The sequence below is a fragment of the Podarcis gaigeae genome (genome assembly GCF_964106915.1).
Source record: "Podarcis gaigeae genome assembly, chromosome: 3".
In the NCBI taxonomy this organism is placed as follows: domain Eukaryota; kingdom Metazoa; phylum Chordata; class Lepidosauria; order Squamata; family Lacertidae; genus Podarcis; species Podarcis gaigeae.
In genome coordinates this window covers 65,893,582-66,037,760 of record NC_139680.1, presented here as the reverse complement: position 1 = coordinate 66,037,760, position 144,179 = coordinate 65,893,582, and the positions used below count along the sequence as shown (strand labels likewise).

At 41.1% G+C, this 144,179-nt stretch overlaps 4 protein-coding genes and 1 long non-coding RNA gene across 11 annotated transcripts in view; 2 read left to right on the top strand and 3 right to left on the bottom strand.

Moving 5' to 3' along the window:
• Positions 1-28,050, bottom strand: part of LOC310841186 (uncharacterized protein) — a 65,466-nt gene extending 37,416 nt beyond the window's left edge. Inside the window, exons 1-11 of the mRNA XM_083731772.1 lie at positions 27,915-28,050; positions 25,388-25,493; positions 21,304-21,539; positions 18,955-19,120; positions 17,148-17,906; positions 14,431-14,820; positions 11,662-11,897; positions 9,305-9,470; positions 6,911-7,669; positions 6,671-6,735; positions 651-831 (exon numbers count right to left, since the gene is read on the bottom strand). Of these exons, the coding sequence (XP_083587898.1) occupies positions 651-831; positions 6,671-6,735; positions 6,911-7,669; positions 9,305-9,470; positions 11,662-11,897; positions 14,431-14,820; positions 17,148-17,906; positions 18,955-19,120; positions 21,304-21,539; positions 25,388-25,493; positions 27,915-27,967 (3,117 nt within the window). The 5' untranslated portion in view covers positions 27,968-28,050. The remainder of the gene's footprint in view (positions 1-650; positions 832-6,670; positions 6,736-6,910; positions 7,670-9,304; positions 9,471-11,661; positions 11,898-14,430; positions 14,821-17,147; positions 17,907-18,954; positions 19,121-21,303; positions 21,540-25,387; positions 25,494-27,914) is intronic.
• Positions 28,051-28,169: 119 nt separating this feature from the next.
• Positions 28,170-45,422, top strand: RMND1 (required for meiotic nuclear division 1 homolog). Of its 3 annotated transcripts, none has more exons than XM_083732556.1 (13): positions 28,170-28,321; positions 29,027-29,116; positions 30,075-30,586; positions 34,050-34,158; positions 35,670-35,745; positions 36,657-36,696; positions 37,521-37,621; positions 38,427-38,533; positions 39,748-39,812; positions 39,908-39,984; positions 41,554-41,674; positions 43,834-43,950; positions 45,215-45,422. In XM_083732556.1, the coding sequence occupies exons 3-13, from the start codon at positions 30,089-30,091 to the stop codon at positions 45,245-45,247; spliced, it is 1,344 nt and encodes a 447-aa protein (XP_083588682.1). In that variant the 5' UTR covers positions 28,170-28,321; positions 29,027-29,116; positions 30,075-30,088; the 3' UTR covers positions 45,248-45,422. The 3 variants fall into 3 exon arrangements, with proteins under 3 accessions (XP_083588682.1, XP_083588683.1, XP_083588681.1); XM_083732557.1 differs by having other exon boundaries at positions 28,189-28,321; positions 30,513-30,586; XM_083732555.1 differs by lacking the exon at positions 29,027-29,116 and having other exon boundaries at positions 28,200-28,321.
• On the bottom strand, positions 41,681-49,614 carry LOC310841675. Its single transcript, XR_014562680.1, has 4 exons — positions 49,549-49,614; positions 49,398-49,461; positions 47,629-47,704; positions 41,681-41,835 (listed from the first exon to the last, which is right to left on the bottom strand). It is a non-coding gene; the product is annotated as an uncharacterized lncRNA (long non-coding RNA).
• Positions 49,615-52,063: 2,449 nt separating this feature from the next.
• Positions 52,064-63,832, top strand: ZBTB2 (zinc finger and BTB domain containing 2). 2 transcript variants are annotated; one of them, XM_083734074.1, is made up of 3 exons: positions 52,064-56,509; positions 60,167-60,349; positions 60,829-63,832. In XM_083734074.1, exons 2-3 carry the CDS (start codon positions 60,177-60,179, stop codon positions 62,192-62,194), a joined length of 1,539 nt encoding a protein of 512 aa, XP_083590200.1. In that variant the 5' UTR covers positions 52,064-56,509; positions 60,167-60,176; the 3' UTR covers positions 62,195-63,832. The 2 variants fall into 2 exon arrangements, with proteins under 2 accessions (XP_083590200.1, XP_083590201.1); XM_083734075.1 differs by having other exon boundaries at positions 52,064-56,542.
• Positions 63,833-67,174: 3,342 nt separating this feature from the next.
• AKAP12 (A-kinase anchoring protein 12) lies at positions 67,175-134,217 on the bottom strand. Of its 4 annotated transcripts, XM_083731966.1 has the most exons (5): positions 128,620-129,323; positions 96,672-96,789; positions 75,065-79,999; positions 72,952-75,034; positions 67,175-71,055 (listed from the first exon to the last, which is right to left on the bottom strand). In XM_083731966.1, the coding sequence occupies exons 1-4, from the start codon at positions 128,764-128,766 to the stop codon at positions 72,960-72,962; spliced, it is 7,275 nt and encodes a 2,424-aa protein (XP_083588092.1). In that variant the 5' UTR covers positions 128,767-129,323; the 3' UTR covers positions 67,175-71,055; positions 72,952-72,959. The 4 variants fall into 4 exon arrangements, with proteins under 4 accessions (XP_083588092.1, XP_083588094.1, XP_083588091.1 ...); XM_083731968.1 differs by lacking the exon at positions 128,620-129,323 and adding an exon at positions 133,931-134,217 and having other exon boundaries at positions 72,952-79,999; XM_083731965.1 differs by having other exon boundaries at positions 72,952-79,999.
• Between the last annotated feature and the right edge of the window lie 9,962 nt (positions 134,218-144,179).

Here is a 144,179-nt window from a genome sequence, read left to right as displayed (position 1 = left end):
CTGAAGACTGGGCCAGAGTTAAAAGAGGACTTCAGCCATGACATCAATAAAGGGTCTAAAAACGGAACTGGAAAACAAAGTGCAAGCTAGGGGGCACATCTGAGCTACTGCAGCGACACAGAGGGAACTACAGCACATCCCAAATTGTACTGTACCACGATAGGGGTTGAAACCTTTTCTTTCTGTCTTTTTCTTGGTGATGGTGCTATGCCTATAACAGCTGTGTGCTGAGTAAAATTCAGGAGGTGCCACTTTTCCTACCACGGAGATTCAGCGATGAGGAAAGTTTCACCTGTTGAATTTAGGAAAAGGGCGGGTACTGGCAACCACAGTTACACATTTACTCACATAAATAGTCAACATGTACCAACGGAATGTATTAATAGGATTTCTCTTTTGATACCAAGAGAAAACCTTGCCTCTGGATCAGGCACCCCCAAACTTGGCCCTCCAGCTGTTTTGGGACTACAACTCCCATCACCCCTGACCACTGGTCGTGTTAGCTAGGGATGATGGGAGTTGTAGTCCCAAAAAGCTGGAGGGCCGAGTTTGGGGGTGCCTACTCTGGATATTATATTTGAGAGAACGGGGCCTGCCCAAAGCACTGAGCTGCGCACCAGTAGCTCAAGACTGGAGCTGGGGGTCCATACCTCGGCTTCTAGCGAGGCTGCCGCCGAGGCAGGTGGCAGCAGCAACGGCGCGTTGCTGGTCACATCGATGAGCCTGGCAGAGGCAGAGGCCCCGCGGGAGCTGCTGCTGCTGCTTCTCATGCTCCCCCGGGGCCGCCACGCGCTAGACCTGAGCTGCGCGGCTTCCAACGTTCGATCAGAACTTTACCCGGGAAATCGACCGCGCGCGTCCTCAGCACAAATCTTGCTAAGCGACGCTGGTCTCCAGGGAAACAGGCACACACTGCAGATCTTGTAGATTGGAGGGGACGGCTGATTAGTTCTTCTCGCGAGAGGTCTTGAAGTTGGATTTGATCCAACTGAATAATGTTTGTTTGTCTTCCCCTCCAAATGTTTGGGAACTGGGCAAGGAAAGCATTGCCCTCCGTATCAGGTTAGGCTGGTGGTGGCACCAGAAAAGCTGGCGAGGCTTAATGACTTCCAACAGTTTACAGGTTGAGTTAGAACAACGCAAGTTAATTTGTAATTTCCTGCAGGTGGGTGGGGAGAATTTGAAACGCCTTTTCCACACATTGTATTGTTGCGCTTTAAAATCTTGTATTCTTAGCAAATTCTCTATGCGTTTCGTGCACACTTTAAGTGTGTACACCTTAAGCGTATATACACCTAAGTATGAAACAGTCCTAAGTTCAGAGCTTTGACGACAAATGGCTGCTCTTCTTTATTCTTTCTTTTAAAATATTATATCCTGTTTTCCTGTTTCATTGTTTTTTTAATGATAAAAATGTAAACATATCAAATATATTAAAAGCTTAAACACTTTAAAAGGAGAGCAGATACAGCATCATAGGTATTCCAGGGAGCAAAAAAATAGAGTTAGAAGGAAGCATAAAGGTTTTTTAACCAAATTCTCTGCTAAATGCACAGTCTGCAGTGATGCAACCACAGTATAGCCGACAGATATTGCTGACAGGCAGCTGGCCAGCGTCTGCTTAAATACCTCCAGCAAAGGAGAGCACTTCTCCCTAGGTAGTCGGTTCCATTGTTGAACAATTTCTACCTTGGGAAAGTTTATCCTAGTGCAGGGATGGATGGCTTTCAGATGTTGTTGGACTGCAATTCTCAACTATTGGAAATGCTGGCTGGGTCTGATGGAAATTGGAATCCTACACCATCTGGAGGGCCACAGGTTAACTATCCCTATCCTAATGTTTATCTGAAATCTGCTTTTCTGCAGTTTCCACCATTGGTTCTTCTTTTGCCCTCTGGAGCAGTAGGGAGCGAGTCTTCAGATATCTGAAGACTGCTCAGTGGCGTAGCGTGGGTTGTTAGCACCCAGGGCAAGGCAAGTAATTTGCACCCCCTAACCCGTGGATTTGCGCCCCCTAACCCATGGATTTGCGCCCCTAACCCCCCGATTTTGCACCCGGTGCGGCCGGAATAATGGCAGGAATAATGTCCCCAGAAGGGACGCTATTTCTTGCAAATTTCATACAGTTCTTTCTTTATATATATATTAATTAGAGAGTGATCCTTTAAGGTATTTAATCAGCAATGGAACTTCTGGATTTATTTGTCTGTAATTTATTGGGACGCAGGTGGCGCTGTGGGTTAAAGCCTCAGCGCCTAGGACTTGCCGATCGAAAGGTCGGCGGTTCGAATCCCTGCGGCGGTGTGCGCTCCCGCTGCTCGGTCCCAGTGCCTGCCAACCTAGCAGTTCGAAAGCACCTCCGGGTGCAAGTAGATAAATAGGGACCGCTTACCAGCGGGAAGGTAAACGGCGTTTCCGTGTGCGGCTCTGGCTCGCCAGATGCAGCTTTGTCACGCTGGCCACGTGACCCGGAAGTGTCTCCAACAGCGCTGGCCCCCGGCCTCTTAAGTGAGATGGGCGCACAACCCCAGAGTCTGTCAAGACTGGCCCGTACGGGCAGGGGTACCTTTACCTTTACCTTTAATTTATCCACTCTGGAGGGGCTACTGTGCCCTCACATTTCATCTACTTTTATAAAGGGGGTATGAAGGTATACCCGTTGTTTGAATTCCTGCTAGTGAAGTGGGGTCTGGGGAGAGGAGGTAGAGAAAATGAAGTGGACTCAAATGGATGAATTGAATTGGAGAACCCACTAATACACTGAATGGAGGCTTTCTGTTTTACAAACTGCTGAATCCAAACTGAAAATTAGGCTGGTACATAACCATATTATTTTACCTTGCTAAGTAGGTAAGGAGAGAACTGATGGCATGGAACAGTGTTTCAAATAATAACCATTTTAATGATTGATATCCTACCTTGTCCTCCCAAATCATGTCTTTTAACTTAATACGCCAAAAATTGGGATCTTAAAGTGCCAACTGCGAAAGAATTCAGCTTCTATTCCCAATTACAATTAACTAGTTAGAACTGAGGCCAGCTTATGAAATTCATTAGACTTCTAGGTCATCCGCCTTAGAAATCATATTTCAGCCCATAAAAGTCTACTGGTAAAGGTTTGTAAAATCCAGAACACTTAGTAAAAATCTCAGATAAGCCTTTAATCCTTTTGTGGAAACTTAGAAAACAATTTAAGTTTTCTACTTGGGCAAGCTTCCACTAGAGTCCACTACTCATTTTTTAATTATTTATCAGTAGTGGGAGTGTGGGATTTTCATGACCCTCTTTAGATATATTTTAACCAGCTTTTTAAAGTGTGCCAATTTCCTTTCCAAAAGGAGAACTCTCTCCTATTAATAAAAAGAGAAAGGAGGGAACAAAGCCTTTGTTCTTCTTGTGGACCACTTTGCCTTGTCTATGATAATCTCCAGAACTATGGACAGGATGTTAGATAGATTAGAATTTTTTTTGCTGACTACCAAATATCCATGTATCCAAGATTTATTACAAACTTGCATTCTACCCGTTACATATGTAGAATCTTGTTTATAGAAGATCTTCAGAAAGAGGGAGGGGAGCAGATATAATTAGTATGTTTTTACTACCACTACATTGCATGAATAGAGATGTTATCATCAGGAAGGTCAAGCTTTTGAGCTAAGAACAGTACTAAAACGTTGAAAATGCATTCTATTTAATTGCCTCTATTTCTAGAGAACATAAAAGATTCTAGCAATTGCTAAGCACAAAACCTACAGTAACAGACAAACTGTAACTTGGCTTCTGACATGTCTGAATATGTACCTGTATATATTTTTTGTGTTGTTATCACTTCTGCATGCATTTATCCCATGCTGCATCAGTAATTCTTAAACCTGTAAACTACTATGAGACCTCATACACAGATGAACACGTGTAATACACCGAAACCATATACTTTATGTGTATTTTGTATGCATTGTGAGGAGCAGCAAGTCTACAAATAAAAATGGCTTTTGATGCCAAAATTCACATTATTTGGCAAAGAGAGACCCTTTGTTCAGTCTACAGTACTCTGTAAAGTGTCATGTACATTGGTGGCATAATAAGACACTGTACCAACACCTGAAATTTATTATTATTTATTATTATTATTTATTATTATAATGGTATTATTTAACTGTAGTCTAATGATGGTGGTGTATGGGACACTGGTACAAAAACTGCCAGGTACAGGGAATGTATGGCTCTCCAACAGGTGCTCAGTACCCCTGAACACCCCTGGTGTCTGCTGTGGGCCAAAGAAAAAGTTGTTTCACATATGTTTTTGTTCTTGCAAACAATATCAGTTTTAAATATTAAACACACATAAACAATTTTCATCAGGGCCACAAGATGCAGGAAGGAAAGATTCCATATTTTCATCTTCCAACACAATCCTAATGAAAAACAGACACAGATAGAGCTATTAGACTTAGGAGAAAAGCTCAGCTAATAACTTCATTTTTTTCATAAGGCTTGTGGTTAAGAAAAAATGGGTTAAAGTTAAACCTCACCTTTGCATGTTGTGATCTTGATGACAATCATGTTGTCTTGCTGCTGGTGTGGTTTCTAATTAGCATTTTGTATCTCATCTAGTTTGATTGTGTGTTGTCCCTATAAAGTAGTGATGGAATGTGATGGATAATGCATATATTAATTGCCACATTGAGCATAACAAATACAATGGGTGTGTGGCTAGCTCCAAAGCTAAATGGTGGCATAATTTTATGTCTTTGAATATGATGGGGCAAAAATCTAATTGAAAGACAACCACAGGCTTTGGAATAGAATGTTGTTTTTTTTACACACCATGAATGGTAAGGATTTTGAGGATCTAAATGCAAGACCACATGTTTAGATCTATTTTTTAAAAAAGCAAATTGAAGGCTCAATATCTGAGGGCTCAGACAAGGCCTCAGATACTGATATGTCTAAAGGCAATACTTGCCCACAGAAAGGTGGGAAAGTGGAAGCACTTATGGAGGTCGATAGAAACTCGGATTCCTATACTGACAGAATTTGCCAAGCCCTAAGATGTGACTGGACCACTGCATTGGCACCACTTGCACAGAAATTTGAAAACCTTTCTACAAATAAAAGACATCTCTCAAACTGCAAATGAAGCACTGATTTTTGCCACCACTAATCAATCTGAAATATAATAACTGCATATGGCCATGGATTCTTGCCATATAGTTCGAGGAACAACCAGAAAGAAAGAAATGTAAACATTTTTGAATCAGCCTATCAGAGAATTAGGAAGGGGGAGATATGACCAAATCATCTGTGGAACACTTTGGGTGGATTGGATACTAACGTTGAATATAAATACCCTCAATCAATAACAGATGTGGAGAAGCACACAGAGTCCCTGGAGGCTTAAATATTATGGAAAATGTGATTAGAGGTGATATTATGTACTATGCAAATTGATGATGCTATATGGAGAAGAGGGTTTGTAGATTGTCTCAAAAGGTCGTTATTTGTCACAGTACAATAGACCTAGTTCTCACAAACAGTACAAGATCTGGTGGACCCATGTCTGGACTGTTCCATTTTGGACTAAACAAAAAAATTCCTTCCAGTAGCACCTTAAAGACCAACTAAGGTGCTACTGGAAGGAATTTTTTTGTTTTGACTATGGCAGACCAACACGGCTACCTATCTGTAACTGGAACTATGGAAGGCACCCCATTTTGGACTATGCATGTGATTTAATGATTTACCATTCCATCATGTTGAAAAGTGGGGATAAGGGTTTCTACACATAGAAAACATGGGTTATCCTTGACCATTAGCAATGATGACTGGGGCTGATGGGAGCTGTAGTCCAAATCATCTGTGGAACACTGTGTTGGCTACAAAAAGAGGCATATTGGTAACATTGTATCAGAGAAATCGAGACACAGCTGTAGCTCAGTGGTAGAGTATCTGTTTTGCATGCAGAAGATCCCAGGTTCAATCTCTGGCAACTGCTGGTAGGGCTGGGAGAGAGCCCCTATCTGAACAGCAGCTGCCAGTCACTATAGACAGTATTGAGGTAGATGGATCAATGGTCTGACTGAGTGTGATGCAGCTTTCTATATTCCTATAAAGGTTATTAGAAACTGAACTTTGTTTCACGAACATATTCTAATTTAAGGTACAGACTAAGATATACGTCTGTTGGAAAATAGCTATTGTGATTTTGAGAGGTTGCCTTAAATAGACATTGTTTCCATCCCAAACATGGGCCTGAAATTGGATTTGAATGTATCCTAATTATCATCCAGAACCATCCAGAACACTCCGTCTCCTGTTTCTTTAATCCATGGATGGGGAAGCTATGGTTGTCTAACTCCAATCAATTCTTAACATTGCCCATACTGGCTGGGAATGATAAGAGTTGGAGTCTCAAGAACATCGGGAAGGGCCACAGATTCCTCATTCCTGCTTTAAGCTACTGTCGACCAATGCATACAGCTGTTATAATGAAGAAATTATTGAGATGCTTATTTACATGTTATTTTATTAAATTTTGTCCAAAGCAGCTATAAAAGCATCTGCTAAAGAACTGTAAATGTAACATACAACGCAAGGCAAAGTGCTGCACTGTAATATCTAAAACAGTGTAAGAGGACAAATGCAGGCAAACCATTAAAACACTCACTTCTTGACCCCATCCAAAAATATTTTAAGAATAGAGGAAAGATAGCCTTTAAGATGGTTCTGATACTTTAAGAATAACAGAAAAGGGTTTGTAAACTTTCACAATTGCACACAACTTTAAAAATCTTAAGATCTGTAGAAGAAAATAAAGAACATGAATATTGAACCCCAGTAAACCTTCCAATCTTAAACATCATAAACAGTGTTCATGAACACTGCTATGCTTTACAGAAGCCAATCACAAAGCAGCATCAAACTGAATTATTCCATATTTCCCAATGATCATCCAATCAGGTTCAGTATTAGTAAGCTGTTCACCTTGCCCAGGTTTCAGCCCAACCTGGATATCACATTTTAGCGTTCTTACGCTACAGAGGGGGGCAGGGTGAAAAGTGTTCAAGGCTTGATGGAATGGCACTGTGAATTCCCACTTCCGATCAGCTATCAACTTTCTGTAGTTCAAATCACCTTTAAAAATAATTAAATTTGACTTCTGCAATTCACTGTACAAATCAGGAGCCACTTGAGCCATCCTACAATATTCATGCGGTGAGGTCCAGAACAAGTGATCATGATAAATCCAAAGGCCATTTTTCAAATAGTCCTCCCAGCAGACACCACACCTAGACATCCCCTTGTAATTAGCTGCCTGCATTTGCTTAATTGTCCAATTCAGGTCACGCTTTGTGGTATCTGACACATACCATGGGATGCTTTTCCCATGGAAATGAATTTCAGTAGCTAATTTGGAGGATAACAAGAAGTCAGACAGTATAAGGTCAGCAGTAAGTTCAAAACCAGCGTTATCCAGGACTATGTCAAGTCTTGTAGTCTGCTTATTCATGTTCTTTTTGTTTATAAGCAGTGACCAAAGCTTTTCCATGTGATCCACCAAGATAAAAGGTTTTAACTCTTCCACAGACTGTAATGGGTCAGACTTCTGAGAATTATCTGCCCCAGCTGACATTGATAGGTCACACTTATTACCCCACAGTGAAACCTAAAGAAGGAAAAAGTACACCTTAATCTGTATGCCAAGTGGTCCTTGCTCTACTATACACCAAGTGCATCTTCGAGGACTGCAGTTAAGGGGCTACTGAGAGGTCTGCTTGTTGTAACAGGAGAAAGTAGGTCAGAATTGGAGTATTTCTTTTTACTTCCATTGAAACCAATGTGAAAAGGCAGTGGGTTAATTCCCAAGAGGCAAATATAATATTAATAAAATTTAATAATAAATGTAAGAAAAATGAGAATTAATCCACTTCTTTTGACCTTGAACAGGCTTAGGAAGTAGCAGTTTCTCTGCCAAGACACACTTGCTGTTCTGTCAAGTTCCAATCCACTAAGCCAGGGAACCTCAGGCTCAGGGGACCAATGTGACCCTCCAGTTCTTCCTTCCTTCACTCCCTCCCTCCTTCTAATGTGTTATGCATGAAACACCTGTTAGTGAAAGAACATAACTAAATCAATAAATTGGTTTTTATTGAATACTAACAAGTGATGTTGGGACACGAGTGGCACTGTGGAATAAACCACAGACTTTAGGACTTGCCAATCAGAAGGTCGGCGGTTCGAATCCCCACAACGGGGTGAGCTCCCGTTGCTCAGTTAGCAGTTCGAAAGCACGTCAAAGTGCAAGTAGATAAATAGGTACCGCTCCGGCGGGAAAGTAAATGGCGTTTCTGTGCGATGCTCTGGTTCGCCAGAAGCGGCTTAGTCATGCTGGCCTCATGACCCGGAAGCTGTACGCCGGCTCCCTTGGCCAATAAAGCAAGATGAGCACCGCAACCCCAGAGTCGGTCAGGGGTCCCTTTACCTTTAACAAGTGATGTTACAGAAAAGTTGAGACCAAAGTGTAATTAATATAGTTTCTGCTTATGCATTTAGAAGCCAGGGGTTAGCAGTTTTCTGCAGATGGGTTATATGATTAATATCTCAGTATAAAGCAGACTCCTATAAAGAAGGGACGGGGAACCTGTGGCCCTTCCAATGTTCGACTTCTAACTTCCATCATCCCCATCAAACATGGCCAATATATGTGCCTTCCTGTAGCCCTATTTCATTTTGGAGAGTCCTTTAAATGTTGTAGAAACTTTCTGAACCTTCTCTCTCACAGTAAAAGCTGTAGCAATATTTTTGGCAGCATGCCCTAATCAGGTTTTGGCAGAGGAGAGATCAATACCTATAAATTAATAGTTTGGCAAACTACAAAAACAAAAAGCAAGCTAACGATAATAATTGATATACTGTTTTCTGAAGAATCATCATAGGAAGGTATGTGTATGACTGAGAATAAATGCCAGAAACTCCATAAAAATATTTTTGCCTTAGTTGTTAAATCCACTATGTGCATGGAACAGATTTGGGGTTCCATGTATTATTCCAGGTCTTTTGTCATGCTTGTTTCTGGGCCTCAGTAGTCACTATTTTCAACAATATTGCAGAGAACAGTGTATGATGAGTTGGAGGTTTATAAGATAGGAACTCACTTAAAATGGTTCTGATGGCCTGAATAGTTTCTGAACATATTATCACTAATGGTTTCCATTAGGTCATATTTGAAACTAGATATTTAAACTGGATTTTAATATTACAGAATATGTGCAACAGATAAATTATTTAAACAAGATTTTACCTGTAGCAGCTTCAAAAATTCTTCCTTCAGGGATTTTTCATCTAGGCCCTTTATGTTTTTCAACAGCTCTTGTAGATAGGTGCTTAAAACAATAATAGCTTCCTGAGATTCAAAGAAACCATGGTCCTTTTCTTTTTTAAATACATCATAGTCACTGATGGGTGGACTAAACAGAAGGGATAGAAACATAATAATACATTAGTCTTTGACATCACTAAATGCCAAAAACTTTCTCCCATAGCCGTTGCAGTCTATGCTGTGACTGTAGTATGTCACGTCTAGCATGGTGCTGTGGGATCAGTGTCAGCTAATGGGGCCTGAAGATGTGGACACAGTCATGGGTGTAGTGAGGATTTATGGGGGGGGGGGCAGAACCTAGGTTAGTTAAGTATTTTTATTTATTTATTTGCCCCCCCCAGCTACACCCACGGACACAGCGCTTGCAGCAGTGTGTCCAAGCTCTCTTATGACAGGATAGGTTCAGAATGTAGCTCACAGTTCTCTGTATAACTTGGTGTCCTCAAGGAGGGAGTACTCTGGTAATTTCCTCTTTTTTTTCTCCAAAGTTTTTATGAGAGATATTCTTGTGTTACAAAAAAAACACAAATAAATGGGGGAAAGTACATATAGCATCTCCATTTCTGATTTATAGAGCCTTTTTCAGTTCATTTACATTGTGTATGAGTCACTGTCATTCTAGAAATGTGGTTGTGGGGGAAGAGAGGGGAGAGGTGGAACGATAACGTTATTTTGTTCTATTGCATAGCGTTTGTGTATGTTATCATGTCAGCATCACATGGGTAGGGCTTTTATTTGTAGATTTAATTTTTATTGGCATTGCGAGAGAGGGTCCAGAGCCTGGTTGGTTGAGTTCAGTTGGTTTCAGGGTGGTTTGTTTGTGAGTGTGAGGAGGGTTCTTGGGTCAGGTTAGTCATAATATTTCATATGCTGCTTGTGGAGGGGATAGGTCATTGTGTTGTTGTGCTGTGTATGTGATAAAGGGAAACCACTGGGATGAAGGCGTCACTCACCACTTGATAAGAGTTGTTTGCTGCTGATGGAAAGCCTGTTTTGTAAAAACCTACCTTGGCTGACTATAGCCTACCAGGCCAAATTCACAGTTTTACTGTTAGTATATAAAGACCTAAACAGCTTGGAATCAGCTGACTTGAGGGACCACCTTTCCCCATACGATACAATACAATACAATATCTTTATTGTCATTGTCCCTTGCGGAACAATGAAATTGAAAAACTACATACAACTACATAAAAACTACATAAAACTACCACAAAACTACATAAAACTACATAAAAACTACATAAAACATTCAAAAACCCCTAAAAATTCTAAAACCCCATTTTAAAATACACTATACTACAGAGACCCCTTATGCTGCCTTTAGAACCAGAATTGCATTAGCGTAGAAACTGTTTTTCAGGCGGCTAGTCCTGGCCTTTATAACCCTATACCTTCTTCCAGAAGGCAGAAGCTGAAAGAGATCATTTCCGGGGTGCGTACTATCATGTGCTATCTCTGCCGCTTTCTTATGGCACCTGGCAGCATAGATTTGATCTAAGGTGGGAAGAGTGCACCCAATAATTCTCTCTGCAGTCTTTACAACCCTGGATAGCATTGTTTTTTCCCTGGCTGTGCAGCTCCCAAACCACACGCACAGACCATAAGTTAGTACACTCTCCACAGTGCAATGGTAGAATGCCATCAACAGGTCCTTTGAGAGATTGTTTTTCCAGAGGATTCTCAGAAAATATAACCTCTGCTGTGCTCTCTTCACCAGGTCTTTGCTGTTCTCTCCCCAGGTTAGGTCGTCTCTCAACTCCATTCCCAGAAAACGAAACACTGAGACCTGTTCCACGCACTTCCCCTCAATAATAAGTGGCTGAATATTCAATTTACATTTCCTAAAATCCACAATGATCTCTTTTGTTTTCTTTAAGTTAAGCAGTAAGTTGTTTTTCCTGCACCACTCCCCCAACTGCTCAACTTCCTTCCTATAGGCCGTCTCCCTCTCCAGCCGTAAAATACCTGATATTTTAAGTTGGAGATGCAGTTAAGCGTTCCATGTTTGTGTTGCTTCTACAAGACAGAAGGCATTTAAGCATGATTGCACCTAGGTTGTGAAACTCCTTGCCTATTACTCTTAAGCAAGCACCATTGGTACTTTGTTTCAGCTGCCCATGTGAGACTCTTGTTGACACAGTACTTTTCTGCTATATACAGTAGCTCAACTGTCCAGTGATATGCAGTTTGCTGCTGGCAAACTATTTTTGTGTGGTTTTATGGATGTGTTATGCTCGCCACTGCTTACTATCTGATATATAAACCTATGTACTTACTTCTGAGCGAGTGCCTCATGAATTCTACGATACATATAACACTCTGTATATAGCCATGGAGACTGAAACCAGCTTGGTGGTCCATCTGATAATTTTTGATGATATTCTAAGCACTGGTTCCAGAGAGTGGTGTCAGGGAGGCTATCATTCAAGGCAGTCAGTGGCTTGTCTGCCTGCAGCTCATCTCGTAACTTGGTCAGAAGGACTATAACTTTCTTCTCTGCTTCAATACCTTTCTAAAATAAAGTAGGAAATAAATATTTTCAATCAAATGTGTGTGTTGATAAAACTTACTTCTCCCCCCCACAAAAAAAAAATCTTATTTGATAAATAAAGTGTTTTAAGGACCAGAATAGCTATAAAAAGTCATTTTCTCAGGAGTTCCTATCAAAAGTACAAATCCAGATGACATAGCTCTCAGAGCAGGGAACATAACAAACAACATAGTATTTGAATTAAGCTGAATGAACATTGGCATTGCTAAACTGTCTGTGATACTGGATGTTAATCTAGTAAATGTGGTTTAAGAGTTAGAAAGAAATTTCTAAGTCCTGGGTTGCCAACCCTGTGCCCATGGGGCACAGTGGTGCCTGAAAGACTTTAACTGGTGCCCCTAGACATGGTAAGTTTTAAAGGAAAATGTATAGATACACTTCTAAGCAATTTCTGTGAAATGAGCAAACCTGGCTGCTTCTACCTGTCAGGTGTTTTTAGCTGATGAGTGAAGTCAGAGCTGTGATTTGGGCACTAGGTAATAGGAATCCACAGAGTCTTAAAGAGACACTGTTTCTACTTCCCCTTAAATGTCCTTTTCCTTTTCCTGCTTCTGTCTTGTTTTGTGTGCAAAACTTCAACAGATTAGGCATGCAGTCCTGGGAAGTTTCGGTGTGATTGTATCCTTAATTTTGTGTTATGCCATAGCCACTCCCATAGCAGTCATGTTGCTATATTACACTTTCCATGGTAGCCATTTTGTGGCAGGAATCCCCAGCATGGTCTCAAAGTTAAAAACTTAAGGCCAATGAAAATACCTGGCAGCAGATTCAGGACAAAATAAAATGCTTGTTCACACAAAGCATATTTTATTGATATCACTGTGCATAATATGTGACTGCCACAAGTTAAATGGTTTGAATGGGAATGGCAAATTCATGGGGAAGAAAAGTCTTATCACTATCTAATAGTAACAATGGCTACAGAGAACCTCCATGTTCAGAAACAGTTATGCTACTGCAAGCCAGTTGATAGTGAAAGACAATGGAAGATGCCTATTCCCTTCATAATCTAGTTTGCCACTGGAGAAGCATAAAGCATAAGACAGATCTCTGGTCTGATCTAGCATGGCTCTTTACAAGTTCAAATGAAAGCTGATGTTCTCTAGGCATTTGAAACAATTCTCAAAAGGTACAGGAAGACCTAAGATTTCCAATAAAATATCAAGAGAGAAAAGGTCAAATATACTTATTTCTTACTTCACCGTGTTCTTCAAAGAATTCATTTTTGTGTTGCTCCAGATTATTGATAACTCTAGTCAGGATTACTGGCAGCTTGTCTTTAATTGTATTGTATGCAAATGATCTATGAAGAACAAAATATTATATCTATATAATATCTAAATGTGTTTGTATTGTAATGTATCCTTTTCTTAGGATTTAAATATTTTTAATATCTCAACTTTCTCCCTGTGTAGGACCCAAAGTGGCTCGCAGCATAAATTAAAACATACAACAAAAACATAAGTTATAAACATTCCCTGCTTAGATAGTCTGCTTCCTAAACACACATCACAGTAGGGTTGGTTGGCCCGTTATGGAAAATAGAGCACTGTCCTATCATCCTGTCTTGGCTCCTGCCTTCTAACATAGCCAGCCCAGGGGGTGGACCTGGTTGTCAGTTTCCTCTTCCTTAGCCTCAGTGCTTTCTTTGTGGTGTTTGGAAGTGATGCAAATGGGTACAAAAGTAGGATTAGTTGGTCCCCCCTGTCATTAGCTTTACCTACTGTTGGCTCCCTAAAAGTCATCAGGTCAGGAATAGAACTATTAAGGTCCTAGGTGGACACTTCCACATAGCAGTTTCTGCAGTGAAAAAACAAAAAGCCAAAACTATTGGATTTTCCATAAAAACCCTAAATTCACGTTAAATAGGGAAATACCTTGGTACATTTTGATGTGGCTGTGAGGATTCAGGTAAGGAGCACAGAGTGCACAGCACACTGATGTATGGAAGAGCCCTTCATTCCCTTCATCCAACTGTCATTTCCCAACTGTCACTCCATGCTCCCTCCAACTCTTATATTCTAAGTTGTTTTCATTATCTGTATTCTAAAACGATTCGTTTTTCTATTGTTTTAATTCCCTTGCACTTTAATTATTTTTTAAAGATCATTTTTGCAAGTTTTTAGCTTTTCATATTTCATCCGCCTTGTCATTTGTGCAAGCCGCTTTCAATCCCGGACGGGGGGTGGGGGGAATATAATAACAAAAGTCCTGTTGAACACAGTGGGATTTATGCCATGAGAGAGAAAACGCTTACGATGCTCTTGCTAGTCAAGGAGCATGGAAAAGTGATTTAAGATAAAAATCTTATTAAAGCCTTGCGCGAAAAAGGAGGCTTTGGACACCGGCCTTGTGCCCAAAGCAAACGTGGCACAGGAGCTCAGGGTCTTGGTAAGAGCGGGAGGAAGACCCTGGAAGAGACCTGGACACACGCTCCCTCTCCCAGCCCCATTTCGCAGAGCCCCGACGAAGCGGCGGCGGCGGCGGGACGCACCCCTTGAACTTGCCCGCGAGCTGAGGCGGCAAAGTTGCCGCCACCGGCGCCGCCATTTTGCTGACTGCGGCGCCTTCCCGGCACAGCTAGGCGCTTTTCCAAGCAACGCCTGTTCTCATTGGTCGGCGGCTGCGTTCCTTCGCGCAGCGGCCTTAGAAAGGGAGCAGAGCGAAGCAGCTCCTTCGGTAAGGAGGCAGAGAAGCGGGGCGGGAGGCGGGGTTGATGTAGAGGAGCGGAGGAGCCTCCTCTCTCCGCCCTCGGGAAAAAGAAAAAAAGGTCACAGGTCTCGTTCTGAGTGGCTATTCGAGATGCGCGCGCATGGAGACGGCTCCGATTAAAGCGCCCGTCCCAGGACTGCGGCGGTTCCCCTGTGAGACTTTCTTCTGTCCTCTTCCGCCCTCACTAGGACCGGGCACAGCTGGTTTCCGCCTCGGATCCTTGGCGCTGAGTAGCTGCGGAGCGAAGAAACGCGAAGTGGGCGGGGGGGGGAGGGAGTTGCGACTGTAGGTTTCAGCTATTCCTAAAAAGTAAGCTGCAGAAGGTAGTTAGGATTCTTGTGTATATTCTATAACCGCAGACTTACAAAACGGGACACGCAAGGGAGAAGGGACAGGGAGGGAGAAGGAAAAAATTAAACTCAGGCGCCAATTCTTAGAACAGTTGTTCTTATAATGACCAGCTGGCACAATTGATGGGTAGGAGGTGCCTGATACAGCTGGGCTTTCAACAAAGCTGATGATGGAAGGAGCCTTCTGCCTCCCAGCTCACCCACTGAGACAGTTTGGTGCAATGGCTACACTGAGGGGACAGTTGAGGAAGAGGATGAAGCTGGAGCTGGTCACAGCAGAGCCAAAGGAGTGAGAGAGACACTTCTAAATTATAAGTACAGGCAGCTACCTTTTTGTGCACCTCCGATTGATGTGTGACCCCCAACACACGTGTTGTTTTCGGCCCTGGAATGGGCTTAAGCGCAACCACAGACGGGGAGTTGCTTGTCTTTAATGTCTCAGATGACATTATCCCATGTCAGTATCCCTGAACGAGAGTTTGGGCTCTGCAGTAGACTCAAAGCTTAAGATCAATCTAGGCAAGAAAAACTTGGAGGAAGAGGGACAGACTATACAGATGAGGAAATACTGGTCCTGGGTACATACTCTTCTTTAAGGGTGAAGGAAGACCCTTGGACCTGGGATAGTTGTTGGAGAACCAGGTGGCAATATTAGCTGATTCTTAATAATTACAGGAATAGAAAATAGATCTTGCCACTGTCTCAGTGGCAGGGAGGTACAGAGGTGACAGCCCAACTTAGGTGCTCATGTAATTTTGTATTGTATGCATCCTAATGGACTCCAACTAAAGAAAGTACTGCCAGCGCCACAATTTTATCATCAATGTGGGTGTACTAAAAGGAATGTTGAAAATCCATTTTGATTCTACACTTAAAAGATAAAGCTGCTTGACTATCCTTGCACCATGACTTTGAGGAGGTCCGTTGATAGATGCTGGTGTTGGAAAAACAAGAGCTTATTGGGATTGTGGGACTGTTTCAATAACTGAAAGTACAATTGAAAAGCCAGAATATATCTAGAATTGTGTAAGATGACTGCACCTGAATACCTTGTTATATCATAAACCTATAGTACTAGATTAATTTTTAATAATCTAAAGCATATTATACCATAAACTATGTTTCACAAGTCTCTTTCTTTAAAATGCAGACTACAGTAGTGTGTGTTCTTTTCTTGGGAATTCACTGTTGTGATTTCATGGACTACCCAACCAAATAGACAAAAACCACTCTTAGGTATTCTTAGCACTACCAAAGTGACATCACTGGAGCGCAGACCTGAGCAGTATCCAAAAGAAAATAGAGCGTACAAGATGCCATCCAACCCAGTGACATTTGTTTTCCAACTAAATAATATAACTGCCTCCCAAATGTTTAAGCAGGGTAGTGAAGGCCCTTTCCTCCTCCTATCTGCTGCAACACTCTCCTATCTGCTGCAACACTCATCCATTGCTAGATCTCCTCCTCTGCAATTAATGAAATTACTACCTACCCCACCTCAAAGCGCCTGAGCATAAGCAGGAAGGGGGAAATGGGAATGTGGTCTCACCCAATTGCCAATAATCATTTCAGGGCAAAGCCTTCCTTGTCTAGTTGTAGTTAACCCACAGTGCTACTTAAAGCCTAGCGTAGCTAACAAGTGGTAAAAGGTGTTCCTTATATGCCAGGTTACTTATTTAAACTACCACCAACTGATGCTGATACCTCTTATATTGGAGAAAGAATTCAAGTCCATCCATTGAATACATTTGAATCCAATTATTTATTTAAGCTAATCTTGACCAGAGAAGTTCAGGCAGCTTTAAAGTAAGACTTGAGCTACAGAAAAGCAAAAACTTTTAGCAAATCAAAGTGCAATATTTTGTCGTTAATGTTAGAATAGAGGTCAGACAAACCGCAGCTACTAAAGCTGCTCTCACTCAGTGTTTCCTCTGTCAAGCATTCTTTACTTACAATTATCTAAGAATAATGACGTTTTCATTTTTTAAGACCATAAATACCAGAAAAGTATTTACAATTGCACACCTCCTTAAAAATAGCAGTAAGACCCGTAGAAGAGAACATGCACATTGAAAGTCAGCAGTCTTTCAACCTTGACCAACAAAAGCATTTAGCACAGCACTGTCCTTTAAACTTTGCACATCAATCATGAAGCAGCATCAAACTGAATTATTCCATATTTCCCAATGATCATCCAATCAGGTTCAGTATTAGTAAGCTGTTCACCTTGCCCAGGTTTCAGCCCAACCTGGATATCACATTTTAGCGTTCTTACGCTACAGAGGGGGGCAGGGTGAAAAGTGTTCAAGGCTTGATGGAATGGCACTGTGAATTCCCACTTCCGATCAGCTATCAACTTTCTGTAGTTCAAATCACCTTTAAAAATAATTAAATTTGACTTCTGCAATTCACTGTACAAATCAGGAGCCACTTGAGCCATCCTACAATATTCATGCGGCAAGGTCCAGAACAAGTGATCATGATAAATCCAAACGCCATTTTTCAAATAGCCCTCCCAGCAGACACCACACCTAGACATCCCCTTGTGATTAGCTGCCTGCATTTGCTTAATAGTCCAATTCAGGTCACGCTTTGTAGTATCTGAGACATACCATGGGATGCTTTTCCCATGGAAATGAATTTCAGTAGCTAATTTGGAGGATAACAAGAAGTCAGCCAGTATAAGGTCAGTAGTAAGTTCAAAACCAGCATTATCCAGGACTATGTCAAGTCTTGTAGTCTGCTTATTCATGTTCTTTTTGTTTATAAGCAGTGACCAAAGCTTTTCCATGTGATCCACCAAGATAAAAGGTTTTAACTCTTCCACAGACTGTAATGGGTCAGACTTCTGAGAACTATCTGCACCAGCTGACAGTGAAAGGTCACACTTATTGCCCCACAGTGAAACCTAAAAGAAGAAGAAAAAGTACACAATCCCTGTGAGCTGAATAATGCCTTGTTGCACTACCTATCACATATATTTAGATTCGGATTTAATGGCATACTTGAAAAAGCTGGATTCCCAGTAGTCAGCTGTTTAGCAGAGAAGAGCGTCTGAATCAATCTCCTTACTTCTAAGCAACTGATTGAGGGGATTCAATCTTATTTTAAAAATATCAACTACCTTTGTTGGATTAAGCTGCACACAGCACCCATTTACATAAGCTATTCCCTATCACGATAGGGTTAAGGATAGGGATATGGACACTGAAGCCTCCTTCCAAGTACATATATCCCTTATTTAGAGCAGGACGCTGATTTATGGGGGGGGGAGGGGGAAAATCATTTTATTATTTATTCAATTTATATTCTGCCGTTCCCCAACCCAGGGCAGCAAATCATCTTGTGAATTGTGGAGCACAGCTAACTCCCAAGTTTCTAAATTCAAAAGCAAAAACTACATCCATCATACTTTAGTCTCAAGTTTAGGTAACGTTTATTAGTTTTCAACAAATGAGCATCACATCAATAACTTTGTCAGGACACCAAAATCAGGTTCCAATAAGGAACAAGTGACAACAGATTATAAGTAAGAGAAGAAAAACAGAAGGAATGTAAATGCTATTTTGTGAAAGATAATCGGGGGAAGCAATGGGTATAGCAGAAAATAAATTTCAGAGAAATTAACATCTCAAAAACATCTAATTCAGAGGTGTGAAATAATTATGTGCATGAAAAAGAATTATGTGCTCGTTTCTGTGCCCCAATATTAGAAGTGCAGCCAATGATATAAGAATTTTACTCACCGTTTAAAACAACATTGCAGAGAACAGTATATGAGTTGTTGAAGGATCTTAACTTTCTTAAAATTATTCTGCTGGCATGGAATAATTTTTCAACATTTCTTATCAGAAATGTGATATGTCTCATGTTTTACATTAGGCCATCTTTGAAACAAGAAACTTAAAAATTAGAGAATATATGCAACATTAAATAAACAGTATTACTAGTTTTACCTGAAGCAATTTAAAAAATTCCTTTTTCAATAAATTTTCATCTAGTTTCTCCACGTTTTTCAATATATCTTGCAGATAAGTACTCATTAGAATTATCGCTTGTTGAGATTCAAAGAAATTGTGTATCTTTTCTTCTTTAAACACATCAAAGTCACTGATGAGTGCACTAAATAGAAAAGGGGGAAAACAGAAATTAGTTTTTGACCTTAATAAATACTGAAGACCACATCCACATGTTGAGCTCCCTGCCAATCCAAACCACTGCTTAATATACATAAACAAGTATACTTGTACAAAACTAGGGCACTTCACTCCTTCTTGGGTCCTGCTGTTGCTCCGCTATTGGGAGCTAAGCCATGGTTTGGCTTAGTGTTACCTGTGAATCTCGGCTTGTGGTTTGTCTCACTCCAAACCTTAGTTATACAGCTCATTGTCTGTCTAGAGAAAAACAAGCTAGGAGTACATTTGCACATAACCCTAAGCCAAACCATGTGCTAGCTCTTGGTAGTGTAGCAGCAGTGGGAGGAGTGAACTACCTGTGATTTCCTAACCACACTAGCACATTTGCTTATTTATGTTAAGCCATGTTTTGGCTTAGGGTTATGTGTGAATCAGGACACATAATGTAACATGTAACACTCAGCCAAACCATGGCTTAGCTCTCAATAGTGTAGCTACAAAGAACAATACGAAGTTCCATCCTTAGTCAAACAGGTTTAATTTTACTATGTAAATGTTAGAAAGGTGTTTGAGAACAAATACAAAAGTTCTCAGATTCTCCCTGCCCTAGCTCATCATACTTGTAGCATTCATCATAAATACACCAATCCCACCACAACTCTCTTTTCTTGGCCAAGAGCAGAAAGCAAGAATGTTTAACCTGCAGTTCATATTTACCAAATAAGATGCATGCACCAAATAAATAAAATCAGAAGCTGCCTTCTACATTGGTCCAATGTAGTTCAGTACTGTCTACACTGACTGGCAGCAGCTCTTCAGGGTTTTCATACAGAACAATTCCCATCCTTACATGGAAATGCCAGAGATTGAAACTGGGAGCTTCTGCTTGATAAACAGATGCTCTGTTACTGAGCTGCAGTTGTTGCCTATTACCCAACTCTGACCAGTCGTTTGGTTGTGGTACACAAATGCATGAGAAGGAAACAATAGCTTGAGTTATAAATATACCAGGAATATTTCATATTTTTTTCCTCCCTTATTAACACACATGGCCCCTAATAAAAATGACAGAAATACAGAAATCAAATATCTGAAGTTGTTCAATATAAAATGCTTTTTGGTATTTAAAATAATTAATTCATAAGCAAAGCACACATTTCTTGACATTTTAATGAGCTTATATGACCTTTTATAGAGAAACTATTCCAAGCAATAATATATAACAAATAAACATTGTAATTATGAAACACAGAATGGTTTCAAAATTGAAACGAACTTTACATTTTCTTCCTCCCAAGAAACAAGGTATTCCTTCATCCTTCCAGGAACAGGAGAAAATAATGTTAATAATTTTTTCCTCATCATTTCAATGTCATCTGATAGGACTCCACATGAAATCTGTACTCCAGATTTGGGTAACTACTATATCCTGAGGCACTGTATAAGCTGTGAAAGTGGGTTATAAGTTACGTAAATTAATATAATTATTCTTAACACATCTTATTAACGTTACAGTATTTTTCAACTGATTTATTTATTTATTTGATGGCTGTTTTTCTATGGGTGGGGTTCAAAAAAGAAAGTAGCCAACAGTTTTCGTTTCATTCAATTAAGCTGTAAGCTAAAGTGAACAAATCACTTTATAGGTCTATCATTAAGCAGAAAGCAAAGAAAGAAGAGAATTACAAGGACTTCAAAATTTGTAGCAAGAAGTGACACTAAAATTCCAACTTGCCTACTAAATTAGGTTTTGAGGTGGATTAGAAAATATTTAAAATGCATGAAATAGACAAGAGTCACTAGGAAGGAACAAAGTTCACCTTCCCCAGTCTTCAGATGTTCCACTGGCACTCTGCTGTTGATCTGTGTACCGCATAGCAGGTTTCAGAGGAAATAACCGAAGCCCAGAAATGGCTGTTGGAATCCTTCACAGGATGGTGTCTATTTACTCAAGCTGCTGCTATGTTGCTCTGGCTCTTGGTGCCAGATGCAAGAGGCAACTATCACTCTGTTGCTGACTACAAGTCAGGAGAAGGAATAAAAAAAGAAAAACAGCTGGCACTTAAGATTGAGTTCTTTTCTCTGTTTTACCTTAAGCTTGAACTTTATTCCCCAATACCCCATCCCACAGATGGAAACGATACAACAACAAACAACACACATGCTTACTTTTGAGCGAGTGCCTCATGAATTCTACGATACATATAACACTCTGTATATAGCCAAGGAGACTGAAACCAGCTTGGTGGTTCATCTGATAAACTTTGATGATATTCTAAGCACTGGTTCCAGAGAGTGCTGTCAGGGAGGTTATCAGTCAAGGCAATCAATGGTTTGTCTGTCTGCAGCTCATTCCGTAACCTGGAGAGATAGGCTATAGCTTTCTTCTCAGATTCAATACCTTTCTAAAATTAAGAGAAAATGAAGAGATAAACAAATGTTTTCAATCTGAATGTGTTTTGTTCATAAAGTTATGTTTTTCAATAAATTGTAGGGTTGCAATAACTTGAACTGAATTCCAATCAAAAGTGCAAGTCCAGAACCCAAGTATCAAAAATGACAAGCAAATGCTTTAGTCCATAGGTAGGCAACTTGTGGCTCAGGGCCTAGGGTGACTGAGACGTTACAGGTTTATAAAATTATGCATGGCATGGGAAAAGTGGACAGAGAATTCTAGAACTTGGGGTCATCCGGTTAAACAGATGGCAGCAGATTCAGGACAGAAAAGTACTTGGTCACACAAGGAATAATTTATGTAATTCACTGCCAAAAGATGTGATGATGGCCACTAGCTGAAAAGGCTTGAATGGGCCATTCAAAATATGCAATTGGGGAAATCTCCAGGACCAGATGGGTTGACCTCCAGATATTACAAGGCTTTGAAGGAATGGTTAGTACAACCGGTGAAGGAGGTCTGCAATGAAATTTTAGAGGGGAAAAGGGCACCGGAATCGTGGAAAGAAGCATTCATTACACTTATACCAAAAACTGAGACTGAAAAGAACCAGATAAAGAACTACCGCCCTATATCACTACTTAATGTGGATTACAAAATATTTGCTGACATTTTGGCAAAAAGATTAAAGAAGGTGTTGGTGGAAGAGATTCATAAGGACCAGGCTGGCTTTCTCCCAGGGAGACATTTGTCAGATAATGTGAGAAATATAATTGACATTATGGAATTGCTAGAAGTCAACATTAATACGAAGGCGATATTAATATTTGTGGATGCGGAGAAAGCTTTTGATAACATTTCCTGGAATTTTATGAAGAAGAATCTCCATGGGATGGGGGTAGGCCAAAGGTTTGAAAATGGTATAGGTGCAATATATTCTGAACAAAAAGCGAAATTAATTGTGAACAATGTGGTTACTGAAGAACTTCCTATAGAAAAAGGGACACGTCAGGGGTGCCCAATATCCCCACTACTTTTTATATCTGTCCTGGAGGTTTTGTTACATGTGATCAGGGGGGGACCAGCTGGTTAAAGAAATTCAGGTCGGAGCTAAACAATACAAATTGAGGGCCTTTGCAGATGACTTAGTTTTAACTTTACAACAGCCAGACACTAGTACAAAAAGAGTTTTAGAACTAATTCAAGCTTTTGGTCATGTAGCAGGATTTAAGTTGAATAAGCAAAAGACTAAAGTTTTGGAGAAAAATTTAACAAATGCTGAAAAAGAGAGATTTCAAAGTGAAACTGGATTAATGGTGGCAAAGAAAGTGAAATATTTAGGGATTAACATGACATCTAAGAATGTGAACTTATTTAAAGACAACTATGATAAATGTTGGACAGAGATAAAGAAAGATCTAGAAATATGGTCAAGTTTGAGATTTTCCTTGTTAGGCCGAATTGCTGTAATTAAGATGAATGTATTGCCTAGAATGTTATTCTTGTTCCAAACATTACAGATTGTTGATAGAATGGACTGTTTCAAGAAGTGGCAGAAAGATATATCTAAATTTGTCTGGCAGGGCAAAAAGCCCAGAATAAAATTTAAGATACTACCTGATGTAAAGATAGAGGGGGGTTTGCCCTGCCGGACTTAAAACTGTACTATGAATCGGCAGCTTTCTGCTGGTTGAAAGACTGGCTACTTCTTGAGAATACAGACATTTTGGATTTGGAAGGGTTTGATAACAGATTCGGTTGGCATGCATATATATGGTATGACAAGGTAAAAACTCATAAAGGATTTAAAAACCATATTGTCAGGAAAGCACTATATAATGTTTGGATTCGATATAAAGATTTGTTGGAAAATAAAACCCCTAGGTGGTTGTCACCGATGGAAGCTAAGGAGGTGAAAAAACTTAATATGGAATCGAAATGCCCAAAATACTGTGAAATATTGGAGCAAGAGAGTGGAAAAATCAAATTACAGAATTTTGAGAAAATGAAGTCCAAGGTACGAGATTGGCTTCATTACTATCAAATAATGGAAGTGTTCAAACAAGACAGGAAAATTGGCTTCCAGGTGGAGAGATCAAAATTAGAAACAGAACTGTTAGAACCCAATACTAAGAATTTGTCAAGAATGTATAACCTGCTGTTGAAATGGAATACACTAGATGAGACAGTTAAACCAGCTATGATTAAGTGGGCACAAGACATTGGTCATGATATTATGTTTGCTGACTGGGAACAGTTATGGACCACCGGTATAAAATTTACGGCATGTAATGCCTTAAGAGAAAATATTATGAAGATGATTTACAGGTGGTACATGACCCCAGTAAAGCTTGCAAAAATTTATCATCTGCCCAATAATAAATGTTGGAAATGTAATGAGACTGAAGGTACCTTCTACCACCTTTGGTGGACTTGCCCGAGGATTAAGGCCTTCTGGGAAATGATTTATAATGAAATTAAGAAGGTGCTTAAATGTACTTTTCATAAGAAACCAGAGGCATTTCTCCTGGGCATAGTCAGCCAACTGGTGCCTAAGAAGGACAGGACGTTTTTTATGTATGCCACTACAGCAGCAAGGATTCTTTTAGCAAAGTATTGGAAGACACAAGAACTACCCACATTGGAAGAATGGCAGACGAAGGTGATTGACTATATGGGACTTGCGGAGATGACCGGCAGAATCCGTGACCAAGAAAAAGAGACGGTGGAAGAAGATTGGAAGAAATTTAAAGTATATCTTAAGAACTGTTGCAAAATTGAAGAGTGCTAAAATGTCAAGGGAAAAGAAAATATTGAATTATAGCTACAATTGATTAAGTATGAGAAGAAGCTAAAAAAGAAAATAAGTAATTAGACAATTGGTGTAAGGAGTTGTTGAAAAAATCTCAAAATAGGGATGCAGAAAAGGGGAGGTAAGGGGAAGTCTGGGAAGTAAGGTTTATGAAAATGAGGTTTGAAATTATACATGTTTATATGTTTTGTTTGTTTATGTATGGTGTCTTGTTTTGTCTTTAAATCTGTGTTGAAAAAACCAATAAAAAATTTATATATATATATATATATATGCAGGTTTTGGTGTCCTCGGGTGTCTTCCCGTGTAAAAGTTGGGGTGTCTAGGCGACGTTTCGACGAGGTCTCACTCGTCATCTTCAGGCTGGTGCTTTCGGCTTCTTGTTACTGGAACAGAGCGGGATCTCAATGTTTGAGTTCCTATAAATACTGTAGAGGGGGTGTGGTGTCTAGCCTCCAATGTTCTGGGCAGAGAGGAAGTTCCCAGGCTAGTGTGCCTTTTCTTCTTTTGTTCCTTAATTACTTGAGAGATACCTTGAGTGATTTCTTGAGTGATATCCTGAGTACCACTTAGGTGGGTCATTAGGTGTGGATTAGTTGCTAAAGTCTTTGTGTCTTGACCTCTTGAACTTTGTGAAGAGTTTTCCTGAGAAGATGGCTGTATTGCACTTAGTTGTGCTTTGGCTTGGCTTCGTGTATAGGGGCGAGCTGTGGTTTTGTGGCTTGTGTCAGCCAGATCTGTGTAGGGATTGCAGGGGGGTGCAGCAAAACCAAAACCTGCATTCCTGTACCCGTGAAAATCTACGAAAGCAAATATATATATATATATATATATATATATATAAAAGGCTTGAATGGAGAATTGTGACAAATACACTGAGGATACTGGCTCTTTAGTTTGTGTTAGCAAGGCTCTTTGTATGTTCTTATGGAAGCAGAAAAATATTTCATTAAGCATGCAGAAATAATTATACAAAGTTTGATTTGCTTAAGATTTTTAAGAGAACAGTATTGAAAGAGAAAGAATAAAAGGCAGCAATTTCTTACTTCTCCATGTTCTTCAAAGAATTCATTTCTATGTCGATGCAGAGTATCAATAACTTTAGTCAGGATTAGAGGCAGCCTATCTTTAATTGTGTTGTATGCGAAGGATCTATGAAGAACAAAGCAATATTGTTTTAGTTTTGTAAATAGCCACTTCCATCACCATCATAATCACCATCAGGCAACTTTATTCCAGTTAATTTCTACACAGGAGTAAACTGCTGTGTTCAGATATCATGAAAACCCATAATTACGTTGGCTCACAAAGTGAGCCTCGCCTCCTCCCAGGCATGCATACTCCTTCCCTCCCTGTTGTAGATAAGACAAGCTTGGAAAGTTTTACTTCCATTTTCAATTAACCACTGCTCATCTTCTTGCTTGAACTTGACGAACTGGTTAAGCTTTGTTTGAAACATGCCATGTTTAAAATTAACCACAATTTACAGTTCAGATGCAATACCTAAACTGTAAAAAATTGAAATTAGAAGTGAAAGCTTCCCATCACCGCCTTGTGGCTCTGGAGGAGAAAGAGCAGAGGGAAGGAGCCCAGGTCTATTATTCTTATACACAATAAATTATCGTTTATCATGATGTCTAAACACAGCCTTTTTCTAAACATCTCATACCCCTCCAGACCACATCTCAATGCAAACACAGTATTTATCACACTGAAACGTTATCATTGAAACATTAAGATTTTGCCCAACTGATATGCAGTCCTAAGCAATACACTGATTCCATGTATGAAAATTAAGCAGAAATATTACTTCCAAGTGTCCAGACTTGCAGGAAAAATGTTTTGTGGTTTTAATCTCACACAGTTTACCATGGAAAATAAAGGATGGATTATTGCAGTTACACTTCATCTTCGTATGTACACAGCAACTTCCTTAAACCATGTCCCAGACCAATAAGAACCTGGTAAAATAAGCTAAATATTCTAATTCATATCTAAAGGATGGTATTTATGACTCTGGGTAACACTTTTAATAATCTTTATCTTAAAATGAAAATGTTAGTCTTCAAACATTCATTTAATTTGTTGGAAGCCGCCTAGAGTAGCTGGGGTTACCCAGTCAGATGGGCACCATATTATTATTTCTTTACTATTAACAAAAAAACAACTTAGTTCTCTTCAAAAAAGAGGAGGGGGGAAGACAATGCCTTGTTTCTGATGTCAGTACATCTGAATTATCGTCTAGAATAGTAAGAAAATGTATGATTTGTTAATCAATGGCAATTCACGTATTATTGTTGGGCTTTTAAAAACTGGTTTTCATAGAATTGTACAGTTGGAAGGGACCACAAGGATCATCTTGACACCCCCCCCCCAGCCCTTGCACTGCCTTCCCAAAGCCAAGTAAGGAGGCGCTTGGCTTTGGGAAGGAGGCATGAGGGCTCTGACAGGGTCCTAGAGCTCTCACACCTCATTCCCAAAGCCTACCAGTAGCACCTTAAAGACCAACTAAGTTAGTTCTTGCATGCACACTTCTTCAGATACACTTCAGTGTATCTGAAGAAGTGTGCATGCACACGAAAGCTCATACCAAGAACTAACTTAGTTGGTCTTTAAGGTGCTACTGGAAGGAATTTTTTTTGTTTTGACTATGGCAGACCAACACGGCTACCTATCTGTATCCCAAAGCCTAGTTAGCACTTCCCATCTCTGAGGAGGCAGGGCACTAGGACCCTGTCAAAGAGTTATGGTGTGTGTCAAATTTTGGCCTCACTAACCCCCCCCCAGCGCCCCACCCCCCATGACAAGCAGCATGCAGCCCATAGGTTCTGTGTCAAATAAAACTGCATGGTTAAAATAAAATGTAATACGCGAGAATACAAACATATTGATTAAATAGTCCTCTGTCAAAGACATTGCTCAAATCATGATTTGGACATCTCAAACTTAGCTTCACATACGCTCTGTTCCTCTTACTTAACTTCCTGGTTTTGCCTCAAGCCTGAATTGGAAACTCGCTTCTAATTCTGGCTCAGAGACACGTATGGCTTATGCTTTGTTGCGACGTAATAGAAAACTTGGTTTTGCAAACCACTGAGTGACTTGCAGAAGCAGGGAAGACTTGAGTACTAGAAGCACGAGGGTTGGAGCGGAACCCAACCACCCACTGACAGCCGAAAAAGGCCACTGTGTTCCTGGCTTCCGTTGCGAAACCTCCCTTTCCCAACCAGAAGTGGTTCAAAGCGCGGGGAACAGACACCCCTCTGAGACCGCAAATGCCACCCTCGCAAATAATTCGCGGGGGCAGCTCCGAATCTGGAAGCCGGCTTTCCGTGCAAAGCGAACTGGAGCTCGGAGGAATAAGGGCAGAAATGGAAAAGAGCAGCTCGCTAGAGTGCCGCGTTTTCAGCCGCCCCGGCTCTCCGAGCGAGGAGGGGAAGAGACCCGGACATAGCTCCCTACCCCTGTCCCCTGGTACTCTACAGCTCCAGCCTCCCCGCGAATGGCCAACGGTTCACCCCTCGCCCATCCATTTCTCAGAGCCCCCGAAGAAGCGGTGGAGACGGGACGCACCCCTTGAACTTGCCCGCGAGCTGAGGCGGCAGCGTTGCCGTCGGCGCCGCCATTTTGCTCAAGGTAGCGCCGCCCGGCGCAGCTGCGCGCTTTCCCAAGCAACGCCTGTTCCCATTGGTCGGCGGCTGGGCTCCCTCGCTCAACGGGCTGAGGGAGGAGGGGCGCTGAAGCAAACCAGCCCCTTCGGTAAAGGAGGGCGGGCGGAGGGATACACAGCCAAACGAAACGCGAGGCCTTGGGAGTAATCGCCTCCTCAGGAGGAGGCGGCGACCTTCATCGGCGCTTTGGGGCGGGGAATATGACGTCGCGCGTCAACCGCACAGACGGAGGGGGCGGGGCTAACTGTGGCTCTGCCGGCCCTCCGTGGAGAGAGCGGGTCCTCCTCCCACCTCGTGCTTCGGAGCCAGGTTGGTAAAAGGCTCCTGCGCGTGGAACTGGGTCTCCCTCTGATTGGATGGTGTTTGGGGCGCGCGCATGGGGCAGAGTGCGAGGGGGGGGGGTCATTCCTCCCGCACCCGCTTAAAACGTCCTAATCGGATACTGTGATGGTCGCCTGCGGCGGGTCGCCTCTTGCGCTCGCAATATGGTTCCCAGCGGAGTCCTTCCCCGCAACCTTCCGGTCTTGTTAGGGAGAGGAATGGAGGCGCTCTGACATGAATGCGGGAAGCGGTGTGGGGTTCACCTTTCATTTCACCTGTCACCTGGGCGCTGTAAGGGAGGGTTTCAGGGCAAGGCTGGGAAGATACTGAGGCCCTGCGGCTCCCATGATTCCTGGTCATTTGCCATGTTTCATGTAGAAGAAGAAGAGTTTGGATTTGATATCCCGCTTTATTACTACCCTAAGGAGTCTCAAAGCGGCTAACATTCTCCTTTCCCTTCCTCCCCCACAACAAACACTCTGTGAGATGAGTGGGGCTGAGAGACTTCAGAGAAGTGTAACTAGCCCAAGGTCACCCAGCAGCTGCAGGTGGAGGAGAGGGGAATCAAACCCGGTTCACCAGATTAGGAGTCCACCACTCTTAACCACTACACCACACTGGCACAATGTAGTTCCTGGGGGCCCCGGAGTCCAGCTTTTTCTCATCCAAATAATACTAATATGATTGGTGCAGGAATGGCCTGGCCTGAGGGAGAAAATTCTGCAGTGAAGGAAAGATTGGACCTGTGTTGAGACATCCGGCAGTTGTAGGGGGAACGATCATGTGAGTGACAGTCAAAGGCAAGATAGACCACTAAGGCAGCACTTCTCAAGCTCTTGGAACTGGGGTTCTGCTTCTCAGTTACCGTAATTCCATTCCACCCAGCTCAGCGCTAACAATCTTTATGCAGGGGAGTGCCTAGTTCTTTCACAAAACTGTGTTTATGTGGCCTGAAGCTAGATAATATGGCAGTAACTCCTCCATCTGTACATTGAGCAGAGCAAAGTACATTGAGCAGTGCCAAGTCTCACCTGCAGGGGTGAGAAGAAGTGGAAAGTGTCATATGAGCTTCTGTCACTATAATTTCATCTCCTCACACCTAAGTTGTACCATCTACTTGAAGGCAGAGGTGACTGAAATGCCAAACCTTCACTAGTGGACCCCAGCTACTGTAGGGCCATCCACAAATAATTTTCCTTTAGGTGCCCTATGCCACACCACAGTCTAAGAACCTAGGGTCTAAGGAATACATTTTGACCTTATTCAGTCAGAGTACCATGCTATTCAATGTGTTTCAGTGTATGGTGTGTCTATTTATTAGTTCAGTTTCACAAACAGGGGAGCAGGATAGGCTATCACTGTCTTAGTCACTGGCTGACTCACAGATTCTGTTGAGTATAGACTGCAGTGTTTACCTTTGGCTGGTTAAAGTTATTCTACAAGGAAGAAAGATGCATCTCCCTGTTTGCTGTTAACCAAATTTTAATACGTTTGAGAACAGATATTTTGATGAGAATATTCTGATCTGACCCTGTGTTTGGCCATTATGTTGCTGTGGTGGGTAAAGTAAATGTATTGCAGCAGTCTTCCTTGCTTGCTTCATTTGAAGCTGAGCCTATGTGAATGCAGAACGAGCCCTATTATTGATGTGACTGACTTGCTGTAGTGCAGAACTGTTTTTATAAAATGATAAATATTGCTCCTTGTCAGAAAGTTGATGCACTATAACTCTCTCATTCAGGACACAGTGAAAAGATGGCAACTAAACTACTGAGATTCCTGGCTAGATCTTCACACAAAACAAGCAACTGCCAACACTTGCATAAATATGGGCTTTCAGCATCAAGCAACAATCTTCAAGGGGTGTCAAGCAATTCTTTATTAGCATGTAGATCCATCAGTATGTGCATTCCAGAGGCAACAACATCTTGCTTAAGCAGGCTTTGTGTGCAAGCCAAGGAATGGCAGAGACCACAGGCTAACGTTCCTACTGCAGCAAAGACTGTGAATTATTTGAGTATGCATGTTTGTCCTCCACACAGGGAACAATTTTGTGCTCTTAAAAACACAAGTTTCAAGCACAATGCAAAGTGTTTGAGAAAATTTACAGATATACCAAATAGACATTATTCAGTTTTATCAAGTAGTAAAATTATGCCAAATCAACATATTTTGCCAGCTAAAAGGCTACCAAAAGCATCGAGAACCAAGCAGCCATCTAGAGCTAATCTGCCACTACCGTCTGAAACTGAGGTAAAGTATTAAAACTTTGAAGTGTAGTACTTATAACACTGAAGGGTTATGAAGACCAGAATAATGTTTCATAACAAGTATTATGCAGGAATGAGAAAACTCCTGTCTTCCTAACAGTACAGGGTAGGCCAGCCCATGAAAGCATGAACTCTTTCTTGACCCAGTTCCTCAACTTTGGCTGTGTCGATGACTGCAGTCTAAGGAAAAGCATTCATGCACAAAGATGAGGTTTTCTTTTCTTTTTACTGAAGTCCCTATGGCTCTTGTCATGTTACTTCTATTTTCATTCCTGCCTTAGTGGTGGCATTTGAGCGCTGTTGAAGATATGTTGCATCAGTTTTGGTGTGAGGGGGCTTGCTAGGCACAGTTTAAGACCCTCTGTGAATTAAAAATAATATTCACTTAAAATGCATGATAAAAACCTAGATAGAACAAAAATGAACCTGCTTAAATTGTGAAAAGAAAACCAGTATTTGAATAGATGTGGCATTTAAATATACTCAGCAAGCAACTGCTTCGGGGATAGGGAACTGAATCTGGATGGTGATTTGGATTCCTAATTCCCTCAATCCCTGCAGGCCATCTTGGACAGGTGGGAAGGAGCACCCACTCATAATGACATCAGGTGATTGGTACATGTTAAATCTGAAAGGAGGTAGCTGTATCTGGCAATCAACTGATTGGTGGATTTGGCAACCTCCTTTGAAGGTGTACTTTCAGCACCAAGCAGCTGATTGCTCCTTGGAGCGTGTCTTCAAAGAGGCTTGCTGTAAATACTGATTGGCTGACTGGCAGCTACAGAGAGCCCCTCTGAAATCTATGGGTAAAGTGGGATTGCTGCTCTCTAGAAATAAAGAGCAGGCAGAAGGCTCTTCTAACATCAGAAATACCCCCTGCCTGCTCTTTAAGAGTAGAAGGCAGCATTTCTACCTACCTTCATTCCAGCGCTGAAGTGGGATGGAGAGAAATACAGCTGCTTACTCTGCAAAGTAAAAGGCAGTGTTTTCAGCCACCTGGAATGGACAGACATGGAAATGTTGGTTATGTGACTGCACTTGTGTGTGCATGTGTTTATATGTGAGAGTGTATGAATGCATATATTTCAGAGAGAGAGACAAGAGACCATCATGTCTAGTGAAAGTATATATGTGCGTTGTGTGTGTGGTGAGGGGTGTGTATAGAGTGGTGTGTATACAAATGTGAATATGTCATCTATGCACGGCACTGGCATATAACCCTTAGAGGGGTGGTTGACCGTCAATGCAGCCCTTGGGCCAAAGCAGTTTAGCCACTGCTGCACTGTAGAGCACAGCTCTGAAACACCAACTGGCTTGCAATGGTATCAATGTAGACTAACAATAAACTATGGTTACTTTTCTAGTCTCAGTCTAAACCAAGGGTCAGCAACCTACGGCCCATAGGCCGGAAGCAGCCAACAGAGGTCATTTGACAGGCCCACAAGCTGCCTGCTCATGCACTGCGCTAAACTGGTGCAGCATGGCACGGGGACTTGCTTCTGCAGCGCCGAAAATCGTGTCTGTGCAGACGTGGCGGCCAAAAATCGCGCACACGTGATCTGGCTCACGGAGGGATCTCCGCGCGACCGAACAGGCCCAGGCAAGATAATCCTTGCTGACCCCTGGTCTAAACCATTCCTTTTTTAAACCTCTGCAGTGAACCACATTGTGAAGTAGGTATGAGAATTGTAGCTGGAATTGATACCTGACAATATTTTTTACTAGTCAGCTGAAATGTGCAAAAAGTGACTCTGAGCACAGGCTTTTATCTTTCCACCAAACCTCTCCTGCCTCAAAGAAAGAGAAGGGCTTTCATCAGACAGAAGGCTTCCTCCTAGGCTGGAGTCCCTGTACTTTCCTATTTAGAAGCTACACTACCTGCCCCCACCTCCCTTGCAAGTATCCTCAATACAGACACCCCATCCAGAAATAAAAGAAAACCACCATTCTTTCCAAATCAAACATATTTTTATAAAAATGTTTCCCCCAGAGCTTGCCAACTTTTATTTGGCCTTAGGCAGTACTTTTTTTTCTTAAGAAATCATAGCACTGTAGAGTTGGAAGGGACCCTGAGGATCATCTAGTCCAACCCCCTGCAACGCAGGAATATGCAGGTGTTTAGGGGTACTCTCATTTTGACTCAAGAAAATCACCATTTTATAGTTCAAATCAAGGAAAATAAATACAGTAAATGGACAAAAGTACAAAGATTTACAAAATGTTTATAGGTATGCGTACCCCCAGAAAAAAAGCACTGGCCTTAGGTAGGTTCTTTTTTTGCTCCCTCCCCCAAAGAGCATCGTTTGTTTTCATAATTGTTATATAGGGTGAAATTTCTGGGTAACTCGTGATGCAATCTCCCAAGTGCTGCTCCTGGTCAAGTTACATTGAGACAAGCGTTGGGTGTGTGTGTACGTGTACGCATGCACATATTGTGCTGTGTGGAATATGCTCTTAAGTTTCCATGTCACTGAAATGCAGGTTGGTTTCTGAAAACACTGATGTTTTAAACACCCAAAACATTACACACAAATAAATGTTTCGCAGGAACCTTTTTCTGTTGCTGTGGTTTTTTCAATCTCAAAAATACAGGGCAAAGTGTCAGACATGGTGAAAGGGTAGGTTACTTCAGTGAAAGCTGCCACATGGAAAAACCTTGTGCCAGAGATTGCACTGACTCAGACTATAGTACATAAAAACATTTGGAGTTACAAAATTGTCTCTTTCTTTGATGCAGAGCACCACCTGCTGGATGTTAATGTTGAATTTTTTGCAAGGGCAAGTGTTAATCTTGACACACACCAGATAACAAAACACTTGTCAGTAACACATTTTTTTAGATTATATGAAGTGCTGAAGTTAACAAAAAAATACTTTATTCCAGTTACAGAAAATGAGAGTAATCTTTATAATGCTGCCTTTTTAAGGGGAGAGAAAGAAGGGGGATAAAACGTTTGGGCAGTAATTTACTCAAGTACTTCTCTTGCAGCCTGGTTTTATTTATTTGGAATTGAATCCTACAAAATCTGTTGGGCTTGCACCCAACTAAGTTTGTATAGGATCATAGCCATATTGCATTTGAGTCTTGCATCTTTTTACACCCCTGCAAACTCCAGGATGCTTCCAAAGGGCCTGCTCTGGGTCTTGTTCAACAGGCAAAATGAATATGCCTATTGCAATATCTTACACATGGAATCTTATACCATGGTATTCATGAAAGGCTTGCAGTTTGAATCTTAATTCTAGGATTTGTGAAGCACAGTGATTTTACCTATTAGCAAAATCCTAGGATAGCGCTCTTAGTATTTGTGTGACATTTGCATTTTGATACCAGGGGTCATAGAACAGTCGAGTGTATCACAGTGCTGGTGAATAAGCCAAATAAATGTCCTCTAAATATATCACTTGATTGTTTTCTTAAACTAAACTTTGTTCCTTTGGCACAGGATCTGATGCAGTGCACAGCCTTTGCAACAGCAGAAGAATATAATCTTGGTACCCTATGCCATGATCTGACGTCATATGGCTATGTTGAAATAACAACATTACCTAGAGGTAGACCTCTGAACAGTTTGCCCCTCTTCTGTTGAATGCATGGAACACAGTTCCTCTTAGTAATAAAACTGCAGTGTTTATATCAACTGTGGGACAATGATTATCACCTTGTAAAATTCTCTTTCAAAACTTTCTGAACAGAAATACATTTAGAAACATGCTCCATTGCATGCTGTAATGTGGCTTAGCTGCTACTGCACCAAAAACATACCTATTTAATCTTTCTAATGCTATGAAATGAGACAAACACTTTAAATACTTAGAAGCACATTTGCAAAACATTTTCCTATGACCTGTTCTTTGTGGTAATCCTCTCCACTTTCTTGTATATTTTCTGATATTTTTCCTGAGCTGTTTAAATTCATAAGAGCAATTTGGTAGGCAAGCATTGTAAAGTAATTCAGAGATATTATATATTACATGAGTAAACTGAGGAAGGGCCTCGTATAATGGCTTATTGGTTCTTAAATTGAATGTAAATTGTCACTCTAGATCAGAGGGTAAAACAATACCACTGTTGAACATACTTTTATTTGCAGATATTGACAGCATTTCTTTTCATCAATGCCTGTAGATCTTTAATCTGAAAATAGCACTTGTACATATGTACAAGTGAAAAGAAAAAGTTGCCATGTGTATTCTGCATGCAATAGAAGTACTATTCACATCACCAGCCATCCTAGAGCATGAATTCTGTAATGCTTTTGGAAGCACTGTACTGCAAACTTCCTCTGCTGTGCTATATAGTGCTAAAGGGCTTGAGGCTTAGGTGTGGAGCTGTATGAGTACTTCAAACCCCTAATTCTGTTTTCAGTATACAGTGGTGCCTCGGGTTACAGATGCTTCAGGTTACAGACGCTTCAGGTTACAGACCCCGCTAACCCAGAAATAGTACCTCAGGTTAAGAACTTTGCTTCAGGATGAGAACAGAAATCGCGCAGCGATGGTGGGAGGCCCCATTAGCTAAAGTGGTGCTTCAGGTTAAGAACAGTTTCAGGTTAAGAACAGACCTCCAGAATGAATTAAGTTCTTAACCCAAGGTACCACTGTACCAGGAACTGTTATGGACTCCAGCAGGCTAAATCTCTCTCTCCCCACATCAGCAAGTGGTACCTTTAACATTTCAAAGGTTCTGAAATAGGACTACAGTGGTACCTCTGGATGCGAACGGGATCTGTTCTAGAGCCCCGTTCGCATCCAGAAGCGAACGCAACCCGTGTGTGCGCGGGTTGCGATTTGCTGCTTCTGCGCATGCGTGTGACATCATTTTGACCGCAGCACGCAACCCGAAAATACTTATCCCGAAGCTACTTCAACTCGAGGTATGACTGTATATTAAATGGACGCGTGCAAGGCAACCCAGTAGTTTTACTTAGATGTAATCACCAGTTCTCAGTGGGGTTTAGCCGAGATAATTATATGTGGGGTTGTAGGGTAAATGTTTTACAGGGTTTTAAACGCTGTTTCTGTGTCTCAGAATATGATTCCAAATCTGCTTTCTTTTAAACAAGATGCAGCAAACGTTTTGGTGATTGGTACAGAAAGCTCAGCGAAAGAATATGATCCTGGAATAATTTTTTTCTTCAGGTAAACAATGCCCAGCAATAAAGTGCATGTGAACTAAAAAAAATATTGTAACACAAAATGACAGGTTTTATTGCTTCGCTTGATAGCAACTCTGGGACTTGGGCTTCAAAAGGCCTTAACCCCCAAGCAACTACAGATCTTTCCCCCTCCCTCTTTGCTGTAATGAAGGAGGCTGGAGTGGCAGCACTTCCCTAAGGCAGTGCTTCCCTAAGGCCATCGGCTATACACAAACTCCAGAGTAATTCCCAATGAGTACAGGGGCAAGGACTGACAATTTCATGCCTTTCCAGATATGTCCAGAATTGTACTATATGATGGGCAGCCTCTGCACCCTTTATATTTTTTTGAGAATAAATAATTGCAACCATTTAAAAGTTTTTTTAAAAGCTATTTAATATTTTCTGAACCCTCATAAACAAACCATTAACCATAGTAATTGGTTAATTGCTCACACTTGAAGCCAGATAACTAACATTTAAAATTTTGGATGAGTTGAGGACTGTAGGATTAACAGTCTATTTTCAGTCAGCGTCAGTTTCACATCAGTACAGTCATAAACTGATTCCATCCTGTTTCTGCCTTATTCTGGGTTTCTAAAAAGTCCATTAAAAATTGTATATATGTACTTAATTTTTAATCACAAAATATTATTTAAATATGTATTTTCCCCTCAGTGTATGCATCTGTATGTTTCTGAGCCAAGTATTGCCACTAAAATCTTAAAAGTATAATTTTGTTTTGATTGTGTGTTAATTTGGGTGTGAATTATGTCAGTTCACTTAAAGTGGAACAAACTAAATTCTTCTCCATCCTTATCTAGAATAGAGTATTTATTCTTGCCAAGAAATACACATGTAAGCATGAAACATAATCTGTGCTGCTAACACCACCTTGAAATTCTGTTCATACAGGGAAGGATCTGTTGTGTTCTGGAATGTTGAAGAAAAAACAGTAAGTGGAAGCCAAATTTTATGAGGTAAACTCCATTGGACTTTGCAGTTCCACAAAATAAAATGGTTTGGCTAGATTTAAGTGTAGATTTAGCAAATGCTATTAATGTATCTTTTTACATTTTACAGTCTAATTTTTCAGTTTTTTTAAAAAATTGCATATGAAGGGCAGTGGGAGTTTTTGTCCCATGTCTTTTGATGCTTTTATTTTTTAAAAAAAACTAAGTTATTCACAATGATGTATTTCTGCAAGTTGTTATTTGAGAATAAAGACAAAGTTGTCAGTGTAGAAAATTGTAGGAAATCGATGAGATGAGACAGAAGATATTATGGTGCCATGTGCAAAGTAGAGCCAGATTCTGAGAGGAGTTGCATTTTGCCTTTGCAAACACAGAGTCCCACATCTGCGCCTAGCAAAGTAACAGAAGTGTGGTGTCAGAGGTTACTTGTAGATGAAAGTAATAGGAGGCAGGGATGCTTAAACCCTCTCACACCTACCATTTTAGCCTTCTTTCGCACACCCTCCTCTTTTTAAGGTTTATTCCTCTATGCCTGAGACCATTTTCTGGGGGAGGGATTGAGAGATAGGAAGTGTGAAGCATCTTCTCTCCTAGGTCCGTTCTCCCTTGTAAGTACGCCTCTCTCTGTCCCTGTATTTGCATTGTAAGGAAAAGCTGGAGTTGTTTTCCTTGTGATGTACAGATCCACCCTCCCTCTCCATGGTATTTCAAAACTGGATGAAGGCACCATGACTGTTAGCCTGCAGGTTTATATGATGACCTCCTAGCATTTGTCAGCAATTCTAATACGCAGGATTTTTTCTAGATGAAGAGTATCATGCAAATGCTGGAAAGGCATGAAATTCAGCCATACGAAGTTGCGCTTGTTCACTGGGAAAATGAAGAGATGAACTACAGATTAGGAGAGTAAGTGTTTGTATGTCATCAAGTGCTAGTTTCTGTGCAATGTAGCTTCTTGCATATATTTGTTTCCTGAAAACATTGCTAAATATTTATGCTACTCTGCCAGCTTGTTTAGACCTCCCATAATCTTTGTAATAAAGCTGCATTTGCAATTCCTTTGCAAAGTAAGAAAGGATTGCCATTGCCGTCTTTGAGACAGTGAGCACAAAAATATTCTTATTTAAATAATAATAAAAACCTTTAGGGAACTGGGGACCACTGCCTCTCATAATGAGGTACTGCATTAATAACTTCATTGGTCCCTTTATAAGCCACAAGGGACATGGATCAGCAAGCGATTGCACACATCCAACCAGTATCTTCAGTCTGCACCGACACTCATTCCAAGATAAATTAACCTTAAGAATCACCTGCACTAACTTAAGAGAAAGTAATGGTGGATGCAGCTGACCTCAGAAAGGAATTGCAATGGGCCACTGAGAGTTTGGTCGCCTCAGTCGGCCAGCATATATACTTGGCCCTTAAAAAAAAAAAAATCCCATATAACTTGCTAAGCAGCTTTTGAAACTCCCTGTTCAGGTGAAGAGCTTTTCTTGTTTGACAAATAGAGTTGAAAAAAAAGCTCAACAAGTCTGAAGTTTTCTTCCATTATCTGTGACGGGAACTAAGCATATTCTTAGGTGCTCTGATTTGTTTTTTTTCTTTTTAAAGTACAGTATAGCTAGTTCCTATGTGTGATGGATTCATACTAGGCATATTCTGTTTTGGTGCATGTGGTCAATTAAAGTATTCCTCTTGCTCTTTACAGAGCACAGTCAAAGCTTCATAGAGGAGAAATCCTGATAAATTCGGAACTAGATCCTGATGAAGTTACTCTAGAGAAGTTTGCTTTTTCAAATGCTCTTTGCCTTTCTGGTAAGTGATATATTGCATCAGGCTTTCTAAGCAGCATTTTGCATCAGAATTTGGGATGTGTAGCATGTGCTGCAAAAAACTTTCCCTCAAAGTGTTACCTAAAATGTGTGTATCAGGAAAGCTTGGGAATGTGCACCAGAGATAAGTTATGTATAGTAGTATTACTTTGGCATGATGCAAAGAACTTGAAGTGAACTTCAGAGATCATTGCAGAGGTACACAGATAAAGTATCCTTAAAATGTGTGTTGCTATGTCTGTTTTGGACAATTCCTTCTTGATATCAAATTCAAATGATAAGCAATTTCTTGAGTTACTTCTGGAGTTCAGTGCCACAAAAAGTAATTCAGCTTTGCAGGAAGTAGCCTAAGGCTAATAATTTGTGGTGGGGAGGATTTAGATTGAGAGTTTAGCACCTGTTACCTGCTGTCACTTCTAGAAGAAAACCTGGACATCCCTACTCCATTGCTGTTTTAAAGTTTGTTTTTAATTCCCAACAACTGGGAAGTCTAATTGCAAGTCTCCCATCTGACATCTGTTTTGGCCCTCAAGCATGCATTTTTTAGGTTCCTTGCGAAGACATCATATACCGTATTTTTCCATGTATTGGACGAGGTTTTTTGACTCAAAAATCATGTCAAAAAATTGGGGTCATCCAATACACGGATAGTGGCATATGGGGGGGGGGGAGAAGCAGCGTGCTGCCAGCCAGCCAGTCGGCAGGAGCGTGGCTTCCCCCGATGCCGCAGCAAGTGATCTGGGGGGTGATTCCTGCCCGCATCTGCGGGGGGGGGGGGGGAGAGAAGCTGCGTGCAGCCAGCCAGCTCATTGGCAGGAGTGCAACTTCCCCCGATGCTGCTGCACATGGTGGGTGCTCCCTGGGTCATTTCCCGCGTGCGGTGGCATTGAGGGAGGTTGCACTCCCGTCAACCGGATGGCTGGCGAGAGTGCAACTTCCCCTGATGCCGCTGCACGCGGGAATTGATGCAGGGAGTGTTTCCTGCCTGCAGCTGTGTACGGGGAGAAGCTCAACAACTTTGGGCCATCTCCCCTCGTTTTCCTAAAATTGAGTCCCCAAAAATGGGGGGGTCCTTATACTTGGGGGTGTCTTAAAGACGGAAAAATACGGTAATTGAACGTAGGGACTTGGTTTTGTGAAAACATTAAAGGGTAGTGAACTTGAATAATAAATCTCTTGTACTTTTCCCTAATGTAGTGAAGCTGGCAATTTGGGAATCATCATTGGATAATTTTGTAGAATCTATCCAGTCAATACCTGAGGTATTCACTACTTCATTGGTCTTACGTACTATTATTAAATTGAGCTATTTGCAACATATATTCACTCTAACGTCTCACTACTATCTTTTTAACAGATACTAAAGTCAAGGAGGAAGGTGAAGCTCTCTCATGCTGATGTGATGCAGAAAATTGGGGAATTATTTGCGTTGAGGTATCTTCATTAAAACAAGGAAACTTAACTTAATTCCCAGGACACTTTGTTGTTATTTATTTCATTTATAAATTGCTTCCCACAAGGCATCTTGAAGAGGTTTACAATATATTTTGATCCTTCACTTCCAGCCATCTTCGTTTTCTACACCCTGCCTTCACTACCAACACAGTTATTGGTTCCCTTTTGAGAAGCAAAACTTCCTATAGAAATCTAGCATAATCTTTTTAAAGATATCCTAAGCTCACACCCAAAGTCAAGTCTACTAATTGCAAGAGGTGGATCGATTTAGGGCACCAAGGATTAGAAACAAAAATGTTAAATACAGTGGAAGAGCACAATGCAGTCATGTCTCTTCCTACACACCCCAGTTAGCACCATATTGTCTGAACACTTGGAAATACGTACCCTGTTAATTGGTACGTTAATCTAGTTAATGAAACTAGAATCTGCAGTTGAATGGAAATCTTATTGAATAATGTTATGGATTTATTATAACAGTTTTTAAGAGCTACAGTGTACGGTGCAGCTCCATTTAAGCCTTCATATGTGATAAGAGCATAAGCAAGTGTGTCTGTTATAACCTTGACAAGTTCTGTATTTTCCCCAAATCCTGTTTCTAGGAATGTCTGTAATATCCCTGTATGATTTGTGAAGGGTAACGGTAAATAAAGCTTAGATCAGCTGCTGAGAGCAGGGAATCTCTTTTTGTTTAGAGATGGGAGATAAGCCCTAAATCCTTTAATCATGAGAATTTAGAAATACCACTAAAAAGTACTAATCATGAGAAGTCCTGCTGCAGGAACAGGTCTTAACCAGAGAGCAGGATTGTTTCCAGATCTTATTGGTAGGATAGTGTAGTCAAGGGAAAAAAGCGGTTCAGTAACAAACATGGTTGTATGTTCAAAAATAATGGGTGGAATTCAATGTCCTGCTATTCCAAAAGTTCCATCTGCGCAAGTGTATCAGTGTGCCAGACAGAACAATTCCCATGTGCTGTTCTGAAGCTTCTCCTGTGCCAATGGGGGGCATGTGGGGGGGGGGAGCCCTGTTGTGGAACCCCTTCTGCAGGACTTCCACTGAAAGGATTCATTAGGTGAATCCTGCCCAATTTCTTAATTAAATTTGTACCTTTTAAAAGTAATGAATATTTACTTTTTAAATTTATAGTCCAGCCTTCCTCTCAAAGAAGCCCATGAGGGAATATGGAAATCATCACTTTCAGTGACCAATATAGCCTTCATAGAGTCTTCATGGTATGGCACAAAAATGAGCCTGAATACCCCTTTTCACTGTGATAAAATCATATTTTCCTGGTCTGAGGCACACCATAGGTTGCCATTTTGTTGGTACTGTAAAATTATTCTTCTTCAAGCCAGGGAAGCAGCTATAGCATGTGATAGAAAAATGGATTGTGCAAGCCTGAGTTTTCCAGTGCTTACTCATTTTGTGTCAAACCATGGTTTGGCATTACATCTGAACCACCTAGGTAGAATTATTAACTCAAATTAGAAGGGAAGAACCACCCATAATTGCTCTGAATCTATGTATTTACCTACCTTTCCTCAGGCACCGCATAAATCTGAGTTCCGACCTGCTGATGACTCCAGATTTCTATTGGGATAGAGAGCATCTTGAACAGTTATATGATAAAACTTGCCAGTTTCTCAGCATTAATCGCAGAGTTAAGGTAGGCACACAATTCCAGCTTTCCTGCCTCAGCGAAAACTTCAGTTTTTGTCAATTGTTCACAGATTGGTTCACCTCAAAGAAGTCTTAAATTTTTTATGCTTCTCCATTTTCTTCTTCTGTTTTCTTGGTCATCTTGGTCGTGTGTGCCACCTTGGGCTTCTTGGAGGAAAGACAGGACATAAATTTAAGTAAATAAAGGCACTTGATGTGTACAAGTATTTCATTGTTGATGAGCAAGAATATGGCCATGGACTCAAAGTGACCCATGTCACTTTTTCGGTTGTGGCTCCAATCTGGTGGAACGCTCTGTCACAAGAGACTAGGGCCCTGCGGGACTTGACATCTTTCCGCAGGGCCTGCAAGACAGAGCTGTTCCACCAGGCCTTTGGTCAGGGCACAGCCTGACTCCCTCCTTTGGCAATCTTCATAGAACTTTAGCCTAATGGTTGCCATCAATTTGATTTGAATTAATTTTATAATGAAATGATTTTAGAATGTTGTATTATTTTATTGTTGTTAGCCGCCCTGAGCCCGGCTTCAGCTGGGGAGGGCGGGATATAAATAAAATTTATTATTATATTATTATTATGTGTAGTTAGAAGATACTTTTGCCTAGTATTGGCTGCGGGATTGTTGATTCTTCCCACTTCACAGGGTGTATACTACCCTCTTTACAGGCCATTCCAGAGGGTCCACCAAATTTTGGGAGCAGCTTTTCTAGGAGCAAAGGGCTTCCATGGGGCAGTGCACATGCAGAACATTACATGGTTTGGGGCTTCATGCCATTAATTTTAAACAAAGAAAAAAACCCAATCCCTGTAGTTTGCTTTCTTAGCAAGGTGGAACTAGCTATTTGGAAATCTTATTCTCTCTTTCTCTTGGGTAATATGTCCAGGGTTTTTTTCCCATTCCTACTCAGAGCTGGCTTGCTGGTATTGTATTTAATTTTGTTAATTGCAGTATAGTTTTCTCATATAGCAAGCTCATCCCCCATTATAGTGGTACCTCAGGTTAAGAACTTAATTCGTTCTGGAGGTCCATTCTTAAACTGAAACTGTTCTTAACCTGAGGTGCCACTTTAGCTAATGGGTCTCCCGCCACCACTGCACGATTTCTGTTCTCATCCTGAAGCAAATTTCTTAACCCGAGGTACTATTTCTGGGTTAGCGGCATCTGTAACCTGAAGCATCTGTAACCCAAGGTACCACTGTATTATTATGCCACCCCCAGTGTGATCTGTCCTTCCCACGAAGCCAGGTTTTCTCTCCTAAAGGATATTAATCTTCTTATCACAATGAATCTTTTGAAAATCTATTAACTGCTGTTCCTGCTGATAGGTGTGGCTACATAGCTGCCTGTGAAAACTCTGGCAGGCCCGTACAAGTCTTGCATTAGTGAGTTTCTTTGATTCCTGTGTGGCTGGTACTTGGTTTGAAAAAGGGTCTCCATTGGTAAGAACTAGGAGCCTAATGAGAGGTTCACGCTGTATTATGTAAACAAGGTTTTGGGGAAGTGCTGATTTTTGCCCTCCAGGTGATAAGAGTCCAAAATTGCACTCTTCTTGCTAAAATGCATTTGAAAGCGGCATTATTTTGAAAATATGTTGCACAGTTAGGGCATTCCAGCTTGATTGTCACTTGATTGAACAGACAGGAGGGTTTGATGGAGATATGAGAGGAATGCAGTCATTTCTAATTCATTCTTCATGGTTTGCAGCTATCCCATGCTTATGCACACATGCATGTAGGGGAGGAGAAATTATAGTTTAGACTATGGGAATCCTTTACAAGTTGGCGCTTTGCACTGGATTGAGTTGGATTTTGCCTTCATCTTCCATTACTTAAACCCAAAACTTTAGAAACTGTTCAATTTTAGTAACTATTAATGAACAAAGTTCCAGCTGATGTAGTCATTGTGGTCTATATTTGTAAACCACTTTAATAAATCTGCTAACACTGAGATGTCAAAACTCCTAATGCTAACTTTATGGTGTTGGGTGCTCTGCTGCATTCATTGATAGAAACATCAGTTCTGATATAGTTAATCAAACTTCAGTATGTTCATTAAGCCCATTCAGTGGATAAGCTGTTTAGGTGAGAATACCTTGAACAAGTTGTTTACCCAAGGATTTCTGAAGTATCAGTTCCTCTATTGCAGGTGGTGAATGAAAAGCTCCAGCACTGCACAGAGCTGACAGATTTGATGAGAAATCATTTGAGTGAAAAACATGCTTTGCGTTTAGAGTGGATGATAGTGATACTCATCACCATAGAGGTAAGTCTGCAACAATGCGCTGCTGTGCAGTGTTAGTATGAACTTAACAGCTTTGTTGAAACATGTCTTGAGCTCTTTCCTTGTGAGTACAATCAGTATATCACTTCCTATAATGTTAGCAAGTTCACCGAATCATGTCTCGATACAATTTCAATTTAATTAAACATGATGCGGGAAAGTTGGGGAGAAGTTTGTAAATATCCTCTAGGAATTTATGTAGATATAGCACTCTCTAGTGTTCAAAATGCTTCACACACATTATTTTGATGATTCTGGCAACAGAACTATAAAGTAGGCCAGTATTATCCCTAAATCATAAATGCCGAACTGAAACTGACAGAATAGGGACTTTGATTAAATGTGATTTGAACAAGCAACTTGGCCACCACACTGCACCAGCATAATTTTTACCTATATGTAAGAAGAAGAAATCAAAATTAGTCATCTAGGACTACTTCACATCACAAAATTCCATCATGGGATGGTATGTAACCTGCATGTAGTTCAAGTGCCAAGTGTATTCATGCCCTGGAAGCCACAAGTTACATTGTCTACACTGTTTTCTATGTCACATGATGCATTTCTAAGTTGAGAATGTATATTGATCTGTAATTACTTCCTGTGTTACTGGAATTTGTGTACTTTTTATTTCGCAAACTACAAATGCATTTGGTTTCTGGGGGCAATCAACAGCAGTTACACCTGTTAAGTCAAGCAGTGGCTGAGAACTGTTCCCTCCAGTTAAGGAACTGCTATGTGCAAAATCAGAGCCCCAGTCAGTCACACACTGAGGTGCAAGTGCGAGAGCAAAGCAAGACTTTGAATAGCAACTCAAGTAGTAGCTGCTGATGAAAGCTGTTCAGTGACCACCTTTTAAGTCAGTGTCTTTCAGAGGGCTGTTATCCTGTCATCCTATCCCCTCCCCACCTGCCAACCTCTGATTTACAGAGGCCTTTGCTTGCATGAATAGTGCTGTTTCTTTATCTTTCTAGCCACCAGGCTTATATGGGTGAGTGAGCAACATTAGAATCTTCCGTCACTTATGAAAATGTTAACCATCCCTTTGCCTTAATATCACTTTAGCTGCCGAACAGATTGCTTCCGCTGGAGTAAGGGGCCCTATTTGTATTAGTTAGTATTAGGGTGTGTGTGTTTTTAAGGGTGGTTTTAAATACCACTGTAAGGAAGAGTTTGGAGCTGTTGACTTTCATTACCAATGAAAACACTTGGAAAAATATATAATAAAATTCTATTTCTTTTGCAGGTCATGTTTGAACTAGGCAGAGTTCTTTTCTGATAACTTGTGAATGATAAGAGAAGTTTGTGAAGATAATCCCGTCTTGTGTTTGCTGGACTTCAGCTTTATTCTTCACACTTCTGAAAAGTTCAGCAAGTATTATAATAAATGTATGGACACTTGCTGCTAACGAAGCAATTGAATTCACTGAAGTTAGACCAAAGCTTGAATTGGGGGTTGTTTCCAAGAAATCATGGTTCAGAGTATATTGATCCTTCTTTAAGATACTGTACCTTTGTTTAGAAAGCAGACAACCAAAGACTGGCATATTAAAGCTGTACCCACACTTGCAGTTTTTTTATCTGCTGTACAGCAGGAAATTATGTAATGATGCAGTTGTCAGTGCCATGTAAAATAAGGCTTTTATATGGGTTATGTCTCACTGTGTGGTGTGTATTTTGCCACAATTGTGACACATTTGCCAGAATTGAGGGAAGCGCTTCCAGTATTGTACTACTGTGTATGTGGGGAATAAGTGTGTTGGGAGAAAAATAGGCTGAACTCTTCTCCCAAACATGCTAATTTGTTTTGTGCAGTTTTTTAAATAGGGAAGGATTTAAACATGTTTCCCCCCCCCGTCCGCAGCATACGTAGGAACAGCTCAGGAAAAACATGTCCATGTTACACTGCCAAGTATATACTGGCTCTTGGCCTGAGCCAGAAGTAGGAGCCCACACTGATGAACTGGTTCAGTCTTGAAACTGAATCCATAAACAGAAAAACCAGTAACTGTCCCAGGAAGTTAGGAAGTTCTTTTGAGGATGAGAGAGTATTTGCCTCTTCTAACTCTAGAGACATGGACAAAAGAGAATGTATTTTGTAGGAAATTGGAAAAAGGACTCAGAAAGTGAGTTATCTTGCATTTATCTCAACTCCCCACACCAAGCACAAACTGTTTCTTTCTGATTACCATATATACTTGAGTATAATCTGACTTTTTCAGCACATTTTTTATACTGAAAAAAAAACCCCTTGGCTTATACTCGGTCCATTCGGGCTCTTGTTCTTCCTCCGCCGCTGCTGCCACCACCAGGTTTGTGGTGTGGTGAGCTGGATTATACACAAGTCAGAAAGTTTCCCCAGTTTTTTGTGCTAAAATTAGGTGCCTCGGCTTATATTCGGGTCAGCTTATACTCAAGTATATACAGTAGTTATTTTGCTGTCCTGATCTAAATAAACCATATTCAAATTTGGAATGACCCCAAAATTTCTATCCAGATGATGCACTAAATATGACGGTCTCTTCAATCAGAAGCACCTAGCTAGTTCAGATTGACTTTAACCTACTTCTCCAAGGAGCAACAGACAGTTATCAAGTTTGCTTGTGGGAGATTTCAAGTGGGACTAATAAATGCGTAGGCATAAATTTCATCAAAATGTTTACAGATGTCTTAGTCCTACTTGAAATATCCAACCAACAGGCTTTGTCAAAATGAAAACATGGGAATAGGGTTTTCTCCACTGTGGCACCCTATGGATCTTCTCCTAAGAGTTAGTTTCCCTGCACAAATATCATTCCGTTGACAGCTAAAGGCCTAATGTTTATCTGGATCTTTGAGGAAGGGTGAAAACGGCTGATATGTTATTCCTTGTCTGCACTGTGAATTATGTATTTTAAATTGTTTTTCTGATACTATTTTGTATCCCTTCAAGATTTTAACTGCCTATCTATTTGTTGCCCTGGGATCCTAAAGGAAGTGTGTGGTCAAATTATAGCTAATAGTAATAAAATATTTCATCATTTCCCCCCCTAAGTCAGTAGTTATCAAACTTTGTGGTTTTATGCATTTTGAAGTACACCAGGAGTGGGCAATTTCCCCCCCTCAAGTGTCACATACTACTTTGGAGGTAGGGGAATGTGAATGTGTTTGTGGTAATATATATTTCTTCCTCTTCTCACTCAGTGTTTTCTCTCCTCATCGCAACAAGTACAAGTATGAGGAAAATAAGTCAGATAGCTCTAGGGAACACACAAAAGCAGACTGAGGGTGGCCCACTCCAGCAGTACGCCCACCAAAAACAGCATTCACATGGCAAAATCTCCCTGCTGTAGTGTTACAAGTACACTTGCGATTTGATAGGTTATTACGAGTTTCTCCCACCACCACTGGCAGCCAGACATTTCAAGAGGGAGCTGGGAAACACTCATCATAGTGCTTCATTGCATGCAGAGTACCTAAAATGCTACATGAGAGGGAGAGAACAAGGGCACCATTTTTGGCAGCATACCAACAAGGCTTAGCGTGTGCTTGTTTTTCTTCTGGTCAAGTGAAATGCCAAACTTCTGTAGGGTGTGTTACCAGTACAAGGAAATGACAGGTTTTAAACATTCAGATATTCTCATTTTACACTTCATGTAGCACTCAAAATAATTTGATTACCTGTACGAAATGTATCTTGAACTGCTTCATAGTGGGTTGTACAAGTTACTGAACCACTTCTGAAAGGCAACATGAACTGGAAATAAGCATAGTTGAATGATGAAATTTGGGGTTAACATCCTGGGTAGCAGCTTTTGATATCCTTCAAATTATCCTGAATCTAATCCCTTTTCTTACTTAATGATGGGACACTTGACTGTTCTTAAAAGGGGGGGCTTCAAAGAGAGATCAGAGACTCCATTGAAGTACAATTTATCAAAAGGTTGAGCTCTATCATTTATGGGCTGAATTGGGATAACAGGGTTTTAATTACAAATTTGTATTTTACAAGTGCCAGAACATGTGTCCTTGTCAACAGTGCTTTACGGTCACAATCTACTTTCTGAATTACGGATCAAATGCTAACTGCATTTTAAAGCAACTATTAAGCATAGTTATTTCACATATTGAAGTAACAGAGATTCTGGTTTCAGATTGATTGCAGTACATGGGTTACTTGATGGGCTTCCTTCAGGCATCTGGTTTGCCACCGTGGAGATGCTGGACTAGATGGGCCATTAGCCTCATCCAGGCTCGTCTTTTATTCTGTAGTGAGCTAAACGAAGTCCATAAGCCAGACTTCTACAAGAAGTGTGTTTTTACTAACTTTGTCCACAACTGTATTGTTTGCGTTCATATAACAACCATGAATTCCTTAATTCCAGCAAGTGTGAAGGGAGGAAAATTCTTCCCAGGTTTTAAACGTATTTTAGTTTGGCAGCTGGGGCAATGGATTAACCAGTAACAGGAAGAGAAAATTATTCTACTTAATGGCGAATATACGGAGATGAACTATAGATCCAGAACCACACACAAAATATGAAAACCTGTAAGGTAACTGTGGCAGGGGTGGTGCATATGCTACAATTCCTCTTTTCTATCATCTCTCTGGAAAAACATCCATTTGTGAGTCTGCATATTTTATTTCAATGTACTGAAGAACAAGCAAATTTATTTCCTATACTGCAAAAGACAAGAGGAATTTGAAATAGATGAGGATTTGAGAACTGTGTGTGTCTATAGCACCTAGAGGTTTTAATAACTTGAGAAAACTGAGTATGTAAAGGAAATAATTTCAGACAAAATGAAAATACCCTAAGAGGGTTTTCTTGCTTGCCATATAATTTTTTTATTTTTGCCATCCAAAACAGAGTGGAAGGTTTAATCCCATTTAAAGGATCACAGCAGGCCAGGGAAACACCTATCTTGCAATCAGAGCTGCTAGGCAGAATACGCCACTAGGCTGCATGAACCAGTGATATAGCTTGTCCCTAGTAAATTTAAGACTTAAAAGGCGCTAGGAAGTCTAATTTTTGCTGCAGCAGAATATGGTTATCCCTCCAGAAACTGGTTCACATAGCAACAAACCATGTGAAAGGATGCCTTCAGCCTATTTAAAACCAAAGGCTCTATTCCAGCATTCACAACTCATCACTACCTGAAGGGGCAGGAGATAAGTGGGAAGAGGTGCTGCCAATGTCTCACTAACACATCATCTTGGACTACTAGTTGTTTAGATCTAAAGCAGCTGTTTGCCTTAGCCAAGCGTGGAGGCTATTGCTCCAGCTGTGGAAAACACGAGTTCCCAAAAGGGCTTCTATTCAGGGCTTGCAAATTGACAGAAGGGAGCCCATCCCCAATAGCTTGTAAGCAACCAGCAAGCTCTCACACCTCCATGTGTAAACTGAGCCCGTTGTACAAATCTGAGTGGACATGGATCTCTTACGTACCTGAGGCCCATTCCTGTTTTATGCTTCAGAAAAGTTTCTCGCAAGTCCTAACTTGATCTCAGCACTAAGAAAAAAATCACTAATATTTAACATCCCCAAACAAAGTATTTAAAAAAATAAATCCAAAATTTGCAAGATTAGTTATACAAACCTTCAGTGCATGTAAGGATTGTGCCCAGCTGGGATATTTGAAAAACAGCATTTTGTCCAATTCCATGGGTAGCAGCTACAGCCTTAGAATCATAGAGTTGGAAGAGACCACAAGGGCCATCGAGTCCAACCCCGTCAAGCAGGAAACTTAAATCCTAGTGATCGCCAAAGAAGTCCTATTAGGCACCCGACACTCACTACTGTGTTTCCAGCAAACCTTACAGGCAATGATCAGCTAGACTATATAGCAGTGGTGGCAAACCTATGCCACGCATGCCAGAGAGGGCACTCAGAACCCTCTCTGTGAGCATGCGCGCCCCAGCAGGGCCATAGCTTCCATGCTGGGGGTGGGGGAGGAGGGCTTGCATGCGAATCCAAAGCCTGCAGCCCTAGTGCCGTAGCTTCCTAGCCAGGGGTAGGGGAGGGTTAGGATTAGGGTCAGCGTTGTTTTGTTTTCTTGTGATTTTGATTCATTTACAGTTGGTTCGCTTTTTCATTTTGTTGTGTTGCTGCTTTTTCACAAGTTGCAAGTTTGTTGGCTTTGTGGTTTTCTGGAATTTCAGCTTTTATTTTGAATGCAGCCCGGCAGCCCCCAGCCCGGGCAGCAAGCGAGCAGGCAAGGGATGTCGCCCCCCACCCTGCCTGCTCCACTTCTCAGAGATCCCCGCCTCCACTCCTGCTTGCAGGCAAGTAGGAGTGAGATTGGGCTGCTCTGCTAGGCAGCGTTGCTGCTTGCATGGGAATAGGAGCTGGATCGGGGCTGCTCAGCTGGGGAGGTGCAGGCTCGTTGAGGGGTTCATGGCTGCACTCCCCTCAAGGGAGTAGTTTAAAGGAGCCCACTGCATCTGATCCCCTGCAAACCCGTGAAGGCAGCCAGGTGGAATAGTTGCTGGGGTTGGAAAAGGTGGAGGCAGCCTGGAAGCTGCATGTGAGAGTCCCTGCACCACCTGAAGGCAGCCAGGGCTCCTCAGCTTCCAAAAAAAGTTCCAAAATTGGAACAGGTTCAGGTTCCCAGTAGTTCAAGAACTAAGTTGTTCGAAAACTGAGGTACCACTGTACAGTGGTGCCCCGCAAGATGAATGCCTCGCAAGACGGAAAACCCGCAAGACGAAAGGGTTTTCCGTTTGCGAGTTGCTTCGCAAGACGAATTTCCCTATGGGCTTGCTTCGCAAGAAGAAAGCCCATAGGGAAATCTCCAGGGACCTCTTTTAAATGCTGGCGGTGGGGAGCAAAGCCTTCCCCCCCCCTCCGGCCTTCAGAAGAGGTCCAGGAAGGCCGGTGGGGGCCGAAAGGCTTTGCTCCCCACCGCCAGCATTTTAAAAGCGGTCTGGGATAGCAGGGAAGCGCTTCCCGCTATCCTGGACGGCTTTTGAAGGCAGACGGGGGGGAGCAAAGACTTTCGCCCCCCGCCAGCCTTCCTGGACCTCTTCTGAATGCTGGCGGGGGGCGAAAGTCTTTGCTCCCCCCCCCCGCCTGCCTTCCCGGGGGCTTTAAAATCGCCCCAGGACAGCGGAGAAGTCCTTCGCTGCCGCCCGCCAGCATTTTAAAGTCCTTCGCTGCCGCCCGCCAGCATTTTAAAAAAACCCGGAACAGCGAAGTCCTCTGCTGTCCCGGGGTTTTTTAAAATGCTGGGGGTGGGAAGAAAAGCCCTTGTCCCCCCCCCAGCCTTCAGAAGAGGTCGGGGGACAGACTGTCCCCGGACCTGGTCTGAAGGCGTTTTCCATAGGAACGCATTGATTGATTTTCAATGCATTCCTATGGGAAACCGTGCTTCGCAAGACGAAAAAACTTGCGGAACGAATTAATTTCGTCTTGCGAGGCACCACTGTATTTATTTTTCCCAATTTGAACAGTATTTGTCCCAGTTTGAACTGTATTTATCGTATTTTTCTCCCAATAGAACGCACTTTTCCCCCTTCAAAAATGAAGGGGAAATCTGTATGTGTCCTATGGGGCGAATACAGGCTTTCGCTGAAGCTTGGAGAGTGAGGTCGGTGCGCACCGACCCCTCTCGCTCTCCAGGCTTCAGGAAGCTATCAGCAAGCCTGGGGAGCCCGCGGGAGTTCCCGCAGGGCTCCCTAGGCTGCGGATAGCAGCCTGCTGTCTGGCGCGCGGGACGCCCTGAAGCAGAGTGCCCCGCGCGCCGGGCAGACATCCGCAGCCCCACATGTTCGGGGGACAGCGGGGAGGCGGAGCACCGCCATACCGCTGTTCCCCGACCTGGTTGGGTTTCCCCGACCTGGTTTGGGGGGGGGAGGAGAAAAAATTCCTTTATTCCCCCCCCCCCCAAAAAAAAACTAGGTGCGTCCTATGAGACGGAGCGTCTATGGGACAAAAAATACGGTATTTTTCCCCTGGTGATTTTCTTGAGTCAAAATGAGACTACCCCTAAACATTTTTTTAAAGAAAAAAAGCACTGAGTTATACCATAAATTATATATAAATGGAAAGATAATTTAATGAAGAATGTAATGCAATAACTTTTATGAAAAATTATTTATTACAACAGTCATAAAGAAGAAACGTGAAACACACAGAAAAAATAAGATATACAGATTAAATTGCCATATTGGCACTTTGCGCTAAATAAGTGGGTTTTGGGTTGCAGTTTGGGCACTCTGTGTCTAAAAGGTTCGCGATCACTGCTCTATAGATTCCTTTCTTCATGAGTGTGAAGCACAATTTCCCCCCCCCACACACAAAAACAAATAAAACATACAGATTAATCACACAACCACAACTAATACTCAGATTCTGTCTTGTTCTTAAGTTACATGTGTGGCTTTATTGTTTTATACCATTTAATTTAAGTAGTGAGGCATGTTTTGGTCTTGTGACTGCTTTTACCCAGCAACCCATCACATGCCACAGCATATTTATCATTTCCATACATTAGATGTAAAGCAGCTCTTACACATACAAAGTCTAACATTTCAAAACTCATTAACCAATTGTTAAAAGCAGAACTCATACACTAAAGTCCTGCTAATTTATTTCACATTAATGTGGAAATTGCACAAGCTTACTGGCCTTTTGAAACTTTTTTTAAAAGTCTACAATCAGTGCAAGAAGGCAAACTTTCATGTTTTGTTTCAAACACCTGGCTATGTAATACATATGAACAGTTAAGTACTGGAAGCATAGGAGCCAACTTCTAGGGACCGAGGGCCCATTCGCCTCCCCAAATAAAATATTTGAGGGCATTACACCTCTGCAAAGTTGATGGGCATTGCCATTCAAATGGTGTGTGTGCGCCATGTAATGTGATTATGTGGGTCGGGGCTTACCTGCCCCCCTATTTTATTCAAGTTGGCACACCTGACTATAAGCATACCTCAAGGTTTGACAGGTGCGAAGTCGCTAGCAGAGCAATCTTAAGTGGGATTGGAAGAAAAACATGGTAGATACACCACCACATCCCAAACACTGTTGGCTCATGCCAGCCGGGCTGAAAAGTGGAGAGAATGGTTTCTTGAAATTCTTCATGACATCTCTAGGCTGGCACAACTGTGGGGCCCAAGGATACATAAGGCTTTGGCTCTAAAACTGCCAGTACCCCACCCCTGTGATGCTTACCACTTCAGGGCTTACTACTGGAGATAGCTTCTGCCCACCTGGGTAGCACCCCTCATAACTAGCCGTGTGACTCAATGCCAGCAGAGTCAACTACAAGTGCTCAGCCTTCAAACACTGGGGATGGGGTTAGAATTGTATACGTACCTGATATTCAAAAGCTGTTTTTAAGACATGTGATGACATGTTACTGTGTGGTTTTAACAGAAGTGATTTGGAGTCCGTATGTATATCACTGAAATGCTGTGATAGGCTAGATGAGCACTAAATAATCTCAACAAAACAGAGGTTCTGGGCACAGTTTATTTGCTCAGGGAGATGGGTTTTCACTCTACCCTATAGGATAAGATTCAGTCTGGGTGTGTTTATGGATCTTGTGTCTTGTGGTACATAGTACCTTTCATTAGCTGAGTGCGCTGTACCAGCCATTGTCTGGCTTGGACAGAGAGAGCCTGGCTATTCTCCATACTCTGATAAACCACCCAGTATTTTTTACTATAATGAATTATATGTGGAACTGCATCTGAAGACTTGCATGATAGCTACTGATGGTACAGAATACAGCTACCAAACTACAGGCATAGGCTTAAAAACTTCACCAGCTGGTTTGTTTCCAAGCAGAATTCAAGGTATTGATGCAAATTTCCAAAACCATAAACCGTTTTGAGTACTGGGTTCCTAAAGGACATCCATCAGGCCAACTATTTAAGTCAGCAAGCAAGCCTCCCCTTTTCATGAGAGGTAGATGGCAACCATAGGGAAAGCCTTTTCAGAGAGGATGCCACATTTACAGTATTCCCTTTCCAGGAATACCTGCCCTGCCTGTTTTATCTTTTCAGCATCAGGCAAAGATGTTTTTTGTTACCACAGGCCTTTTAAGCTCTGGTCTATCTTTGTTTTTATCTACTTATTCTACTCAATCTTACTTTTTTCCTATTTTATTCTGGGTTTGCACTGTTTAATTGTTTTGAATTGCTCTGGGAACCAGTTGGGTGAGGTGATGTACAAATATATCCAATGCTTATCTTAAGGGCTGCATGTGGCCCTCGAGGCATTTCTGGGTGATCCTCAGCAACATTGGACCCCCCCTGCAGTCCTCACACTGCCTTCCCCAAGCCAGTAAAGTGAAGTGCTAGGCTTTGGGAGGAAGCCATGAATGCTCTGACAGGGTTCTAGAGTCCTCACACCTCCTTCCCACAGCTGGGAAGTGCTAACTAGGCTTTGGGAAGGAGGTGTGAGGACTATAGGACCCTGTCAGAGCCTTGCACCTTCTTCCCAAAGCCTGGCTCCTTGCTTAGATGCCTATGGGAAAGGGGTGTGCGGCCCACAGTTTCCATGTCAAAGCAGTCTTGTGGCCCATTTGGTAAAGCTTGACTGCCCTGGTATGGGCACAAGGATGAGACCTGAGGCTACTACCTTATGCACACTTAAGTCCGACTGAATTCTGTGGGAATTAAGTCAGTATAAGTCAGTCTGACTGAAATACTTAATTTCAAGCCTTTTCAGATCCATTGAACTTATATAATAAAATTAGTGGTCTCAAAGAAATGCAAATATTATGTATTAAACATGTATGTACAATGGAGCCTGAGGCTCCATAACAAACATTAGTAGAACTCCTTTGCCTATGGAAGTTTTTAAACTCCACATAAACTTTCCGGAACCAACAAAAAATAGCTACACACAACAGAACTACACAAAACAGAATCTTCAGTTTTAAATCCTATGGGCTCCTTACATTTTCTAACAAATAACTTTTTTCTCTAACAGCAAGCTGCCAGTAAATGCATAAATGCAGACAGAACAGTTTATTAGATCCTGGTTTGATTAAAATTTAGTAAGTAAAATATTCTGCAACCTTTTCTCTTAATATAATTACAACATAATATTTCTAACATCTAGCATTGTAGATGTTTGAAGCTTAACAGGAAAGGCAGTGCACAGCTACAGATCACACAGAAGAACACAAATAGCCTGCCTAAGTTGTTACAGGAAGCAATTCAGGGAACAAAAGCAAATTCAGCAATTTTTAAGTATTCCAGACCCATGCCCCAACATGACTGGGGGAAAATATCATAAGTATGTATTATAGCACAATCCTATATATTGAGAACTTACTACTGCAATCACATTTCTTTCTATCTTCAGATATAAGGACACCTATTATTCAAAGCACTAGCAAGCAGAAGCATATTCACTTCGGGGCAGATGATGCCATTTATAGATTAGGTTAATTCTCATATGCACTATTGTTATTCGGATTTCTCTCCTTTTTTAAAAACACAAAAGGCCACTCAGCAAGTTCTTTTTTTTTTTTAAACTGCATTCTAGAGTCTCAGCAGTCCAGTTGTGAACTGATATTTGACTATTGCCACAAAGCATCGAAGCAATAGCCACACGTAATCAAAACACTTCAACAGGTGCCAAGCCAAATGCATGTATTTTTGTACCGATTGTGGCCTATATATCTATACTGCCAACTATGGCATAGTACTTTTTCAGTTACTTATGACACCACGGGATCCCTTTTTTAAAAAGGGTTAACTCTCATCTTCAAGCCTTTTTCTCAGTACAACTGCTGATTGCTGATACATTCAAAAATTTACATATTATCTGGCCCTCCATAAACACCTACAAAAAAGCACTGAAGAGTAAGCATATTTGATATTCTAAGCAAGGCTTAAGTAGCCACTTAAAAATGCATATTATAAATATTGTAGTGCCAATTCAATCCTTTGAAAATAAATAAACCTCACGTTAAAAATAGTATTGGTCATTAACCCTAGCTGCTGTAGCTCTCCTCGCATCGCACCTTTACTTTCTTACCCTCACATAAGCGTATCTTATTTTTGTTTTGGCCACCTCGTGGCAATTCCCTCCCTCCTGTAACTGCTCGGGGGAGAGAACATCGCATGGAGCGAATGTTTGAAGATGCAGTTCTCGCTCCAGTACGCCGCCTATGTCGGTGCATTACACTCCAAAGCAGCCACAGCCGACAGGCCCGGCTTCGTTTTTCCCTCTCTCCCCGCCGTTGCAAATGAGCGCCCGCCCGCCCCGAGCCCGGTGCGGCCTGCGCTTGCTGCTCGCTGGAAGCGGCGCGCGAAAAGGCGAGGCGAGGCGGGCGGGGAAGGAGGCGAGGGGGGAGGGGTGGCTCCTGCTGCTGTTGCCGCCACAGCGCTCGTCGCCGCCTCCCCTCCCCCTCCTCTCTGCCTCTCTCCCCGGCGGGGGCTCCTCGCCACAGCCTCTCTGCTCCGCTCTCGGTCATGTGACCCTAACGTAACCGGACAGGAAAAGCCGCCGCCGCCGCCGTCTCCGACTCCGTTGTTGCTTCTGCTGCTGCTGGGCGCGCGCCGAGGCGGCGGCGGGGGCTCCCGGAGAGCGCGAGCCAGGTGAGCTCCGTCTGCCCCCCCTACATACACAAGGTGAATCGGGGCGGCGGGGGGAGGAGGGGAGGGGGAAGCGTGAGCGGCGGCGGCGGAGGCCAAGGCGTCCGGCTGCTCCCCCACCCCGCTCCATGCCCACCATTGTGCTGGCGGTTGGGCTAGGCCAGGTCGGGACCCGAAAGGGGGGAAAGGGCGGCCCGAGCACCTGAGGGGGATTTCGCGACTAACCGGCGGCGGCCTGGAGACGGTGGAGGCTGCTGCCCCCCCCCCGGGGTCGGCGGGTGGGAAGGTCGCCCGGTCAGGACCCGAGGGGGGGGTGATTTCTACTCCCACCAGCCCTGGCCCGCGGGGTCAGCGTGAGCTGGGCTCGGTTCGGGCCCCTGGGCGCCTGCTTTCCCCGCTCCCTCCGGTCTCCCTCCCTCCCTCCCTCGGAGCCGCCGAGCTACGCAGCGGCCTTCCCCGCTTTTTCTCTCACCAGCGGCGGCAGCAGCAGTAGCAGCCCGGCCTAGAGAGGGGGGAGGGGCGGGCGCTGAGGCAGCCGCGCGGAGCGGGAAAGGGAGGGGGAGGGAGGGAGCGAGAAGGAGGGAGGGCGGGGGGGTTGAGGGTGGGCGGCTCCGTCTGCGTCTCTTCAGCAGCCTAGGCGGCCCTGGCGACAGCGGCGGATCCCGTCTCTCGCGCGCCTTAGGCGCCGCAGCTCGCTCGCTCGCGCTGCTTACGTCGCCTCGCGCCGCCGTCCGTCCTCGCGTACGCCCCGCCCCCCTCCGGGAGCTGCGTGTACGCGCACGTGGAGACCTCGCGTCGCCGAGGGGAGGGCAGGGGGCGTGGCGTAGGTGGAGCTGCGGCTGCGAGAGCCCGGGGGCGCGCGCGATGGCTGCGGCGGCTTGGCTTTGCCTGTCCTCTTTCCCCCGCCCGCCCACCGACGGGCAGCCAATAGGAAACGCCGACAGCGCAGGCACCCCGTGATTCACCGCGGGAAGCGCCGGGTGAGGAGCTAAAAGGAAGGTTGCGGCGCTCCTCCGCTATTGGTTGCTGTTGATTTCTCTCCGTCCGGCTGTCGCCTATGAGCGCCGCCTGGAGTCTCGCTGGCTCTTGTGGGTTGTTTAGAGAAGGAGCCGGACGGTCTGCTTCCTTGCCGAGCGAGCAGCCGCTTAGTTTGCAAAATGCTCCTTTCCCCCGCTTCCTTCCTGGCCGGGATGCTGACGGGATTTGCCACTTTTATTCGGCGCCTTAAAACTCTCAAGTGTTTTATTTCGATAAATTATGTTTGCGCGCAGTAGCAGACGAACCAGGAGCACAACCACAAGAGCCTCAAATTTTTATTTAGTGTCCCAAAGCCAATGTCCTGGTGATCTTGGACTGAAAAATAAATCCGTTAAAGGGGGATATTTAACTTTTAAGTTATCACCAGATTCCCTGGGACTCCTTTGTTTTAAATCCAAGTGTTTCAGGTCTGTACATTGGAATAGCAATGTTGTTTAGTGGTTTAGTCGCGTCTGACTCTTCGTGACCCCATGGACCAGAGCACACCAGGCACTCTTGTCTTCCACTGGCTCCCGCAGTTTGGTCAGACTCATGTTTGTGGCTTCCAGAACACTGTCCAACCATCTCGTTCTCTGTCGTCCCCTTCTCCTTGTGCCCTCAATCTTTCCCAACATCAGGGTCTATTCCAGGGAGTCTTCTCTTTTCACCAGGTGGCCAAAGTATTGGAGCCTCAGCATCAGGATCTGTCCTTCCAGTGAGCACTCATTTGCATATAACACTTAATCCAAGGATCTGAGATTCACACCATAAAAATACAATATAATTTTTAAAAAAACATACATAAAAACAACAAAACCCTTCCCTTCCACAAACACATTTAAAAGAGTATAGGATGTTAAATAGCCAAAGGCATGGTGGAAGACGAATGTTGTTGCCTGGCGAGAAAAGACCTGTTTTTGTGTTGCTGCCCTCTGGACATCTTGTGGAGGAGGCACATGAAGAAGATCCTTAGATGATAATTTGTGGGTCCGGGTAGGTTCATATGGAAAGAGGCAGTCCTTGAGGTATTGTGGTCTTGAGCCATTTATGGCTTTATAGGTCAAAATCAGCACTTTGAATTGGACCTGGAAACTAAATGGCAGCCAGTACAGTCAGGCAAGGAGTGGTGTAATAAGCTACAACCATTGCCCCGGTGAGCAACTTGGCCACGGGACATTGTTAATAATCTGGGGTGCAAGACAGCCTAAAAATCCAGATCAAGCTAGTGCCATAATTTAATTAAGGTTTGATGTGTTTAATTTGGCTTGCGTTACAAATTATGTGCGTGGGAAGTGGTGTATTCTAAGCATCAATAATTACTGTGGGTAAGCCACTAATTAAATTAGGCAGTTTTCTGAAGTTGTGTATCAGGTCAGTAATGCTAGCCAATCAACAAGTGTTGATTGAAAATACTAATTTCCTTGTTTAGGTAAAGGAAGGGGAGGGGCATAGACCATTTGAAGTTCAAAGCCTCAAAAGAGATGTGTGAAAAGTTAATCCCCTTTGAGGTAGGTAAAAGGTAACGGTAAAGGACCCCTTGGCAGTTAAGTCCAGTCAAAGGCGACTATGGGGTTGAGGCCAAGCGATCCAGTGTTTGTCCACAGACAGCTTTCCGGGTCATGTGGCCAGCAGGACTAAACCGCTTCTGGCTCAACGGAACACTGTGACAGAAACCAGAGCGCACGAAAACACTGTTTACCTTCCCGCCACAGCGGTATCTATATATCTCTTGCACTGGTGTTCTCGACCTGCTAGGTTGGCAGGAGCTACGACAGAGCAATGGGAGCTCACCCTGTCGTAGGGATTCGAACTGCCAACCTTCTGATCAGCAAGCCCAAGAGGTTCAGTGGTTTAGACCACAGTACCATCCATGTCCCTTTGAGGTAATTTGCTTTAGCATAGCAAAGGAGGGACCAGAGCAGAGGCTAGGAAAGAAGCTATGAGGTTAGGGCTGGACTGATGTAATCAGGAAGCAGAAATGAACTGCCAAGCTATGTTGTGCCCTGCAGTGCAAGATAGGCTGAAGAGAAAAGATGGTGCTGAGCTTATTGTTGTTGCTGCTATGGAATAAGCTGACATGTTTTGGGCTGCTGCTGCTGCGAACTTCCTCCATTGTAGGCTCCAGGTTGTATATACAGTATGTGTAAATAAACCCGCTTAACATCATGAAAGAAGGATGGAGCTCTGTAGAGGCACTGGCTGGGTTCACAGTTTCCCCCGCATCGTGTTTTTTTGCACACACACACACACATCATAGTCAGGTCAAAAATTATGAAACCAGTATCATGATATGGACTTCGAACTGGTTTGGGACAATATATTGCCCAGCCCTAGTGACATTACACCACCTGTAACCTCCCCCTCCCAACTCTGCTATATACCCTGAGCTCAGGAACAGGGTCAATCACTGGCCATTGTCTGGTAATTGCACCTTGATTGCACTTTTCCCCAGGGCAATTTCTTAATGTTGGGCATGTTCCCTTCAATACTTCAGATATTATCTAAATTTTACCATTTATTAATTTCTAACATTCACTAGCCCTAGCAGTTATGGGTGCCCTTTTACTCCCAAATTCTGTTTACCCCAGATCTGTAACAATATGTTTGAGGAAATTGTTTTAAACAAGTATATTTGCTTTACAGAATTTAAAAGATGGATTTAGCCAACCATGGACTGATTCTTCTGCAGCAGCTCAATGCTCAACGGGAGTTTGGTTTCCTGTGTGACTGTACAGTTGCTATTGGTGATGTTTACTTCAAGGCACACAAATCTGTCCTTGCCTCTTTTTCCAACTATTTCAAGATGCTGTTTGTTCATCAAAGCAGGTACAGAAGTTATAAAATAATACACTTTAAAAATGGTATTTAGTTAAGGTAAAATAGTCTGAAGGAATTAGAAAGTGTTAAGGCAGCCTAATGTGAGTTGCTTTATAAATCACAATAACTAAACATCCAGCTTCATCCACAAATCAGTTAACCCGATTACAGTGCTAATCCTGTGGATTTCACTCCTAACTAGTTTGTGGATCAAGTTCATGAACTGCTGCCCTGAAGGTATATATTCTGGAATAAATTAGATCATATTTTGCGCGCGCGCGCGCACACACACACACACACACACATATATTGCAGCAGTAGAAGTAATGCCTAAACCATGATAACAGATTTATTTTATTTATATAAACACATCTAGGATTGCATTCTTGTATACTTAAAATTGTGCACTTAGTTGTATACTTAGATTATTGTAATCCTTCAGAAGCATTTTATCTTCCTCTTTAATACTGTTTTGAAATTTCTTTCAGTGAATGTGTCCGTTTGAAGGCAACTGACATACAGCCAGATATTTTCAGCTATCTCTTACATTTGATGTACACTGGAAAAATGGCACCTCAGCTCATAGATCCTGTTCGATTGGAGCAAGGAATAAAGTTTCTGCATGCGTTCCCGCTTATTCAAGAGGCTAGCCTTGCCAGTCAAGGAAACTTTACACACCCGGAGCAGATTTTTCCATTGGCATCTTCATTATACGGTATTCAGATTGCGGATCACCAGGCAAGAAATTCCACAAAAGCAGCCGCCACAACTGACAAACCTGTTCGAGGACCAAGGCCACAGTCATCAAGAGCACATCAAGAACAGATGCATGAAGCCACCCAACTGTCACAGATACCACCACCACCGCTGCCTCAAGTGCCCCCAACAAATATGTCCACTTCAGACCCATTACAGCCTCCGTTGTCTCCTGAACTGGTTTCTACTGCTCCTCATCCTTCTCCTCCAGGTGATGAAAACAACATGGAAGCCTCCTCCTCAGATGATCAGCCTGCTTCTCTCACAATTGCGCACGTCAAGCCAAGCATTATGAAAAAGAACGGAAGCTTCCCCAAATACTACGCTTGTCACCTCTGCGGTCGGCGATTCAATTTGCGAAGTAGTTTGCGTGAGCACCTCCAGATTCACACAGGGGTGCCTTTCTCATCAAGCCCGCACGGGGAAAGTAGCGTTCCTTTATCTCTTTGTAATAACGCTCCTGAAAAAGATTCTATGGAAGTTGCTGAAGCTGGAATGATTAGCGATAGCGAGCTGCAGCAGATCTCGGATTCACCCATCATTGATGGACAACCGCAGGCTGAAACACCGCCACCCTCTGACATTGCTGACATAGACAACTTGGAGCAAGCAGATCAAGAAAGGGAAGTTAAAAGGCGGAAGTACGAGTGTTCCATTTGTGGGCGCAAATTTATTCAGAAAAGCCACTGGAGGGAGCACATGTACATTCATACTGGCAAGCCTTTCAAGTGCAGCACCTGTGACAAAAGCTTCTGCCGGGCCAATCAAGCTGCTCGACATGTATGTCTAAACCAAAGCATGGACACCTACACCATGGTGGACAAGCAGACTCTGGAGCTTTGTACTTTTGAGGAAGGCAACCAAATGGACAACATGTTGGTACAGACCAACAAACCCTATAAATGCAACTTGTGTGACAAAACGTTCTCCACGCCTAATGAAGTCGTCAAACATTCGTGCCAAAGTCAGAACTCTGTCTTTACTCTAGACGAGGATAGATCCATTTTGCTAGGTGGTGGGGATGCTGAAACCACAGAGAGTGACCATTCGGTCTTAGACTCTATCAAAAAAGAACAGGAAGCAGTGTTGTTAGACTGACTGTGAGGCTCATATCATTATTTTTTAAGAAAACAGTTTGTCTTACTCATTTTTACTAAACCAATCCTCCTCCCCTCCCCACAACCATAACTACACTGACATGGAAGGAAGTCTGGCTCTGTTCCTTTTTCAAGCAAAAGTATAAAATTAATAAAGGGTGTTGTATCACATTATAACAATTGATTTTAACCAAGAAGAAAATGTATCAGGGTAACTCAGCTAACTATGTGAATAATGCTAAAATGCATCTGTAACATACTCTAAGCGAGTTCTGAGACTGTTTCTATATATATATACTTGAATGCAGTGAGATGCAATGTGAGAAGAAGACAGAAAGGAAACTAAACATGTTCATTAAACTACAATATTTTCTCTCAACAAATAGCATTTTGAGGGAATACCGAAGATACAAAATTCACACGGTTACACACCTATAAGCTGTGTAAAGTTGTCATTTTACAAAAGCTTGGAAATTCCCTTAATGAACCAAGAACACTATTTTAATCCACATGATTATTGTCAAGTGTTTGTTTCCAGGTAACTTCATTGACATTATGTCCATTAAAAATGTATTACTAAGGCTTGACTCCAAGCTCAGTGTCTTGGTAGTCAACCCCACTAACTGCAGTGGGACTTAAAACTTCCAGATAAATGTGTTTAGGACCAGATTTTGCTAAAATAGCAGTAATAATGTGATGGCAATCGTTTTATATGCATAAAAATGTATGTATGTGTGTGTATGTACTTCAGGTTAATGCAGGTAAAATGTGTGCATGCACCCTTTCCAAACTGGCCACTGCTTGTAACGTCTCACAAATTGGTCCTTTTTAAAAGCATATTTACATTTGAATTGGTACAGGGTGTATGCATTTTTTTTACTCTGCTGACTAGTAATTGATAATGATGAACAGTGCTATCACCCAAAACGTGAAGGAAATCAGAGATTAGAAGAATTGTACATAGTGAGCCCTGTGCTAAATGTGGGAATAATAGATTTGAGCCTTTATAGTGTAACTGAAAAAGGAAAAACATTGTGGCTTTTTTATTTTATCAAAGCAGCAATCTGAGTTTATGTGATTAACGTAGGAATTAAGGGAAAGGAAATCTGGTCTTAAATAATATTTAGCTACTGGCATCCTCTTGTAACATAGCAAATGGTATAATGATGAAACTGTATCATGGTTGGTTTTTAAGTAACAGTGCAACATTGAGTGGAAAGCTATATATTCTTTATGTTCCTTCAATTTGGGCACCAGTCAAAGTGCAAAAAGAAATAAAGGGGACAGTGTACATTCAAGTTTCTGCTCTGGATAGTACCGTATGCAAATTTAAAATCAAGTTGCTGATTTTTATCTTTTTAATATATAAATATAATAATATTCTCCAATAGTATAAATAACCTGAGAGGAGGGAGTCCATTGAAAGGTCATTTGTCCTGGTGGGAAAGTTTCAAGAAACAGGCATTCCACCAGAAATGGGGGCAGTGTGTGTTTTGATGGGGGAGAGAGAGGCAGATACAAATCTGCTTTTGTATACATGTTTTATTTGAGTATCATCCTATTTTGTGTCTAGTTATGTTTTCCAGTTTGTAAGTTTTTATACATTATTTTATGGAATAAAAAAGGTATAAAATAAAAATTGATTTTTGTCAAGTCAAAGGTGATTGAATGTGAGCTGATCATATGTACATGCTGTGCAGATCTTAGAAATGGACTCAACATGCAGCACGAGGCTGTTGGGGGCCAAAGCAGCAGGAACAACTGATGTGGGAAATGTGTGTGTTTGCGAGGGGAAAGTCTATGCAATTCACGATCATGGGCCTCTTATGTCCCCAAATTACTGCACTGCACAGCCACTCTGGAAAGGGACACACAAAATGTAACTGTTCTGTCATGGGCCTGTGCTTGCATCAGATCAAGCGTGTGAAGGCATAGAATCAAACTATAAGGCTTTCTCTTTAAAAAGTTGAAGGACTAGAGGTAAGCATGTTCTTAAATAGTTATCAGATTTCATGACTGCAGCTCAGAGTCCACAAAGAAAAAACGTGTAGTCGCCATGTTTAAACAAAATTCCTGATCCAGGAAGCTGCATGTGAAGCCCCATACACAGAGTGTGTCCCCACTACCCTTTACTCCATTATCGTTTGCTTGAACCCCAGAAATTTAAAAAGCACACTGCCTCACTCTCCTGACAGAGCCCCACTCCAGAAAATGTCAAAGCTAGCCTACGTGTGAGCTATACCAATTCAGACTACAAGGACATGTGTTGCATGTTTAAACCAAGCTCCCTTTAGGTACAACAGGGAATAAGGGGCTAGTTGAGCCCCTTCCTTGCTGTGCTATTTATAGGAAATAATTTACAAAGTGGCGCAATAAAATACATGTTTTGCCACCTGCAATTTCAAGTGGTACAGGTTGGCTGTTCACCGCAAGGGTCTACTCAGACCCACACCGCCTCACTGTAGTCAATGGCACAAATTAGGTAAAGGTAAAGGTACCCCTGCCCGTACGGGCCAGTCTTGCCAGACTCTGGGGTTGGTGCGCCCATCTCACTCAAGAGGCCGGGGGCCAGCGCTGTCCGGAGACACTTCCGGGTCACGTGGCCAGCGTGACATCGCTGCTCTGGCCAGAGCCAGAGCCAGAGCCGCACACGGAAACGCCGTTTACCTTCCCGCTGGTAAGCGGTCCCTATTTATGTACTTGCACCCGGAGGTGCTTTCGAACTGCTAGGTTGGCAGGCGCTGGGACCGAGCAGCGGGAGCGCACCCCGCCGCAGGGATTCGAACCGCCGACCTTTCGATCGGCAAGTCCTAGGCGCTGAGGCTTTAACCCACAGCGCCACCTGCGTCCCTTAAAATTACTTGCTGCCTATTACATTCCAGGCTCCATTTAACTTATAAAGTGTTGGCATTAACCTTCACAGCTCTATAAAGAGTTTGGGGCCTGGCTACTTAGAAAAATCACCTGTACCTCTAGGCACCTAACCTTTTAATCAGCTCTGGTTCACTGGTGAAAGAAGTTAAGTTGGTACCATGATGGCTGTATATCTGGAATGCCTTCCACAGGCTAGTTTGAATCCCCCCCCCCTTTTTGATGCACTCTAAAAGATTGACTAGAAGTCTATTAAAAAAAACCTCAGAAGTCCCACTGCTTTCAAAGGGTCTTACACCTAGATAGATGCAAATGATTGCTATCTAAGGGTTAAATTCAGTGAAAAGCCATGGAAAGGTACTTGTAGAGTTCCCCAACCCCCCTTTTTCCCTCCCCAAATCTGTTGGCAGTTCAAGGCACTTGGTGAATGGGGTGGCTTGTGCACAGTGAAGCTTGTGGAGGTGGTGAGATCTAAAAATCAAATGGGCTACTTAAGAGGAGACACTTTTGGGGGGGTGGATTGGGATCAGGGACTGACCACATTCTCAATTTTTCTCTAAATTCAACCCTAAATCACCATTTTAGCTGGATTGGGTCAGTGTACGTTTACCTTTAGGTTCACTATGATTATTCTAATTGTAATGTAATTGCCCTTTTGGCATGTTCATAAAGCTTGCAGAGATTGTACCGAGCATCTCTTGTCAAGTCTATTGAGTTGAAATAGCAGGGTTTGTTATGTGATATGTTTCTATTGCAAAAGATGTCTGCATGCATAAGGGCAGGATCATGGGCATGCCAAATCCAATTCTTCGTTTATTCTGCATTAATCTAATCTCATTGAATATTTGCTTTCCTTCCTTCTCCTTTTAAACCGGATTTTCAAAAACACAATGCGGAAAATTAAAATTAAAAGCCCTCTTAAAATTGTGCAAAAGGCCCGATTTCCACCAAGGTTCCCCCCCCTTCACCCCGATAATTTGCAGCTGCAATTCTCTCTGATCCCTCCTGAGCTCAGCTATCTCTCGCTGCCCCGGGTTTCAAATTGGTATGTGTGTGTGTGCTAAGCCACATGAATTTTTTGTCTTTTTAACACATACACACCCTGCTCCTGCAACGGAACGACTCATGGTGCCATGAGCCCCCCGTGCTGTGGGGGTGAAGAAATCTGTGGCCCTCTGGCTGTTGCCGGACTTCCAGCTTTGTACTAGTAGGCAGTAAGGACTTGGCTCTCCAAAATCCTTTAGGAACGACAAGCTATTTGAATGACAGTGGATTAAAAAGAAGGAACTAAACTGCATAGAGTGCAAATGTTATTGGGACAGATATTATAAAGACAGTACTAATGCAAAACAGAAATGTTTCCATTTCTAGATGTTCACATTCTAAGAACCTAAGCTGCTGCACTGTCCAGAAATGTGGGTGGGTTACAACTGCTACACCATTGCACAATTAGTGCAAACACACCAGATGCTCTTCTGCAAGTCTTCAGAATTGCTGAACATGCTCCACTGGTAGCAATTTTCATAAATGAAACAACTGCACAAAATCTTACTGTAGCTGCATTAGTGTGTATCATATGGTGGATTGCTTCAACAACGCTTGCTGCCAGTGTATATTTAGCAAGGGTTATTTGCAACAATACCATGAATTCTTTCTATGTAATAAAAATGCAGATAATCACCTGACCCTAAATATATGTACATAAAAACATGTTCCACTGAGAATTTCAGAGTAACTGTTTAGGATTGCAAAAAGCAAGCGATACTAAAACCCTACAACCACAATTTAGTCTTAAACCAAAAGATGCCCAGGCTGCAATTTGGCATTTAAAGCAGTAGGGAATCCCATAGCTTTATGTGCACCTGAAAATGCTTCTGCAAGTGGTCCTTGTCACAAGCCAAAGCCCAGTTGGTGCATTCCACCATTTCTTGGGATCAATGGAGTAATGGTGTTATTTCATGGGCCCCTCAGCTTTCAGGAAAAGATGAATGCTAGTTCCCTGGCTAGAAGTTCTCAAAGTTGTTCTTCTCAGGTACAAATCCCATCAGTGTGATGACAAAGAGACTACAAAGAACAGCAATTATAAGAATGACAAAGGACACAGTGAGCATGAATTGTGTTTGTATTTTATTTAGTCCATGAAAATCTACCTTAAAAACAACATATAAAATCAAAGTATTGGTTAATCCAATACATTGGATTAAGAAGAAACTGCAAAAGCTTGGAGTTGTGGCACAAGCTAAAAGTTTGCAGCCTCGTCTTGAGTATTTCTGAGGCCAAAAGCAATACACTGTAACAAAGCAGTATCTGTGTATGGAGACATGCTCCCTGCACCATGGGAAAAAATCTATTGGTGCTTTTGGTTTTTGGAGACGGGTCAGTTAAAAGCAGAAATATTGGTAATGTGATTTGTGTTCTTTGCATTGCTTAGAAAGGCCCTAGATCAGTATTTTTTTAAAAAAACCCCAAGCAAGAACTAAGCACTTGTTCCCCAACTTCTAGCCAGGTAATTTACATTGTGATTACTAGGTTTTATTTAAATGTTTAGATAACTTTACATATTTATTAACAGCCTCAGAGCTATAAAGATTAGAACCAGGATAACATAGGCCATGCCACTGTTTTATTATTATTATTTAGCTTGTTGCAGCTACTGCAAAATGGCTTTCCATACACACGTTACATTTCACAGCGGGTTTTCCATTTGCTTAGCACTGTAAAACAGGGCTGTGAAATTCACAGGCCCTGTTTTGTGGCCTGCCGGGTGTGAGATAAACTTCTTTCAAGGTCCCCTTCGGCTATGAAAGGTTCATCAAGCATCTACTAAACCCATGACTGGTAGGCCATGTGAAGTTCAGGGACAATGACTTTGACAGACTTGTTGTAAAGCACACAATGAAAGTGATCAAAATAGCATTTGGCAATCAGAACAAACTTTCTAATTCATACTCTAACTGGGGAAGCTGCCACTAAGGTGGGGGAGAACCAAAGATTCCCCCAAATAATTTTGGAACACACCATGTTACTGAATGTTTTACACATTTGTACACATTGTAGACACACACATGGAATACATCTAACTGATCCACAAACAAGCGGCTACCTGTATTTCTTTTTTTTCTTCTTAGAGGCCATTGAGCGTTAACCTTCAATACTTTTTAAAGTTTCCATTTTGCACTGAATAAACTAAACTTTCTTACAAATTCATTCATATCAAGAAGTTCATATTTTACCACACTAAGTCCAGAAGGAGGCACGTGCTAACTTGTGTACATACATACACCATCTACTTTTCAGGGAGACAGATTTCTGCGGTGCTATTCACCAGCTCACTGTTTTGCTTAGTAAAGAGGCTTCATGGACTAGCACCCACTAGGAGTGAAAGGGTTACTGGTTTTGATTATTCTCTCCTACCATGTCTTACAAATGTAAGACACATTGATCCCAAACTTGATCCAAACTGAACAAGCAAACTGCTCACAAAAGTGGTGTAATTGTGTGGTGGGGGGGGGGAGGCCATCATTTTGGAGAAAAGTTAGCAGATACATGGAGAGTCTTCAGTTGGTGGGCCTAGGGAGGTGGGTTGGGAGAGAATACCTTGCCACTGTTACACTGTGTGTACTAGCCGCAATCAAGAGACAGAGATGGAGGAGGCTTACTAGCAAGCAGCTGCCATCTGTTCTGGCAGCACTGCTCAATAGCTGCCAGGAAAGAGATGGGGGAACCCACCCACCGCAATTTACTATTCAGTACTTCCTGGCCCAACTCATGGGCTAATTTGAAAGCTAAACAATCATCCAGGCTGCCAGTTTGGCAACTCTGTAATCCAAAAGGGTTCAATGATTATACCAAAATGATGTTATTATTTCTTGCACTGTGACACCAGTGGATCTTCGTCAGCGAAGGCAGTAACTGAAACTGAAAGAAAGGCTGTAGATACCGTACATTTTTAAAGAATGGCGACTCACCTTTCTTATCCACCTAGCTATTTAAAATTATTTCAGTTATATTTTGAAACGAACCGATGTATTAGTGTTTCACTTTTCTGATGTTCAAAGAAACCCTGTTGTCTTTATACCTTTTAAGAGGGTTTATAAAAAGCATTGTTTCATTTTTAATTTTCATAAATCGGCTACTTCATCGCAGAACTGCAAATTTTGCCAATACACTGAGAACATTGCATATTATTATTTTGCATTTTATTAGCAGAGCTGTTCCAGGTAAGTTAGATGAATTTTTAAAAACTCACAACTTTCCATATTCTATTTGAAGAAAGGCAGTATTGTTAGCTAAAAGTATTTCTAAGCTACATTATGCATACAGCAACCACTAGATGGTACTATTAGACCAGTGACATTTTTCTTTCTTTACTCATTGTGCAGCTCCCCAAAGGTCTTATTTGGCTCACTTAGATAATTTTCAAATAAATTACTATACATGTAGGACAATGAAGCTGCTGAGCCATGCAAGACACAGCTGAGACAGGTACGAAGGCTACAAAGTGCAATAAAACTTGACCTTCTAGACATGTTTGGTGTCTAGAAGATCAAACACTAGATGCTTTGAATATTTTAATTTTCTTTCAATTATTTAGCATTTCAAGCCTGCCCAGTTTTATGCACAACCTATACTGACCAGTACTAAACTCTGCAATCCTCCATTAACGAAACAGAAGAGTGACTCCTGCTCAATGTTTCCTAAATTGTGGGGCTTTTAAAATTATTAATTAAGAGCACAAAGCTCAGTATAAGCCAAATTTTTGTTTAAATCACTTTTCAGAAATCAGAGTTTTCTAAATGTACACAAGCATAATGAAATATACTTTCCTACTGAGGGGACACACATATAGAGCAAACATAATCCTTTACTCATCAAAAACTTTTTGAAAATAAATTGTCTTACTTCATGACATGGATGTTCCAAAAACAAGAGAGCATTAAATGTTATGCTAAAAATTGAACCATCTTTATTTTTCTTGATAGCTTCAAACCAGTTCAGCATTTGCCTAAAGTTATGATGGTATGACAGTTTCTTAAATGGACTAAGGGAAGGCTGAGGAAACATTGATGGAGCTATTTATTTGTCTGGCTTCTAAAGACTTTCCACTTTCCCTTAGAATTAAACTGTACTCAGATAAATGTGAAAGTCAGTGCAGACTTAGGGAGGCTTAAGTACACTGAAATCTTTCTTTTTTAAGTACGCCTAACTCTCCATTTGAATGTAACTGACATATTTTCAACACACAATGCCATAGTGCTATGCTTATAAAAGGTGATGGAAAATAAAGTCCTGTTTAGTAAACCAGTAACACAACTATTCCAAAGCAAAACTATGCCTTTTGAGTATGTCTTGTACCAAATCAAGACCCAATACAACATTGAACATGGTTCTCACACCATTCTACACCATGGAAAGCCAATGCAAATGTATTCTGATCTATCTGTGGCCAACTGTAGCTCACTCACAATTCTTCCCTATCGGTCACATATTTTGTTTCTCTACCGGGTGAGACAAGTGAGATCATTTTCTTTCGTTCTCTTTCTTTTTCTTTCCACATATAAAGAGGAGGAAATATACATTAAAATTGGATTTTGCTTGAAGATATACACATAAATACACAAAGAATTACAATCCAGTTTTGGAAGCACTGATAAAATGGGGAGCTTAAAAGATGCCAACTTCCTTCCCAGGTTAAGGTATGGATGTCATTTCAGCAAAAGTTAACACTTTCTGCCCCCCACTCCAACTCATCAGCAAAAAAATATAAAAGAATATTGTGAAGAGCAAGTGTTGACAATCAATAGTAAAAGACGACGGTTCAAGCTCCTGATGGTATCTCAGGATTGTCAGCTATATTTCTCAGAATGACATCAGACATCTGTTCTCTGTTCCAAATCAGTGACCTTCAACCCAATTAAACAGAATCCATTATCTTCTGCTGCTGCTTCAGGAACTGGTCCCTCCAAATATAAAGACACAACTTTTCCAGAACTGTGGAAACAAAAGTAAAGAAAAATTAACAAAATCTTGCAGCCCGAGCCTTTTATCCAGAGTGATGGCAGTACCATCATATTATAATGGACTTTTTCTATGCACATCATGAACCAAATCTAGATGCCACATCAATGGAAGTAGTCAGTAGTTAAGCATGATGCTGCTATGCAGCGGCTGGCAACAGTGGCACTATGTGGGAAACTGCCCAGGCTGGAAATGACTCAGTCATAAGCCCTTAAAGGCAGGACAGACTAACCGTTCGCCAACCTAAGGTAGCACTAAAAAGGGGCTAATGATGTGTTTTTCAGCTTGGAAAAGTTAGCAAAATCTCATGACGTAAGCAGCATACAATGGTACATCGGGTTACAGACGCTTCAGGTTACAGACTCCGCTAACCCAGAAATAGTACCTCGGGTTAAGAACTTTGCTTCAGGATGAGAACAGAAATCGTGCTCCGGCGGTGCAGCGGCAGCTGGAGGCCCCATTAGCTAAGTGGTGCTTCAGGTTAAGAACAGTTTCAGGTTAAGAACGGACCTCCAGAATGAATTAAGTACTTAACCCAAGGTACCACTGTAATTTATTCCTGCCTCCAGCACCCCGCTATAAGGCCAGACTTCCTCAAACTCGGCCCTCCAGATGTTTTGAGACTACAATCCCCATCATCCCTGACTACTGGTCCTGCTAGCTAGGGATCATGGGAGTTGTAGGCCAAAAACATCTGGAGGGCAGAGTTTGAGGAAGCCTGTATAAGGCTGAATTGTTAACTTTCCCTTGCCAGAAGAAAAGGAGAATGCAGCGGTGCAACGGTGGGGAACCTGTGACTATCCAAATGTCAGACTACTGTACAACCCTTACTTGGTATTTCACCATGCTGGCTGAAACTGAAGGAACTGAACTCCAATAACATCTGGACAACCACAGGTTCATCATCCCTGCAGTAGTCGGTAAGCAAAAGAAGCAGGCAAGCAGTGATTAGCTTTAATCGGTGTTTTGATTTGTCCGATAGTTTGCCTGTGATAGGTATGCTCTAAGCACAGCTGAGGAATATGCGGTTGACTCCTCTTTTTACATTAAGAAACCTATTGGGAGGTAGCCAATAGGTTTGGCTGCTATCTCACTGGATCTTATTATTGTGCCAGAGAGGACGTGGTTTGGCTGCAGGAACAGCCTGAAGATGCTGACTCAGCTCCCACCTGCGTACAAGGCAATGTGTGGGATGGCGGGATGGCGGAGGAGAGGCAAGCACACATAGCAGCAAATACAAGCCCAGCCACAGCAGATAAGATTTAAGGTGGGGACAGCTAAAACAGCATTGTGAGTGGAGCAACTACATGGTGCTGGTCACTGGATATATCCTAGGGAGAGGGAAAAGTGTATTTAAAAAAAGTTTGGGTAGCGATTAAAACGGTACACTTAAGCCTCACAGGAACCTTATGGTAAGAAGAGTTTCAGACCACCTTAATAAAGGGGTAAGAGAGTCAAGTTGCTCTGAATATATCCTGTTAACCTGCTGCATCATTCAGTGGGGCAACAGACTAGGACAATGCCATAAAGCCATCTGTTGTAATTACAGAAATGAACATTTCCTATTCAGCCACAGATGTATATGGCTTTAAGTTGTGTGAAGGCCTCCTCCTCTAGGTTTCACTGTTTTTTTAAAGAACAAAGTTAAATTCTGAAGTTCAATTGAATGCAAAAGACGGCTTAGAGATATTTCTAAAAAAATACTAAGTACAGTCTCTCAAACAAGAAACTGAAAACCTGTTCTAAGTCATTTGACAATGAAATATATGACCATAATTTGTAGTTCTGATAGCAAGTTATCTAGCTCAATTATCTAGCTTAAAAAGCCACTGAAAATAGTTAATTATTCTGAATTTAAATAGTACTTACATTAAGCCTCAGGATTCAGTGAGCTCTAAGCTTAGCTGTGGACTCTCACTGATGGTGTAGTCTTGATTATTTACATCTTTCTCTGTGTATGTCTCCACGAATCCTGTTGATTGGCTCTGGTCATCTTTGTTTTTCATAGGTGTTTGTTGTTCTATAAACTGCTGTTGGATCTGAACAGTCTGCCCAGCTTCTACATCAGTCAGCCTTGGTTGGGCCACTTCAAGTGACTCTTTGGGTAGATCTCCTGAGGCAGTATCTTCTACTGCTGGTCTCTGAATCTCTGTTGGAGTGGCTGTATCCCCTGCAGAATGCAGCTTTGGTTCACCATTTTCTTTCTGGAAATCTGTGTCTTGCTTAATTTCTTTCACAATTTCATTCAGAGATTCAGAGTCTTGTGCTACTGTTGTCACAGTGCCTGATCGTTCATCTGGCTGCAACATCAGTTTCACTTTAGCATCTTCAGATTTATCAGAAGCAAAAGGCATTTCTTCTGCCACTTTGAAGGCCTCTTGATTCTCTGCAGACTGAGTTAAAATTATATTTGATGGTTGGATCTCTAGATTTTTCTCTCCTTTGCCTTTTACAGGAAGAATCTGACCAGTCTGCAAACTTTCCTGAATTTCAGATTTATGTACACCCTGTAGAAATGGCTCACTCTGCTGCTTTGACACAGATGGCAACTCTTCTGTTTGCTCCAATGTATCAACAGCATTCTGGATGATTTTCAGCACAATTTTTGTACTCTGTGACTCTATAGTCACCGATTGAACCACATCTTTTTGAAATTCTATATGAGTTAAAGAGGGGCTTCTTTCTGGAGGTGTCTTTTTTTCACCTTCTTGACTTGATTCTAATCTCTGAAGCTTCATTTCTGGGCTGGAATCCAATACAGACTTCTGGATCAAATCATCTTTGGTGCATGTTACTGCTGCTAAAACTGCCTCCTCTACCACTGAATTTGCTTTCCCAGACCATGACACTGTATCCTTATCAGGACCTAGAGCCCCAAGTCCTTGTTGAACAAAGCTCACCTGCTGAACTGTTTTGAATGTGGTTTCTTTTGGCTCCTCCAGGAGAGACTGCAGGTTTTCAGTTAATGTTTCCGTAACTGTGACATTCTCTGCAATAACTTGTTCTTCGACTGTTGCAGCTGTTACTGTTACAGAGGATTTATGAACTCCGTAACTTTGTGCTTCAGGAATGTCAGTGGTGATAACCTCCTGCTGCTCAGTGAACATTTCTTGCTGCACTGGAGCTGCACAAAGTGCATCAGCATCCATAAGTTCAATTTTCCCTGTTGATTTTTCTGTTTCTGTTACTAGCACCTTCTCCGACAACGCTTGCCTTCTCTCAGAGCTATCTGAAATTGTGGCAGATTGTGAAAGTGGAAGGACTGTTTCCAGGGGCAATTTACGAGGGCACACTTCACTCTGTACACAAACACCATTTATACCTGCTTCACTACCTTCTGTGACAGAACTATCTCCTTTCTTTTCTGAGAAGACATCTGATAAAGCACCAGAGTCCGAGATGAGGGTGTCTCCAACTTTGGTCTTTACTGCTTCAGTTGCTACAATTCCTGAGAATTTCGCTTCAGTTGTTAGCTCTATGTTTTCGACCTCTTTTTTCACAGAATCCACAGCTGCCTCACTTTTCACAGTGCTGTCCTCTGTTAACTCAGCCTTAGTGTGTTTTGATCCCAAAGTAAGTGCATCTTCCTTTTCATTCTGCACAGATCCTTCAGTTGCGGTTACAAGTGTGACATCCTTCAGTTCATTTCTTTCTGGAACGTCAACCGCAATTCCTTCTGTGCCTTCCAATTTCAAGGTATGGCTGGCATCAGCTACATCCTTCTGGATGACATCCACTGCATTTTGATCAGCTTGCTCTGTTGATGTTTTTACTAGGGGAGAATCATCTTTTACTTCGTTCTTTGAAAGCTCCTCAGTAACAACTGCATCAAAACATTTTGATTCTAAGGAAAGGGAAACATCTTGCGTTTCTCTCTGCTCAGGAGCTTCAGTCTTGTCACTAATTACAGGGGCTTTATCATAAATTATCTCAACGGATGTTGCTAGGGAATCTGAAGTATCTTCAACCTCAGAGTTGAAACTGACCTCATTCTCCACATTCTTCAGGATCTCTTTTACTTCCGGCTGTTTGGTGGCAGTGGTTTCTGCTTCCATAATTTCTTCCGACTGTTCTGAAAAGACCTCCTTATGCACTTTCTCAGAAGGAAATTTCACTTCCACTTTTGCATCCTCCTTCTCTGCAAAGACCTCCACACCAGCCTTCATGGCTGCCTTCTCTATGGGGGCTTCTGTTTTCTCTTCACCTTCTGCTTTTTCTACAGAGGATGCCACTTTTGCCTTCTTTGCGGAGTCCTCTGCACCCAACTTTTTTGCAGGAACCTCCACTTGACTCTTTTCCTTGGCAATCTCTACAGCAGACCCTATATCCACCTTCTCTGCAGGAGTTTCCATATCTAGCTTTTCATCTGGCTGATCTGATGAGGCCACTGTTTCTGCCTTCTCTGCAGGCACCTCTGCTTCCACCTTCACATCTGGCTTCACTGTGATGGCCTCCACACAAACAGATGCATTTGATTCTTCTGCTGCAGCTTTTGTCTTTTCTATAGGGTCCTCCACTTTCATAATCTCTGAGGGAGCCTCTGATTCCCCCTTGTCCGTGGAGGTCTGCACTTCCATCTGTGTTTTGGAAATCTCAACTTCCACCTTTTCTACATCTGCCTTCACATCTACTTTCTCTGTGCAGGCATCTGCCTCCAACTTTGCATGTGCCTTTTCTGTAGAGATCTGTGCTTCTGTCTCTTTTATATGTTCCTCCACTTCTTTTTCTGAGGGGGACACTGCTTCTGCCTTTGTGGGAAGCTCCAAGTCCTCCTTTAATTCTGCCTTCTCTGCTTCTACCCTCTCTTCGAGGAACTTCATTTCCACCTCTTTGACACGGCCATCTGTTTCTACACTCTGCTTATGGGTCTCAGTCTCTTCATTCTGCTTGTGGACCTCCACTTCCACCTTTCTTGTGGGCAAGTCTTTTTCTACAGTCTCAGCATGGAGAGGTTCAAGTTTCTCATTTACCATAGAAATATTGGTTTCTGATTTCTGCATTTGGCCCTTGGGTTCCACCTTCTGTACGTGGGTCTCAGTTACCACAGAAACCTCTGTGTCTTTGTTCTGGATGCAGGCCTCAACTACAACATTCTCTGTGCTTTCTGGTAGTAAGCCAAGTGTGGCATGTTTGGCCATACCTAGGTCACTGACTTCAGTTACTGCATTCTGCACTGGCACTTCAGTTATCTTGCTCTGGATGGGTGCCTCAAGCACAAAAACTTCAGCACAGGGAGGCTCAGCTTCTTTTATTTCTTTTTGCACAGGGGCTTTTACTTCATCTGCAGCAGTTACTAATTTAGCTTCTAAGTCAGGTATGGTGTTCACCACTTGTTCAAGTTTCTGGGAGAACTGAGGCTTCTCTTCATGTGATATTTTTGCCAATTCATCAACTGCTCGACCAGTATCTGTAATCGCACCTTCAACTGCATCTTTTAAATTTGTTTTGGATTCCTTTGCCATGCCAACAACATTTACTTCTGGCCCTTCTTCAGGGGTTACTGTGATAATGACAAATCCTTCCTCTTCAGCAGTCTGTTTTTCAATGATTTCTTGAACAATTTCTTGTTCAATCTTTGAATCATGACTCTCATCAGTCTTTTCCAAGCTAACAGTTTCTTTCGAGCTTTTCTTCACCTCTACACAAATGTCATTACTCTTCTCCAACGCTTCCTTCGGACTACTTTCTTTAGCTTCATCTTGACTTTCACTACTTTCACTAACTTGGATATCTGTCTTCTCTGGTTCTTCCTTTGAGGGTGGTTCTGCCTCTTGAAATATGATAGTAGTTTCTTGCCCTTTTTTCTCTATTTTCTCAGGCAGAATTGTTTCCTGTGCTTCGCTGGACAATTTAACTCTTTCAGCAACTTCTTGCAGAATTTCCTGTGTTTGTTTATTTAGTTCTTTTAGGTTTTGCTGGCTTTCCTCTACCTCCTGCACAGGTGTTACTATTTCTGTTGTATCAGGGGACTCAGTTAGCCTTGAAACTGCTGAAACCATTTCCGTTGTCTCTTCAGCACAGGATACTTCAGCTGTTTCTTCAACACCTGAAGTTTCTTCTCTAGCTGTGATTGCTTCTGAGGTTAGAGTGTCACCGCTAAACTCCTTTTGAATTTCTGGCATGACTTTAGTAACCACCACCATTTCTTCCACAATTCCAGTTTCAGAGATCTGATCAATATGTTTCTCTTCATCTTCCTTTGCATGTTCAATGGACTCTGTCACAGCAGCCGATATCCAAGATGGTGATCTTTCTTCAATACTTGTAACTGCTCTCTCTCCTTCTACCATTGTGACAGTAACTGCATGAACTAGTCCTTCATTGGACTGCTCAATAATCAAAGTACTTTCTGACTGGTCTGAAGTTTTCTTAGTTAAATCATCTTGTTTTGCCTTTTGAGCTTCAAACTTCTCTTGTTCAGCAGCATCATACTCTGATAAGGGAACAACGGCTGGAACATCAGAGTCATCCTCATGGATTTCAGTCATTTCTTCTCCAGCTTCCTGAACAGGAGCATGTTCTGGTATTCCATCTGACTTCTTCTTCCTACGACCAGGCATTAGTTTTTTAAATGAAACCCATGATTCTTCTTTTCCAGACTCTCCATCTGAAGTATAATGTTCTAAACTTGGAGCTGTGGAAGATTCTTCATTTCTCTCTTCCATTTTTGTTTTAGATTTTCTTCTTGGGGTTACTAGTCTTTTAAAGGACTCCCATGTTGAAACTCCCTCACCTTCAGATGGGCTTCCAGCTTGTTCTGGTGAAAAACCTCCTTGTCCTTGATCACTTTCTTGTGAGCTTGTAATGGTCATGCTTGGTGCTGTTTCTTTATTGTGCCCATTTTCATCTATTTTCTGTCCTTCTTGAGCAAGTCTTTGTCCTACCTCTTCATCAGAAGTTGATGATTTTCTGGTTCTTTTCTTAGATGAACCTACACAAATTAAGGCTTCCCATGATACAGAAGTATCAACCTTTCTCTTGGGCTCATCTATGCTTTTTTCTAATTTCTGTTCCTCAACGTTTTCTTTTATATCATCCTGCTCTTCACAAGGTGCACTTTCAGTTGAAGATAGAGTAGCAGTTTTTGCCTTCTCAAGTTCTTCTTCCTTATCACTTTCAGAAAGTCTCCTGACCCGTTTCTTAGGAGTCACCATTTTTTTAAATGATGCCCAAGGTGTAACAATGTCTCTTTTCCTCTCCATATCTGAAGTAGAACCATCTTCCGTTTCAGTGGTCTGTGCTGCATCTGTAACTTTTCCTACAGATTCTGTTGTTTCTTCAGGGGAAGAAGCAGAGCTTTCTGCTCTTGGATCTTCTGGACTTTCTGCAGAATCAGACAACTGCTGTGCTTGTTCTGCTGCTTCCCCTAGCTTAGCTTCTTCTCTTTTTCCTTTATGTTTCTTTGCTGACAACTTCTTTAAGCTTGAACTTGTAAAAAGCTTTTTTAGGGGGCTGCCTTGTAACTTGGCTCTTTCTTGAGATGAAAGTAATTCAACTTCATTTGTAATGACTTCTAGAGGTTTGTTTGTTGCTGAATCTCCACTGCTTGGTTCAGTTTGCTTGAGTGGCTCATTTACTAGTTCAACCAAGCTTTCTTTGACTTTTAGCTGTTCATCAGTGGCTTGTCCTTTAATCTCAACATCAGTTTCAACGAACTGTTCAAGAACAAGTTTGGATTTTTCAGTTGGTTTTGGTTCTTTCTTCTCCACAGTAGTGCTAACATCAGTGCATATCTCTGTGGGTCTGTCATCAAAATTTTCTGTTGCCAGAGGAGCCTTCGGTTCAGATATGGCTTCAACTATTTCAAAATGCTCCTCAGGCGTTTCTATAGGCATTGGAGAAGTTGGTGCAGACTGATCTGTTTTTTCTTCAAATACTTCAGTTGCCAGAGGAGCTGCTAGTTCAGATTTTTTCTCAGATGATGCAAGAGGGCTATGCTCCAGGGCCATTTGACATTTTTGTGCAGGCTCCAAGTTCTCCTCCAGGTCGATTTTATTCAAGGTTTTACTGGGTTCTATGTCCACACTTTCAGCAGACATTTGTGGTGATGGCTGTTCAAAGGCAGCAACAGCTTCCTCCTTATGTGTTTCTGTTGAGACATCTATCATTTTTGTTTCTTCTCTTTCTACTATAGCATCACTGGCTTCTATAGACACTTCTGCCTTCTCTTTTTCTGGTATGGGTTTTTCTTTTTCTGATTCTTCAGTGGGAGTGGCTTCCTCTTTTATCACTCCTTTTTCTTGCTCCTGCATTTCTCTCTCAGTGGCTTGCTGTTCTTCTTTAGGTTTCCTGAAACTTGTCCTTTTCCTAAACCCAGCCCAACCCTGGGTAAAGAACTTTCTTAGGGGTGATGATGTTTCATTAGTTAATGGACTTGTTGGAGACTCTGGAGACTTGCTACCATCACTTTTAATCTCTGTCTCCTTGCTTCCTGCTTCAACAGGACCTTCTGTTACCTTTTCAGGAGAAATTTCTTCTTTTGTCTGCTCAGTCTGAGTTTCTTGCTCAGTCTTTTCTACAGGGTAGGGCACCTCACTTTGTGTTTCCTCCTCCACTGTATCTAGCCTGATTTCTTTACAATCTCCAGCTCCTTCCGATAGCACTTCTGTCTCATCTGCTTTCACATTCAGCAACTGAACAGGTTCTGCTTTTTCAGTCTTTTCCTTTCTGACGGTAAATTTGAATCCAACGAACTTAAAAACTTTTTTAAATCCAACATCATTTGCTGATGGAGATTCACTAGGTTCTGCCTGCTCTTCCACTTTTTCTTCTTCTGATGGCAATTGCTGATCAGCATCTTCTGCATCTTTCTGTTCCACATCTATGTTAGATTTATCGGGTGATTCTGCTGGCTTGGTCTCCATATTTTCAGCTGGCTCTTCTTTTAGAATCACATTTGCAGTTTCTCTTTGTCCAACTGTAAGAGACATTTAAAAGCAATAAGTAATTAGGCATTCTGTTATCACAATTCTATTTAAATTGCATAAGAAGTAGAAATAATCACTATTCCTCTAATCCTAGGCACACTTACTTGGGAGTAAGGCTATGGGACTTACCGTATTTTTCCTTCTATAACACGCAGATTTTTTCTTCTAAAAAGGAAGGGGAAATGTCTGTGCGTGTTATAGAGCGAATGTGTGGTCCCTGGAGCCGAAAAAGCATGCAAAAATCAAATCGCGGCGCTACACGCTGCGCTGCACGGAGAAGCGAAACCTGAAAAGAGGAAGCGGCTGCTTTCCTGCATTCTGCCTCAGGGTCTTACTGCCCACCCTCCTCTGTTTCGTTGCTGTGTTTGCTGAAACGGAACAAAGAGCAGGGAAAGCCCCTCCCCTCCAGGCAAGCTCCGGTGCTGCTGGGGGAGAGGGAGAGAGAGGGGGGAAGGGAGAGAGAGGGGGGGAGGGGGAGGGAGAGAGAGAGAGAGAGAGAGAGAGAGAGAGAGATATGGCTGGCTTGGGTGGGGGAAAACTTTTGCCTTTCTTTCCTCCCTCCCGTTAAATCCCTCTCCTGCATTCTTAGCCAGCTGCTTCTCTGCACACCCCTCTAATGTCCCTTCTTTGTTTTTCCTTCGCTCCCCACTTAAAATGTGGTTACAAAGCATGGATCCTCAGGATTTTGGCATTGGGTCACCCCAAATTCACCATCAGATCACATAGCATGTCCATGGCTACAGCCTGCCCCCCCCCCAAATCACAATGGTGCAAAAACGTGGTTACAAACCATGGATGCACAGGGATTCTCAGGATTTTTGCATTGGGTCAGCCCAAATTCACCATCAGATCACATGTCTGTGGCCACAGCATGAAGCACAAAAATTATACATCCACTGTTTCATTCAGAATGTTTTTTCCCTTGTTTTCCTCCTCTAAAAACAATGTGCGTGTTATGGTCAGGTGCGTGTTATAGAGCGAAAAATACGGTAGTTCCAAGTAAACCCAAATAGGAATACACTGCACTATTATTAAAAGTCAAATGCATTGAAATTAATGAGCTTAAACATATTCAGTTTTGTACAAGATTGTGGACATTATATACAGTCGTACTTTGGTTGCCAAACGCCTTGTGACTCGAAAGTTTTGGCTCCCGAATGCCACAAACCCAGAAGTGAGTGTTCCAGTTTGCAAACATTTTTGTAACCCAAATGTCTGACGCGGCTTCTGATTGAGTGCAAGAAGCTCCTGCCACCAATCAGAAGCTACGCCTTGGTTTTTGTACATTTTCATAAGTCAAATGGACTTCCAGAATGGATTCCATTTGAGAACCAAGGTATGACTGTATGCCTTTTAAAATGCATGATAAAAATAGATTCCAGTATTTTAAGGGCATCTATACATAAAATTAACAAAACATAACTATATAGAGAGATAATGAAGTGAAATAAAGTCACTTCAAAATTTGGTTGGAAGCTTTATACTGGAAAAACCTAGGGCTTCAAAAGAATTTTAAATAAATTGTGGACATCAGAAAACAAATATTTTGCTTTCAGAATTTTGATAATGTAAAGGCAGCCACACCATGTTCCCAACCTGACATTCTACTTCCAAAATTTAATAGTATTTTTAATAGCATCTGAGTCAAACCAGCAGCCGAGACCATAGTCTATTTTCATTAGTTAAGAGGCTTTTCTTGTTTTATATTTTTGTAAACCACATTGAGGTTTCTTACAATCAAGCAGCTTATCAATTTTATAAAACAAACAATAAATTTTGGTTGTGATTCCTGGAAGACCTGCTCCATGCCTTGCAAGCCTTTTTTCCACCTGGCCTAGGAGGGAGGGGCCCTGAATGACTGACTCCAGGAGGCTGCTGAGGTACTGTTTAGGGATTTGTTTGTTTGTTTGTTGCTATTATTGCTGTTAATTTTTGTATCTTTATTTTTAGGTATTATGATTTATGTTGAAATTGTTCAGTTTGGTTGTGCACTTTTTGATGTGTTTTACTTTTGCTTTGTTTGTAATTATATAAATCTTTTTATGTTGTAAGCGACCTTGAGCATGGTTTTAACTATGGAAAGGCAGCATACAAATAAAATTATGATGGAAAATACACTGCGCAGCAGAAATAAGCCCAACACTTGATCTCAAGACAGCACAAATGCCTAGGTAAATAGGTATGTACCAAGTTGTCAACAAAAACTCCCAAATTGAAGTTATCTGGTGTATCGCTAGAGGGAGCAAATTCCACAGGCAAAGTGCCACAATGTTAAATAAATGAATTATGTGAAGAACTGTAGTTTTGTCTGTCCTGAATCTCCTTCCTAAGCATCTGCTGAATTAAGAAGCAGGAGTATTTTCTGACATGTTAATTATATAGCAAAAGAAAGAAAAAACAAATCTGTCTCTCTGCTTTTACTGTAAAGGAATCTTTTAAAAGTACCCCTCTATTAAAAATGCTCCAGATCCTCTAACAACTAAATCACATCTGATCTGATTTGCATTACATTAAGCACACTTCCTGACCATGATCAAACCATAATAAAGCAATAATCAATGGCAACTTGCCCTTCCATACAGATGGCTTCCATCTCCAGCCATCCCCAGAATAATTCCTCAAGAGATGTATGCATACTTTCAGAGAGCACTAACATTTTATAGTCATTATGTGCAATGCAGTACCTTCCATATCAACAGGCCAAGCAATTCAAATTTGAGCGTTTTCCAGTTACCTAAGAACCTTGACTACATATAATTGTACTAGATTTGGCTAAGTACACTATTGGGCCTCTGTTTCGCAGGCTTTTTACAGGAGGAGAAATCCAGGTCTACTACAACTGCTGTAATAGGACCTGCTTAATCACAAACACCTATCACTAGCAACCTTCAAAGCATACACTAGATTCCTATGATACACTGTATGCATTTAAAATTGCAATGAGATGAAGCTGCAGTAAGTGGCCTGAGAATGTTTGCTTGTCAAAAGAAAAGTGTCCACATTTAGGATGCTTCTGTGAGAAATCTATTATCCAGTTGCACCATAACTTTACTTTGAGACTTTCTGGTGAATGCTTTGAAGACCAAAAAAAAAAAAAAAACCACCCCTCTACCTGAAGAACTGTTCAGCTTCAATTTGTTACCAATTTTTTAATACTTCAGTATAGACAAGATCTACCCTGCCAGACCTTTTGAGAATTTGGATTGGAAAATCTTATTATTAGGAATGCATTTTAGTTGATGCTGTTCTTTTAATTGGATTTTTTGTTGTTTTATTCCGCATCATAAGCCACCTTGAAGACTACATGGTGGAAAATTAGCTACCAGACTAAGTTCAAGGTGCTGGTTTTAGTGTATAAAACCCTATACAAATTGGAATCAGGATACCGAAATATCATCTTACCCCTTACATATCCAGTTGACCCCTGCACTCTGCAGGTGAAGAAGGCAAATACTATTTTATTCTGAGCTCTGTTCTGCACAATTTAGGTATTAGGCTTTTAGTGCTGTGGTACATACCCTTTTGAATTCATTCTCTTTAAATATTAAACAGGACCCCCCCCCCCATCTCTGTTGGCTTATTGGTGCCTACTAAAGACCTTCCTCTTCCTACAAGCCTTTTAGGTCGAGTTCTTTCCCAGTCTGCATCTGTGTTCAAATTGTTTTTAATGTGTTTTTATTGCTTGTTGTTTGCCACCCTAAACTCCTTTGGGAGGAAGTGTAGGATATAATTTCTATGAATTTAAGCAGAATATAAGTTAAACCATAAACAAATTGGTCCCAGAAAGCATTAACTGTTGAGATACACATTCCTCTTGCTACTAACACACCATTTTCAACTATGGTTTAAAGGTTAGCACACAGCATGTGGGTGCATGCTGCTGAAAGGACAGGCATTTCACTTCTCCTCTGCTCCAGCTATCACCATGCTGCTAGGAGCTAAGCCGTGGTTTGGCTTAGTGTTATGTTCAAACCAAGGTTTGTGGCTTGCTTTCCCCAAACAAGCCACATTCCCAGCAGAGGAGCAACACTGCTACAACAGTTTTCAGCTTTAAACCACAGTTTAGTTTAACTCTCATTTAAAGTACCTTGTGAAGCAGACCATAATATTTAGAAATTAATGATTGCAAGTTTATCAGGCGCTGTCTTATTGTTCCATTGTCATTTGACATGTCAGAAGCAAAACAATTACCTTCAAAAAGAAAAATTAATTTGTTGACAAAAATGAACAGCAGAGGGCAGTATTTCATTGCTATTTTACTATAAAAATCTAAAGGTTTATGTGAAATACTAGGTGCATAATATAGACGAGATTGGCTATAACTACATTCAATGTATTTTTTAAAACTCAAGATATGCTATGCTTATGGATTCATAAGAAAAAGCATGCCAAAACAAAATAACTTTCAATGATGCCTATGAATAGCAATGATGCCAATAAAATAAAATTCACTGAAAAAGTATGATTACTGCTTTTAAGAGTACTAATTACAATTCTAGAAAGGTTTACCCCAGATCAACTTGAAAATGCTGAAAACTACTTTGTGTTTCAAGGAGTGGCTCCACCCAAACATCCAAATATTGTACCCCAAAGCTTCTTTAGCCACACCCTGTCCTACATCAAGTCTCCTCCATAGTTCCATTCTGTGAGTGCCCAACAACGCTGCTCTCTATTGTAAAAAGCACTCATTACTTTGCAGAGTAGCTTTATGTGCAGTTACATCAAAGGGATGGTGTAAACAATGTTGATTTCAGGTCTAAAGACATTCAAAACTATCTGTCAACCATAGAGAACAGTGTCTCTTAGTATAACTCTGCTGTTTGTGGTTTGCTTCTCTGAAATGCCAGTTCATACATATATATGGCAGTAATGACTCAATGAAGTCAGCATTACTGACTTTGTTCTTAATTGTGCAGTGTGAAAAGAAGTGACGAGACAGCTTAACTGAATGTCACATGTATACATGTAATGAAATTTTAGTTAGCTTTTTTTTTAAGGTTCCGTTAAGTTTCATCTCCCCCTGTGCCCCCAATACTTTGGGGTAGAGGAAGATTTTAATCTGAAAAATAGGACCTTGAAGAAGGATCAACTCCAGCACTGTAATCACTATTTTAATTTATACTTTAGACACCAGCATGACTTTTTCAGATTTCTACGTAACCAGAATACCACTCCTGTACTATACCTTTTAAAAAAAAACCTTAATGAGGCATTAGAATGATTTAAGCCTTCTCTGTCACTGAATGAGAAGCAGAACAAAGAGTAAAAGGCACCCTTTTCTTAGTCCTCTGATCAAGCCAGGAAGATCTGGCAAGGTATGCATGCAGGTGGTGTAAATGAGAACATGCACATTCAAAATCATGATACTCATCCAGTCCCACTCCACAGGCTGGATGAGTCATGGGAATACACATTACATCTATGGCTACTAGTTGTTTCAAGTACTTGTACTCAATCTCTGTTCACTACAACTTCCCTTCGTATAATACACAGGCACTCATTTATTCCCACAGTTGATATTGATGTGGTTGGTACTATAGAGCTTATTTTACTTAGAACGTGCTGTTAGAAATCTAGGTCCAACATTCACAGTCATTTGACATACAATGTAAAAAGAAAACACTTCCTTATTACTCTTAGGGAAAACTCTTAGGGAAAACTCTAGCTTGGGCCTTAAAGCAGTTGCTTTATGACGATGCCCTGATTAGGAAGATAAACTATCCATTCCAACATGAATGGAATCAAGTGAGTGTCTACTACCACAATACCTAAAAAGTGTTACACATACATTTTACTTCTAACAAACATTTCAAACTTTTTCCGTTTCCCCCACCTTCTCTCTCTCCTTACAAGAAAGGAGAGATACCATTTCTTGTAGTTGGAAGACAGAAAGTATTTCTCAGGCTGTAATAGTTAAATCTGAAACACCTCATGTGCTTGCAGTCAACCATGTCAACATCTGGAGCTGGTTGACTCCCCCCCCCCCCCAAGGATTTGCTGCCCTGCCCTGGATTTTCTCCATGAATTCTCTACATTCTGTATCCATCAGATATATGTCATACACACCCGGGTCTCTAATGTTCCAAAATTCTCTAGCCACTTAAAGTCTCCAAACAATTTTTAAAACAAAACTTAAGTTTATTCCATATTTAAACATCTAAGACCAGAATAATCTCTCTATTTCATAGTTAATCCCACTGCCATCAGTGTCGTTGATTGTGTTTAACTGAGAGCAGATCATTGCCTTGAAATATTTGGTTTAAACCAACTGCTGTTAAAAAATTCACAGCTCTATTTTGTACCTAGTGTTACAATATATTTAATGTGGAAAGAAAATTGCTCACTGTCATGAGTCTAACAACAGCTGGTCCAACTGAACAATTTAAGAATGAATTTGAACTGCCATACTTCTTCACTCCAAGTATAAGCTGGCTTTTTGTTATAGGAATTCAATTGCTGGATACAGTTACATTGAGATTAGAAAAGACTATGCAGGGCAAGCTTTAAAATGTATTTTACCTACATTAAACAAATGAACTGACCTCTGTGGTGATGTCAGTTCAACCAGCACTTTACAACTGTAAGAGAAGCCATTTTGGCATATAACTGTATATGACATATGGAGTTTTAAGATGTCCCAATTTACTACCAGAATGATAATAAACACATTAGCATTCTGAACGAGTTACAGTAAAGTCAAAACAGAATTGGTCTCTTTCGGTTATCCACATGGGATGCATATACATTCCACAGCACTGATATTGTAAAAGAAAAGAAAAAAGTCATAGTTCTGTTTGTTGGTGCTAGTACTATTTAATGTTTATGAGAAAAGATCAAACAAAAATGACTAATAGGCAAAACTGAGGGGAAATCTCACAGAGATGCAGTAAAACATTTGCATAAGCTGAAAATATTTATTGCCTATATTGCAATAAATATACTATACTGTCCACCATCACTGTTCTTTTTTTTCTATAAATGATGGAATGTTTCAACAAGCATCTCAGCAGGAAAGATAAAATGAAGTGTCTAAACCCTGGCGCTTCTAAGTATTGTTTTTCAGCAACTGTTCCCAACCATTCAGCAATATACTGATGAGTTTCCAAAGGTCTTTGTTTCCAAAATTAAGTTGTAAAGGAGTTTGGGGGCAGAGGGGGTTATAGCTTCCCTCCAAGCACACTAATTAATTCACTCCAATTTAATGATTTTGTGTTTATGAGCAGATACATAGTCCACTTTTTAATGAATAAGATGAAGTGAGCAGTGATCACTTGAACTTCAGAAGTTAAAACAGATGTTTGCTCCATTATTTATGTAGAAAGGTTGTGCCTGGGGTCAAGGATAATGGAAATTAAGGAAAAGGAAGTTTACTTTTAAGACATGGGAGGTTGCAAAAAAATATGAAACCTAGGATCAAATGGCTGAGAGAAAACTCACAGTGTAAATTAAGTGAAATAATATAGTAATTAAATGACATGACTAAAGAGTAAATTGGGGGGGAGAGAAATGAAACTTTTTAAAAACTTATAAGTACAGAATTCTCTGACATTTGAAAGATCAAAAACAAGCAAGCTTCTGTGAGTAGAAAAGATACCAGAGAATATAAAGTACCCCTGCCAATATAAAATCACTAATCCTAAAGTACTTTGTAATCTATGAAATACTGTTGCATTTGAAATACATTGTTCTATAAATTAAACTTCCTAATTTAAAGCGTAAACATGTAGGGAAATTGACCTAACTCAACCACATAAAGATGCTTGAGTTCAACCATATTTACGCAGCAGTAAATGTAACTGCAACAGACTTTCTAGGTAAGTGTGCATAGAGCTGCAGCTTTAGGATTTTAATCCAAAAACACTTCCCCACTCCTATTTAAACATAAATTATAAGTTTTAAAAGTTATTATAGCTGCAATACTTTGCCCACTTATCCGGAAATAAGCACCACTGAACTCAATGGAATTTACTTCCAGGTAGACATGTATAGACTATGCTGTACATGGCTTAAAAAGAACTGCTCCAATATGTGTGTCACATACTTGAGTCCTGGACAAAAGTGCTGCTGCATAGAATCACCATCACAAAGAGACAACAGAACCATCAATACAATTCAAAATGTAAAACATTTCATACCTGTTAGAGTGATAGTTCCCAGCATTTTCTCTACCCTTTGGCAACCTGGATTTTCCTCTCCTCAAAGCAAGACACTCTGTTGTTTTTATTTCTCCAAGTCACAGTGCAATCAGAGGGAGGGAGGGAGGAGGGAAGCAGAGCTAACAGAAACACGTTTCAGTCCTTCAGTGTCTGATGAAAAAGGCAGACTGAAGTTGTGTTTCAGCAGACTGGTCCTTGACAGACAGCTCTCTGTGGCCCATCCCCTCCTTAGCTGCTCGCTGAGTGGGCAGGTTATATTCCTAAATTTAACAATGAGATCTCCACCCTCTGACCAAACCACATTCCCTATTGTTACAAAGGGCTTTATGCAGATCACTGGAAGTCCTTTAGATCAAGGAGGGTGTGTAACATACCTGTCTCTCATATTTACTACATGCCTACTAAGTGAAAGGAGAAAAATTTCCAGAACCACTTTCTATATACAAAATAAGAATATTCCAGCAACCAGACTCTTTCCTCTAGGAACTTTAATCTCAAATATACAGTTCAATGCCATGGTTGAAAGTTCAGTGAAGAACCTTGCAACCTTCATAGAATCATAGAAGAAGAGACCACAAGAGCCATTGAGTCCAACCCCCTGCCAAGCAGGAAACACCATCAGAGCACTCCTGACATATGGTTGTCAAGCCTCTGCTTAAAGACCTCCAAAGAAGGAGACTCCACCACACTCCTTGGCAGCAAATTCCACTGTCGAACAGCTCTTACTGTCAGGAAGTTCTTCCTAATGTTTAGGTGGAATCTTCTTTCTTGTAGTTTGGATCCATTGCTCTGTGTCCGCTTCTCTGGAGCAGCAGAAAACAACCTTTCTCCCTCCTCTACGTGACATCCTTTTATATATTTGAACATGGCTATCATATCACCCCTTAACCTCCTCTTCTCCAGGCTAAACATGCCCAGCTCCCTTAGCCGTTCCTCATAAGGCATCGTTTCCAGGCCTTTGACCATTTTGGTTGCCCTCCTCTGGACACATTCCAGTTTGTCAGTGTCCTTCTTGAACTGTGGTGCCCAGAACTGGACACAGTACTCCAGGTGAGGTCTGACCAGAGCAGAATACAGTGGCACTATTACTTCCCTTGATCTAGATGCTATACTCCTATTGATGCAGCCCAGAATTGCATTGGCTTTTTTAGCTGCCGCATCACACTGTTGGCTCATGTCAAGTTTGTGGTCAACCAAGTCTCCTAGATCCTTTTCACATGTGCTGCTCTCAAGCCAGGTGTCACCCATCTTGTATTTGTGCATCTCATTTTTTTTGCCCAAGTGCAATACTTTACATTTCTCCCTGTTAAAATTCATCTTGTTTGTTTTGGCCCAGTTCTCTAATCTGTCAAGGTCGTTTTGAAGTGTGATCCTGTCCTCTGGGGTGTTAGCCACCCCTCCCAGTTTGGTGTCATCTGCAAATTTGATCAGGATGCCCTTGAGTCCATCATCCAAGTCATTGATAAAGATGTTGAATAAGACCGGGCCCAAGACAGAACCCTGTGGCACCCCACTAGTCACTCTTCTCCAGGATGAAGAGGAACCATTGATGATCACCCTTTGGGTTCGGTCAGTCAGCCAGTTACAAATCCACTGAGTGGTAGCATAGTCAAGACTGCATTTTACCAGCTTCTTTACAAGAATATCATGGGGCACCTTGTCAAATGCCTTGCTGAAATCAAGGTAGGCTACATCCACTGCGTTCCCTTCATCTACCAGGCTTGTAATTCTGTCAAAAAACGAGATCAGGTTAGTCTGACATGACTTATTTTTCAGAAATCCATGCTGACTATTGGTGATCACAGCATTCCTTTCTAGGTGCTCACAGACTGTTTGCTTAATGATCTGCTCCAGAATCTTCCCTGGTATTGATGTCAGACTGACTGGGCGGTAATTATTTGGGTCCTCTCTTTTCCCCTTTTTGAAAATAGGGACAACGTTTGCCCTCCTCCAGTCTGCCGGGACTTTGCCTGTTCTCCAGGAATTCTCAAAGATGACTGCCAGTGGTTCTGAGATCACATCTGCCAGTTCTTTTAATACTCTTGGATGCAGTTCATCTGGCCCTGGAGACTTGAATACATCTAAACTAGCCAAGTATTCTTGTACTATCTCCTTAGTTATTCTGGGCTGTGTTTCCTCTGCTGAATCATTTGCTCCAAATTCTTCAGGTCGGGCACTGTTTTCTTTATCGGAGAAGACTGAGGCAAAGAAGGCATTGAGGAGTTCAGCCCTTTCTGTGTCCCCTGTTTGCATTTCACCATCTTCTCCTCTGAGTGACCCCACTGTTTCTTTGTTCTTCCCTTTTCTACGAACATACCCATAAAAGCCTTTTTTGTTGCTTTTAACCTCTCTAGCAAGCCTGAGTTCATTCTGTGCTTTAGCTTTTCTGACTTTGTGTCTACACGTGCTGGCTATTTGTTTGAATTCCTCTTTGGTGGTTTCCCCCCTTTTCCATTTTTTGTACACATCCTTTTTAAATCTTAACTCAGTTAAAAGTTCTTTAGATAGCCACCCTGGCTTCTTTAGGCACCTTCCATGTTTCCGTCTCATTGGTATTGCCTGAAGTTGTGCTTTTACTATCTCCCTCTTAACAAACTCCCAGCCATCATGAACTCCCTTTCCTTTTAGTATTACTGTCCATGGGATCTCACCCAGCACTTCCCTAAGTTTTATGAAGTCGGCTTTCTTAAAGTCAAGAAATTGAGTCCTAGTATGCTTGGCTGCTCCTTTCCGCTGTATAGTAAACTTCAGAAGAGCATGATCACTTGCGCCTAATGATCCTTCCATTTCTATCCCACTAACCAGGTTATCAACATTGGTTAGGACCAGATCTAAAATGGCTGTTCCTCTTGTTGCTTCTCCCACTTTCTGGACAATGCAGTTGTCTGTAAGGCCAGTGAGGAAACTGTTTGACCTTATGCTCTTGGCTGAGTTTGACATCCAACAAATATCCGGGTAACTGAAGTCCCCCATTACTACTATCTCCCTTCCTTTTGCATGCTTGGCCATCTGTTCCAGGAAGGCATCATCTATGTCCTCCGTTTGGCTTGGGGATCTATAGTAAACTTCCACAATGAGGTCACTGTTATTCTTCTCTCCCTTAATTTTGACCCAAATGCTCTCACTTTGGCTTTGAGGTTCTAAATCTTGGATCTCTTCACAGGTATACCCATCCCTGACATATAACGCCACTCCTCCTCCTTTCTTGTCTGGTCTGTTTCTCTTAAATAGATTGTATCCCTCCATTATTACATTCCAATCGTAGGACTTATCCCACAAGGTTTCAGTGATGCCTATTATGTCATATTTAGTTTGCTGTACCAAGAGCTCAAGCTCATCTTGTTTATTTCCCATGCTTTGCGCATTAGTGTACAGACATTGAAGTCCATTAATCATTCCCCTGTGTCTCTTATTTAAGGATTTTTTCCTCCCACCACTAGGTCTGCGTGCTGTTTGCTCCATTTGGTCTATGACATTTGGATAATCATCTTCATCAATTGATAGACTCCTACCTTCAGGAGCGCTGTCTCCCTTGTAACACCTCAAATGCTAAAGCAATTATTATGGCAATTATGGCATAGTATGTCATAGGCTGGAAACCACTGCATCTGATGCAAGAAACATTATATTCAATTGGCAATTACGTATACATATTTGGGGTGCAGGATGGGGGAATATGAACACAGTGGGATCAAATTGCAATGAAATACAAATAGTGTGGAACATTTTCATTAACGCTCAAATGCATGAAATTTGTCAGACTGCAGACAAGCAAATTACACTTTTAACGTTTTGCTTAATCCATAGCTGTGGATGCAATAAACTATGGTTTGGTTCAGCATTATGTGTGAACATTATGTTAAATGTGTGAATACCTTTAACATGTCTAGTTTTCTCCTAAATAGCTTAGGGATATCAGGATCATGTCAGCACGGAGGGGATTCACCATGCCATTCCTATCACAGTCATAGTCCTGATGACTAAACCCAGGAAAAAAGCTTCTCTCACATGGATCCATAATGGAAGGGAAAGGCTGAAACCTCCTTCCGTTGCACCTTCATCCCAATCCCACCTATCTCCAGAGGCTGTTATTTAAAAGGGGAGAAAAAAATGAACACTCACACATTTACGGTAGTTTTACATTTCATTTGGCCCAGAGTGTGCACTGTAGAGGAAGGTGAGTAATGACGAATGAGTTGTCCTTCAGACACGATCTAACATTACGATTCTTCTCACTGAACAATCCCAGTAACCTCTAACCCAGAATTCCAATGAATAATTTGAAAACTATTGACATGCTTTTGCCCTAACGTTAGCAAAAACAAAACACAAACCCAAGACTGACAAAGGCAACGATGCAGATGCAACAGCATATGCCATGACTATTTTTCCCATGGTGAATGTATCGAATTTAAAACTACAATTAACAAGTAGAAGCTGCAACAAAATATTGCAGCATGGATTGCTCAAATTCAGGTTGCCAGTCAGCTATGCTCTCTCCATGGCACTCCCCTCCAAAAAAAGCAAACCTTCAGTTGTCATTGACTATTTCCAGCTACTTTTGGAGAGATGAATGAAGCTGAAGGCTGGAAGTCTCAGGACAGACAAAATAAAGTACAGTACTTATTCACAAAGCACATAGTTAAAACTATGGAATTAACTCCCAAGTGGTAGTGATGGCCACGGACTTGGATAACTTTTTTAAAAAATTAGATAACTTAATGGAAGATAAGGCTGTTGATGACTACTAGGTACAATGGCTATATTTTCTACCTTCTACCTCCATGTCTTCTACCTTTCTCCCTATATTTTCTATGGTTGGAGACAGTATGCCACTGAATACTCATTGATGAGAATCACAGGAGCGGGGGAAAGCTGTTGTGCTCAGGTTCTGCTTGCGGACTTCCTGTGGGCATCCGGTTGTTCACTGTAAAGACATGGAGTGCTGGACTACATAGGCCTTTAGCTTGATCTTTTGGGCCCCTCTTAAGCATTTATGCACTAAGGAAGAAAGCATTATGCTTGTGTAGTCCTCTCTCCACTGTGCTCTGCTTAATGAATTATGTCTTGGTTTACAGAAAACCAATTTAACATTATATCTGAACTGGGAAACTATGGTTTGCACTTGCCCTGAAAACCATGATTGTAAACTAGGGACATTTCTGATTCTCATCAAGACCCTCCAGAAGTCAAAAGTATGTCAGAAAGAGCAAAAAAGAAACATGTGGGCTGTAATATGAGAATGTCCAGAAAAATACTTCCTATTTTCTGCTAGGACTAGCATCTGACAAGCAAATGTTTGATGGAAACCAGATGTGTCTCAGTGGTAAAATAGAAATATGTCTAGCTAATCTCAAGATAAAGCAGGCACGCATTTTCTGCACTTTCCACACCAACAGGTCCAGTTCTTCTGTAGGAAAAAGTAATGTGAGAAGTGGCCCCTTGACTCATTGGTAAGCCCTCTCTTGTATTTCAGTGATTTAGCTAGTCTGGAATGCAGAAGAATTTACCTGCTTTGTTTAAGAAAGAGTTCAGCTACTCCTATTACCTTGTGAACATTTTCCTTCCAATGAAATGCCCAGCCCCATACACCATCACAAACCAGTCACTTCTAAATCAAAGAGACTGTATTATTTTTGAATCCACAATATTGATTTGTTCAGAGTTTTTTTGGTGTACAACCCTTTACGGTCTTCACCTCATTTAAACCCTATCATATTTACAAAGGAAGATGCTGTTGTTGAAGGCTACCCAGCAAGCTTGACAGATGCGCAGAGATTTGGTGTCCATACTCAATTTTCAACACTCTTACACATATTTCAGCACTTGTTTTTTGCTCCCAAAACTGCAAGTTATGCTACTGTTCTGAAGACCAACATTAGTAGTCTCCAACTTTTATTTGTTTTGGTATTAAAATCCTTACCTGATGAGTTCCTGGTACCAAACATTCCTTCTGGTCTATGGTACTCTAAATTCCTAAGCTTAAAAGGTCTATGATGCCTACTGGGCCAGGTAGGTGTTACTATTGCTATATAAAGCCCTTAACAACTCAGGATCAGTTTACCTGTGAGATCACTTCATCTCATATATGCCCACTCAATTGCTTTGATCTGCGGAACTGCCACTTTTACAGGTGGCACATAATATCTGTTCCACATTTGTAAGAAATTAATTTTTTAATGTGGCAATGCATATACTTTAGAATTCTCTGCCAATTGATATAGCTGTACAGTCATACCTTGGTTTTGGAACAGCCTAGTTCTCGAAGGGTTTGGCTTCCAAACAATCAAAACCTGGAAGTGACTGTTCCGGTTTTCAAGTGTTCTTTTGGAAGCCGGACGTCTGACGGGGCTTCTGATTGGCTGCAGGAGCTTCCTGTAGCCAATCAGAAGCTGCACTTTGGTTTTCGAACGCTTTGAAAGTTGAACGGACTTCCGGAACGGATTCCGTTCAACTTCCAAGGTATGACTGTACTCTTCTTGCTGCCTGCTAAAATCAATTGTGTTTAGACAAATGTATTTGGGTATCTAGAACACTGATGTGTTTTAATCTGTTTCTGTTTTAGTTTTTTAATATTTTAAATATCAAAAGGTATATAATTTGCATGAAATAAAAAAAAATCCTAATTGCCACCATTATCCCTACTGCGCTCTCTCTCTCTCTCTCTCTCTCTCTCTCTCTCAAATAGGCCATGAAACAGACTATAACAGACTTCGACTATAAACACTGCGTCATCACTGACATTCTCCAATCAAACTGTTTAAAAAGCTGTCTTAATCAGTAGGACAAAGCTGGTTTTAAGAACATCAGCTTAATTGGACTGTGGATAAGGCTACCCAGTACATTTCCCCTTCCTGACTCACAACTGGAATTAAGAGAGCTTTGCCTACACAAAATCATTATCAAACATGTAAAAAGTGAATATGTTGTCTTAACAGCAGCTTTTGTATATAGAAAGAAGGAAGTAACAGAGCATTTCCTATGAGCCCAAAACTGGATAAGCTTTAACTGCAGGGAATGTGCATATGAAAGTTTTTGAAGTTATGCCTCTATATTAAAGGGTTTCTGAAAAAACAAATGCAATCTTAACAATGGAGAAGATGAAAAGCTCTTTATAACATCAACAGTAACCTGTTCCATTTATAGCAAACAGATAAATTAAAACAAAAGCTACTGTTAGTACTACATATTTAAATCCTCATGGGACTTTTTGAAAACTTGTATCAATACTTGTATCAGTCAAATACACTAGAACAACTAAAAATCTGCACTTAAAAGCAGCTGGTCAGTCAAAATCAGTATGTCAAGTTTCACCCTGAAGATTGTCAGGTTATGGCACTGTAGTGATGGGAAAAACTATAAATAATATGGGTTGCAAACATGGTTGGCATAAAGAACAGAGGCTGAAACAAATTTGGTGAGATTTTGTACTACCATCTATAATGAAAATAAATAAAACTTCATTTCTGAGCTATAAGGACTTCAGACATATGCCTTTTAAAAGTGTGATTTTTTTAATGGACAAGATAAGAAATAGGCATATAAGAGGCTGTGGATCAGCAGCAGGAGCAGGTGTGCTCAGGCAGAAAAAGTTTCTAACATTCAGAGGTATCTCCAAATTCAGCAAGCAATTTGGGTATATTAAACCAACATAAAAACACCAAAACATTTACACAATGATTGAGAAACTTAAGTTATTTGGACTTTCTAACAACAGGATGAACTTGCTGCATGTTTTCTTTGCAACACAAACAGTTTGTTCAGGGCCTCTCTAGAGATATCAACTATTACTAAGGGAGTGAAGAATGAAAACATAGACTATTTCAAAAACACTGGGCCTAACCCAGTTCACCTTGGATACAACACCACACACAAGATTCCCATCGGGCTCAGAAAGCCCCATTTCTTCTAAGGGTTTGCACACAGGGACTGTAGTAAGAAATGAAAGGTCCATGCATGGATATTGTGCCCCCAACTTGACTTCTGCACATGTGCTCTACAACTTGTATATGCTCCAGAACGCAAGTAACCCTTTTTAGTTACTTACAGAGAAATAAGGTTGGATGAGGATATGGGAGGAGCACATGTGCTTCCCTTTCCTTATATAGCCTACACATGTAAGCACTTAGGTGAAGGCAGGAAAAACAGAGTCATATTGGACAATACAGGCAACCTATGCATGTTGGTACAGTACCTGCAGTGGAGCTAGATTGAACCTTTACTATTACAAAGAATCTGTAACATTACTGATTATGATTGGACCAGGCGGTGAGGGCCGCTCTATCCAGGCACCTGCTCTTCTCCAACAGGTGGTCATTACTATCAAAGCTGGAAATGCCAATCATTTGTTTGGGGGAGGGCATCCCCAATTAAGGAACCTGGGATCAAAGTGTTAAATTAATAAAGTGATGTTTTGTACTATAAGAAAGGGCTCAAGGTACCAATTTCCTTTTGTGTGTCCCATAGTCCTGGGTAATCTTCCATGTCATTATAGGCATCTACTTACCATCTGTTATGACTGCTTCTCCCTGCTCCTTTTTCAGCTCTTCTGGCTTAAGGCTGAGCTCCACTTGTTCTTCTGTAATTCCATTAATAATGGATATCTGTCCATTCTTCTGTAAAAGCTGCACAGGCCAAGGGAGAGATTGGAGGAAGAAAGAAAGCAACAACTTTTGTAAGTCAAGCCTTGTGCTGGAGGGGGTGGGAAATCACAATTACTTATTTTCTTCATAGAGATGAAAGTGCTTTATCATTTATAAAATACATTATGTGCCACAGGCTGTTTTAAAATATTGTTGACCCACATTTCAGCATAAACTGCATTTTTTTAACAAAAGTGTAACGCTAGACATCTCTAAAATCTTTAAAAAGTATGAAATACAGGATAGCAGAATCAAGCACAGATCAACTTGCTCAAAATAAAACATCAGGGGTCAACTCTCAGGATGAAATTTGTGGGAAGTACTATGTGCAGTTAGTATTTATACTCTTTACCTTATTGGCATTCAGGCCAAATATGGGCCTTGATAGCTTTAGATAATGGTGGGATGGGTGTCATAAACATTCCTTGTGTCTCTCTGACTTCTATACCGCCATACAAGGAATTACATGATACAAGGTAAAAAGACAGATCCTTGATCTACAAATCAAGAATTTATTTAAAAGTTTAGGCTATTCCTCAAAGAAAGCACCAGGTAAAATAAACAAGAGTACACAATAAGTCATTATCTATGACGACTCTACAATGATACAACTGTAATCATAGGCAAGCCAGCTATATGCAAAATTTTAAAAACTGTCAGAATATATTGTTTATCTTCTTACTGTGGAAAAAAAATCACAAAGTAAAAGTTATGACAGCATATTTACTTCTCTAAATATTTTTGGATTAATGATGCACAGACTCTTTTGGAAAGGTACATTCTCCCACAGCACTAACTTTGAGGGTCAATTCAATCTGTCCCACTGCATTAGCACCTCAGAACTACTTATTTTACTTTGCACTCACATTAACTGCCTCATTTCTCAGAAAGATCTGTTCTGCAATTTAATCCAATTATGTCAACTATATTAAAGCAGTGTTCTCAATTCCATTTGGAATGACTCAACTCAGTCAGATTCAAAGCAATTGTTTTGGAACATGGCTGAGAAGCACAAAAACTTAGCTAAGAACACGCAAATGATGAATACAGGAAATAGCACTATGTCAGTTTGATATTATTTATTCATTTATTGACATTTTCTGCTACCTTTGTTGAGGAGAGGTCATACTATATTTAATCCTAAGAAAACCAAAGGCTTATCCAAAGTCGCTCACTTAGCTTCATGGGCGAAACACGGATTTGCATAACATCATTAAAAATGCATGCTGCATGAGCCAGCAATTCATTTACTGCTCACTTGACCTCTATATACTCTTTAACATTTGTGTACTTGGGTAACTTATTTTCACACCAAGGATCACTGTCTGAAATTTTCATCCTCCCAACACAAAGAACACATTGCTTAAGGTTCTTTGCTTGATGTTTGTTTACACTGCAATAGTCTGTTCAACACTGTTTTTTGCAGCCATCCAGACAGGCAGTTATGGGAAGCAGTGCACTAGCATTTAGATGCATGTGCACTAGAGTCAAAACGCAACTTCTAGAAACTTGACCAAGGACTGGAATGAGAAGAATTCTAGTACATGTGCACACACTAATGAGATATATCCCCCAAAGGCAAAATAGGGACACTTGTTTTAACAAGAAAATAAAGTAAAAACAGGGACAGACTTTGGTGAGGATGGCTGAAAGCTTCGAGGTTGCTACCAGATGGTGTTTCTTGAAAATTCATCCCAGGTTACATGATGGGGGGGAGGGTTTACATGATGTCACCTGTTTACTAAGAACTGGTTCTGATTTGTTTGCAGGGAGGGTATACAAGGCTGCATCATGCAAGTACTTATCCCACATTCTCCAAAGTGTTTTCCTGTCACTTTCTTTACTGGAAAAAGTCTGATTCTTTTTTCTTTTTTCTTTTGCCAAATACACTTTAATTGTACAATCTGAGTTTGCCGGTGTGTAACGGAATGTAATCCACAAAAGAACAACAGTTTGGAAATGCCCAGAGGTCCAGGGTTATTCCTTCCATATTCATACAATACATAAAAACTATGGGTGGAACCCAATTGATGCTCTTGGGCTCACAGAAGAGCTTTCAATGTAGTGAAGGCATCTGTTAACAGAAGATGAGAGGATTATTACCTATTCTGCCTGCAGGCCGTAAAGCCATCTTCCACCTTGCACCAAGCGGATTCCACCCTATTATTTTCTAAAGGGAAAACTGATGAAACAATTGGCTTTAAAACACACAAACAATGAATTGTATTCAAATGGGTTGCATCCTTCTAAGAATGGATGGGAAACTAATGTCTGCTGACTTTCCATTCTGCCTTTGTTCCCCTCAACTTACCGTCTCCTCAAATATAGCATTCAGAAACTCAGTATTAGCATGCTGATGAATGTAGCAAGCTTTGCCCATTATTCTCAGAGAATCCGGCAGATATAGCTATGTCTTCCTCCACTTCTAATCACCATCATTCCCAACATTCCTCATGCCAGACCCAGGATCATTCCAAGGATTCCACATACCAGGCCCAAATGCATTAGTGCTAATTTTGCCTCCTTGTCTTAATCCTTCTACATCAGTTCTACTACAGATTCCTAAAATAAGCTAGAACCAGCTGTCTGAACAACTGATTAAACTAAATGGCATACTGAAATATTTTTCCACACTGTTAAAACGTCTGTGTTGATAGATTACTCAGCTGCACCATACCCTGTAAGATTTGAAAATCCTTAAGTGACACTGTAGTAGCCATTTCAGTATTGATTATATCACCTTAGGTTATAGACTGAAAGCAGTTCAGCAGCAATGGAAAGAGCAAATAACGGCGAGTCTTCAAACTCACACATTATTTTTAAAAGCAACAAAAATCTAACAGGAGAGAGAGCCTTTCCGCATGAGCCAAAAAAATCTAACACTAATCAAATCCAACCATTTCCCATAAAAATCAATCCATTGCAAGCAAGTAGTTAGCCTCCATACGGTCACTATAAAGATTTTACTGGTAAGAAAAAAACAGAAGTGCTTCAAGATCAAATGAGCCCAATCTAAACAAAATCACACATTTTCTCACATTCTTGCCAGTTTTGCTTGCTGCAGCAGGCATTAGGAAGAAGAAGATGGGAGAGCAAGAGGCGAAAGGGTTGAATACCCCCTGCTCTCTCAAAGCTCTGGCAATGGTGGCTGGGCAGTCCCAATTCTAAATCCACACCAAATAACTATCCTAGTTTAATAGTGAACTAAAAGAGCAACCTGAATAATATATCTCCATATTAGCTACCCAGGTGCAAGTGCATAGTTCAAGTGAGAAAAAGGGCAACCACACCAATCCACTGTTTGGGGATATTATTTACTGGGTTTGTATATATTGTTTAAATTTTATTACAGTTTAATCAATGATTATATTTTATATGTTTATATGTGTATTGTTTTTATTTGTGTAAGCCACCTTGAATCCCAGTCCAGGAAAAAGGTGGGATATAAATAAATATAACAACAATAATAATATGACAATCCAGCTTCCCTTGCCTTTCTTAGGAGCAACTGCATCAGTAAAATGTTCAGGAGTCATGTGGATGATTGGTCTCTATTCAGATTCCTCTTGTAAGTCACTTTGATTTACTTTTGCTTAAAAAGTGGTTAGTAAGTTTGATAAATAATAACAAGGCAATTGTAGTTCTACGTGGACAAACCTTCAATGTTAATGAAAACAGTAATAGTTATTGATTTTCTTTCTTTTTTAAATTAACAAGCATTTCAGATAGTTCTAAATCCCTTAGCTCAGAAGTGGATACAATATATAATTACTGTATGGTTATCAAGGGTATTGATAGTTATTCCGGTGGAGATCACAAAGATTTCAAGGAGCTAAATACAGCCAACAGATATACACATCAGCAGGCCCCAAAACCAGTTAGAGAGCATCCTCTACCTTTTGTGAGTGCTCAGTCACTGAACCACCCTGGTGAGATCACCCAGGCAACTGTTTTCATTACAGAGGGGATAATTGTTTTCAAGCACTCAAATTGTTGGCCCAAGTTTCTGGTAATCTGCAAAAATCTGCCTATTGGATGGTGTTTTTAGTCTGACATATCTCAGAAGGTTCCTTACCCATGCTTTTGTGAATGCCCTGCAAATATAAAATCATCACACTCAACACAGAAGGCTGTTGATGTTGGATGTTATATGCTCAATCTTTTTAGGATTCAGCCACAAAACTTGCACAATTAAACAATGGGAAAGTAACATTTAATATGCCTGGCACTAATAAAGCACACGAGGAAGAGTTTTAACCCCATGGGAAAAGACCCATGCTTTGTCTTAATTTTTCTTTGGCAGCTTCAGTCACCACAAAATAAAAAAAATCTAGTACCAATACAATTTTTAAAAAAGTTTGTCATATATCAGAGCATATTTTTTAAGAGCACAGGATGCTCTTAATATGGTTCACAGTCCAGAACAGCCAACCCTTTTGCTTGTAAACTGATTTGAAGTATCAGCTCTGCCTAGAAGTCTCCATTTTTCTGTAGGATATAAAGCAATAGAATTGATGCCCCCAAGACTGGTGAAACAACATTTTGCCATAAAATAAAAGCAATGAAATTAAGCAGTTAAGCAATAAAAATGATGCATCAGATGTCAAGGAAACAAACAACTATCTGACTTTTCGAAGACAACTGAATGTAGCCGTTTAGGGAAGTTTTTAATGTTTTGAGGTTTTATTCTGCTTTAGTGTTCTGTTGGGAGCCACCTAGAGTGGCTGGGGAAACTCAGCCAGATGGGTGGGGTATAAATAATGATGATGATAATGATGCAAGTTTCAGGTGAGGTGCTATCAGAACTATATTAAAGCACACAAAAAGATTCCTCAACATGTATCAGTTTGGCAAGTCAAGAGAGTTAAGTACAAACTTGAAATTGCATCCCCCTTCCATGCTGCCTAGTTCTTCCAGCCCTCCTAAGAGAAATGTGGGACATACTTCTACAAAATCTTCACTATTGGGGCATGCTCTTAGAATTACTCTTCCAATGCTAATTTGTCAGTCAGTCAGTCAGTTTTATTGCACTTAGCCAAAGGCTGCCGCAATGTACACAGAATTATTTGACAATTAAAAGAAAATATACTGAATTGATAAAAAAGACTTAAAACATTTATATTATTAAAACATTACGTACTCTAAACAGAACTATAAAAGTACCCCCATGTACAAATAAAAACCAATGCTAGTTTGCCTCTATCTGGTTCCTACACATGGATGTGTGTAGGAACCAGGTAGAGGCAAAGTAGCATTGGAAGAGTGATTCTAAGATCCTCAAATCTACATATTACTTCCTGATTGAGCTGGTCTTGCAACAGGGAGAGGCCCACCAACTTGCTCTCCCATTTAGCAACCTCAGTGAAACTGGTATATTTTCTTTAATCTTAACTAAGCACTAGTCCAACCACATATAGAGTATTCATGTCCAGTTCCGGACACCACATCTGAAGAAAGATATAAACAAATTGGAATATGTTCAGAAGAGAACAATGAATACAGTATGGTCAACATTACGGAAAGCAGGTCCTAGGAGGAAAGGCTGGAGGAACTGAGTATATTTAGTTAAGCGAAGAGAAGACTGAAGGGAACATGATTGATTTTAGTTCAATATTTCTCTTACTTGCTTTTGTTTCTTATGTGTCAACATTTTGCTCTTAGCTATTTGCTGATTTCTCTCTGGATCAGATTCTCAGTTTTGGATCTGGTTCTAACTAGTATCTAGAGTAGTGGTTCCAAACCTGGGGGGGGGGGGGGCAAAGAATTATCCCAAGAGGTCTGTGAAGCCCTGTGCTGAAGCTTACTTTTAAACAGAAAGTTGGTGAAGAAAGAAAGCTGTGGCAGGATTATCCCTGCACGCTTAGGTGCATGTTCAGGTTGCTTCTGTCTGCCAGCACTAAGCACTTTCTTCCTCCTGTGCTGGGGATAGCGGCAGGCTGGAAAAAATGGGTGAGGAGGACTGGTGGAGATATCACCACATGTTCAGGCAAATGCTGCCTATCAGATAGAGGCAATCATCTCCTTTGCCCCATTATGCTGGTGCTTGCTTTTAAAAAAAATAAGGTTGGGGGAAGAAGAAAGGAGGGAGTATCCATTATACATGTTGATTATGTATTTGGTCAATCAACAGAACCTAAAATTAAAACAATCAGCATGTGGGAGTCTTGAGATTAAAAAGGGGTCCTCATAAACATTGGAACCACCTAGGGCAGAGATTTTCAAACTTTTGGATCCACAGCTCCCTTGACCAACTACATTCTTTCTGCAGCTCCCCTGTGGGACTCAGGAACCCAGTTATGTCACCCCTTGCCTGCAGAGCTGGCAGCTTGCCACCCTTTTTTGAATACCCTTGTGGAGTGTTCCCTCAGCTTCCTCTCCATTCCCTTCTCCTTGGGAGTCCTCTGGGCAGCAGCCGCCGCCCCTGGTGTCTGAACTGCCCCCTTGCCCCATCCTGAGGTGCCTCCTCACGCTGTCCCACAGGGGCTTGGACTTGTCTGTCCATTCCCAGCAGCAAGGAATGCTGGACTGGCTGGCTGAGCCCACTTACTTGCTCTGAGCCCACATCAGCTCCTGGTAACCAGCACCCCCTGGCCAGCCCCAGAGGCACTATTTGCCTGCAGAGCTTGTAGCCAGGGCTGCTGCACCAACAGCCACACAAGCCTTTGGGAAGCAGAGACATGAGAGAGCATCAGAGGAGAGAGAGAAAAGAAAGAAGAGAGATCTCAATAGATCCCAAAGAATTGGAAAATCTGGTACCATCTAATGTTTTAAAATTATTGTGGAACGTTGGTAAAAGCATAGTTTTGTTAGGGATTCTTTTAGAAAGGAAAACAGAGTGAAATCCACATACATACAACTTTAATTTTGGTGGGATCAGGATTTTCTCCAAAGTAGCTGGAGGACAAGACACTCATTATTTCAGAGCTGTACATGTGTAGATTTCAATCTGTCAATATTTTTGAAGAACTGTTAACCCACAAAGAAGCTTGGGGTGGGGGGGAAAGAAAATAAGTGTTTCGAAATACTCTTTATTTTTTGTGGCATTAAGAAGCATTTTTCAGATTCTGGCAACTATGTGAAAGTTTACTTTAGAACTAGTGAGCAGGAAGTGAAGCTAGGAATCATTTGAAAAAGGTATTAAAAATAAGGTTTCATATCACAAAATGCAATAAATCTATAATCCCAATAATATTTCTACAGCAATATGCAGATTCCATTTCTGTATTAAGATAATGAAACAAATTAACACTAGGGCACCTTATCCCATCTTTATTACTATAGCCTAAACTCTTGATGGTAATAATCAGGAGAGACCACTTCCTATATGCCATCTAGTGCCAATTCACAAATATATGAAACTTGCACAATTAGAAACATAGGAAGTAGGGGTAGCTAAACATTTTGACTCAGATGGTTGCATTGTCTTTGGAGCAAACTCTCTGGGGCTGGCCACATCTGAAAATGGACAAGCATGCAGTTAAACACTATCATGACAGGCCCTGACCCAACATTGGCCAACAAATACTCTGAAGACCTGGTTGCATGATTTTCAACCCAGGTGACAGAGCCTCCAACACTAGCCCTGAAATGTCCACCTCCAAGGAATACCCTAGAAGGACTCTCTGGGTAGGTTCCTGACTTACCTCTAGCATAGGAACCACTGGCTGAATTAGATGTTGAGTCACATCCAACCCTTGAGAGCAGAAATGCCAGAAAGTCCAAGCTCAGGCAGCTGGTTGATGATGGGAGTGCACATCTGAGAGTCCAATGTCGTCATGTGACTGTTGAGGAAGCAGCTGCTTGTAAGTAACAACACTCCTCTCAAGGGTAAAGACTCATACAGCAGACTCAAGAACTTGCAGTAGGTGTTGGAGGTGATCTGAGAGACCATGTTATACACTTGTACCTCTGGTTACGAACTTAATTAGTTCTAGAGGTCCGTTCTTAACCTGAAACTGTTCTTAACCTGAAGTACCACTTTAGTTAATGGGGCATTCTGCTGCTGCCGAGCCGCCAGTGCACGATTTCTGTTCTCATCCTGAAGCAAAGTTTTTAACCCAAGGTACTACTTCTGGGTTAGCGGAGTCTGTAACCCGAAGTGTTTGTAACCCGAGGTGTTTGTAACCAGAGGTACCACTGTACCAGGCTTCAGTTGGAACCTGCCAGTTACTGGAAACAATGCAGGTCATCTAGTTTCTTACACTTGAATCTCACTCCTTTGTCTTGCCATGCTTTTTTCTGGATCTCTTCAGTTGTTCATTCTTGCCTATTGATTCTACTCCTGAGTTATGTTTAAAAGGAACAAATAAGTACGACTGCAATCTTCCTGTTCACAGCACAAATCCAAGGTGGCTTTAGCACTGAAAATACAATCCCCTTCTCTTAGCATTGTTCAAAGATATGTTGATCTCATACTCATGTCTGCCAGAATTGATAACTTTCCCATTTTTTCTTTTTAAATTGGCACTCTACATTCTTAACAAGTTTAGCTAGTGCAGAACAAGGAAACGAGGGTGTCAAGTTTTGGTTTCTTTTTCCAAGCTAATGCCTCTGTAACAGCAGGAGTACACACACATGTGCAACCCATCTACTAGGAATCATATTTTTATCGTTTCAGTTTGTCTTTTAGTAAAATGCATTTCCAACTGAATTGCAGAGCTGGACTTGAGTAGCACTGTTTTACCTTCAATTTTTATGTTTCAAATATCCCATATTACATTTCCTTTCCTGTCTAGTAAAGAATAGCACTTGCCAGGTGAACCTAATGTCAAACAAGCAATATAATATTGCACTCTCTTTTCTTTGTAAATTTATAGATGACAGCTTTGGGATTCAGGCAGGGCAACAGAATTCTACCTACTCTGTGGTATAAAAGTATGGTTTCTATAGCTTTTAAAATGAAATAGTCCATCCATTATAAGTTTTATTAATGTGTAATGTTCTATTATGTTTTTATATATGTTGGAAGCCGCCCAGAGTGCCTGGGGTGGCCCAATCAGATGGCCGGGTACAAATAAAAGAATCATAATCAAAATAATTCATGTTTATAACTATATTCTCAAATATGAACTCTTAATACTATGCAAAGGTTTTACTGTATGGTATACTGTATTATGAACATGCTAAATTCTCATTTCTGACATTCAAAATGTTCCTGATAGGATGTCTCTTAGTTAGGAAAGGCCTTGTTGTAATTAGACCACAGGTGTGGTAAAACATCACTTATCATATGGAAAAATAATGATTCTATAAGCCAAATATTTTAAAATGTAACACATTATTTAATCTTGTTTTTGAGAATTGGTGTGTAGTGCTAAACATATGATTTATGATTCTGCAGTCTCTCCCACTTTTTACCTGTGACAAACTGCAACCTGAGTGAAATTATGCACTACAGATAATTCACAACTTTCCTGAGTTTAACATGTATGATTTCAACATTAAGTAGTTGAACGCTAGATGGTTGAAACTGCACATGGTTAAAACACATGGAAGGCAGAGTTTAAAAGCTCTTTTTGTGCATCTGGTTGACACAATAAAGCCACCAGAAGTCCATGTGCAATGCTCAGACATCTCTCCATTTTTGCAAAAGGAAGCAACAGAATGACTGACAGCTATCCAAAGTTAGGAAGGAGCAGACACACTGTCATACCCTAGACTCCACTGGTTGTGTTGGCCAGGATACAAGGTGGAGGTGGGTTTTTTCATATTTGTGCTATGGCAGCTCCCATCTGGCATAGATGAGTGATGTAAGGATTGGGCCCTTGGGAGATCTGCAGGCACAGCTGCGACTTCCATGGAGGCTAGGAGAGAAACACTGATATTCCATCCTATTCCCTCCAGACATCAACATCGAGGGGGGCAAGGGATAGGCATGAGCTCAAAGCCACATTTCTTCATCAAGATGCATGCAGACAGTCTTACTAATGTTCAGACAAAGTAATTTATTGCCTGGAACAAATAACTCTGCAAAAGAATTAATTTAAGAATGGGCAGCATGGGAGACGTTATAGAACCAGGATTTAAAGTTTACAGCATGCGATACTGTGAAAGAAAACAATATGAAAATGGTGTGCTGTTGGTATTTAACATCCAGTAAATTAGCTAAAATGTATAAATCAAGATCAATGCATGCTGGAAATGTAAAGAAAAAGAGGGCACCCTTTATCACATGTAGCAAGCATGTTAAGTAGTAAAAGAATTCGAGGAGATGATATATAATGAGTTGAAAAAAATGTTCAAAATAACCTTTTCTAAGAAACCAGAAGCTTTTCTTTTAGGAATTCTCGGTGCTGAAAATCCAAGCGGCCAGAAGAGATCATTTATTAATTGGTGGTGATTTTGGACATTAAGGAAATGTATATAAAGCTGCCTGAACTTTTGTTAGCCCAGAGATGGAAAGAAAAGACAGTCCCTACCAAAGAAGAATGGCAGATAAAACTGATGGTTATGCTGAAATGACAAAACTGACCAGAAGAATTAGGAACCTGGAAGATTTATATTTTAATAAGAAATGGGGAAAGTACGGTATATATTGTATCTTAAAAAACTATTGTAAACAATTAAAATCCTTAGTAGGATTAAATAATTAGTAGGATTGATATAACACTTGTAGCTAAAAGCTGAAGTATGGATTATTTATAAACTTGATAAAATTGGAGTAATAGTGGAAATGCAGGAGAAAATGCCGGCACAAGGACGTACAAAAGAGGGAAGGGAAGTCAAAGGGGATTCAATGCTTATATTTTAAATGTGTTCTTTCTTGTTGTTTGTAAACCTCAAAATGAAAATTGTGTGTGTGTGAATTAATTTAGGAATGGATGGGAATTTGTAGAATAAATCCAATTATAACTTTAAAGAATGTATCCACATAAGAATAATCCTTGATACATCTGAATATATAACTATGGGTGGATTCCAGTGCTGTTTTCATTGTGCTCGGGTAACACTGGGAAACCATGTGGGTGGGGATTATATACACCTCTGTCCTACCTTAGTATCTATTTATTGTGTTCTAAATATTTTCCAAGCTACCTCAAGAATTCTGGTTAATAGGTACAAATAAATATTCCTAAATAACACCTAAATATAACAAAAGATACATTTCCCAGTTTTGTTCAACTGTTATTTTCTTTTAGGTTTACCTTGGCACTAAAAAAAATGGGGAGGGGACTAGCTGTAAGAATGGACCACAGAGAATGTGAATGCAGTAAGAATGGAGCTGCATTGCCTCAGCCACATCAGAATTGCTTACTAAGAAGGCTTTTAATTATGCATCTTCTCCAAGGTCAGCTAAAAATACCACATGTACCCTTCACATACAAAGAGGAGAGATAAACAGATAGCAGGGGTTCCCTTATAAAATATGTTTGTGTGTCTACAAGAAAATGAGAATGCTTTGCAGAGCAAGGGTGTGGGTCAAAGCTTCATTGGAAGTACTGTAAATAACAGTACCAGATTCCAAATATAATTTGCCTGTCCTAAATCTGTGTTAATTCTAATCATCAGTTACAAAACAAAGGGGAAACTGACTTCAAGCTCCCTGTGATTCTCACCTCTGCTAAAGCCACTAAAATGGATACTGACAACAGCCTTACAAGGAGAAACCACAGACAAGGAACAGTTTATTGATTTGGATGTATTTAGACATTCAACAAAGGAAAGCATTTTCAGCTGTTCTGTAAACCCATGACTTAACTGTGTCTTTAAACAATCCGTGTATTTAAGAAAACAAATATTTACAAGGCAGCATATAAAAGATTCAAAAGAATGAATTGAATATATTTATTTTTCTCCATTTCACAACATTTATATACTGCTTGATTATATTGGGGGTATACAATTTTTGTAAGTTCTTCCTATTCCTCTTTAAAAAGTCAACTTTCTTTCAAACACAAATTTCCATTATATTTTCTCTATATACATTTGCACAGAAACAAAGGTCTCAAGAATATGTTTCAACTGTCTCTTCAATAAGCACATGTATCCTGTACACGGGTTGGGGATTAAACATGACAAATTGTTTAAAGAAAATTGCCTAAACTTCAAATACATTTCCTTAATGTCAAAAATCGCCACCAATTAATAAATTATTCAATATTTGAAAAAAGAAGGCAGCTTTTCTTTGACCAATTCTGTTTTAGGACCTGTTTCACTTAACATGGGGGGGGGGGGAATAACCTACTACTTGTCCAATTTTAGTAAAATATTTTTGACATAATAAGACATCAACAGAGGATAATTTTTTAAAAAGTAATAAGTTTCAAAAATGATTTAAGTGACAGACCAGCTGCTGGCATTCTTGGACAAAACGAATTATTGAGACCTGGTTTCAGGACTCAATATACCCCAATGGATGACCTCTACTGGGAGAGGGACACTGCTTCTTTTGCTTGATCTCTCCATGTCTTTTGATACCATCAACCATGGTATTGTCCTGGACTAGCTCTGTGAGATGGATCTCAGGGACACTGTTTTATGGTGGTTCCGGTGTTACCTTTAGGGTCAGTTCCAAAGAGTGACAATTATGTAACTGGGTGTTCCAGGGCACTATTTTGTCCTCAAGGCTATTTAACATCTATTATGAAGCCACTAGGAGCAGTCAATATGGGATGTGAAGTAAAGTGTCATCCATATACCCAGTGAATGAGTGTTTTTGTGTTTGGGAGGTACGTAAGTCAGTCACCTGTTTTGAATAGGGTTCCACTCCCTCTGAAGAAACAGGAATATTAATTGGAGGAGGGGGCTCCTGAATCCATTTTTGTCACCTGAGGCACATAAGGTCTCAGTGGCTAGGAATGCTTTAAAGCAGCTTTGGTTAGTAAGATAGCTACAGTCATACCTGGACCAAAATAGCTTGGCCACTGTGATCATGGCATTCGTAACCTCAAGACTGGATTACTGTGACGCGCTTTATGTAGGGCTTCCCTTGGGCTTAACTCAAAAACTAAAGGTGGAGCAGAATACATCAGCTGGATTATTTACTGGGGTACTCCCATCAGTACCATATAACACCTCTGCTGAAGGATTTGCACTGGCTGCCAATATGCTACCAGGTACAGTTCAAGGCCCTGCTGTTTTTAAAGTCCTAAACAACGTGGGACCAGGATATCTAAGGGACTGCTCTGCCCACTATATCCATACCCAGCAAGTGCTCCCTCCTCAGATGGGCACTGCTGAGAGCACAATGTACCCCAGAGATGCCTTTCGTTTGTACCAGAATTCGCGCTTTTAGCGTTCCCGTTCCAGCTGTCTGAAATTAATTAGCAGCTGAAATCAAACAGCCACCTAGTATGATGATTAGATGCCTAATAAAAACATTTTTATTTAGGAAAGCTTTCCCTTAGGTGTAATCCAGTCATTTATGGAATACCAGTTTTGTAACTGATGGAATGGTTTCATTGGTTTCAGTTTATATGGATGGCTTTACTGTTTTAGAGCTTGTGTTTCTGCTTTTATTCCTTTTTTGCCCTGTACACCAGCAGCTTTATCCTGTGAAGTATTCTATAAATTTAATAAATATTAAAAAATAAAAGTATGTTCCATATCATATGAATTCAGTACCAACAGTACACATGGATAAAAACAGACATCATTTGTTCAGTAAAGTCTTGGCAAGCATTTCTGAATAAAGTATTCCAGTTTTTAAAGTTAAGTACTTTCCAAAGCACTTTGTTTTAGAACATGCACATATACTGAAGTTGCCTTATTCACAATTGAGATCAATATGGATAAACAGCACATTTCTATCAACACTGTATAATCATCTGTCATATGTACTGCCTGAAAACACTGCTGTGGGAGTTTCAAACCAACATTAACAGTTTTTCCCTTGGGAACTTTACTACAGTGCATAACTGTTCAAGGCTGGAAGAAGACACAATATTCCCTTGTGTATCCATTTCCAATTAAGGAAAAATTTGAAAGAAAGGAAACTACTGCCGTGGTCATAATACAACTGCCAAATGTCAGAACAAATCACAGTCAAGTTATTCAATCCCTAAAGGCAATACAATACATTCTTTAACAGTAAAGTATTCTCGTTAGACATCAAAACGATCCTAGATCATTGAGTTACTTTATTTTCCAAAGAATTCCCAATAAGCATTCCAGAGAGGAAGACTCAAAAAGCTTTGAAAAACATATTTCTATTATAGTCAATTTTGTAGGACTAAAACAAGGTGGATGAGAAACAATTTCAAGGATATATGTGGGGGGGGGGGGCGAGCAGGCGGTAAAAACATTTTCACTCGCTAGCATAGACACAATTAAGTTAGCATAGTGGAACAAAGCGTGCTCAAGGATGTATGATCTCAAAGGCATAACTATAGTATGTCACAATACTTCTAAAACTGAACCACTGCTATCAGCGAGTACCCAGAAATGAATGTAAGGCCCAAGTTTCCAGCAGCCAGCAGTTAGAATAATGGCTAGCATAAAATTATCCTTTCATAATTCCAACTCCATGATCTGCTGTCAACTGTACTCCTTCCTTCTCTTCTATACTATTTTCAGCCAAAGTAACTACATTTTTTGAAAAGATAGGTCTTGGTAATAGAGCTGTTCAAATGAACCAATGAGTTGCATACTGAGAGTAGACCCATTGAAATAAATAGACTTAAGTTAGTCAAGTCCATGATTTTTAATAGGGCACACATAGTGTTAAGTATAAATTTACTGAACACCCACTATCTTAATGTATCGTCTTTAAGCAGGGCCATTTTAAGATACAGCATTATGTAAACTGAATTTGAGTTGTGTATATCCCAACTGGCATGAAACACAAAATGTAAAAGAGAGAAGCAACCTATTCAAAATGGAACTTTTGAATAGTCAGCAGTTGCAGTTTTCCCCATCTTATACTTCATCAACAAAAAGAACTAACTATACACACAATAATCATCACTTATTACTTGGACCACAATGTAAGCTTCCTAACCTATAGATAATTTCTTTTTATACCAATTATTTTTTATTGCTTTTCAATAATTTTTAACAAATTGTCACCAAATTAATACAAATTCCCGCAGCTTTTTATCTGAACAACTTTACTAAAGTAAAATACAATTTCATTTTCCACTCCTGGTTTATTTCCAAAATTATATTTACTGTAAAGCGCTCTAATCCTTAATGACTTGGTTCAGATCCTAATCTAAACCATGGCTTAGATCATCATGAACAAGCCACAGTGAACCATGAGCTCACCCAATCCTTTGTACACAAAGAGAATGAAAGTTTCTCCCCTCATTTAGGGAATTGTATTTTTTCAAATTCTAGTTATAACACATTAGGGTCAAACTGAGTCAAAAGTGAAAGTGGAAGATCACATGCAAAGGAGAAAAGGGAGCATACAAGACCAATATTCACTGCACATCATTCACAATACACATTCCTTAACATTAGACTCCAGATGTTGCTGGACTAGAATTCCCATCACCTCCAGCCAGCTCAGTCAGTGGTCAATGGCAATGGGAGTTGTAGTCCAGCAACATCTGGGGACTGAAATCTGAACAATGGTTTGGTTTATCATCTGAACAAGACAAATAGGTCCTATCATTAAAAGTTCTGCTGAGGTAAGCTGGACTTCATTTGACATAGAACCTTGGGAATCAAAGTGTACCCTTCGCAAGGGTGGGTGGGATGTGACTGAGGACTATTACAGAAGCTCTCCAAAATCCTGTGATAAAAGCAACTTCTGCACATGCATTCCCTCCTCACCCCCACTTTCAATGATTTGTGAAGTGCATGTGGTGGAATCTTTTGCATTACTAAAGATCACACATGAGCCCTTGATCAACTTAGCTCTACAGTAAAGGCAGGCAACTTGTTCACTACCAGGAGTCAAAGAGGAAATATACCATGATTTGGGAGTATTACAGAGTATCAGCACAGGCTATTTGCACATAATAAACAGAGAAGCAGTTCACAATAAGTACACTGTAGATTATAGTCATCTTGGAAATTTATATTTTGCTGCTGTTTATTAAGACTAGTAAAAAGATGAAGCAACTAGTAACTCCATCACTGTTGACTAGACTCCCCTCAAATAAAATATTTAAATAGATTTGACACATACAAAAAGTTACTCTACAGCCCCCCAAAAAACCCCCAGATGCATCCTTCTATTAGCAATAAAGCTGCTTAAACACCATTCAACCTAGAGAGGTGCGGTGGGGTACTGTGTTCCAAGACAATTTGAGCATTTGTGTCACCTGTTGAGAATCTAATCCTGAAGCATTCCTTCCTTGCTAGTGAAAAATGCAAAGAATTTCTACTGCCTAGAATTTATCGGTGCATTACATGGAGGCTTGTGGCAAGTCATTAAAAAAGTCATTAAATAGGTAATGTAAATAGTGAAGGACTGAGGAAACGGAACAATGTGTTTGTAGCTAATACATAGTCGAAGAACTGAAATCTTAGATGATGAAACATGTGAGTCTGGTACTAAACCTGGTACTAAAGCATCACATCATAAGAATGGACATACATATTCTGTTGCTGTCATATATGTTTTCCCTCTCACAGGATCCCCAAAAATGTACTGTATCTGACCCCTAGTTGAAGTGCTGGCACAGGGGAAGCTCTAGGTGTGCTGTAAAAGTGCTGATCTCCTTTCCCTCGTGCAGCATAGGTGTGCTATTCAAGCCTCCTTTTCAAGATAAGAGATAGAGCAGAGTCAGAGATGTCCTCTTAGTCAAGACCCTATAGTTCGTTTATTGGTCTAGGAACTGAGAACACTTGCATCACATTCCTTGGTTTCCCTGTAGTAAGAATGTTTTATGGGATGAGACAGCCCAGGACATCTGTGTCTAGCGTTAAAATAACAAATGACAGGGTAGCAACCACAGCAGAAATCACTGTTTTTGCTATGGTAGTGATAAAGTTTCAAGAGTTAACCTTATTCAATGTACTTTTATATTTTTAATTTTATAAAAACAAGTATTTTTAGAAGTTCAGTGTCATGTTAGTGTGCATCAATTCAGCAGGTGGGTGGGTGTGGGTGGGTGTGCACCTATTGCCTGCAGTCTGCATAACTTTTCTAGCTAAGTAGAAGAAACTTAACCTTTAGTCCACAAATGTCTAGACTGAACAGTGTATTGATTTTTTAGTTCCCAGACAATACGATTGCAAGGCGCTTTTGCTACTTTATGACCTCAAAAGGAGGAAGAATATAAAGCAGTAGCACCTCCCACACCATTGACTTATGTTATATAGACTTAATACAAGCCAGGATTCCCTGTACACCAGAGAAGAGAAAAATATGAAGAGAAAACTAGGGTGCAGAGAAATCTAGTTTCTTTTACCATGATACCACGCAGAAATTTCTCCAAAGAAGGAAAGAGAGAGTGCAATATCCATGTGGTTGCCTCCCCATTTGCAAGCTATTATTTTGTTGGGAACCAGCATTATATCTGAATCACACCACAGCAACATACATTATCTGCAGCTTATATACCAGACAACTGCCAAGGCTAGCTACAGGTTTTCATGAGCCATCTTTCCCACTACACACAAATGAACATCCTGGGCATACATACACACAGACACATACAAATATATATACACGGACAAGGTACAAACAACTCTTTTATTTCCTCTGTTTCTGATTTACACATTTCAAACGGAAGAGAGACTATGTCGGGGTAGCCAGTCTGGTGCCCTCCATGTTGTGGACTAAGACTTTTGATTACTGATCCTGCTGGCTGGAGCTAGGGATGGACAGACCCATTAAAGTCTGGTCCATTCCTGTTCTCAAAGTGGACAGCATTAAGTCCATCCTCTCCCATTTACAAGAAGATTTTTAATTAAAAGTCTTTTTTTAAAAAAATGCTTTACACTGAAAAGCATCTGTGTGTATTGTCACTCTGCTCTGTGCCACAATTCCCCACCCCACTTTAAACCCTTCAGAATTGTGCCGTGAGCTACCCACAGCCTGAGCAGCTAGCAGACAGGGCTCCTTGACACTATGCACTTTCAATGCCCATACATACATGGCTGCCCCCATGTAAGCACTGGAAAACCTTTAAAACAAACCTATTGCTAGTGGATCTATTGATCTAAATGGATCTGAAGTGAACTAAGAAATCCAAATGAGTGGTAAGGAAAGCTGGGATCCAGTTGGCACTAAGTACTGATGTAGAAAAGGGACGCATGTGGTGCTGTAGGTTAAACCACAGAGCCTAGGACTTGCCGATCAGAAGGTTGGCAGTTCAAATCCCCGCGACGGGGTGAGCTCCTGTTGCTCGGTCCCGGCTCCTGCCAGCCTAGCAGTTTGAAAGCATGCCAAAGTGCAAATAGATAAATAGGTACCGCTCTGGCAGGAAGGTCAACGGCATTTCTGTGCGCTGCTTTGGTTCGCCAGAAGCGGCTTAGTCATGCTGGCCACATGACCCAGAAGCTGTACGTCAGCTCCCTCGGCCAATAAAGCGAGATGAGCGCCACAACCCCAGAGTCAGCCACAACTGGACCTAATGGTCAGGGGTCCCTTTACCTATAAAGGGACCTATAAATGGGAATTATGAGGTGGACCCAACCTACCTACCTGCATCCATTTCCCAATTAAAAACTTCCAAAAACAGCTATTTGTCCCCCAAGGTGCAACCACAGCAACAAGGTGGTTTGTAGCAAGAAAATAAGAACATGGGGACAGCCTTTTATTAAATCAGATTATGCGTACATCTAGATCAGTGCTGTCTACTGTGACTGGCAGAAGCTCTTCTGGATTTCTGAGTGGGTTCTCCCAGTCCTACCTGGAGTTGCCTCAGGAAAAAAATGGTCAGGCATTCTGTGTGCTGCAATCACAAACCAGATTCTTTAATTATTTCACAATTTTGAAAAAGCAAACCAACACATTGCTTTCATATTATTAGCATACCCGCTATTTGGGACCTGGTAAAGGTAAAAGGTAAAGAACCCCTGGACGATTAAGTCCAGTCAAAGGCAACCATGGGGTGTGGCGCTCATCTCACTTCAGGCTAAGGAAGCCGGTGTTTGTCCACAGACAGCTTTCCGAGTCATGTGGCCAGCATGACTAAACCGCTTCTGGAGCAATGGGACACAGTGATGAATGCCAGAGTGCACGGAAACACTGTTTTGGGGTCTGACTTAGTACTAATGAGGCTTAAAGGTAAAGGTAAAGGTACCCCTGCCCGTACGGGCCAGTCTTGACAGACTCTGGGGTTGTGCGCCCATCTCACTTAAGAGGCCAGGGGCCAGCGCTGTCCGGAGACACTTCCGGGTCACGTGGCCAGCGTGACGAAGCTGCATCTGGCGAGCCAGAGCCGCACACGGAAACGCCGTTTACCTTCCCGCTGGTAAGCGGTCCCTATTTATCTACTTGCACCCGGAGGTGCTTTCGAACTGCTAGGTTGGCAGGCGCTGGGAACGAGCAGCGGGAGCGCACCCCGCCGCAGGGATTCGAACCGCGACCTTTCGATCGGCAAGTCCTAGGCGCTGAGGCTTTAACCCACAGCGCCACCTGCGTCCCACACTAATGAGGCTTACTACCAGGTAAATTTTATTTTGCTAAGAAATGGTTTAATATACAAAATTAAAAATAGTTTGAAACTATCCTTAAGAAATAACTATAACTTCTGCCAAATTAATGGTCAGTGTCTGTGGAAGTTTAATGAACTGATTCAGTCACTGTATTCATTTTATAATTTAGTCAGGTATATATTAATAATAAGCTTCAAGGATCACAAGAACTTCTTGAGAAACCATCATTGACTTTTGTATAGTTCTATTAAACCATGACCTATTCCCAAGATTGTTTAAGCATTCCCAGCATTCTTCTCCATTGCTGAAAGGCTATATATCAGCTGCAGTTCTACAAATGTCCAGGGATGACTGGCAACAGATTTAGGAATGGATATCATAGTCTACTTGAGTTTAATATTCACAATGCTTCATACAGAATGGGAGCTTCAAAAATTATTTCAAAACACACCAGCATTATCAAAATAAAACCATTTTGCATATTTTCAGTGCAATTCACACAATTTGCATTATTCAGGACTGCATTCCTGTGCACACCCTAATGAAAAGGAGAGTTCTTCATAAGCAACACTACATTTTGGTCTCTTATCTCTAGGAGGCAACATTTGCCTTCTAAATATTTCATACCTCTGAAGATGGGCCAAGAAGATTCCACACCTTGTACAATATACTGTATATTCTACCATTAAGATCCTTTTTTATGGGATGACAGGTCATACTGGGAACAGAGGAAGATAGCATGGAAGACCCACTTCTTATGCAGCATCACGCTACATACCAAAGCATTGCCAAGGATGTAGTAGTTACACAGGTTGCTTACTCTATCTTAATATCCAATACTTGAATAGACATAGAAATCAAGAGTTGTATAACTCTTAACTGTTGCACAGGTCACAAATACACTATCTTAAAAAAATATTTTTCAGTTCATAGTTCTAAGCAGGATTTGCTACCTATTTAAATGAAAGGGGAAAAAGAAGACTGACTAGGATTTTAGGGAAATGCCAGGGGCGCTGTTTTAAATATTCCATTCACTCCATGCTCTTGGGACTGAGTTTTAAATACATTTATAATTTCACACACATTCCTTTCTTACTACATAAGAAATCAGGACACAAAAGCTGACTCACAGAATAGATTAACAAACTCAGGTTTAACTAAACCCTGCTTACATTACATTAGCCTGCTTAATAGGATTCCTGATAACCAAAGATAATCCTATCCATTTACTGCACTGATGCTTATGCAGCAGTTGAAATGAAATCTGGTTGGTTAATAAAAGCACTGTAATTCTGTAATTTACACTTGGCCAACATACATAACACATGCACTCAACAGATTTTTTTTTTAAAAAAACAACACTATAGTCCTACAGAGAAAATATTTACACTGCTATTTTAAAAGAGGCTGGTATACATTATGCCTTTCATGTCCATGAAACTAGTCCTGATTTTCTGTAAGTGTACCATCTTCTGAAGAATCAGTGTGACCTATATACAATTGTCCATGTGCACAGTGGAGCTTTCTCGCCCTCTTTACTGCAGCAAATTGTTTAGGATGTTAAGCACAAAAATGGATTGAGAAGAACTCCAAAATTTCTCTGCAAACTGGGTGAAAGGAAATTAAAATTGCAAATGTGGGTCAATGTAAGCAAGTGTAAAATGATGCACTTAGGGCAGTGGTTTTCAACCAGTGTGCCGTAGCACCCGGGCAACACTGGCCTCTGTCCCTCTTTCCTTCCCTCCCTCCTCTGATGCCCTCTTGCCTCTCTGCCTCCCAAAGGCTTGCACAGCTGTTTGATGCAGCAGCCCTCTTTGGGGCAGGAGAGGCAGCTCAGAGACCAGGGGCAGCAACTGCAGCTGCCCAGAAGACTCTCAAGGAGAGGGGAGAGAAGAGAAGAGGAGGAAGAGGGAATACTCCACCAGGGTGTTCAAAAAAGGGTGAGAAGCTGTCAGCTTGCAGGCAAGGGGTGTCATAACTGAGCTCCTGAGCCCCGCAGGGGTGCTGCAAAAAGAATGCAGTTAGTCAGGGGAGCAGTAGACTCAAAGTCGAAAACCTCTGACTAAGGAGCAAAGAATCCTAACCACATATACACTTAATGGTTTAATTGACAGTGACTGACCAGGAAGGGGATTTTGAGATCATTGTAGCTAGGCTCAATGAAAATGTCAACCCACTTTACTGAAGCTGTGAAAAAGACAAATTCCATGTTATAGATCATTACGAAAAAGACTGAAAGTGAAATGACTGACAATATAATGCCATTATGCAAATCTACGGTGAACCTATATTTGGAATACTATGTACAGTTCTAGTCACCAAACCTCAAAATATGCTGTAGGTGCAGAAAAGAGCAACCAGAATGAACCAAGGGTAACTTCCCCATGATGAAAACACCGGGGCTTTTCCACTTAGAAAAAAATACAAGTCTGGGGTGGGAAGAGAGATCTGTTAGAGATGTATAAAATTATGAAGTGAGCAAGATTGAAGGTTTTTCTCCCTTTCACAAAAAAAAGGTCATGAATGCTGGAAGATTCCGGACAAAGGAAAGTATTTATTCACATAATGATTATCAACTATCATAGCACATAGTTAAAACAATGAAATTCACTCCCACAAGATGTGGTGATGGCAACTACTTCGGACAGTTTTAAAACGGAATTAAGTAAATTACTGACGAAGAAAGCTTACTAGTAATGATGGCTGTGTACAGTGGTACCTTGGGTTAAGTACTTAATTTGTTCCGGAGGTCCGTTCTTAACCTGAAACTATTCTTAACCTGAAGCACCACTTTAGCTAATGGGGCCTCCCGCTGCCAGAGCACGATTTCTGTTCTCATTCTGAAGCAAAGTTCTTAACCCGAGGTAATATTTATGGGTTAGCGGAGTCTGTAACCTGAAGCGTATGTAATCTGAAGCGTATGTAACCCGAGGTACCACTGTACTACCACCAATATACCTCTGAATAAAAAATAGGGACAGCGCTGTTCTGCTTATGTCCTGCTTGCAGGCTTCCCATGAGAATCTGGTTGAGCACTATGGAACAGAATGCTGGACTAGATATGCCTTTAGTCTGATTCAGCAGGGCTCTTATTGGGTTCTTAGCTTAAATCTCCCTTACATTATTTAGAACAAGAGGAAAAATAAGGCACTGAAATTCTGCGAATTTCTGCGAACATGATTGACAAGCTGTGCGCATAAATATATGTGCTTTCTAAGGAAATAAATCTGTTTGCTAAGGTTCCCAGGTTTATTATCTATTTATTGTACTTATATTCTGCCCAAATATGCAAGGTGGTTTACAATTTGGAAATATTACAATAAATGACAAACAGTCAAGGTAAAGATAAAGAGTAAAGTTTGAGGGGGGGGGGCAGTCTGGCCAGGGTAGACCCTAATGTTGTTTTTTGCCTGCTTCCCTTTTCTCTTCTTCTCACAGGGCTATTGGCATATATTGGCCTTGTGAGGAGAGGTGACTATTTATAAACCTGCTAGAAAGGAAACAGAAAAAGTCCTTTGTGTGAGCAATTGTGTCTCTGGCTATGTAGTCTTGAAAATCATAATATGTTTAGGATAAGGTTGCAAATTGCATGACTCAATGAAAAGAAAGAACTTCCATTAACATCTACCAATCAGAGCCCTGATATGAAAGACTTCAGCTCCTGTGCTTGCTAAAGCTTTCACTAACACAGTGGTTCTCAAACTGTGGAGTAAGCTCCCTTTGAGACCACAAGAAACCTGAAACAGACAGAATAGAATAATGACATGAATAGAATGAATGCCTCCTGTGAGAGGACCCTCCCTCATCCATTTAGTATTTGGGGAATAATATTATCCTCCTACCCCATTCTCTCAACCAGGTTTAGGAAGAAGAACTGCTGCTTTGTTCTAATGTATTCTTCACGTGTCCTGTACATGGTACACTTCTAAAGCTTAATATCCCCATTCAAAGATCTTCACATTTACTGCACATACAAAACTACACACGCTCACCTGTGAAACAAATTAACTGGTGCTGCTTCAGGTAAATTCTGAAGTGGGGTCCCAGGTTGAAGAAAATGTGTATTTCTATAAAAAAACATCTCTTTTGTTTTTGCATGATAATGTTGAGTTCCATATACCTGTATTTATACTGTATTTTTATATTGTGAACCACCCTGAGATCATTGGATGAAAGGTGGTATATACATTTAATAAAATAAAATAAATACCATTTAGAAAGATAGAAAATAAAATATTCCTTTTGCTATTTTCATTTCCTTTTTTGTAACTATTTCTCCAAAGAGAAAAAAGAAGCTATAGTTAGGTACATTAGGATGCAACAGCATGCTGCTCCGCCTATATAACATTTGGCATATTTATAATTACTGCTTGGAGAACACGTACATACAAGATGTCATGAATACACCAAATAGTACACTTCATATAAATTCAGTAACAAAGTAAACTTAAGTTTCATAATGAAGTATTAGCTATTTCTCACTCAATCTCTATTTTTTCCCCATCCCACCCAATAAAAAAGGTTTCCCCCATTGTTTTAAAACTTACTGAACTGTTATATCTCTGCAATGGGAAACTGAGGGGAATGTGATATGGTTTGCAGTCTGTTGTTCAAATAAGAAGCCTCAACGCTTCAAAAGTCCCAAGTTCTTTGGCAGGCCAAAGCAACTTTTTAGACCCCAACACAGTCACAGGTTTCACAAACTTTGCAAGTACTCTATAGATATTATTCTCTAGTTCCGCTACATTGATACACTATATTGGAAGATTAAATATGGAAACCATGGAAATGGACAGACTGAAGTAATGTGCTAAATTACTTCCTTCCATCTTGCTGTTCACTTGACTGCACAAAAATAGAATCCTGGAAGCCTAAGTAGTTACATTAGCATTAATAATTAATTCTCCTATTATTACTGCAGTTTGGAAAACAATGTAAAGGTCTCACAAAATATAATATAAAAGTCATCTTCTGGACAAACATGTCAATTGGTGTATTAGGCTGCAATACTATACACACTTACTTGGAAGTAAGTCCCAATGAGCTTAAGTCATCAACAGGATCAGGTCTCACTTCTATGCATAGGACTGTGCTTTTAATCTACTAAGAGATTTTATTTTTATTCTTTTTAAAAACCTTATATCCTACCCTTCATCCTAAAATCCAGAGCAAGTAACAATTCATACATAAAGCAATTAACAAAGAAAACAATTAAAATCACCAATGTTCTGTTTTCCTGTAATCTGTCAGTGTCCAGCAACCCAGGCATCCTTCTACATCAAAAAGCAAAGCAACAGATCTTCAGTTGGTGCCTAAAGCTAAACCATGCTGGTGTCAGTCAAGCCCCTAGGGTGGCTGCAAACCACTACTAGGATACTAATTCTGTGAAGGTCCTTTGGTGGGTAATAAACTCCAGGATGTCCTTTAAGGCTGGAACTACCAGCAGGGCCTTCCCAGTAGATCTCAAGTCAGGGGAAGTTCAATATGTGGAGTAGAGTTTCCTCAGACAGAGCTGATAGCATGATCATTGATAGTAATATCAGGATCCACCCTGTCCCTCAAAAGATATACTGCATCTTGTAAATATATTTCGTCAGAATAAATTCCAGAGAACCCTATTGTGAGGTGGATTCACGTAACTAAATAGTGCAGAATTTACCATAGGTTTTACTGAGGAGTGACTACTTTGAATACAATCATGAGCTCCCGCTGCTCGGTCCCTGCTCCTGCCAACCTAGCAGTTCAAAAGCACATCAAAGTGGTCAAAGTGCAAGTAGATAAATAGGTACCACTCCGGCGGGAAGGTAAATAGCGTTTTCATGTGCTGCTCTGGAAGCTGTACGCCAGCTCCCTCGGCCACTAAAGCGAGATGAGCGCCGCAACCCGAGTCGTCCGCGACTGGACCTAACGGTCAGGGGACCCTTTACCTTTACCTTACTCCTGCAACTTTGGCCAGGAAAGGCAGCAGCAGTAATGTGGAATGTGCTGGTCCTCTACCACCGCTCACTGTTTCAACATGCTGTGTTTTGAGGATCAATGGGTGAATGAGCTTATTGAGCTTAAGTCATCAAGCAGCTGGCTTTACATTATAAATCATTTTAAGAGAAAGAGCTGAAAGTAAACTTCTCTTAGATTGAGAAATACGGGAACAGAACCAGGGATTCAGATTCAACTACTGTGATGTATTATGCTGAAACTGACCTGCCAACTATTTCTTAGTTTGCATTGGCCTAAGAATGCTCCCAGAAGTTGTGAAATAATGCTTTGCATATTTTGTAGTGAAACATAGAACTATCTATTTGAACTTATACATTAGTGGATTTTCAATAAATTATGTTGTAGTAACTAAAGTACTGATGCTATTATAGACACATTAAGGACGGTTTCAGTGTATAGTGGTACCTCTGGTTGTGGACGGGATCTGTCCCAGTGGTCAGGTCAGATCCTGAGGTTTCCGCAACCTGAGAACCGCTTCTGCGCATGCTGAAATCCGGTCAAATACTTCCGGGTTTGCTGCTTTCACATCCTGAAGCTTACGTAACCAGAGGGGTTACGTAATCTGAGGTGCTACTATACTGAAAAGTTCTACATTTCCTAGATTAAAAAGGGTGAAAGAATCTGGAAGGCAGGTCTTAATTTTGAAGCCAGGATAATACAAGTATTTCTATTCAGAGTGATATCCAACTCATACACAGAGAAGTCCCACTGAAGTGAATGAATAAGTCCAATGATCTTTGAGTATCACCCACCATACTTAAAATCAATAATTAGACTGTTTTAAACAACATGAGAAAGATTTAGCGGGGTGGGAGAGGTAGGTAATTGCAAAGAGGAACTGATTAAACTTTTGCCAGTGCTACAGAAGTACAGGAGCAGAAGTGATGCATGCGTCATTAATTACAGCAATTCCTCATTTATGCACATTTGAGACACGCACAACTGCGCACACCATAGCAAACCAGGAAGTGGCAGGAATAGGGGCAAAAACAGCCCTAAAAGAGCGTATAAATGGCAAAATGGCACGAAAATAGCATCTAGCAATCCTAGGAGCCTTTGCAAATGCAATCCTGGGAGCCTTTGCACCAACCTTTGAGGCCTGTGGGAACTTAGAGCTTGAGCAAGGAGGTTTGGAGGGAGCAACTGTGGAGGAGTTTGGTGGAGTTTTTGTTTTCTGAATGGCTTTTCAAGAGTTTCCAGAGGTTCAGAGGGTGTTTGCAGCCTTTCACAATGGTGTTCCCAATATACGCAATTTTATTTAAACATGCAGTGTATCGGAACATAAGCCCCACGTAAATGGGAAACTGCCTGTACAGTCATACCGGGATAAATACACTTCAGGATAAGTATTTTTTGGTGAAACGCGACCCGCACACACGCAGACACGTCTTACGTTCTGTTCAGGATGAGAATAGGGCTTCGGAACAGATCCTGTTCGCATCCCAAGGTATCACTGCATGTGTACATGCTTGCAGCATAAAATGTTTACTTTACATTTCCAGAGTAAGAATAACACTATAAAAAAACTAACTTCAACAAATCAAAGATAAGCAATACTGGTAGATTTGGGGTATGTCTGCATGTGCAGGCAATGACTGATTAATGTGCGTCCAAATGATGCACAATCGTGCATGGCGCCAAACCCGGAAGCAAACTGGTAACGTCACTAAACAAGACACTAAAAGGGTGTGTAACGAAGGTGGAGTGGAACGTGCTTATACACGCTGCGCTAAAACACACAGGGGCCAAGAACGGATCCCCTCAGCAAAAAATGGTCATCAACTGTACTTCTCTCAATTCCTGCTCAACTCCCAACATAAACTGTTTTTATTGTCCAGTACCTGAATTTATTATGTGCACTTTTAAATGAAAAAGGGTATGTGTATCCCCTTTTATTTAATGTGTGATGCATATTTAAAGTCACTTAATACAAATTACAGTACTTATCCCTTAACCAAATGCTACTTGTAGGTAATATATGAATTTTAAATGTATGACGTATGGATTTTAACCTATGTTAGAACCAGGAAAGTTAGCTATTCCAGAATAGTCAGTGCAGCACTTAAGGATATTGAAATAGCTGGAAAGAACTGAAGCCCAGTCTCCTTTTACATTCAATTTTTACCTTATCCCCTTCACACATACCCCCCTCCCCAAATAACCTGCCATCTTCCCATTCCTCCTTGGTGGTCATTTTATATTCTATTCTTCCTCCTATAACAGATTCTCTCACACACCCTTCCTTTCTATTCCTAATTTATTTTTATCTTTAAGGTTATTAATAATAAATAAATTTTAATTTCACTTTTTAATGGCTTTCAACACCTCCAACACTTTGTTAGAAGAGATGTCCCCTCCTCCAACAGATACCACTCCACCCCATGCACTCTTACTCAATATGCAAGGCGCTCCTGATGCTGGCATTGGTTCAACTAAAAGGCTATGGGGCACAGTAGGCAAGTGGGGAGGCCCTGGTCAGCCTGAGGCACTGAGGGTCACCTAAAAGTGGCCCAAGGCCCACTGCACTAGAAAGTTATGGTCTCTCATTAGTGCATGAGGCAAAATAATTTCCTTCACTACTGGCAATGTAATATGCATTCTAAGGAATGGCTCAAAATTACTGCAACTCAACCTGCTAAGTTTATATGAATCAAAAATTGGGTAGAAGCATATACCCTGGGGTATGATAGGGAATTTCCAGCATACATTCTAAAGTACTCTGCCAGTATATATCACTTACATGGTGTTAATTAAGCACCTTAAAGTTATGTAGAAGCATAGCATACCACTTCTATGATTCCTTTGTGTGCTGCAGGGGACTGCCATCACAAACTCTCAGAATACTTGTTGCAATCCACATATACCAAAGGAAGTTCCAAAAAGACAATTCTCTTGTCTCAATTTTACCTATGTTCTAAGAAACAGCATCCAGGCCATGGTAGGGTTTTGTAGTTAGTTGCTACTATGCCTCTCAGGTTCCCATTGAGCTTTACTGGACAAAGAAAAAAAAATGCAGACTGGGACTGTTTAGATTGAAACCTGCTTCTCATTACAGGCACTAAGATAATCAGGGACTTGGGACAGTTATCTCTATCCCAATGTGTGCATTTTCCCCCTATGCAGATTAATGGCTATCTTTCATTCATTCACTCTCTTTGGAAAGCGAGGGGTAAAGTGTGGCACTTGGGTACAACCCTAAAGGGCAGGCAAAGTCTTCCAACCACCAACAACACTGGGTGGCCTGGTTACCACTAAAAGAGTCACCATGGGGGGAGCAATACCTTTCCTCCCCCATGTCGAAAGCATAGGCAGTATGTCTGATTATTCCAATCAGCCATAAACATTGAATTAGCTTATGACATCCATCACTGCAAGATGTGATATCCTCTAGCTTTGATGGCTTTTTAAAAGGGTTAGACAAATTAATGGAGGATAAGTTTATCAAAGGTTATGTTCAAAGACTGTGTAACAGCAGCTGCAAAAACAGGGATGAGGAACCTGTGGCCCTTCAGATGTTGTTGGGATACCATCTCCCATCAGCTCAGGCCAACTTGGACAATGGTCAGGGATTATGAGAACTGTAGTCCAATGACATCAAGTGAGTGCCTGTTTTGCCACTGCAATACTAGAAAAATGGGAGTGGGCCATTTATTTGGTACTATGCATGTGGGCTTCCCAGAAACATCTGGTTAGCTACCATTTGCAAAAAAAAACTCAGTGGGATCTAGATGAACCCTTAGTCTGATTCAGCTGAATGTCTAATGAGTGTTATAACCAGGAGTGAAGAAGGAAATGTGCAGCCTCTTTCCCCAGAACAACCACAAACAATTATTCTGGGTTGGTAGTGGGAAAATGTTACTGGAGGCTCCATCTGGAAAAACAGAAAGAAGGAACAGGTTTGAGAAAACAGGCCTGGCCATGCCTGGCTCTGCTGGAGACACTGACCTGAACAGTGGACAGAAGTGTATGAAAGGGATGGGAGTGGAGTTTGAGAAAGAACCAGAACTTTCCATTATTTTCACTCAGTATAAAGTGCTTTTGTTAGCAGCTCATGCTTTTTGGTGCTTGAACAGGTTAAGGTAGTGTGGTATAACTGATTTTATGTGGTCTTGCACAGGAGTAGCCAAAATGATGGTCCCGATATGTTTTGGACTACAACGCGTATCATCCTGCATACTAGCCATGCTGGCTGGGACTAAGGGCAAGTTACAGTCCACAATATCTGGAGGGCACCATGTTGCCTATCCCTGGTCTAGAAGATGTCATGCAAACAACTGCATTTTATAATGTTTTATTATTGGCTAGATGTTACTTAAAATAATATATTTATGTTTCTGAATAAACATTTTCTGATTAATTCTTTCTAGACACTGGCACAGCTAATATTAAAATAGTCATATGGTTTATCTTTCTCCCAACAGCTGGAATCACGTGGGTAAAATGCGTAAGTCCCTTCCTGGAACCTAAAGTACAAGAGGATTCGAAACATAGTAAATAATTTATGCTTTTTCACATAGCTTAAGAGACGCTGGTTTGACCTTCTTAGCAGGAATTTTTCTTTCTCAAGCTTGAAGCCAGCATTATTTTATCATCTTGGTCGGATACTTTGGTCACATTTCATGATTTCTGCAGTTACATTTCTGTAGCTGAATTATCTCACAGCAACAAACTGTGCGTACACTGTGAAATTTTACTTTGGAAAGGTGTCATCAGAAGACATATTTCTTTCAAGTAATTAAAACTATTTGTTCCATTTTAACTTCTTTTTTAAAACACTTTTGAAAATACCACCCTCAACAGTGAACACTGTAGGACAGCAGCTATGGAAAATTCTTCCTGGGAGTTAAAAATCTGAGACTCAAGGTCACAAAAACAAAGTCACAACCAGTTCTCAAGCTTTAGAAACACCCACACATTAGATTAGGAAAACAGCAAGCTTGAAATATTCCATCTAGAGTTTAAAATAAGTATCTAAATTGTTTTTAAATAACTTTATTGAGCTAAATCAGTGTGCTTAATAAACCTGACTATTTTCTAAAAAGTAAAGAAAAATACTTATTGGAATATTGGTGGAAAAATAGCATAATGCAAGAAACCATCCTTATCCGAAACAATAAATTTTGTCTGGAAAATTGCAAAATGTAACTCAAAAAAGTGCACAGAAAATGTGTATTAAGAGAGCCTTTTATGCTTCTCAAAGTTCTCTGTTGCTATTTGTATGTGTAACTTTTATGAGGATATTCAGTAAAATTATTTGGTTAGTTAAGGATACAGCTTATTACTTATAGGAATATCTGTAGTTCTAGAAACTGCAGGCATTTATTTACAAGTATCTCCCTGCAACCAATGCATACACATTATTCATATAATATGCAACACTGAAGAATGTTCAATAACTTGTCTATTCTGAACACGTGCTGTACTTTGAAGCAGATCGATATGAGGAGGGGGCAGGATAGAGCTGCTTTTTTAAACACTTGTCAGTGCAGAAAACACCAAGGGACTAGTCCTGGGTTTTCCGTTTGTTTTCCTACTCCCACCCCTCACTTTCGGATTACACACACCTCTCACTTTCATCCTCTGAGAAAGAAAAGAGGCTACAACTGCAGCAGCCCTGGGTACCACCAAGCCCTGGCTGACTGCAGGACTGCAGTCCTGGCACAGCACAGTCCACTCCCTGCCGTCCGGCCATAGGGTGGGGTCTTTTCTCACACCAATCCGTACATACACACAAAAGGGAAACCAAGAGGGGAGGCTGCCTTAACTCGCTCCCCCCCCCCACCGCAATACCTTGCGCACAGGAGCCTAAACTAGGCGAGATGCAAAACAGCCAAATACAATAGGGCGCCCCCAAAAGCTCCCAGGGAAGAGGGCATGAGGTGATCCGCGGGGGGGGGGGTGGCGACGCCAGGCCGCGCTCCTGGGGGGCCTGGGGGCTCCCCGAAGCGCCTCGGCGGCTACTCATCCGCCCTTCGCCTACGCCAAGTACTTTTTTTTGGCCGCCCTTCTGACAGACAAAGGGAAGAGAGGAGTTTATTACTGCGGAGGTGCCGGTTGCGCAGTTCCCCGCCTCAGGAGAGCCGAGCCGAGCCGAGCGGCCGCCACGCCCCACCCCGCCAAACTTCACCCCTTTTTGGGGGGTTGGAGAGGACGCGGGCGGGGGGGGCGAAGGGGAGGCAGGTGCCCGCCAGCCCCTTCGCAGGTGCTTAGGCGCCCCCCTAAAGTTTGAGTTGACTGAGGCGGAGCGGCCTCAAAACACACACACCCCAGCCCCCCTAGCTCTCTCCCAGGCGCGCAGCATGGCAGCGAGGCTCGTACCTTGGCGGGATCCTCCGGCTGCTCCGGCTCGGCCCCCGCCGCCGCCGCCGTGGGCGCTTCTCCCGCAGGGCTGCCGGGCTGGGACTCCTCTGCTGCAGTGGCCCCGTCCTGCGGGCTCCGCTGCTCCGCAGAGCTGCCGGCTCCCATGGCTTCGCTCTCTTCGGTGAGCGGCTGCTTCGCGACGCCGGTCTCTCACCTCCGCTGCCCAGACCCGACGCTTCCCGCCCAGGAATGATAAAAGAGAGGAGAGCAATAATGAAGCTGTCCAGGCAGCTGCGCCCTTCGCCTCAGCCTCGGCCGCTCAGCGCTCTGCTCAAGCTGCGACTGAAGGAAACCAGTAGCTTTCTGCAAACTCCTTTAGAGAGCTGGGGGGGAGGAAAGAACAAGCTCCTCTCTGGTCCTCCCGCCCGCCTCTCCCTCCTGCTCCATCACATGAGCAGAGCCTCGGACACGCCTTGCAGCATCAAACCTGGACTCGAGAAGGGGCGGGGGGAGAGAAAGAGAGAGAGACAACATCCCGCCACCTCTGACCAAGGTGGCTGCCCACCCCCTGGCCTTCTTCGCCCCCTCCCCGCCACAGAGATAGTTCTTTGACTTTTCTAAGTGCCTCTTCTAAGGAAGAGTCGCCTCCCGCTCTCGCCATCGCGCTAGATTAATGGGCCTTAATTCCATTACCGAGAGAGCTGGAGGGAAAGTGGCTCTGCAGATTACGTCTCCGTGACCTTCAGCTGACGAGGCATTTTTGAAGTGCTCCCCACCTCCCACCCCAGCAAAGGCAGGCGGCCGTGCCTACTGTAGTACGCGAAGCATAAATCACCAGGGACTAGAATTGCCAAACGTCCCTTATTTCAACACTTCCCATGCAGCAAAACACAGGGAAAAAATGGGAGTAGATCAAAGGTGGCCAATTTCTATTTCTGCAAGTGTTCCGTGCAGAGGCGTACCTAGGCTTCTTTGTGCTGTTGGCAAGGAGCTGTACCAGTGCCGCCGCCGCCGCCCTTGTCTCTTGAACCCTTGACCGGTCACCTAAGGAGGGAACTGAGACGCCTGTGTGCCTCACCTGGCACACAGGCAGGCGGGCTCCGAGCCAGAGTAGAGAGACATTATTTTTGTGTGTCCCTGGGCCCGTGCCATTGGCGGCCAGCTCGAACGGCAATGTAACACTACAGAAGAGACTGGCAGACCTGCAGGCCTGACTCCTATCTAGGCCCACAAGCCTGGTTTTCAGGTTGATGTGAAGGTACCCTGTCCTGTGCTATCTATGTGATAGTCTACTGCTGGTTAGTGATTTGTCTAATTTATTCTTCTGGGGGTTTTTTTGGGGGGGATGCAAAGTGGAATAGCATTAGATCTGCTAGATTTGCCAGTAAAATAATTGCCATTAACCAGTAGCATTGCAAAGCCATGGAGACAGGCCTAACCTGAATCACTAGTATCGTATTTTGATGTTTGGAGATTTTCCAGAGATCGACAAGAAAAGTGCCGTTGCAGAAATGTAATAAAATATTGATGGCTTTTTATTTCTTCATAAGATGATACTAAATTGGCAATGACTGAAATGTCTTTCAACAAAATTGAAAACAGATATTTTGTTTACTTTGAGTTATTTTAAAAAGTCCTAGCACTTTATACCCTGCAATCTAATACATGTGTATATGGGAGTAAGATGCACTGAATTCAGTGGGACCTAGTTTTGAGTAGACATGTACAGGATTTCACACATAGTTTTCCCCAAAGAATACTGAGAACTGTAGTTTCTCTCTCATGGAGCTATAATTCCCAAGACCCTTAACAAACTACAGTTCCCAGGATTCTGGGACATAATAGTTGGATTTTCTCATAGCATACAGAACGGCTTACCTTTCTTTTGATATTCTTAAAGTGATAGCAATATCTGCCACTCACCCATTTTTACTAAAATGTATTTGGTCAGGGTTTTGTTTTCCAATGAAAGACTGCAGTCACAGGTCACTCCCAGCATTAGACAAAGAGAGGTGGTCACCTCAGTTGGCAGGTACCAGAGACAGAGAGTGGTGGCAAAATGTTGGAGGACAAAGCTGTGCCCTTCTCTCGTTTTCTTCCCCTTGTAAGAAAATACTGATTTATATATATATGAGACTTTAGAATTGCTATAACACCCTAAGCAGGAGCTATTGAGTGTTGCCACCCCCAGCGTCCCTGGATCCCCTAAGCAAGTCTGTTCCCCTTCAGTGTGATGGGAGATCTTGTACTACTGAAGTAAAGTTCACTCAACTTCCGTAAGGAAAATGGAAAGGGGGGCACCATCTCCTTTGTCTGAGGTAGTAAACTCAGCCCAAGGTGAAATGCTTTGCTAGGTGTGGGGTTGCATCTCACACAGTGTGTTATTCACGTGCACTGATGTGAATAGTTACCTGCTCAAAGCCATGCAATAGTCATGACTAGACTAGACTGAGGAAGTGGTTATACAGTTATTTATTATGTAAGGAATCTGAACCCTAGAATGTATTTGTTCAAAGATGAGCTTGCAACTCTAAGCACATATGGAATAAGGTTCATTGATATTAGGGGTTTACGGGACGCAGGTGGCGCTGTGGGTTAAAGCCTCAGCGCCTAGGACTTGCCGATCGAAAGGTCGGCGGTTCGAATCCCTGCGGCGGGGTGCGCTCCCGCTGCTCGGTCCCAGCGCCTGCCAACCTAGCAGTTCGAAAGCACCTCCGGGTGCAAGTAGATAAATAGGGACCGCTTACCAGCGGGAAGGTAAACGGCGTTTCCGTGTGCGGCTCTGGCTCGCCAGAGCAGCGATGTCACGCTGGCCACGTGACCCGGAAGTGTCTCCGGACAGCGCTGGCCCCTGGCCTCTTAAGTGAGATGGGCGCACAACCCCAGAGTCTGGCAAGACTGGCCCGTACGGGCAGGGGTACCTTTACCTTTACCTATCCTGAGAGTATGATTAAGTGAAAATGTAAAATATATGTGCATTTGTAAAAATCCATAGTTAAAGGTGCAATTTCACTTACAGCTTTGTAGAGGAACCTATCTAATTTCCCCCCAACATATTTTTCTTCCACCAAATTTCAAAAGGTATTTACAGAGTGTTGTTAGTTCTCCTAATATCTGATTAGTGAGGTTCTGTTCAGTGTAAAGCTGACAAAAAAGAAGCCAACAAAGCAAGGCTTCAACCCCTAACGCTGCATCAGAATAAATACAGATTTCTTTTCATGCAAAACAGGTCCTTTATGCTATTTCCAATAGCTCAGGTTAAGTTACAGTGGTGAACAAAACAGAACAAGGAACATAGGATTGTGTGTCCTGATACTGAATTAATTCAGCTTCCTTTCCCATGGTGCAGTAGTTGGCTTAATACAAGTACCTAACAAATTCATAATTGCTGTTTAAGTAAAATTTCAGCACAAATACTTGACTCACTGATAAATGTTTAAAGCATTTTAAACTATATTTTAAACTATATGTTAATAGTACAGTTTTTTAATCCTTATGGTTATTTACTTTGGGTTAATCCCATTCCTTTTTTCCTACATCTACCAGTAAACCACAGAGTCATTTCAACATTTATTTCTGCAGTTGTTTGTAAAACCAAACGTTCATTGTTCCAAGGTAATCATTTCAACTAATACATTTTTTACTATCAGCTTCCCACCACTCTTCACACTGTAAGAGCTAATACAGTTTTTCAGGATAGGAAATTATTATTGTACCATTATGAAGAGGATACAGGGTGGGTTGCCATGAGTTAGTGTTAAAACAGTTATTTGTTGGATAACTGATATGCCGTCTTAATCCTATTAGGAAGCATGTGCCAGCAAAACAAAGTAAAGGTATTTAGAATCAGGGGTTAATGGGCAATATTTTTATTCTGTGTCTTACTCAAAACAACATGTTAAATAATTGAGGCAGTTAGAACAGGATAGTGAATTATTGATATTATTTTTTTAAATGGAGGAGAGTATGTGTAAGGTTTTCTTTAAAATCTTTGTAATGTCTAATCCTTAAGTACGCATGTATGCTATACTTTTGTTTTCACCAATCTTTGATTCACAGACTTCTCTTTTCATGGGCTATCCCACCTTACATGCATTTCTGTTAGTACAGTACTTTATCCTTGAGTCCCTTTCTTTATTAACTTCCTATTTTCTTTGTGCACTAATAATGACTTTCAAAAGGTGAGAGAACAACACCATTTATAACATAAGTAACTGACTGTGTACCAACCTGGCACCTTCCAAACATATCCTAGGAACTGCAAAGCATTTGAGTCCCTGATTATGTCTCATTTTCAGTTGTGTTTGCAAGAATGTAATTATGTGTTAAAAATGAGTTCATTTTCCTGTGATGTTCCCAAAGCATAACAGTACCTGAATAGCTGATAAGAGTTGTAACCAATCTGACAGCTGGGAAGCAGTGTGACAATCAGTTGCAGTGGCATAGTGTGGGTTGCCAGCACCCAGGGCTGCTGGGGGGGGGGTGGAGTATGCATGCACATTCAACTGCCTAACAGCGTCCGCATCACCCAGAAGATGGTAACTGCAGAATTAAGAAAAGTTGTTCTGTTGTCTGGAAAGGTCATTTCCCAGTTTGAATAGAGAAGCTATTTTCAACAGAGCCCAGTGATGGAAGTGCACAGCTGTATTGAGGCAGCACCGGGTGTTGAAATTTTGCACCCCGAACAATTTCCCCCCGGGCAATCAATCACCCCTGTGACTCCCCCGGGCTACACCACTGTTCAGTTGCACTACTCACAAAGAAGCATCCCAATGTGCTATGAGAAGTGGCATAACAACAGTTAAACAGTAGTGGAGCCTTTATATTCAACTGGTTCAAAGGTGCTTACGTATTACATTTGCTGAGGTTAAGTCCGCTGAGAAACCGGTGACACAGGGAGAGTGTTTAACAGACTGGCTTCCTGCACTGCTGTCTTCTAAGATCAGACCAAGGAAATGTAACTATGGGGAACCTGTAGCCCTCCTGATATTTCTGGATTAGAGCACCAATCAGCCCCTGACCATGGGCCATTATAACTGGGGCTGATGGGAGTTGCACTACCGTAACATCTGGAAGGTTTCAGGTTCCCCACTCCAATGCAATGTATGCTATGCAACAATTGCTGTTCTTAAAAAGTAATGCCAAAGGCAGCTCTGAAACTAATGGCCAAAACGTTAGCACGCAAATACATTCTTGTGCTGTTGGTTTCTTGCTACTGAACTTCCAAACAGAATTCCAAATCAATGTTTCGAAACATGGTAAAACCTAATACAAATACAACACCAATGTAAAACATCAAGGTGACACTCCATTATATATAAACACTTACCCAACCTTGTGAAGCTGTTGGAATACCACCAAGGAAAGATAAAAGCTCCTCTGCTTGAACAGATTCTTTTCCCCTGCCCACTGATGGTTTTGCTGCATTCTTAACTGCTGTTTTTCAACTGTCACAACTATGCACTAGAATGTTGGCAAAGTCCAATTGAAGCTCACTTTTAAGAGGAGCCTATAGCTATAGAAATAATAACAGGGTATGTAAAATCAATACCCTTACCATAGACAAATTCAGAGAAATATTTCTAATTCCTCTATACCCCCCATTTAGCACCTAGGTATGTGTTTGTCCACGGGTGGCACTGTGGGTTAAACCACAGAGCCTACAACTTGCTGATCAGAAGGTTGGCGGTTTGAATCCCCGCGATGGGGTAAGCTCCTGTTGCTCGGTCCTGGCTCCTGCCAACCTAGCAGTTCGAAAGCATGTCAAAGTGCAAGTAGATAAATAGGTACCGCTCCAGCGGGAAGGTAAACGGCATTTCTGTGCGCTGCTCTGGTTCTCCAGAAGCAGCTTAGTCATCCTGGCCACATGACCCGTAAGCTGTATGCCGGCTCCCTCGGCCAATAAAGCGAGATGAGCGCCGCAACCCTAGAGTCAGTCACGACTGGACCTAATTGTCAGCGGTCCCTTTACCTTTACTTATGTGTTTGTCAGCCACAATCATCCTTACCTCACTAATTCATTGGCGGGGGGGGGGTAGTTGTCAGACACAGTTTTGCTGCTTTAACACCATTGTTGTTGTTGTTTTCTATACTACCCGTCAACCAAGAATCACATGGCTATAATGATATTTCTGTGAATGAAGTTTCTTCCTGTTTGGGGTGATAAAATTAACCGCACATTGTGATCTTCTGCCTCATCTAATAAGAGGTTTCTGTGGGCTAGAGAAGTAGGAGGGAAAGGTAATCTTTCTCTTTTTCAACTTCCTTGTATCTCAGTGTTATGCTATGCCAACCTGAGATTGTATTAACAATAAACCTTTGATGACAGAATAATAAAACATGTTTACATCAAGGAAGATGTTTAGATAGACTGACTAGGGATTCAGACTAGTCATGCTTTAGTCCCTCTGAAATCAATGTGACTTAAGTTAGTCAATTTATCCCTTTGATTTAAATGAGGCTAAAACATACTGTACCTAATTTAGTCTGGAACCAGTCTCCGTCTGTCTGTCTCTTGTCTTTTTGCACACTTTAGGGACCGTTCATGGGTATAAAGAGATATGAAGGTGTGGTTTGGGAAAATGTTACCTTTCTGATCTGATCATAGAGAGATGCCTTTACAAGATTTGTTTACCTTGCTCAGCTGCCTGTACTTAGTATCAGATTAAACCGTTGCTGTATTTTACTGCTTTTATGAATTTTAAGTGGTATGTTATTTTATCTGCATGCTGGAAACCACTTTGAGGTCACAGTGTGACCAAAAGCAGTCTATATGCACAATCATTCAATCTCATTGAAACAACTGGAAATGCAGTTTTTTGCCCTTTATTCAGCATTACAAGATACATAATTTTGCAGTCTGCTTCTCCACGTACTGTCTGTCTATTCTGTGCAAATGTCTATTCGAAGAAGCAGGTCTTTGAATATAAATGGCTAGGAGACAAGCAGGGAAGGAGGGACGAAGCCTTCATGTCCTACATACCCCAAAGCATCTGGCTGCAGAATGCTGGATGTTAAATATGCTAACCTCTGTGTATTTTTATAGGTTTATGGTATATGTGCTGCCAAAGTGAGCTTCAGGGTGTTGGACTAGATGGGTCTTTGGTCTCATCCAGAAGGCCATCCTAATACCTTTATGTGTTTAGCTTACTGTACTCCGAAACGATTTCAAGATGATTCCTGAATGTTTTGTTAAATAAATTAAAACAAAAACAATAAAAATGTGATTATAGGCAAAACTTGGTAATTTAATGCTTCTCAACAAGCAAGAAGATTCAAATGTGGATGGAAGGAAAGGAGGGAAGCAGGTTTTGCTGCTCAGGGCAACAAAAAACATTGAACTGATTCTGATCACTGTATACCATTAGTAAAAAGGTAAAGGGACCCCTGACCATTAGGTCCAGACTCTGGGGTTGCGGCACTCATCTCACTTTATTGGCTGAGGGAGCCGGCATACAGCTAATCAGGACTAATCAGCTTCTGGTGAACCACAGCAGCGCACGGAAATGCCGTTTACCTTCCCGCTGTGCCTATTTATCTACTTGCACTTTGATGTGCTTTCGAACTGCTAGGTTGGCAGGAGCTGGGACCGAGCAACGGGAGCTCACCCCATTGCAGGGATTCGAACCGCCGACCTTCTGATCAGCAAGTCCTAGGCTCTGTGGTTTAACCCACAGCGCCATCCGCGTCCCACTATATACCACTATATATCCCACTATATATCACTCCATTAGGAGTGAACAAATAAGCCTTAAAGTGTTTGGGGTTTTTTTTTTAATTAGATGTATACATGTTTTGAGAACTATTGTCATTAATAGAAAATCAAGACCTTACCATTCAAGCTAAGATTTTTTTATAGCAAGAGAATCACACAAGGAATCACTGGAGCATACTTCTGAGTAGATGTCTCACATTGCATATTTACGGTATTTAAAATGGTGATACTGAACATTAATCATAGATCAGATATCTTGTAGATGTTGTTTAGCATATCAATGTTATACTTTTGATTATTAAATAATTGAATACTTGATGGCAACTGGACTTCTCTGAGGCCACAGTGTACACAAATAGTATGCCAGATTGTTGTGATGATTGGTAGTATCTGAGACATCAAAATTAAAGGCATATCACGGGACACTCAAAGTGCCAGTGCAGTGAATGAGAGGACTTAGCATTGAGCAAACTACCGTAATCACTGGAATCCTGTAAGGCTTATGTGACATTGTGGCACTATATAAATATCAAGGGTTTTTTCCCATATATATAAAAAAGTGTCATGGAGTTAATCTTTTAAATACTAAGAAGACTCACTCCTTTTACAAGCAGTTTTAAATAGCAAATACATTAATGGGTCAGCCCAGTGAGTGCTCTTTAACAAGTCACTTTTGTTTTAAAAGGCACTCTCACAACTGTTGTTATGTTTACAGCCAGGTGAATCGCCCATATGTCAAGCAATACTTGGTAAGAGTTAAAGCAGGAAAAAGTAGATGAGCAAGAATACTTCCTTGGCTGACCTGCCAGCTTCTATTTTACTGTTTTTGGACTTGAATTTCTCAGCAAGATCAAAATCGATTAGGAGCTGCTTTCATGTCTGATAAAATTATTGAACTAGGGGTGTTTTCTGAACTTCTCAGAAACAGTCAATACATCTGTTTTTCAAGCAAAAGTCAAATGGTATATTCACTAAGATTTGCACAATTGGGTCATCTTCCTTTAATAACTCTTCTTTTATTTTTCTGTTTTGTAAGATACACTGCAGATTCAAAAGCCTTAGCCAATAATAGTCTTAATTGCAAGCAGAGGGTGGAAGACCATATGATCTTCTCATGATCTCTAGAATTCTTTTTCTATGCTAATTTTTATAATTGTTCGTTACCCATAAACCAGGCTTCAATCCCAGCAACAGACTAATGTGCAGTCAGGTACTTTGAAGGGTCGGATTTCCTTGTGCTCTGAGCCCAATTAATATGAGTCAAGAACTGCTTGCTGGAAGGCATGTTTTCTGTAGGTATCCAACAGCTGCAAAAAAGAAACAAAGCTACTAACAGAACAAGGAATTTAAAAAAACAATATTTTGCTCTTGAATAGGAGCTTCAATATGAAGATCTCAAAGTTCCTTTAGGAACAAATGTCTGGTTAAACTGAAATACAAAGAAGTTTACTGACTTGCCAAAGTTCAGAAGGGCGATTTCCACAGGGCATGAAACATTACCAAAACCTACATGTACAAATTCTAGTCTTACCATACCAGCCTCAGCAAGAATTAGGGCTTTCTTGGTGGTTGCCCCGGGTTGTGGAACAGCATAATATGGAGCATGCATCACAGCAGAACCATAGCAGCACTTAGAAGGAAATTAAAGATACATTATTTTCAGTAATATTTTAGGAATTGATGGGGGGGGGTGTATTGGACGTAATTGATGCAGAACTGCATGCGTACTACATAATGTTCTGCAATACTTTTAGTATTCTAGACACTTGTAAGCTGCTTTGATCACAGGATAGACAGAAGAAGAAAATGATAAATGAATGAATGAATAAAACCTGATGGGGTTGATGAAATAATTCTCCTAACTTCAAGAACAAAACCGCCCCTTTCTTTGATCATAGATCAATAAATGTGGAGGAGTGATACAGCCAGCTAGGGACATAAGAAGCTGCCTTATACTGACAACTGGTCCATCCAGCTCAGTACTGTCTACACTGACTCTATAGTCTCTACATTGCTCTCTATAGTCTCTCCCAGCCCTACCTGAAAATGCCAGAATGTGGACCTGGGACTTTCTGCATGCAAGAGCCACTGCCCTTCCCTAGTTGGTCCTGTGCTTGTAATCACTACCTTGGATTAAAAGCCCACTTCTAGAAATCTACTCTTTCATCACCTGCTTATGAATAGAAAATGGTGGTTTAAAACTCCATCTCATAGTAAGGAGTGTGCAGAAAGTGATTTTGATGGATGCAAGAGCATTTATCCAGTGTAACAAAAAGGAGGAAAACCTCGGTGAAAGATTCCATAGCTGACAGATGACATCTGCATAGTTATCAACTTGAGAAGAAATAGATTTTAAAAGACTCAAGAACTTGAACAGCAAAGAAAGACAATAGGCATTTGAAAGAGCGAAACAGCAAAGGGAAGAGGAACAGAGAACAACTGAGATGAGATAAATGAGGGGGAAATGGTAACAGAGAGAACATCACAAGGGGTAAGACTGAGCTGATGCACAAGGAATGAAAACAAGGAAGAATATGTAATTTTGCAAGTATACAGCAATTAATATGCAGCAATTTGTTTAGCAAAACTGAGCCATAAGCAAACTTAAGAGCTTTTACTTAGTCTGCTGTTTAGCTTGTTTACTGCATGGCTGAAATTTCTAGTCCCAGGCCAAACTGTTCTGGGTCATCAAATTAAAGACATCAGATTCTTGCGATGTGGGTGAACATGTGTTAAAAGGCAGCAGGAGGAAAAATAACAAGAATCATATTTTTCATTTATAGAGGTTAATACAGCATTTTAGAGCATGCTTCATGTATGTACCTCAGTAATGCTTCTCAGCCCTTTTCTGAGTATTATTATCACATGTTGCAGATAGAGTACTGAGCGACAAAAGCTAGCCTAAGACTGCAATCCTATAAAGCATGGGTGGCTAACATTTTTTGACTTGAGGGCCACACTGAGAGTTGGCCATCCCTTCAATAGTTGTATGCTAAAGTGTGTGCATGCACTTGGAACATATACATATATGAACTGTATATTTATTTATTTTTTAAAAAAGAATGTTCTGAACAAGATAGTATTTCAAATTGTAACTCCCCTTGGTTTCAGGAACAGTGAAAGTAGGTCAATGCCAGGTACTTTTTTATTGCTTAAGTACAGTAGGAAGGAGATTCAACAAAGCTTTCCAAGGCAAGAGACTGAAGTGCAACACAGTCAACCAATGACATCCCAGGCTAGGGACATTACATCATATGAACAAACACACAGTGGTCAACAAAAGAGGTTTAAAGACTGTCTCAAGGCAAATCTAAAAAAAATGTAGTATAAACACTGACAACTGGGAAGCATGGCCTGCGAGCGCTCCAGTTGGAGAACAGCCTTTACCAAAGGTGTCATGGGCTTTGAAGACACTCGAACTCAGGACGCAAGGGAGAAACGTGCTAAGAGGAAGGCATGCTTGGCAAATCCACACCGTGATCAATTCCTACCCGGAAACCAATGTCCCCACTGTGGAAGGATGTGTGGATCCAGAATTGGCCTCCACAGTCACTTACGGACTCATTGGTAAATCCGTGTTCATTTAAGACAATCTTACTCAGCTACGAGTGATCGCAGAAGAAGGAGGAGGAGGAGGAGGAGGAGGATACATTGCCCATTAGCTTCCCAGTGGCTCCTATTCATGGATGCTGGCACGTACCACGCCGCAAATCTCTGAAGATGTGCCTCAGAATCCCAAGTTTCCTTTATTAAATTATCCTGTATTGCAGTTTTCCTGAAATGTCTGTTACATTCACTAAATCAGGAAGACATTTCAGAATTTTCCCTTTCTTTATCCTACAACAAATATATTAATAAATAATAAGAAATCTCTCAGTTGTAAGATTCAACCCTACATTTCATTTTTACTTATATTTTAAACTTTCAGGGGGAAAATAATATTTTTAAATTTCACAACACTTGGATCTGTAACTGGAAGGCAGTCAAGGTCCCCTTTCTGTTTCCTGGTGCACTCCCCACTTTCAGCAGAAGATGGCTTTCTGAATAACCCATGATGTAACCCAACTGTTTTGCCTTGGGGAAAGCTGCAAAAAAGCTCCCCCTCTTGTGAAATTGACAAATAATTGCACCCTCCCTTCTCGTCCTTAGCTTAGTCCATCACCTACTTTCATCCACATTCCCATCCCTCTTAACTTCCTATTGTAGCTGTTTATAGACATAGATATAGACATAGACAATATATATGAGACACTGCTCCTGTGCAAACCTTTTAAAAATAAAAAGCAATTAAATGATTGGTCTTTGATTTGCTAATATGCCCTCATTCTCATGTCCCTTCACTCTCAATTCATGTTTAGTTGTTGATTCCTGTTTGTATTTTTTAAAAACAATAATAATACAGAGGTTTTCTGCTAAAGCAGTTAAGTTCAAAACTGATCTATTATAAAATGTTGATTTATGTTCTGCAAATGTAGCTCCAGCAAAGAAACACTCCTTTTCCTGCCAATTCTTCCTGAAGGGCCAATTATATTATTAATTTTATTTTTAGTACAGCTGTTTTGTGCAAGAGCAAAAAACATCTGCTTTAGTGCCTTTACCAACAACCAGTGTGAACGGCATGCCACATCCTTTCCTTTGGACTGATAGAAGTAGGCTGGGTAGAAACAGATAGCACCCATTGAATTGTCACCCCCACAATGCGCTATAGTACATCCACAGCTATGTAAAATGCACTTTTGTATTCATTTTTCTTCATTGGATTAACCACAGCTTGGGAATATCTGAACTAATTGGGGAGAAAGTGCATGTTGGATGAGGACATTGTGTAAAAACAAAAACAACAACCCTGTGAAACAGGCACCTTTAAATCTAAATTCAACTCTCATCCGGGTGAGACCACTATAAATTGTGATCTGAAGCAATAATAACACTCAAATAGTTACCATGTGTGGCTCTGAACCTCAGCACTCAAGTGATAATGAAGATAACAAAGATGACACGTAAATCTCATGAGAGGTAATCCACAACGCAGAAAAATACAGGGATGAAACTTGTTTAAATAATGTATTTTGTCTACACTAGGCTATGGTTCAGTTTGTGTTTCAGATAAATATATTAACTGATAAGACATAAGTTATAGTTGCATCCTGAAACCCGCACATGAAAGGGTTGTGGCAAGGCTATGGAGAGAACAGGGTAGGAAATTAATTTTCTGTTTACCTCATTTGACAGGCAGATCTTTTGGTTTCAACCTACAGCCATGCAAATTATTTTATAACAGTTTTTAAAACATGAGAAATTTAATTTTTTCTTAGGCAATGTTAAAATTAATGGTGTTCTTCTGCAGAAGATAAAGACATGTACACACACAAACACACAATCTAAGTTAGGGGGGGACACAGCCATTCAATCTACATTTCATTTGCTTGCTGTTTTCCCCTCTCTAAATTCAACAACTGTATTTTGTTAATTGATTGCACAGTACATCACAATTGGTCCTTTATGAGCATGCCTACAATGTAACAGAAGGCCCAGCAAGTACCAAAGGCAAACAGAGAAACTCTTAAGGATGATTCATCCTTGGGGCATTTTCATTCCAGCCTAAGGACATGCCTTTGTCTCTTTAAGGAATAATCCCTGAAAGATTAGCTTTGCTGCTATGCCTTCTGCAAACTTTGTGTCCTCAAACTTTGTGTAGTCCAAGTGGGTAGGGTTCATTTCCTGCTACACAACAGCGTTTGCAAAGAAGCTCTGCTAACATTGGTCAACTAGATTTTATTACCATAGGTGATAATATAGTCATTGTGCAGTCTGCACAAAAGCATATTTGCAATGAAGCTATTTTCACATTATTTGCTATACTGAAATTCTGTTCAAACATCTTTTTCAGATAAGATATTGGTAATGTTGGGAGAGAGCAGAGGTGTGTAGCAGTTCCTTAAAAATTTGAGTGGAAATTATACTGGCAGGTAGAGTTGCCATATTTCAAAAAGTGAAAATCTGGACAGAAAAGTTTTTGAGGCCTTTTTTTTTTTTTTTTTTGCAAAGTTCTTAGCTTTGACCTAAGCTGGGTTGTTGTTTTTTAAAGCTGCCATATGTCCGGAGTTTCCCAGACGTATAGCCGATTTCCGTCCAGATACTGCCTGCAGCTACAGTATTCCATATATGTCCAAGAAATTCCAGACGTATGGCAACCCTACTGGCAGGGCAGTTTTAACAAATTAATTACATGATTAGTTTTCACAAACAAAATTAAATAAATGGCTCAAACTGTTTTTTATAATATTAACTGCTTCCTGTGTTGTCCTTCTGCTTAATTAGGGGGGTTTCAAGATCATACAGTATTCACTCTAGTACCTAGTCTTGTGTTTTAAGAGAATCCTTAGCAGCTAGATCTCAGGTTCAGTTCCTAGCCTCTCCAGAACTGGATCAGGTGATGAAAGCAATTTCTGCCTATTATCTTGGGTATGCTCTGCTAGTAAGAGTAGACAGAATTGGGCAAAATGCACAAAGAGTGTGATTTTATGTAAATCAGAGCCTAGTGTTCCTAATGCCCTGTCCCACGGAATGGATAGACAAACAGGTTTTCCACAAGTGATAGCTTGTTTGTTTTGTTTTTTAAGGTAAGGCCTGCTTTTGTGGAAGGAAGGAAGGAAGATTACATTTGGATAGAATTCAATACTAGGCTAATAAGATTGCTCTGTCAGCACAAGCTGGCTCCTGCTATAGCTGAATTGAATCCCTCCCTCCCTCTTACATCTAAGACATGTAAGAAACACAGTGGAGGGGTGGGAATAGTGCAAATATACTGCCTGGTGTGGAGGGTGGACCAATGATAGAACCTTTCAGTGGCAGTGCGCTCTCCCTCATTATGGGAAAATTTACAAGCATTCCTGTTTACCCAGGCATTTGATGGTTAATAGACACTGTTCCTGACAGCCTAGAGATCAGTGGTTCAGATAATGTTTTAAATGGATTAGAATGTTCTTAACTGTTTTAAGAATTTTTTTTAAAAAAGTTTTATCATTGCATTGATATGTCTATTGTGTCCTTTGGAGGGAGGGATATAAATCAAACAAACAAACTAATCTGTAGCATATGAGGGGTTAGACTATATCACCCCCGTGGTTCATTCCAACTCTACAATTCTGATTCTAAACAGCTAAAGCGAAGCCCCACTGCTTGCAGTCTTTTAGTTCCATGGTCTGAAAGGTTTCAGATCTTGTCACAAAGAACAGTCAAGATTCTTCATACAGGTTCTCTGCTAGGAATCTGTGGAGTATGCAGATGATTAAGAGGTGAGAGACATTTTGTCAGCTTCTCCACAAGGCTTTTGGCTCCATGGGGGTCGTTTAACAACAAATCTCTGAGCTATGAAAGGAGATGTGTCTGGAAAGAGATTCTCCCACAGTGAGCTGGAATTATTCAAGGTAGTAGACAGACCAATCTGCATTGACCTAATCAGTCAGAAACCTGGCCACTCTGTATGAGAATCCTGGAAACTGAATTTAAATGACAATCCCACCAAATTTGAGATCTCCATTTCAACAATACTGTACTTAAGAAGCATTTGCTATACAACCTTAAAGAAAAGCACCAGTTGTTCTAAATATAGATACATTTTGGTATTTTATTAGGTCTTACAAACAGAAGAATTTTGCTAAGCAAAACACAACTGTCTTTTTCTGCAACTTCCTAGAAACAGGTAAAAACAGCTACCTTAGCTGTTTGTGAGCCTACTTGTATTGGTGTAATTTTTCACCAAGTCACACATTTCAAAGAAGTCTCAGAAATCAAACATGTAGCTGTGCATACCGATCTTCTTTCCTCCTGTTCAACAAATATGGTAAACTATGCCCAGGTA

Excerpts from the sequence above, each read along its gene's own strand:
- RMND1 (XM_083732555.1), top strand. The coding sequence starts at position 28,213 with ATGACGTCGCGCGTCAACCGCACAGACGGAGGGGGCGGGGCTAACTGT. Across the intron at positions 30,587-34,049 it reads CACTACCGTCTGAAACTGAG|GATCTGATGCAGTGCACAGC; the intron begins GTAAAGTATTAA and ends CCTTTGGCACAG. Across the intron at positions 39,813-39,907 it reads CTATCCAGTCAATACCTGAG|ATACTAAAGTCAAGGAGGAA; the intron begins GTATTCACTACT and ends TCTTTTTAACAG.
- AKAP12 (XM_083731965.1), bottom strand. The coding sequence starts at position 128,766 with ATGGGAGCCGGCAGCTCTGCGGAGCAGCGGAGCCCGCAGGACGGGGCC. Across the intron at positions 96,790-128,619 it reads AGCCGGAGGATCCCGCCAAG|CTTTTACAGAAGAATGGACA; the intron begins GTACGAGCCTCG and ends TGGCCTGTGCAG. Across the intron at positions 80,000-96,671 it reads AGAAGCAGTCATAACAGATG|TTGGACAAAGAGAAACTGCA; the intron begins GTAAGTAGATGC and ends TGTCTCTTACAG.
- ZBTB2 (XM_083734074.1), top strand. The coding sequence starts at position 60,177 with ATGGATTTAGCCAACCATGGACTGATTCTTCTGCAGCAGCTCAATGCT. Across the intron at positions 60,350-60,828 it reads CTGTTTGTTCATCAAAGCAG|TGAATGTGTCCGTTTGAAGG; the intron begins GTACAGAAGTTA and ends AATTTCTTTCAG.